This window comes from Protomyctophum parallelum (assembly GCF_964188405.1).
Source record: "Protomyctophum parallelum genome assembly, chromosome: 21".
Taxonomy (NCBI): Eukaryota; Metazoa; Chordata; class Actinopteri; order Myctophiformes; family Myctophidae; genus Protomyctophum; species Protomyctophum parallelum.
The window spans coordinates 5,919,544-6,054,543 of NC_139713.1; the positions used below are offsets into that span (position 1 = coordinate 5,919,544).

The following is a 135,000-nucleotide window of genomic DNA, read 5'->3' on the forward strand; positions in this document are numbered from 1 at the left end:
AGCCAACGAGCGGCCGCTACTAGCATGTAAACAAAAGCGGTAAAATATGTCGGATGACGTTTATAAAACCTGTCGTTTCTGTAAAGAAACTATTCATCATAGCGGTCTATTTATCATACTGAGAAACTAAATAAACGAATCATCATACCGGTCTATTTATCATACTGAGAAACTAAATAAACGAATCATCATACCGGTCTATTTATCATACTGAGCTTGAGATGAAAATGGGCAAAAAAAAAAGTCCTCCCAAGTACAGTACGGTTAGAAAAACAAACACAAACAATCCTGTGTGTGTGCGTGTGTGTGTCTCTCTGTGTGTGTGTGTGTGTGTGTGTGTGTGTGTGTGTGTGCAAGGGGGGGGGGGGGGGGGGGATTGGGGGGACAGTTTGCCTATCTTTGCATTTCTTTCATGCCCCCCCCCGCCCTCCTCTCCCCTGGTCCTGTCATGCCTGACTGCCCTCTGTTCCAGTGCTTGCTTTGTGTGTGCGTGTGCATGCTCAGCTTGCAAATGAGAGAGTGTGTGTGCGTGCACACGCGTGTGTGTGTGTGCATGTGTGTGTGTGTGCGTGTGTGTGTGTGTGTGCGTGCGTTGTGAAACACCGCCGCCAGAGGAAACGTTGTCTGTAAACGTTTCTAACCGAGAGGAAAATAAAGTTTGCATATCAGCGTCTCCAGACGCAGACCTTGTCAACTCAATGCTGGTGATTTTTCCCAGTCCAGTGGAGAACACTGGGTGACGTCAATGTCAAAGTAGATTACGGGCCGATAACGGCACGCCAGCCAGCCAACCACGGCCGTCCGCACGGACTAAGGCATCTAGACCTGAGGACGCGTCGGTGTAACCGACCGTACGCAGCTTTTAACCACTAAAAGATTATTTTTATAAACTTCAAAAATAGCAGATCTACAAGCTCGTAGCGCGGCACCGAGTGCCGCGCTACGAGCTTGTAGGTCTGCTATTTTTGAAAAATCGTGAAAATGTGGTGCAATTTTTTTTTGAATATATATCCTTTCACAGTGAACGTTTTTCACTCAAATCTTTGCTTCTGGGGAGAACATATTTTCAGATGGGGGTCCGCGGCCAAATACATATCATTCTGGGGTGGGGGGGGGGGGGGGGGGGGGGGGGGGGGGGTCCTTGACATGAAATAGAACCACTGACACCCATAGGGTTCATCAGAAAACTGTCATGATTTAGAAGACATTTCCGTAGAATCAGTTCTCTGCAGGTCTGAATGGGCTATAAAAGCACAAATAAAATGTCACGACTGAACGGTTTTGTCAGGCCATGTCCTAATCTTCCAGAGCACAGAGGTGCAGTACTCACATGCAGGCACAGACAGTCAAACAAGTCATAACACAAAGAAGTCCTTGTTTGTATTCATGTGTTGTATTCAATTCATCAACCCCAGCCCATAGCACTTACCCTACCCCCTTAGATAGCATTTCTGTATAGACTTAGATAGCATCTGATACAGACTTATAGCATGTTATGTAGACAGCACTATAATTGCATTGTATGTAGTCATAGCACGTCATAGTACATATGTATAGCATAGTAGTATATATGTATAGTTTATAATATGTATAGTTTCATTATATAGATATTCCACTGTTACTTTCTTAGCTTACGCATGTTTCTTGATAAATGCTTTTTATGTGATGTATTCCCATGCTTTTTGTTCTTGCTTAATGTAAGTCGCTCTGGATTAAGAGCGTCTGCTAAATGCCTAAATTGTAAATTGTATCAACAAATATTTACAGAGGCGAACAGGGGAAAACGGCAGGACAAGCGGTAGTGAATCATGCAGTGTTTGTTTTTTGTTGATGGCATGCATGTATTATGATTATGAATTGTTGATGAATTGAATACATGGAAACAAGTCGCCGGGGCGGGGCAGTGCGTGCGTGTGTGCGTGCGTTAGCCTAAATGTCTGACTGTCATTTACATTCACATAAAGCATTCAATCCAAAAAAAAAAACAGACACAAACCTAAAAAATGTAATCTACACGCGCTGATTGGCAGAGATAATTATGAACCCCTTTTGGTGTTAGCATCATGTTATGCTTTAGCTATTGAAAAAATAGCAGATCTACAAGCTCATAGCGCGCCACCGAGTGGCGCGCTACGAGCTTGTAGGTCTGCTATTTTTTTGGAAAAAAAAATCGAAGAACGACTGACATAGAAACATAGCTTTTTTTCAGAAAACTGTCAGGATGTAGAAGACATTTTTTTTAGAATCTGATCTCAGGTCAGAATGGGCTAATAATGCAACGTCCTCTCTCGTCTTTATGTCTCTCCAGAAGAAGTGCCCCGCCCCACGGCCACGGCGGTGCCTCCTCCAGCGGTGACAGGAGGGGACGGAGAGGACGACGGCGGGCCCCGAGGAGGCAGGGGGGCCTCCAGCGCCGCCATGGGGGCCGCGGCGGGGGGTCTCCTCCTGGAGCCAGTGCTGGCTCACGACGGAGACCACCTGCTCTCCCGTCACCAGCCCGGCGGCGTCATGCCCTCCGCCCTGCCCCGGAACCTGGTCCCTCTCCTGGGGGGCCGAGGAGGGCAGAGCGTGCACGGCGGCTCCCTGTCCGGAAGCCACTCCTCCTCCTCCTCCTCCTCGCTGCTGGAGCACCAGGGGAGTGAGGGGCTGCGGAGCAGGAGGACGAAGCCCCCGGCGGAAGCCTCCGTCTCGGGCCAAGCAGCCGACGACGACGACGACGACAACGCAGCCCCCCGGCCTACCGACACACAGTCCCAGGTATAGGGACACACTTCTGTTCGCTTCCAATCCGATCTCGATACCTCAATTTCTGTGTTTATAGCAGGGGGGGCAGTCAGACAGATATTTTGTGAAGCCACTAAGGAAATCGTAGTTGTGGCGCTGTCTGTCATTGGGCCCAAAAAAACCCATAGCCCCATAGAGGTCCATGTATTTGGGCCCAACTTCACCTAGACTGTATTACCTTAATAAACATGGTCATGAATACTTTCTTCTTCCAGTCACTAGTTTAAAGTCTCATTTCTAATGTCATAATATTCTTTTTGGAAAATTATGGTCCCATTTATTTAAAAAATGACCATAAAGTCGCGTATGTTCTGAGGGGCGTGGCTACCGTTACAGTCTATGATCGGGATTCCCCTCCCACTCGAGTCAAAATAAAAACCAACGGAGAAGAAGGGGGGGAAGTCCCGCCTCGTTGTCTGGGCCAGCCATTGGGCCAGCTGGGCCCAAACGGAGCCAGCCAATGGCCAGCTGGGCCCAAACGGAGCCAGCCAATGGCCAGCTGGGCCCAAACGGATCTAGAAAGATGGCGACTTACAGTGCAAGAAATTCCAGGCCTCATTTTACGTCCATGTTAGACCCGGGGAACGCTTTGTCCATATTTTTTATAGTCTATGGTTTATAGCCGATACCGATACCATGTGTCGTGATCTCGTGTTGTGTTTATAGCAGACTCCTCACTCTTTGGGCAACTCCAAAGCAAACTCCACATGTCCCAACATTTTATTTACCTGCCATATAGTGTCAACCCCTTACCCCTGTGTGGGATAGGTGGTTAGACTGGCATAGTGTCAACCCCTTACCCCTGTGTGGGATAGGTGGTTAGACTGGCATAGTGTCAACCCCCTTACCCCTGTGTGGGATAGGTGGTTAGACTGGCATAGTGTCAACCCCTTACCCCTGTGTGGGATAGGTGGTTAGACTGGCATAGTGTCAACCCCCTTACCCCTGTGTGGGATCGGTGGTTAGACTGGCATAGTGTCAACCCCCTTACCCCTGTGTGGGATCGGTGGTTAGACTGGCATAGTGTCAACCCCTTACCCCTGTGTGGGATCTGTGGTTAGACTGCCATAGTGTCAACCCCCTTACCCCTGTGTGGGATCTGTGGTTAGACTGCCATAGTGTCAACCCCCTTACCCCTGTGTGGGATCTGTGGTTAGACTGGCATAGTCTCAACCCCTTACCCCTGTGTGGGATCTGTGGTTAGACTGCCATAGTGTCAACCCCCTTACCCCTGTGTGGGATCGGTGGTTAGACTGGCATAGTGTCAACCCCCTTACCCCTGTGTTGGATCTGTGGTTAGACTGGCATAGTGTCAACCCCTTACCCCTGTGTGGGATCTGTGGTTAGACTGCCATAGTGTCAACCCCCTTACCCCTGTGTGGGATCTGTGGTTAGACTGCCATAGTGTCAACCCCCTTACCCCTGTGTGGGATCTGTGGTTAGACTGGCATAGTCTCAACCCCTTACCCCTGTGTGGGATCTGTGGTTAGACTGCCATAGTGTCAACCCCCTTACCCCTGTGTGGGATCGGTGGTTAGACTGGCATAGTGTCAACCCCCTTACCCCTGTGTTGGATCTGTGGTTAGACTGGCATATTCACCGATACCGATATGACAAATAAGGGCCGATCCGATACTTTTCCTGATACCGATACAGTATCAGGACATCTCTAGTCCCAGGTATGGGATGGCTTCAGGCCTCCATTGTCATTTTTTGGGGCGGTATAAGGGGATGGTCTCTGCCTTGCCCTTTGGTGTTGTCAAGTGGTTGACATCCAGTTCTTTGCTCCAACAGTGCCGACTATAATTATACTCCTGTGAATGTGCCAAGTCAAGTTAAGGCTGGGGTTAATTGCCGTCAATCAGTTGGCTCCTTTGGGCCACGGCCAGCCAGAGCCTTCTGCACTATACTACGGCCGTATATCAGTCGGATCGGCGGTTCTGGACAAACCGCCTCGACGCCAGGCACTGATGTCCCCTCTGCCCGCCTGAGACGGACGGGTGTGCCACATCTGAAGTTGTCGGTCGTGAGCTTGTATAGATGAGTCGTTTCTGCTACTTTTGGAAATCTTTCGAGTTAGAAGGAAAGTGGTTAAGAGTGTGTGTGTGTGTGTGTGTGTGTGTGTGTGTGTGTGTTTGCGCACATACGTGCGTGCGTGTGGGGGGGGTGATTCTAAATATCTAACCAATGAAAAGTAATAACAAGAGCTTGTGTGACTAAATAATTACAACATTGGATTTTTTTTCTTCTCACAATTTCCTGAAAGGTTAACGGTTTTTGGGGCGTACTGTAAACGGTTTTCACCCGTCAGTGAGTCAAGTGGTTAAAACCCATTTTGGGTGGGAACCCCTTTTTGGTGTTAGCATTATACGTTATGCTTTAGCTATTTAAAAATAGCAGATCTACAAGCTCATAGCGCGCCACCGAGTGGCGCGCTACGAGCTTGTAGGTGTGCTATTTTTGAAAAATCGAAGAGCGACTGACATAGAAGACATTTTTAGAATCTGATCTCAGGTCAGAATGAAAACCTGTCAGGATGTAGAAGACATTTTTAGAATCTGATCTCAGGTCAGAATGGGTTAACCCATTCTGAACGGGAACCCATTTTGGTGTCAGCATCATGTTATGCTTTAGCTATTGAAAAATAGCAGATCTACAAGCTCGTAGCGCGCCACCGAGTGGCGCGCTACGAGCTTGTAGGTCTGCTATTTTTTTTTATTATCGAAGAACGACTGACATTTTTAGAATCTGATCTCAGGTCAGAATGGGTTCATCAGACCAGTGTGTGTCCAGTGGAAACCTCGTGTGAATCTGATCTCAGGTCAGAATGGGTTAAGAAAGTGACTCTTCTCTCTCCCCTCTGTTTCTTTGTTCCAAATGGACCCGAATGGACCCGTCAGACCTCCTCCTCCTCCTCCTCCTCCTCCTCCTCCTCCTCCTCTTCCTCCTCTTCCTCCTCTGGGCCTGCGGCCAGCAGCACAGTGCATTCGGAGCACGTCTCCACCACAGCCAAGTCTCTGCTGGACATCATGGACGTGTGGACGGCTACGCCAGCGCCACGTAAGAAACACACAGGACTCTGTCTGTCCTCGTAGAAAACAGTCTGTCTGTCTGTCTGTCTGTCTGTCTGTCCCCATAGAAAGACAGGACTCTGTCTGTCCTCTTAGAAAACAGTCTGTCTGTCTGTCCCCATAGAAAGACAGGACTCTGTCTGTCCTCGTAGAAAACAGTCTGTCTGTCTGTCTGTCTGTCTGTCTGTCTGTCTGTCCCCATAGAAAGACAGGACTCTGTCTGTCCTCTTAGAAAACAGTCTGTCTGTCTGTCTGTCTGTCTGTCTGTCTGTCTGTCTGTCTGTCTGTCTGTCTGTCCCCATAGAAAGACAGGACTCTGTCTGTCCTCTTAGAAAACAGTCTGTCTGTCTGTCTGTCTGTCTGTCTGTCTGTCTGTCCCCATAGAAAGACAGGACTCTGTCTGTCCTCTTAGAAAACAGTCTGTCTGTCTGTCTGTCTGTCTGTCTGTCTGTCTGTCTGTCTGTCTGTCTGTCTGTCTGTCCTCATAGAAAGACAGGACTTTGTCTGTCCTCTTAGAAACAGTCTGTCCTCGTAGAAACAGTCTGTCCTCGTAGAAACAGTCTGTCCTCGTAGAAACAGTCTGTCCTCGTAGAAACAGTCATTTCTCGTAGAAACAGTCTGTCCTCGTAGAAACAGTCATTTCTCGTAGAAACAGTCTGTCCTCGTAGAAACAGTCATTTCTCGTAGAAACAGTCTGTCCTCGTAGAAACAGTCATTTCTCGTAGAAACAGTCTGTCCTCGTAGAAACAGTCTGTCCTCGTAGAAACAGTCTGTCCTCGTAGAAACAGTCTGTCCTCGTAGAAACAGTCATTTCTCGTAGAAACAGTCTGTCCTCGTAGAAACAGTCATTTCTCGTAGAAACAGTCTGTCCTCGTAGAAACAGTCTGTCCTCGTAGAAACAGTCTGTCCTCGTAGAAACAGTCTGTCCTCGTAGAAACAGTCTGTCCTCGTAGAAACAGTCTGTCCTCGTAGAAACAGTCATTTCTCGTAGAAACAGTCTGTCCTCGTAGAAACAGTCATTTCTCGTAGAAACAGTCTGTCCTCGTAGAAACAGTCATTTCTCGTAGAAACAGTCTGTCCTCGTAGAAACAGTCATTTCTCGTAGAAACAGTCTGTCCTCGTAGAAACAGTCTGTCCTCGTAGAAACAGTCATTTCTCGTAGAAACAGTCTGTCCTCGTAGAAACAGTCATTTCTCGTAGAAACAGTCTGTCCTCGTAGAAACAGTCATTTCTCGTAGAAACAGTCTGTCCTCGTAGAAACAGTCTGTCCTCGTAGAAACAGTCTGTCCTCGTAGAAACAGTCTGTCCTCGTAGAAACAGTCATTTCTCGTAGAAACAGTCTGTCCTCGTAGAAACAGTCATTTCTCGTAGAAACAGTCTGTCCTCGTAGAAACAGTCTGTCCTCGTAGAAACAGTCATTTCTCGTAGAAACAGTCTGTCCTCGTAGAAACAGTCTGTCCTCGTAGAAACAGTCTGTCCTCGTAGAAACAGTCATTTCTCGTAGAAACAGTCTGTCCTCGTAGAAACAGTCATTTCTCGTAGAAACAGTCTGTCCTCGTAGAAACAGTCATTTCTCGTAGAAACAGTCTGTCCTCGTAGAAACAGTCATTTCTCGTAGAAACAGTCTGTCCTCGTAGAAACAGTCTGTCCTCGTAGAAACAGTCTGTCCTCGTAGAAACAGTCTGTCCTCGTAGAAACAGTCTGTCCTCGTAGAAACAGTCATTTCTCGTAGAAACAGTCATTTCTCGTAGAAACAGTCATTTCTCGTAGAAACAGTCATTTCTCGTAGAAACAGTCTGTCCTCGTAGAAACAGTCATTTCTCGTAGAAACAGTCTGTCCTCGTAGAAACAGTCATTTCTCGTAGAAACAGTCTGTCCTCGTAGAAACAGTCATTTCTCGTAGAAACAGTCTGTCCTCGTAGAAACAGTCATTTCTCGTAGAAACAGTCATTTCTCGTAGAAACAGTCATTTCTCGTAGAAACAGTCTGTCCTCGTAGAAACAGTCTGTCCTCGTAGAAACAGTCTGTCCTCGTAGAAACAGTCATTTCTCGTAGAAACAGTCTGTCCTCGTAGAAACAGTCTGTCCTCGTAGAAACAGTCTGTCCTCGTAGAAACAGTCTGTCCTCGTAGAAACAGTCTGTCCTCGTAGAAACAGTCTGTCCTCGTAGAAAGACAGGGCTTTGTCTGTCCTCGTAGAAACAGTCATTTCTCGTAGAAGCAGTCTGTCCTCGTAGAAGGACAGGACTTTGTCCTCGTAGAAAGACAGGGCATTGTCTGTCCTCGTAGAAAGACAGGGCATTGTCTGTCCTCGTAGAAGGACAGGACTTTGTCCTCGTAGAAAGACAGGACTTTGTCTGTCCTCATAGAAACAGTCATTTCTCGTAGAAGCAGTCTGTCCTCATAGAAAGACAGGACTTTGTCTGTCCTCATAGAAACAGTCATTCCTCGTAGAAGGACATGACTTTGTCATCGTAGAAAGACAGGACATTGTCTGTCCTCGTAGAAGGACAGGACTTTGTCCTCGTAGAAAGACAGGGCATTGTCTGTCCTCGTAGACTCAAAAACACACTGTAACAACAATGTACTCAAATACTGTACACTCAAGTGCAATTTCGAGGTACTGTAGCACGGTATATTATTCCACTACATCTCAGAGGCAAATATGATGTTACGCAGTGCAGAGTGCACGGAGAACGTCTCTGTGGGGTCTCCTCCTCAGTGGTGTCACTGCATGGTGAACGTCTCTGTGGGGTCTCCTCCTCAGTGGTGTCACTGCATGGTGAACGTCTCTGTGGGGTCTCCTCCTCAGTGGTGTCACTGCATGGTGAACGTCTCTGTGAGGTCTCCTCCTCAGTGGTGTCACTGCATGGTGGTGAACGTCTCTGTGGGGTCTCCTCCTCAGTGGTGTCACTGCATGGTAAACGTCTCTGTGGGGTCTCCTCCTCAGTGGTGTCACTGCATGGTGGTGAACGTCTCTGTGGGGTCTCCTCCTCAGTGGTGTCACTGCATGGTGAACGTCTCTGTGGGGTCTCCTCCTCAGTGGTGTCACTGCATGGTGGTGAACGTCTCTGTGGGGTCTCCTCCTCAGTGGTGTCACTGCATGGTGAACGTCTCTGTGGGGTCTCCTCCTCAGTGGTGTCACTGCATGGTGAACGTCTCTGTGGGGTCTCCTCCTCAGTGGTGTCACTGCATGGTGAACGTCTCTGTGGGGTCTCCTCCTCAGTGGTGTCACTGCATGGTGAACGTCTCTGTGGGGTCTCCTCCTCAGTGGTGTCACTGCATGGTGAACGTCTCTGTGGGGTCTCCTCCTCAGTGGTGTCACTGCATGGTGAACGTCTCTGTGGGGTCTCCTCCTCAGTGGTGTCACTGCATGGTGAACGTCTCTGTGGGGTCTCCTCCTCAGTGGTGTCACTGCATGGTGAACGTCTCTGTGGGGTCTCCTCCTCAGTGGTGTCACTGCATGGTGAACGTCTCTGTGGGGTCTCCTCCTCAGTGGTGTCACTGCATGGTGAACGTCTCTGTGGGGTCTCCTCCTCAGTGGTGTCACTGCATGGTGAACGTCTCTGTGGGGTCTCCTCCGCGGTGTCACTGCATGGTGAACGTCTCTGTGGGGTCTCCTCCTCAGTGGTGTCACTGCATGGTGAACGTCTCTGTGGGGTCTCCTCCTCAGTGGTGTCACTGCATGGTGAACGTCTCTGTGGGGTCTCCTCCTCAGTGGTGTCACTGCATGGTGAACGTCTCTGTGGGGTCTCCTCCTCAGTGGTGTCACTGCATGGTGAACGTCTCTGTGGGGTCTCCTCCTCAGTGGTGTCACTGCATGGTGAACGTCTCTGTGGGGTCTCCTCCTCAGTGGTGTCACTGCATGGTGAACGTCTCTGTGGGGTCTCCTGAGGCAGCGGTGGCCGAACGGTTTGCGGAGCGGTCTTGATATCGTGAAGGACACTATAGTTCGTATCCCCGGAATGGCACGTTAAATTTACCACCGCTGAAGTGCCCTTGGACAAGGCATTGAACCTCTACCATGAAATGTTCTATGAGCAGGGTCTGGCTGTAAACAAGTTCTTGAGCTTAGTCCAGTTACCCTGGGTAAACATGGTACCTTTCCTTTCCTTAGTCCAGTTACCCTGGGTAAACATAGTACCTTTCCTTTCCTTAGTCCAGTTACCCTGGGTAAACATGGTACCTTTCCTTTCCTTAGTCCAGTTACCCTGGGTAAACATGGTACCTTTCATTTCCTTAGTCCAGTTACCCTGGGTAAACATAGTACCTTTCCTTTCCTTAGTCCAGTTACCCTGGGTAAACATGGTACCTTTCCTTTCCTTAGTCCAGTTACCCTGGGTAAACATGGTACCTTTCATTTCCTTAGTCCAGTTACCCTGGGTAAACATAGTACCTTTCCTTTCCTTAGTCCAGTTACCCTGGGTAAACATAGTACCTTTCCTTTCCTTAGTCCAGTTACCCTGGGTAAACATGGTACCTTTCATTTCCTTAGTCCAGTTACCCTGGGTAAACATAGTACCTTTCCTTTCCTTAGTCCAGTTACCCTGGGTAAACATAGTACCTTTCCTTTCCTTAGTCCAGTTACCCTGGGTAAACATAGTACCTTTCCTTTCCTTAGTCCAGTTACCCTGGGTAAACATAGTACCTTTCCTTTCCTTAGTCCAGTTACCCTGGGTAAACATAGTACCTTTCCTTTCCTTAGTCCAGTTACCCTGGGTAAACATAGTACCTTTCCTTTCCTTAGTCCAGTTACCCTGGGTAAACATAGTACCTTTCCTTTCCTTAGTCCAGTTACCCTGGGTAAACATAGTACCTTTCCTTTCCTTAGTCCAGTTACCCTGGGTAAACATAGTACCTTTCCTTTCCTTAGTCCAGTTACCCTGGGTAAACATTGTACCTTTCCTTTCCTTAGTCCAGTTACCCTGGGTAAACATAGTACCTTTCCTTTCCTTAGTCCAGTTACCCTGGGTAAACATAGTACCTTTCCTTTCCTTAGTCCAGTTACCCTGGGTAAACATAGTACCTTTCCTTTCCTTAGTCCAGTTACCCTGGGTAAACATAGTACCTTTCCTTCGCTTAGTCCAGTTACCCTGGGTAAACATAGTACCTTTCCTTTCCTTAGTCCAGTTACCCTGGGTAAACATAGTACCTTTCCTTTCCTTAGTCCAGTTACCCTGGGTAAACATAGTACCTTTCCTTTCCTTAGTCCAGTTACCCTGGGTAAACATAGTACCTTTCCTTTCCTTAGTCCAGTTACCCTGGGTAAACATAGTACCTTTCCTTTCCTTAGTCCAGTTACCCTGGGTAAACATAGTACCTTTCCTTTCCTTAGTCCAGTTACCCTGGGTAAACATAGTACCTTTCCTTTCCTTTCCTCAGCGGTGTCAGACTGCATGGTGAACTTCTCGGACCCAGAAGGGTACATAGACTCCACCGATGACCCCCCGCTCCCGGACGGAACGTTCCTACACTGCACCTACACGGTGACCGTCTACACGGGCTACGGAGTAGAGCTGCAGGTAACGTAACACACACACCTTACCTTCCGTTATCCTTTTAGCCTTATAAAATAGCAGCAGCTGTAATAATAATAACAGAAGTTGCACCGAAAAGGGCCTTTCTGTGTGGAGTTTGCATGTTCTCCCCGTGTCCCCTAGGGTAGGTACCCTCACAAAAAACATGCAGTAATCCTGGTCACTAAACTGCCTCCCCCTGGCCAGCCGGGGCGCCTGATGGAGGGGAAAGGAACTGGTTGGAATAACGTGTTCCTTCCACGCGCTACGTCCAACCAGCGAAACCCCCCCTGTCAGGTGTAAAGGAGCAACTTGACACTCAGGCATGAAGGAAGCATGAGTTCAAGTCCGTTGCTCTCCCCTTGTCCCCCATATATGGGGACTAGGTTGGCGGAGGGTGTGTAGAGCCCAGGATCACATTAGATGATTGACACAGGGGTGAAAAATGTGTTACAAAATGGTGGGATAAAAGAATAATAATAATAATAATAATAATAACAGAAGTACATGGTTGAACAGCAGAGATTGTACTGTAGATCACCCACTGTCACTACTTGATAGATACTACATGTTTTAAAATAACAATATAAAAAGGAATGGTTTAGGATAGGACATTATACAAGGTTTCCACCCCGACAGGAACAAAAGGAGACTTTAGTATACTAAAGTGTGATGGTTTTAGTGATCTATACAGCTCATTAGTTCCCTCAATCGTCAGGTTCCTCAACAAGAGACCATTTAATTGACTAGGATTGATGAATGGGTCATGGTGGTGGGTTGCCAGAGCGTGCAGAGCGATAATTGGTAGAGTGCATTAAGTACTGTACTGTACTGTACTGTACTGTACTGTACTGTACTGTACTGTACTGTACTGTACTGTACTGTACTGTACTGTACTGTACTGTACTGTACTGTACTGTACTGTACTGTACTGTACTATTTAACCCGTTCTGACCTGAGATCAGATTCTAAAAATGTCTTCTACGTCATCCTGACAGTAGTCTGAAAAAGCTATGTTTACTATGTCAGTCGTTCTTCGATTTAAAAAAAAATAGCAGACCTACAAGCTCGTAGCGTGCCACTTGGTGGCGCGCTATGAGCTTGTAGATCTGCTATTTTTCAATAGCTAAAGCATGACATGATGCTAACGCCAAAAGGTGTTCCTGACAAAAATGGGATATTCTAGTTTTTTATCTTGTGAAAAGGTTAGTGTAAAGCTTAGTTTTTTTGGGGCGGCGGTGGCTCAGTGGTAGAGTGACCGGATGGTGACCGCAAGGTTGCCAGTTCGAACCCTGTGGTGCTCCCCCAGAGTTAGTGTCCAAGTGTCCTTGAGCAAAGACTCTGAACCCCTCATTGCTCCTGATGTGCAGGTTGGTGCCTTGCATGGTTTCCTCCGGCATCGGTGTATGAATGTTTGTGTGAATGGGTGAATGTAATGTAACAATCTATGTAAAGGGCCTTGGATAAAAGGCACTATATAAATGCACCTGCACATACCATTTTCTATTAGGTTTAGTTTTAGTTTATTTTAGGGGGTATAGACAGGGTCGAGATTTAATCAGACCAGTGTTTGTCCAGTGGAAACCTCGTATGAATCTGATCTCAGGTCAGAATGGGTTAAAAAAAAGTGCAGAGAACTCACTGGTCCACAAGCTCAACACATCACATTGTTGGATCGGCTATTTTCACTATTTTATTTAGAAAGATATCGGATATACTTACTGACAAAGAACCAAAAATAAAGGACATTTTGTCAAATTATTTCTCGTTAGTTTTGTAAACTCGCAGCGCCGTTTCAGTGAGTTATTCTGCACTTGTAAACAGTGTTGTTTCTGGCAGCAAATTTCGATTTTAGTTTAATAGTCTTTGGACTGAAACTTCATTTAGTTGTAGTCACATTTTAGTCACTAAATGTCGACTAAAATGTCATAAGATTTTAGTCGACTAAATCTACAGGTGATTTAGTCGACTAAAATGTGTTTTGGTGGGCCTTGATGCCATCGTAATGAGTGTTTTTACACTTGCTGAAAATAGCCGATCTACAAGCTCACAACGCGAAGTCCCTTCTTAACATTTTAGTCTAGTTTTTATTTGTCAACGAAATTGTCAGTATAGCAAAATTTAGTCTTAGTTTTAGTCATCGTAGCTTAGTTTTCATTTAGTTTCCATTAGTTTTTGTCAGTGGAAAAAGGTAGTCGACGAACATTTTTCGTCTTAGTTTTAGTCGACGAAAACAACACTGCTTGTAAAGCCTCGTCGTTACGTTACGTATATTTACGTTACGTATATTTAATTATTTACGTTACGTATATTTCAGGTGAAGAGCGTCAACCTGTCGGAGGGCGAACAGCTGTCCATCAGGGGACTGAGTGAGGGCGGAGCCCCGCTGGTGCTGGCCAATCACACGCTGCTGGTGGAGGGTCAGGTGATCCGCAGCCCCACCAACGTCCTGTCCGTGTACTACCGCTCCTCATTGGATGGAAGCATGGGCACGTTTCAGCTGCACTATCAGGGTGAGTCCTCATTGGATGGAAGCATGGGCACGTTTCAGCTGCACTATCAGGGTGAGTCCTCATTGGACGGAAGCATGCAGGGCACGTTTCAGCTGCACTATCAGGGTGAGTCCTCATTGGATGGAAGCATGCAGGGCACGTTTCAGCTGCACTATCAGGGTGAGTCCTCATTGGATGGAAGCATGGGCACGTTTCAGCTGGACTATCAGGGTGAGTCCTCATTGGATGGAAGCATGGGCACGTTTCAGCTGCACTATCAGGGTGAGTCCTCATTGGATGGAAGCGTGGGCACGTTTCAGCTGCACTATCAGGGTGAGTCCTCATTGGATGGAAGTGTGGACACGTTTAAGCTGCACTATCAGGGTGAGTCCTCATTGGATGGAAGTGTGGGCACGTTTCAGCTACACTATCAGGGTGAGTCCTCATTGGACGGAAGCATGCAGGACACGTTTAAGCTGCACTATCAGGGTGAGTCCTCATTGGACGGAAGCATGGGCACGTTTCAGCTGCACTATCAGGGTGAGTCCTCATTGGATGGAAGTGTGGACACGTTTAAGCTGCACTAATCAGGGTGAGTCCTCATTGGATGGAAGCATGCAGGGCACGTTTCAGCTGCACTATCAGGGTGAGTCCTCATTGGACGGAAGCATGCAGGGCACGTTTCAGCTGCACTATCAGGGTGAGTCCTCATTGGACGGAAGCATGGGCACGTTTCAGCTGCACTATCAGGGTGAGTCCTCATTGGACGGAAGCATGGGCACGTTTCAGCTGCACTATCAGGGTGAGTCCTCATTGGACGGAAGCATGGGCACGTTTCAGCTGCACTATCAGGGTGAGTCCTCATTGGAGGGAAGCATGCAGGGCACGTTTCAGCTGCACTATCAGGGTGAGTCCTCATTGGACGGAAGCATGGGCACGTTTCAGCTGCACTAATCAGGGTGAGTCCTCATTGGATGGAAGCATGCAGGGCACGTTTCAGCTGCACTATCAGGGTGAGTCCTCATTGGATGGAAGCATGCAGGGCACGTTTAAGCTGCACTAATCAGGGTGAGTCCTCATTGGATGGAAGCATGGGCACGTTTCAGCTGCACTATCAGGGTGAGTCCTCATTGGATGGAAGCATGCAGGGCACGTTTCAGCTGCACTATCAGGGTGAGTCCTCATTGGATGGAAGCATGCAGGGCACGTTTCAGCTGCACTATCAGGGTGAGTCCTCATTGGATGGAAGCATGCAGGGCACGTTTCAGCTGCACTATCAGGGTGAGTCCTCATTGGATGGAAGCATGCAGGGCACGTTTCAGCTGCACTATCAGGGTGAGTCCTCATTGGATGGAAGCATGCAGGGCACGTTTCAGCTGCACTATCAGGGTGAGTCCTCATTGGACGGAAGCATGGGCACGTTTCAGCTGCACTATCAGGGTGAGTCCTCATTGGAGGGAAGCATGCAGGGCACGTTTCAGCTGCACTATCAGGGTGAGTCCTCATTGGACGGAAGCATGCAGGGCACGTTTCAGCTGCACTATCAGGGTGAGTCCTCATTGGAGGGAAGCATGCAGGGCACGTTTCAGCTGCACTATCAGGGTGAGTCCTCATTGGATGGAAGCATGGGCACGTTTCAGCTGCACTATCAGGGTGAGTCCTCATTGGATGGAAGCATGCAGGGCACGTTTCAGCTGAACTAATCAGGGTCAGTCCTCATTGGATGGAAGCATGCAGGGCACGTTTCAGCTGCACTATCAGGGTGAGTACTCATTGGATGGAAGCAGGGCACGTTTCAGCTGCACTATCAGGGTGAGTCCTCATTGGATGGAAGCATGCAGGGCACGTTTCAGCTGCACTATCAGGGTGAGTCCTCATTGGATGGAAGCATGCAGGGCACGTTTCAGCTGCACTATCAGGGTGAGTCCTCATTGGATGGAAGCATGCAGGGCACGTTTCAGCTGCACTAATCAGGGTGAGTCCTCATTGGATGGAAGCATGCAGGGCACGTTTCAGCTGCACTATCAGGGTGAGTCCTCATTGGATGGAAGCATGGGCACGTTTCAGCTGCACTATCAGGGTGAGTCCTCATTGGATGGAAGCATGGGCACGTTTCAGCTGCACTATCAGGGTGAGTCCTCATTGGATGGAAGCATGGGCACGTTTCAGCTGCACTATCAGGGTGAGTCCTCATTGGATGGAAGCATGGGCACGTTTCAGCTGCACTATCAGGGTGAGTCCTCATTGGATGGAAGCATGGGCACGTTTCAGCTGCACTATCAGGGTGAGTCCCTCATTGGACGGAAGCATGGGCACGTTTCAGCTGCACTATCAGGGTGAGTCCCTCATTGGATGGAAGCATGGGCACGTTTCAGCTGCACTATCAGGGTGAGTCCCTCATTGGATGGAAGCATGCAGGGCACGTTTCAGCTGCACTATCAGGGTGAGTCCTCATTGGAGGGAAGCATGGGCACGTTTCAGCTGCACTATCAGGGTGAGTCCTCATTGGATGGAAGCATGGGCACGTTTAAGCTGCACTATCAGGGTGAGTCCTCATTGGACGGAAGCATGCAGGGCACGTTTAAGCTGCACTAATCAGGGTGAGTCCTCATTGGACGGAAGCATGCAGGGCACGTTTCAGCTGCACTATCAGGGTGAGTCCTCATTGGATGGAAGCATGGGCACGTTTAAGCTGCACTATCAGGGTGAGTCCTCATTGGAGGGAAGCATGCAGGGCACGTTTAAGCTGCACTATCGGGGTGAGTCCTCATTGGATGGAAGCATGCAGGGCACGTTTCAGCTGCACTATCAGGGTGAGTCCTCATTGGATGGAAGCATGGGCACGTTTAAGCTGCACTATCAGGGTGAGTCCTCATTGGATGGAAGCATGCAGGGCACGTTTCAGCTGCACTATCAGGGTGAGTCCTCATTGGATGGAAGCATGGGCACGTTTAAGCTGCACTATCAGGGTGAGTCCTCATTGGACGGAAGCATGGGCACGTTTCAGCTGCACTAATCAGGGTGAGTCCCTCATTGGATGGAAGCATGGGCACGTTTCAGCTGCACTATCAGGGTGAGTCCTCATTGGATTGGAATAAATATGTGACTAAATTTGACTCCCACTGGATTTTTTTGGAATTTTAGTTTTTTGTCATATGAAAGCAGGGAATCATAGCTTCAAATTGACATATTGGCTGGTCAGTTTGGCCCGCCAGTTTTGGAGATATGGCTTATGGAGTAATGTCTGGCAGAGAAACAGTGAGTTGAGAAAACAGGCTTGAAAGGTTCACTTCTGTGGTCTCTAACGTTACGCCTATAGCTACATGTTTGGGCATTTATTTCATATTTACATGTCGATTTCGGCTCTGACACTTAATACTTCAGACATGCTCTAGTATGTGACGAGTCTGCCTGTGCTATTAACTCATTTTGGAAAATGGTTTTTCTCCTCTGGTGAAAAGCTGTAATTTGCGCGATGGCAGTCTCTCAGTCAAATCTGGTCACATATGTGTGTTTAGAATTAGAACACTAAACAGTTTGAGGTGTTTGAGGTGTGCTCGTGTTCTAGTGTATTTAACGGCCATAATTTAAAACATTCATTTTGGCATTTAATTATCACACACACACTGACTGTGTATGGGTTTTAAACGCGTCAACATGTTCCAGGATGGGTTTTTTTTACATACAGGCAAACAAGAAGGTTTTAATTATGTGTCCGCATCATACAACTTTGGAAATTGTCCCAAAACTATACGATAAATCATCCAAAGTTTCCGATCCGCTGCACAGTGCCATCTGCTTCAAATGACGTGGGGGGTGACATTGTCGCCCAGTGGGGGGGGGGGGGGGAGGGGAGTGGTTCGACTCCCTGACACCAGAGTCTAAACGTCTCAGTGGGCGAGCAGGGGAGAGACCCCCTCCCGGGCATGGCAGATGTGCCCGGGTTGAACCGTTTTAATTCATTAACCCATTTTGACCCGAGATCAGATTCTGAAAAAAAAAAAAATGTCTTCTACATCCTGACAGTTTTCTGAAAAAGCTACGTTTCTATGTCAGTCGTTCTTCCATTTTTTTTTTTTTTTTTTAATAGCAGACCTACAAGCTCGTAGCGCGCCACTCGGTGGCGCGCTATTGATTGATTGATTGAAATATTTATTAACAGTTTGTAGAATTTACAGTACATTTTAAGCACAAACTCAATACAAAGACTATCAACTGTGAGTGGACGACCCAATTAAGCATTACACTTGTTTACAACAGGGTCCACATTGTTCATTTCATCAAAACATTTAAAGACATACAGACATTTAGAGACATACAAATAGACATTTCTATGTAGCTAAAGAACAGAACAGTAATTCATCATAATGGGAAGCAAAAAAGGGAAAAGATACAATATACAGTGAGGGAAAATGGGGGGGGGGGGGGGGGATTCAGATTTTACAGAGGCCAGTTTCGAATTGCAGCCATCCGTAGGTGCCCTTTGAGAGCGGTTTTGAAGGAGTCAAGGGATTCACATGTCTTAATGACTGTTGGTAGGGCGTTCCACATTTTGGTGGCATAGGAGCGAAAAGAATTTAGTCCCTTGTTTGTGCCGAATCTGGGTTGTACATGGTTTGTTGCACTCCCTCTGGTGTTGTGGGTGTGGACTTCGTTTACATTAAGGAAGTATTTAGACAGGTACATGGGTATCTTGGTGGTGTATCGAATCTTGTGGACCAGACCCATTGCAAGATGCTGTACTCTGTCGTCGACCCTAAGCCATCCCAGCCTGTCAAAGTGGGCAGGGGTGAGGGGGGTGAGGCCAAGTAGGAGCCTGACCAGTTTGTTTTGGGAGGTCTGGAGCCTTGTTTTAAGGGCCTTTGAGGTGCTGTGGTACCAAGAGGTGGATGCATAGTCAAAGAAACCTTGTACGAGGGCTCCTGTTAAGGTCTTCAAGGTGTTTTTGCTGACCAGTGAGGAGATCCTGTAAAGGAATCTTGTTCTTTGATTGACTTTTTTGATTACGTTGGTGGCCATTTTATCACCGGAAAGATTGGCCTCCAGGATGGAACCTAGGTAGGTAATTTCATCTTTTCGTGTGATAATATTGTCACCCACTCTAACCAAGAAGCCATCTGCCTTGCTGAGTTTACTATTTGATCCGAAGAGGATGGATTCAGTTTTTCCCAGGTGTAAGGATAGTTTGTTATCAGCGAGCCAGGTGCAGATTCTACCGAGTTCAGAGCTGAGGGTCTTTTCAACCTGCAGTTTGTTCCTGCTATGAGCTTGTAGATCTGTAATTTTTCAATAGCTAAAGCATAACACATAATGCCAACACCAAAAGGGGTTCCCGCCCCAAAATGGCTTAATGCCATTTGTTTCTGTGGCTGAGCAATGAGCACCCACTGCTCAGGAGAATGCGTATATATCTTCTCATTTTTCCAAAATGTAACCACTATAGGAATGGTTAAACCCCATTTAGGAGTCGGACTGAGGCCATATTCTATATACAATGTCTTCTAAATCCTGACATTTCTCTGAAAAACCTATGTTTCTATTAGGGCCAGGACTAATTGCGATTAATTACGATTAATTTACTACAGAAAAATGTATGCATTAAAAAAATTAACGCATTTTAATCGCACAAATTTTTTCACCGCGGAACGTTGTCACTGGACAGTTTTCAGACGGACCTGCGCACCAAGTGTCCGTGTCCTCTTCAGACAATAACACCACCAGACACCGCAGACAGTTCACCAGACTGGGGGAAGCCGCTGAGATCACTATGCTTGTCCCCGTGGATTGGAAATAGGATTTAAAAGGCTATCCGATGGTAGCGTGGATTACAGCACAGTTGTGTGCAATTATTCAATAAAGAATTATTACCCCTATTACTACAAAAACAATGTTTTATTGCTTAAACTTATGTATTCACTATTCATTGATTCACTAGTATACCAAAATCCATTTGAAAAAATTGCTTTCTCACTGTTCTCGGGTCAAATAATGATATGCGATTAAAATGCGATTAATCTAGATTAATTCATCGCAAAGCCTCTGATTAATTAGATTTTTTTTTAATCGAGTACTAGCTCTAGTTTCTATATCTATATACTTTCTCAGTTTCAATGGGGTTTATTCTAGAAAAGGAACCACACCAAGGTGGAAAAATAGGAACCACACCAAGGTGCCAAGGAACCAAGGAACCACACCAAGGTGGAAAAAATGTCGGCACTACAAAATAACGGATATACAAGGGTGCTGTTAAAGGTTTTATGACATTCATTTTCATTTATTTTTATTTTTATTTTTTATTTTAGGTTTTATGACCTCAATTACACCCCAAAAAACCTGAACTTTGAACATTCAGTTGATTTTCTGTGGTCTGAAAGTTTTCTTTGGGGTTTGGAAGCCTTTTGAGCTACAATGAAAACAGGCAACACAGTGAAAACAGTGACATCTGCTGGCAAATTCCATTGACATAATATATGGGATTTGCAGGATCTTACATCACAATCTGCCGGCAAATCAGAGCACCTGTTTGAGCCAGAAAACCCCAGATCACAGAAAATCTACTGAATGTTAAAAGTTCATGTTTTTTGGGAGAACAATTCCAAAACCTTTTTTTTTAATGTCACAATCCCTTTAACCCTCTAACACCCGCATTGATTTCTACTTGCAAAAAAATAGATTTCAACCTTACTACTACTTTGTACTATTAGGACTAAGACTAAAAAATATGTAAAAAAAAAAAAAAAAAAAAAAAAGTTTGATGAAAAATGTATAATAATTATATAATAATATAATAAATTAATAATTTACATTTGGGGGATATCTTTCACAATAATGAATAAAACATGTTCTAGACATTCTAATGATCACAAAAAAACATATATTACAAGTACTGTACCTACTTTTATTAGGGTAAAGGTCAAAAGTCTTAGGTTAAAAAAAAATTTAATCGCACATCGAGTCCAGACATTTTTTATTTGTGTGAATTTCAGCCTCTTTGGGGGGTATTTATATGCAAATATCATGACCAATTATGGCATTGAAATGGCATTGCAATGAACATCACTGATGACGTTTAGGTGAAAAAAGTACAGAAAAAAAAATAATAATTTAGTAATTAATTAAAATAAAATTGTTGCTAAAAAGCAACGCTGGGTCTTAGAGGGTTAACTGAGCCACTGTCTTTCATGGCTTAATTTAGAGTTCCTAGTACAAAAGGTATAGGTGGCTATAGCGCACAACCCAGTCCCTACAGTGAAGATTAAGAGAGGAGAGTCCGCACACAGGTTTGCTCCAAGGTGTTTATGTATTTATGGTGTTTTTAAAGGGAGTTGTCACACATACTGGCGATTATCACCTGATGAAGGCCGTTCGTTTACGGCCCAAACAAACGTTGTGTCTTATTCGTGGTGTTTTGAATAAAAAGCAAACACCTTGGAGCAAACCATCTTGGTGTTAGCATCATGTCATGCTTTAGCTATTGAAAAATGGCAGATCTACAAGCTCATAGGAGCTTGTAGGTCTGCTATTTTTGAAAAATCTCAAAGACGAGTGTTGAGGCAATTATCCCATTCTGACCTGAGATCAGATTCATACAAGGTTTCCACAGACACACACTGGTCTGATTAACCCATTCTGACCTGAGATCAGATTCTAAAAATGTCAGTCGCTCTTCGATTTTTCAAAAAATAGCAGACCTACAAGCTCGTAGAGCGCCACTCGGTGGCGCGCTATGACAGAGCTTTGCACAAAAAGACAATATCACCCACTTTTTTTGAGTGGTGCAACCACTCCTAAAACCAGCTTGCAATGTCCTCGTACCTGTTTGTGTGTCTGTGTAAGCATGAGTACTCGTACCTGTTTGTGTGTCTGTGTAAGCATGAGTATGTGACTTAATAATAGCAGTAGGGGGCGAGAGAGGGGGGGGGGGGGGATTGCACCACTCAGTTCACACGTGTGTGATATATATTTTTTTTTACACCTGTATAAGCTGATTGTGAATTACAGAACATACTGTAGCGTACTGGCAGAAGTCATGAGTGGATAGAATTTACTGCAGTGATAGAATAACGCATTCTAGACGGGAACACCTTTTAGTGTTTGCTGCATTTTGTTATGCTTTAGCTATTGAAAAAAGCAGATCTGCAAGCTCATAGCTACGAGCTTGTAGGTCTGCTATTTTTTTTTTATCGTGAAAATGTGCCGCAAATTTGGAATATATATTCTTTCAGAGCGAACGTTTTTAACTCAAATCTTTGCTTCTGCGAACTACATATTTTCAGATGGGGGGGGGGGGGGGGGGGGGGGGGGTCGGCGGCCAAATACATTTGTGAGTCTTTGACATGACATCGTTTGAGAACGACTGCCTCAGAAACATAGGTTTTTCAGAATATGGTCTTTTTAGAAGACTTATTTTTTTTAAATTGTCCTCAGGTTTAAATGGATTAATACAACCACCCTTACAGGAGCCAGTGACTGTAGACCCAAAACAATGCATTATTTTACACACAGATGCTTCTATTGACAAGAAATGCGAGGAATACAAATACATCTGAATTCCAAACGTGTATACGCGCACGCACACACACACACACACACACACACACACACACACACACACACACACACACACACACACACACACACACACACACACACACACTTAAGCCTCCTAATGAGATGAGAGCCCATTAATCTGAGCCTGTAAACAACACGTTCACAGGACAGATCCAATCGTCGTGCTAATTAACGAGATGAGAAGATTAGGCTATTACGCAATTAGATCAGATATAGGGAAAACACTGCATGAAATCAACAGTCGCTTAGCGTATATTATCATCAACCACGGTTATGTTTTACCGGGTGGCATCGGTGTACGATGATGCATACATTGTACAAGCCGCTGTTATTCTTTGAGATGTTTTGACTACAGTGTGTGTTCAGTTACAGTGTTGAATAGCTCTATATTGTGACAGTAATCATTGCTATAGTGTGTGTTCAGTAACATAGTGTTAAATAGCTCTATATTGTGACAGTAATCATTGCTATAGAGTGTGTTCAGTAACAGTGTTAAATAGCTCTATATTGTGACAGTAATCATTGCTATAGAGTGTGTTCAGTAACAGTGTTAAATAGCTCTATATTGTGACAGTAATCATTGCTATAGAGTGTGTTCAGTAACAGTGTTAAATAGCTCTATATTGTGACAGTAATCATTGCTATAGAGTGTGTGTTCAGTAACAGTGTTAAATAGCTCTATATTGTGACAGTAATCATTGCTATAGAGTGTGTTCAGTAACAGTGTTAATGTTAAATAGCTCTATATTGTGACAGTAATCATTGCTATAGTGTGTGTGTTCAGTAACAGTGTTAAATAGCTCTATATTGTGACAGTAATCATTGCTATAGTGTGTGTTCAGTAACAGTGTTAAATATCTCTATATTGTGACAGTAATCATTGCTATAGAGTGTGTGTTCAGTAACAGTGTTAAATAGCTATATATTGTGACAGTAATCATTGCTATAGTGTGTGTTCAGTAACAGTGTTAAATAGCTATATATTGTGACAGTAATCATTGCTACAGTGTGTGTTCAGTAACAGTGTTAAATAGCTCTATATTGTGACAGTAATCATTGCTATAGAGTGTGTGTTCAGTAACAGTGTTAAATAGCTCTATATTGTGACAGTAATCATTGCTATAGTAGTGTGTGTTCAGTAACAGTGTTGAATAGCTCTATATTGTGACAGTAATCATTGCTATAGAGTGTGTGTTCAGTAACAGTGTTAAATAGCTCTATATTGTGACAGTAATCATTGCTATAGAGTGTGTGTTCAGTAACAGTGTTAAATAGCTCTATATTGTGACAGTAATCATTGCTATAGTGTGTTCAGTAACAGTGTTAAATAGCTCTATATTGTGACAGTAATCATTGCTATAGTGTGTGTTCAGTAACAGTGTTGAATAGCTCTATATTGTGACAGTAATCATTGCTATAGAGTGTGTTCAGTAACAGTGTTAAATAGCTCTATATTGTGACAGTAATCATTGCTATAGTGTGTGTTCAGTAACATTGTTGAATAGCTCTATATTGTGACAGTAATCATTGCTAGTGTGTGTGTTCAGTAACAGTGTTAAATAGCTCTATATTGTGACAGTAATCATTGCTATAGTGTGTGTGTTCAGTAACAGTGTTAAATAGCTCTATATTGTGACAGTAATCATTGCTATAGTGTGTGTTCAGTAACAGTGTTGAATAGCTCTATATTGTGACAGTAATCATTGCTATAGAGTGTGTGTTCAGTAACAGTGTTAAATTGCTCTATATTGTGACAGTAATCATTGCTATAGAGTGTGTTCAGTAACAGTGTTAAATAGCTCTATATTGTGACAGTAATCATTGCTATAGTGTGTGTTCAGTAACAGTGTTAAATAGCTCTATATTGTGACAGTAATCATTGCTATAGTGTGTGTGTTCAGTTACAGTGTTGAATAGCTCTATATTGTGACAGTAATCATTGCTATAGTGTGTGTGTTCAGTAACAGTGTTAAATAGCTATATATTGTGACAGTAATCATTGCTATAGTAGTGTTTGTTCAGTAACAGTGTTAAATAGCTCTATATTGTGACAGTAATCATTGCTATAGTGTGTGTGTTCAGTTACAGTGTTAAATAGCTCTATATTGTGACAGTAATCATTGCTATAGTGTGTGTGTTAAGTTACAGTGTTGAATAGCTCTGTATTGTGACAGTAATCATTGCTATAGTGTGTGTGTTCAGTTACAGTGTTAGTGTTAAATAGCTCTATATTGTAATCAGTAATCATTGCTAGTATAGTGTTTGTTCAGTAACAGTTAAATAGGGTTAAATAGATCTATATTGTGACAGTAATACTTTATTTTCTACAGACTATAGTGTTTGTTTTCAAGTTAGGAGGACACCACATTTTATCCAATTAGCGGAGAGAGACCTCAACTCATTCATTATTGTTATTGCTTTCATAGCTACTATACTGCTGTTGCTACTTGTATTATTGCTACGGATAGTTTTTCATCGTACACATTTTGGGGCGGGGAACCCCTTTTGGTGTTAGCATCATGTTGTGCTTTATAGCTATTGAAAAATAGCAGATCTACAAGCTCATAGCGCGCCACCGAGTGGCGCGCTACGAGCTTGTAGGTCTGCGATTTTTGAAAGAAATCGAAGAAACGACTGACATAGAAACATAGCTTTTTTCAGAAAACTGTCAGGATGTAGAAGACATTTTTAGAATCTGATCTCAGGTCAAAATGGGTTATTGCTATGATAGTTTTACAGTTTTTAATCTTGTTCCTGCAGTGTTGTTGCTTCTCTCCCTCCCCCCCCCCCCTCCCCCTCCCCCCCCTGACACGCCCATCCTCCTTGATTTATTGTACTTTCGACATGGTTGTAATTTCCTGTCTTGGCAGAGGGAGAGGAGAGATAACGTACATCATAAAACGTACAGATTGTAGCTTTAATATATATTATACAGAGTTGTTTTCTGTTTTATCTTTCTTTTGTTGTTTTTCTTTTATTATTGTTGTTGTTGTTTATATGTCTTAAAAGCTGCAACCCGTATAGATTTATGTTCGGATTTAAAACCTGGGTTTTTCTGCACAAGCGCCGATCCATTTCTATAAAGCTGAAGCCTGTTTGGAAGGGTTTTACACTTTGAGCTTTTGTGCAATAACAAGTAAGACGCGCAAACGCGGGAAGCGAACGCAGCTCGTGTGTGTGTGGTTGTGTGTGTGTGTGTGTGTGTGTGTGTGTGCTACAGCTGCGCCCTGTGTGTGTGTGTGTGTGTGTGTGTGCTACAGCTGCGCCCTGTGTGTGTGTGTGTGTGTGTGTGTGTGTGTGTGCTACAGCTGCGCCCTCTGGTGGCGGGCGGGTGGTGTAACAGCGGGACAGACAGACACACAGACACACACACACAGACATTCAGCCCTTGCTGTCATAGTAGGCTCACTGCGTTCGCAATAACTCTGTTGTCCACCAGTGTTGTTTTTGGCAGCAGATTTCTATTTTAGTTTTAGTCATTATTAGTCTCCTGAATAGTTTTCACTTAGTCTTAGTCACATTTCAGTCACCTGGAATGTATTAGTGTTAGTCTAGTTTTAGTCGACTAAATGTCATAAGATTTTAGTCGACTAAATCTACAGGCGATTTAGTCGACTAAATTGTATTTTTGCGGGCCTTGTTGCCATCATAATGACTTATTTTACACTTGCTGAAAATAGCCGATCTACAAGCTCACAACGCGTCGCAGCGCGACGCATTGTGAGCTTGTAGATCAGCTATGTTCAGCATGCAACCAAGTGTAAAATGACTTATACTGGATCTCTTGTCCACTAGTCCCTTCCTAACATTTTAGTCTAGTTTTTATTTGTTGAGGAAATTGTCAGTATATTTAGTCTTAGTTTTAGTCATCATAGCACAGTTTTAATTTAGTTTCCATTTAGTTTTCTTCAGTGGAAAAAGGTAGTCGACGAACATTTTTCGTCTTAGTTTTAGTCGACGAAAACAACACTGTTGTCAACCAGTAGAAGAAGTGTCCTCGAAAACAGAGAATTCATTTTCCGGTTCAGGATACCAATTGGATTGAATTAGGAGAGAACTCAACTCATATATCACTACTACTACTACAAGTAAGACGCGCAAACGCGGGAAGCGAACGCAGCTCGTGTGTGTGTGGTTGTGTGTGTGTGTGTGTGTGTGTGTGTGTGTGTGTGTGTGTGTGTGTGTGTGTGTGTGTGTGTGTGTGTGTGTGTGTGCTACAGCTGCGCCCTGTGTGTGTGTGTGTGTGTGTGTGTGTGTGCTACAGCTGCGCCCTCTGGTGGCGGGCGGGTGGTGTAACAGCGTGACACACACACAGACATTCAGCCCTTGCTGTCATAGTAAGTGGCTCACTGCGTTCGCAACTACTACTTGTATTATTGTGTTACAGTTTGAACTGCTGCAATCTCTCACTGAGGAAAACTAAGACTAAATATACTGACAATTTCGTCAACAAATAAAAACTAGACTAGTTAGGAAGGGACTAGTGGACAAGAGATCCAGTGAGTCATTTTACACTTTGGTTTCATGCTGAAAATAGCAGATCTACAAGCTTGTATAGATCGGCTATGTTCAGCAAGTGTAAAAAATGATGGCATCAATGCCCACCAAAATGCATTTTAGTCGACTATAGATCAACTGTAGATTTAGTCGACTCAAATCTCATGATATTTAGTCGACTGAAACTAGACTAAAGACTAAAACATTCCGGGTGACTAAAAATGTGACTAAAACTAAGGGAAAACTATTCAAGAGACTATGACTAAAACTAGTCATAGTCTAGTTTCTAGTGTCGTCTAGTTTGAAACATGTCATAAAAATGTTCCCGTAACACCACAGATGAATCTCTCCCTCTCCCTCTCCCCCTCTCTCCCTCTCTCCCCCTCTCTCTCTCTCCCCCTCTCTCCCCCTCTCTCTCTCCCTCTCTCTCCCTCTCTCTCCCTCTCTCTCCCCCCTCTCTCTCTCTCTCTCTCTCTCTCCCCCCCTCTCTCTCTCTCTCTCTCTATGTCCCCCTCTCTCCCCCTCTCTCCCTCTCCCTCTCCCCCTCTCTCTCTCTCTCTCTCTATCTCCCCCTCTCTCCCCCTCTCTCCCTCTCCCTCTCCCCCTCTCCCCCTCTCTCTCTCCCTCTCTTTCTCTCTCTCTCTCTCTATCTCCCCCTCTCTCCCCCTCTCTCCGCCTGATGGAGGGGAAAGGAACTGGTTGGAATAACGTGTTCCTTCCACGCGCTACGTCCAACCAGGGAAACTCCCCCCTGTCAGGTGTAAAGGAGCAACTTGGACACTCAACCATGACATCACATTAGATGATTGACACAGGGGTGAAAAATGGGTTACAAAATCGTGGGATAAAAAATATATTAAAGGTTTTATGACATTCATTTTCATTTATTTTTCTTTTTTCTTTTAGGTTTTATGACCTCAATTACACCCAAAAAACCTGAACTTTGAACATTCAGTGGATTTTCTGTGGTCTGAAGTTTTCTTTGGGGTTTTTTGGGCCTTTTGAGCTACAATGAAAACAGGCAACACAGTGAAACAGTGACATCTGCTGGCAAATCCCATTGACATATATGGGATTTGCAGTAAGTGATGTCACTTACTGCCGGCAAATCAGAGCACCTGTTTGAGCCAGAAAACCCCAGATCACAGAAAATCTACTGAATGTTAAAAGATCATGTTTTTTTGGGTGCAATTGAGATTAGAAAACCTAAATAAAAACAAGAACAAATCCAAAACCTTTTTTTTAATGTCACAATCCCTTTAAAAAAATGAGAAACAGTGAACTGAATGACCCGGTGACCTATGATGACCGTCCATGTAGTAATTTATCGACAAATTGGAGGTCCAGAAATTCAACAGAAAAAGGGAGTTGGGATCTCAAGAGGGGGAAGAAGTGCAGCGGATTGTCTGGTTGATTGAGTCATTATTATTACTATTAGGACATTAGTAGTAGTCAGTGGACAATTGTTTGAGAAACAGTGGGATGTACACTAGTATACACATGGGATGCATAGCTAGTGTTACAAAAGCATTAATCTTAGCCCATATCCCCGCTCAAAACGCAACAGTGGTGCCCAGGTTGACTCTTTAACCCATTCTGAACGGGGACCCATTTTGGTGTTAGCATCATGTCGTGCTTTAACTATTGAAAAATAGCAGATCTACAAGCTCATATCTCATAAAAACAGCAGACCTACAAGCTCGTATCGCGCCACTCGGTGGCGCGATACGAGCTTGTAGGTCTGCTGTTTTTGAAAAATTGAAGAACGACTGACATAGAAACATAGCTTTATCAGAAAACTGTCAGGATGTAGAAGACGTTTATAGAATCTGATCTCAGGTCAGAATGGGTGGGTGGTGGTCCCTGCATGGTTCACAATCAGTTGAAAACCCCCTGCTTAAAAGAGACCAGTGTTGGAGCATGGCAAATCCTTAGAGTATATATGAATAGAGACGGCACCAGATTCCTCCTCCCATCCACTTGCATTAAGTTGCTCTAAAGCACATGAGGCGATTTCACTCCTCCTTCCGTGTAGGAACAGAGTGCATTCTGGGATGGATTTGCCCCAAACACATGAACGCGCTGCAGCCGTTGACTATCATTGTGCCGTTTGTGCTGCGTTCACGTATGAAACATTCGTTCACGTGTTCATGGCCCCAATCACATGAACAATGATAGTCAACGGAGCAGCGCTGGCTCGAGCTGCAATACCAAATCCGACCACTATGGCCATTTCGCCTCAGGGTTTCCTCTGGGTGCCTCCTCTATTCATATATACTCTAAGGGCAAATCTCTATAGAGGGTATGTGCGTGACATCATCATCAAACCAGGAAGTTATGCAGGAACGCCTACACTGTGTGGCAAAAAAACTACTTTCTGGCCTTGACAGCCCAGACATCCACACAGAAAAGTCCTGTCTGATTGCATTAAACAACATTAAACAATGTTAATTAAACTCACTTTGCCTGTTGCTTTGCCACTCGATGTGCCATTCACTTTAATCAGAACCAGTGTGTGTCCAGTGGAAACCTCGTATGAATCTGATCTCAGGTCAGAATGGGTTAAGTATATGCGCATACCCTCTATTGGAAGAGAGTTCCACAGGGTGGGGGGGGGGATGCCACACTGAACATGGCTACTCTGTATCCATAACTTTTCCTGCAGGGCTGTGTGTGTGCTCCAGACAGTTCCTGTCGATTTGATCCAATGAAAGCCAATGAAACTGGTCAGATGACTCAATGATATCCAATGAAATCAACAGGAACTGGAGCACACACACACACACAGCCCAGGAAAAGTGTGGATAGAATCAGACGTGCAGGGAGATTGTCGTCTCACACAGTGTTCTCGTGTGTGTGTGTGTGTGTGTGTGCGTGCGCACGTGTGTATAGTTTTCAGACTGAGCTGCGAGTTGCCGAGGCGACCGCACTTCTAACACAGTGTTCTCGTGTGTGTGTGTGTGTGTGTGCGTGTGTGCGTCCGTGCATGCGTCCGTGCGTGTGCTTGTGTGTGTGTGTGTGTGTGTATAGTTTTCAGACTGAGCTGCGAGTTGCCGAGGCGACCGCACTTCTAACACAGTGTTCTCGTGTGTGTGTGTGTGTGTGCGTGTGTGCGTCCGTGCATGCGTCCGTGCGTGTGTGTGTGTGTGTGTGTGTGCGTGTAGTTTTCAGACTGAGCTGCGCGTTGCCGAGGCGACCGCACTTCGGCGAGGTGTCGGTTCTGGACCTGCTGCCGGGGGGCGTGGCCCGCTTCCACTGCCACATGGGCTACCACCTGCAGGGGGCGCCCTCGCTCACCTGCCGCAACGCCTCCCTGCCCGTGTGGAGCGGCAGGGAGCCCGTCTGCAGGGGTGAGTTCAATCTGACCCCAGATCAGACTCTAAGAAATGTCTTCCACATCCTGACAGTTTTCCATTCTGACCCCAGATCAGACTCTAAGAAATGTCTTCGACATCCTGACAGTTTTCCATTCTGACCCCAGATCAGACTCTAAGAAATGTCTTCGACATCCTGACAGTTTTTCATTTTGACCCGAGATCAGATTCTAAGAAATGTCTTCGACATCCTGACAGTTTTCCATTCTGACCCGAGATCAGACTCTAAGAAATGTCTTCGACATCCTGACAGTTTTTCATTTTGACCCCAGATCAGATTCTAAGAAATGTCTTCGACATCCTGACAGTTTTCCATTCTGACCCGAGATCAGACTCTAAGAAATGTCTTCGACATCCTGACAGTTTTTCATTTTGACCCCAGATCAGACTCTAAGAAATGTCTTCGACATCCTGACAGTTTTCCATTCTGACCCCAGATCAGATTCTAAGAAATGTCTTCGACATCCTGACAGTTTTCCATTCTGACCCCAGATCAGACTCTAAGAAATGTCTTCGACATCCTGACAGTTTTCCATTCTGACCCCAGATCAGACTCTAAGAAATGTCTTCGACATCCTGACAGTTTTCCATTCTGACCCGAGATCAGATTCAAAAAAATGTCTTCGACATCCTGACAGTTTCTCATTCTGACCCGAGATCAGATTCTAAGAAATGTCTTCTACATCCTGACAGTTTTCCATTCTGACCCCAGATCAGACTCTAAGAAATGTCTTCGACATCCTGACAGTTTTTCATTCTGACCCGAGATCAGATTCTAAGAAATGTCTTCTACATCCTGACAGTTTTCCATTCTGACCCCAGATCAGACTCTAAGAAATGTCTTCGACATCCTGACAGTTTTTCATTCTGACCCGAGATCAGATTCTAAAAAATGTCTTCGACATCCTGACAGTTTTCCATTCTGACCCGAGATCAGATTCTAAGAAATGTCTTCGACATCCTGACAGTTTATCATTCTGACCCCAGATCAGATTCTAAGAAATGTCTTCGACATCCTGACAGTTTATCATTCTGACCCGAGATCAGATTCTAAAAAATGTCTTCGACATCCTGACAGTTTTTTATGGAAAAAGCTATGTTTCTATGTTTCAGTCGTTCTTCGATTTAAAAAAAATAGCAGATCTACAAGCTCATAGCGCGCCACCGAGTGGCGCGCTATGAGCTTGTAGATCAGCTATTTTTTTAATAGCTAAATCATAGCATAATGCTAACACCAAAAAAGGGTTTCCCGCCCCAAAATGGGTTAAGACTATGACAACAAATGTTCGTCGACTGCCTTTTTCCACTAACGAAAAACGAAATGGAAACGAAATGAAAACTAAGCTATGGTGACTAAAACTAAGGGCGCTTTCACACCGGACATGTTTGGTTCGTTTAAAACGAACCATGGTCCGCTTACCCCTTTGGTTCGGTTGGTGTGAACGTGCATACGAACTCTGGTGCGGATCAAAGAAACGAACCATGGTCCGCTAAAAAAGGCCGGACTCGGTTCGCTTCCAAACGAACCACGGTGCGCTTCGTTACTGGTGTGAATGCATTCGGACTTTATAGAGGACCTCCGACCAAATACAGGACGATAGGCAAAATAGCCGTCGGGCGTCGGCAGTTGTGAGGCTGCATTAATAATTATAGTTATAAAAGCATGTATTTTTTTACGGGGATCATATGACAGCTGACAGTCTGATTTTAATAGTAGACGCATACAGTATATGTCGAGGCGCAGCGCAGCATACGAGGTTCACATGCGCAAAATGTACAAGTTATCGACATGGAATGGTGTACGGTATGGCACACGATGTAAGCTTGTAGATCTGTTTATTTTAAGCATGCGCCGGCCGCCGCCACGCAAAGTTATGACAAAGCATGCGAATCTGCGATGCATGAGTCTTCATGCGAGTTTCTCTTTCAACTTGTGTCCCCTCCTTTTTGTGTGTGTGTGTGTGTGTGTGTGTGTGTGTGTGTGTGTGTGTGTGTGTGTGTGTGTGTGTGTGTGGGCGCGTGTGTGTGGGCACGCACATGAGGGGACTGGGGGAGAGACCCATATATTTATATGGGAGAGACGCAGAGACAGAGAAATATTTAAAATCATCCATGTCGCGCAGGCCGCAGGTATCGAGAAAAAGCCAATGTTAAATAAGCTATACACAGGTGGTCCCAAATGATTAATTGATTACATCACTATAGCAAAAGACGTAAAACTAGGTCAACTCAATTAGCTGCAGCGGAGCTGTTCTGACTTGAAGCTCAATAACCAACTGACCAAACCATAAGATGACATGGAAATGCCCGCCGCGGCGCCGATTTGATGCGCAGAAATAACATGGGTGAAGGTGCACACATGGAAGAAAAGTCCTTTTTATCGGGGATACCTTGTTGTAGGCTATACGTCTCCGTGAATTTATGCATCAGCATTCAGCAGCAAGCACATTATTGTTCAAACACTGCTCCTCTGTTCATCTGTTGCTCTTATTTGGCTAATAAAATAATTAATAAGAATGAATGCAATAGCAAGTTGTTGCTGCCTGTCATGTTGCTGTTCTCTTCTCTCTCTGTGTGACTGAAGGTTGCCCCAAAAATTGTAGACAGTGATTTCCCCTCATGTTCTTTTCCCCCTCACTATTTGGTTCGCTTAACATGTCCACGTGTCATTTGTTTACATATTTGGTACGCTTTACAAAGTCCAGTGTGAACACCAAACGGACCAAAATCAAAATGCAAATATTTGGTCCTTGGTCCTTGATCCGGACCTTCTAAGCAAACTTTGGGTGTGAAAGCGCCCTAAGACTAAATATACTGACAATTTCGTCAACATTTGTTGACGAAAATGTTGGTGTCCAATGTTTAACCTATTTTGGGCGGGAACCCCTTATGTTATAATTTAGCTATTGAAAAATCTGCTATTTTTGACAAATCGTCAAAATGTGCCTCAAATCTTTCAGAAAATTGTCATGATTTAGAAAACTTTTTTTTTTCTTTTTTTTTCGACGTCAGGCCTGAATGCTCCCTCTCTCCTCTCTTTCAAAACCTCACTTAAAACCCACCTCTTCAGAATAGCCTTCCCCAGTTGAGGCCTCGTTTACCTTTTTATCTTTTTAACCCTGTATCTGTTATGTTTTAGCTTTGATCTTTTTTCTTAATAAAGTCTGTTCCTGGTGTTCTCATGTAAAGCGCTTTGGGTATTTAGAACAGCGCTATATAAATCTGAGCTATTATTATTATTATTATTATATTATTTAAAAAAAAAAACGATTCAACGAGAATGCACTTGAAAGAAAACAGTAAACATATTTGACAATATAGCTGCTTGTCAGAAAGAAATGCAAGTAAGCTAACTAGAGAAATCTCTCATTCCAAATTTTTTTACACTGCAGCACTTCTAAACACCAGCTCAGTGGCCTTGTGGTTAGAGTGTCCGCCCTGAGACTGGGAGGTCGGGGTTCAATCCCCGGCCGGGTCAAATACCAAAGACTGTAAAAATGGGACCCAGTGCCTCCCTGCTTGACACTCAGCATCAAGGGTTGGATTGGGGGGTAAGTCCCTGCGACATACTAGCGTCATGTCCAGGGGATGTACTTGTACATCAAGCTGCCTCACGCTACAGAAACAGGAGATAGGCTCCTGCCCCTATGGGCCTCATGGCTCGGCAAGGCTACTTACTTATACTTACTTCTAAACACCCTATAAACATATAATATAATTTATATTTTTAAGACTTGAATGCTAGACATTTACAATTTACATTTAGAGGCCAACATTGTACCATCATTACAGTATGCACAACTAGTAACTTCCTCCACTGGTGATAACCATGTAATTCTGTACAGCTGCCTTTTCAGAACTGCTCATTTTACATATAATTATATATTTAAACAGCAACTGATATTGTCTAGATATGGATTAGTATGCAAATATCTCAAGTTGTTCCTCATCTGTTGACCTACATTTAAAGAAGTCCAAACTCAGGGATGTTTATTGTTCAACTGCACATCCTGTACATTAATTTATAGTTACTAAAGTTGACTCTTTATCATATGAGGTACAGCAGTTTATATCAACCCCCTGGTGGCACAAACACAACATTGATGTGATCAATTCTACATGTTGAAATGTAACAGTAATAACTTGTACTGTTTTATTTATAACATTCACTGTTTTAACAAACTGATTTGGACCAAACGCAGTTTCATCACAAACACTTTATTGATCAATCTGTCAGTGGTATTAAAATGAAACAGATGGCTGTTATTATTCATTTATTACATGTTACATTTTTACACAGCCTCCGCCCGAGTGACGGCAGACTGCTGGGTGAGGCGCTGGTGGTTTGGCATGCGGGTTTCAGATCAACATATAGAATGAATTATTTACTGACCACTTGTTGACCAAGTGTATCTTGAGTGTACAGGGTTTGATGAGGTCAGATCAACACACTGTATGGAATCTACGAACAGGAAGGACGGGTGTGTGTGTGTGTGGGGGGGGGGTGATCAACATAATGGAATGTCAAAACAGGTCAACTCCGCATATATGGAGATCTAAGGGTTTGAGGTCAGATATAGTTGCTGGCTGGCTGGTTAATGCAGCACAACACTAGACAACTATCTCACACATCAAAAAGTGTGTTGTCCCACATGGATTGTCGTTCCATCGTCTCTTAAGAAACGATGCACAATGCTCTCGTCCTCCGTAATTATTAGGCTCATCTCGGCCCCAGTACCTGTAGAAGTGGAAAAAACATTTAATACATTTTTAGGCCCGACGTCGAAATAAAAAAATTGTTCGCTCTGAAAGAATATATACATTTGTGCCGCATTTTCACGGTTTTTCAAAAAATAGCAGACCTACAAGCTCGTAGCGTGCCACTCGGTGGCGCGCTACGAGCTTGTAGATCAAACCATGTGACTCCCATTGAAATTGCATTGTGAGGCCTCATTCACACTTATCAAACACCAATCAAGCAAATGTTTGGTAGTTTTTTTGATTTTTTAAGGCCACCACAAAAAGTATTTTCCAATGTGAGTCACATGGTTTGACCAAACATTTGTGTTTGATGGCTGATTGCTGGTGGTGTTCTTCCCCCCCCCCCCCCCCCCCCCCCATCAAACAAAAATGTTTGGTCAAACCTGACAGCCATTAATCACAGACAGAGCACAGAATATCGTGTGTGTATGAGGCCATAGATAACAGTATTGTGTTTAATTATAGAGTTCAATTTAGAATATATATATATATATAGGAATAATATGAAGAGAAAATAATGTGGAATGTAGTTTGCTTAAAATACATGTACCGTAGTTAAAGAAATGTTTTCTTTAAATGTAGAGTAGAATAATGAAGGTAAAGTCTTACGTTGGTGTGGTCAGTGGTCTTCCATCCACCCACTTCCACACTCCTTCTGTCTCGCTGTCGGTCAATCCAATGTACACAATCTTGTCTCCAACGAGTCCGAGAAGAAAGTCCTGGACAGAAAAGCAGCTGGTTACTGAAGTACAATAGACTACATGGAATAGGTTACAGCACGTACTAATACACTGTTTCCCAAACAGATGGTTTGGACCCATTTAAGGTCACTGAACAATTTGTATGGCTCACAACTCAAGTAAAATCCAAGAAGAATAATAGGAAAAATAAGTAGTGAAAATAGCAGATCTACAAGCTCACAACAAGGCACATGCACATGCACACGCGCACGCGCACACACACACACACACACACACACACACACACACACACACACACACACACACACACACACACACACACACACACACACACACACACACACACACACACACACACACACACACACACACTAACCTGTTCTTCACTACTGTTAATGACCACCAGATCAGCTCCTTGGTTCTGACAGTATTCTCTACTTTGATTCCATGTTTTGTAGTGAGTAGCTAATAAGTAACAGCTGTCTCCAAACTTCGTCCACCCTCTCGTGGGACACAGATGGTCTAAAAACATCAAACAGGACATTTACTGACGGATTTTCAATGTACTGATAATCAATTATAACCCATACAGTTGCAATAGTAGTCAGAAATGTAGTGGAGTGGAGCGTAAAACTATTCACTTATTATATCAATGGTGTTTTCTACTCCACATATTTAGCAGAGATACTCAAGTATACTTTTATGGTACTGTATTGACTTCACTTAAGTATTTCAATGTTTGTGATACTGTCTGTATACTTCTATTCTATACTCTTAGAGGAAAATATTGTAGTTTTTATTCCACTACATTTATTTGACAGCTTTAGTTAATAGTTACTTCATATATTTAGATTATTAATAAGTAACAAACATTAAACAATTAAGCCTTGTATTATAATTCGGTCAAATAGCAGATATTTTTTTATATATACGTTTTATCCCACGATTTTGCAACCAATTTTTTTTTAACCCAGTGTCAATTATCTAATGTAATCCTGGGCGCTACATTTCCTCTGACCAACCTGGGGGGGCAGCGGACTGACCTCATGCTTCCTTCTATGCATGAGGAGTCCAAGCTGCGTCTTTTCACCTGACAGAGGGGAGTTTCCCCGGCCGGACGTAGCGCGTGGAAGGAACACGTTATTCCGACCAGTTCCTTTCCCCTCCATCAGGCGCCCCGGCTGGCCAGGGGGAGGTAGTTTAGAGACCAGGATTACCCTATGTTTTTTTTTTGTGAGGGTACCTATACCCTAGGGGACACGGGGAGAACATGCAAACTCCACACAGAAAGCCCCTATGAGCTTGTAGGTCTGCTATTTTTGAAAAATCGAAGAGCGACTGACATTTTTTTAATCTGATCTCAGGTCAGAATGGGTTAATAATGAAACTGTCAGGATGTAATAGACATTTTTTTAATCTGATCTCAGGTCAGAATGGGTTAAATAGCAGATATACAAGCCAGCAAGACGGTCTTCCCCCAGAAGATAAGATTAGTGTTCCAGCAGTAGTGATGGGTTTACTCAGATTGTCTACCTCTAAATCCCTGGCAATGATTTACAATATCAATATGTAGCCTAATACAATTTAATATTTATTCAAGACATTTTTTCTACTTCTCTCACCTTCTCTCAGCTGCTTCACTTCACTTTTCAGTTTCTGCACTTCCTCCACCAACTCTTCCATCTTGGTTTCACTCGCAGACAGTCTGGAAGCCATATCTGGAAACACATGTATAATCACACAGAAGATACTAAAATAAATTCTACAATGTAGACATAGTATTGCATCAAAATACAACTTAAAGTACCAAAAATAGAAAAGACAAAGTATGCAAGTATACAGTACTTGAGTGAATGTACTTAGTTACTTTACACCAATGGCAGTGGTGAAATGATGAAACATTTGAGACATATTCCAAGTTGAAGTTTATAACTTATTAAAGCCTTAATTTTTAAGTCACGTTAACAAGCATTGTAGTCTCTTGAAAATAAAATAAATACATTTCATGTTCAAATATGTTTTGGCTCATTTCAACCATTTGAACACCTCAGACAAGTTTTAAGTTGCTTGATTCAGTATTTAGATATCCGATATATAGGTCTACATTGAATTTTATCAGCCATATAAACCCATTGTAACTTCAAACTCCATTTTAGATTTAGTGAAAAAAAACATCTCTGCCTCTGGTGACTGATATGGTCCCTCTCATGTTACATTCAAACCTGCATAGTTTGAGCGGCGCGATTACATACAAAGTCAATGAAGCGAACGGCTGCGCCCCTCACTTCACACGTCACGTGTGTGATTTTACTTTAGCAATGCTTTACCCAGTGGCGAAAAGCAATAGGAATTACATTTTGGGCAGGAAATAATTACATTTTGGGCAGGCAAGATGTGTGAAATGTCGATTGATTTGGACAGGCCTGTCCTCGCCTTATTATAGATGCACCTCTGGCTTTACCTGCGTGACCAAAGTGAAGCGACTGGACAAACAAATCTATATCTTCAGGTCTGAATGCACCATAATGAATGTTAGACTCATTGGAAAGACACGTCCCTGCTGTTTCAATTACTTTTTTTAATTTACTAAAAAAAAAAAAAATACTAAACGTAATTTGAAGAATAAATAAAATAATATATACTGTATAATCAAGAATATGGAAAATATCAAATCAAGCAACTTTAAAAAGTGTCCCAAAAGAAGGAGGATAATAACTGCGTGAACGGGTAATTATGGGCACTAACGATTTGCCCATAAACCTCAAGTTTAGCAGCATATACAGAAATATACAGTAATATACAGGTGTGATGGTACAATATACGGTATTATACAGGTGTGATGGTACAATATACGGTAATATACAGGTGTGATGGTACAATTTGGGAGTTTGTTGGAAAGTTTAACGGGAGTTTCCTGTAATATACACATCCGTATTCCATGCTTTTTTAGCGCTGTTTAACCCATTCTGACCTGAGATCAGATTCATACGAGGTTTCCGCCGGACACACACTGGTCTGATGAACCCATTCTGACCTGAGATCAGATTCTAAAAAATGTCAGTCGTTCTTCGATTTTTCAAAAAATAGCAGACCTACAAGCTCGTATCGCGCCACTCGGTGGCGCGATATGAGCTTGTAGATCTGCTATTTTTCAATAGCTAAAGCATAACATGATGCCGACACCAAAATGGGTGCCCGGTCAGAATGGGTTTAAAATGAGCCCACTGGTGTTTGAAAGGTAAACATTTTAGCAAAAGGCCGATGCACACCTCAGAAGTCTAGTGACAGGTGCGTAGGACAATAAAGCATCTTTGAAGAACAAAGAAAGGGTCCCGCCGCACACTGCCAGAAACTTGCCAAAAATGTTGCTCTTTATTGGTCAACGTTTCGGTCTATTCGACCTTCATCAGGACAACCGAAACATTGACCAATAAAGAGCAACATTTTTGGCAGGTTTCTGGCAGTGTGCGGGACCCTTTCTTTGTTCTTCAAAGAGAACCTTTTTATGAAAGGTAAACATAACATACTGACCTGCATGCTGTCCTTCCAGTTGGCTCTTAAAGTTCTGGAACAGATCTGTGGCCTGCTGGATGTCATCGGCAGCAGCCTCAGCCAGACAGAACAGCAGAAGCAGCAAAGCAGTCTTCATGGTGAAGTCCAGGATGTGAGGCTATAACGTTAATGCATGACAGCCTGTATTTATTGGAGTTTCAGACACCCCGTTATTGTATTCCTGTTTCTCATTGGATGGAGGCGTGGAGAAGCATGTTTAGAGGCAAACTGATTGGTTCCTTCACGGAACACGCCCACTTTTTAGGGGAGGTGGAGTTATGTGGTTTTTCAAAGTGGGGTCTGCGGACCCCCCCCCCCAGGGGTCCTCGAGGGTCCTCGGCAAAACGAGGAACAATTTAAACACATTTAAAACTTAACCCATTCTGACCTGATATCAGATTCTACAAAATGTCTTCTACATCCTGACAGTTTTCTGAAAAAGCTATGTTTCTATGTCAGTCGTTCTTCGATTTTTCAAAAATTGCAGACCTACAGGCTCGTACTGCGCCACTCGGTGGCGCGCTATGAGCTTGTAGATCTGCTATTTTTCTTTTTTTATATATTTTTTTATCCCACGATTTTGTAACCCATTTCTCACCCCTGTGTCAATCATCTAATCTGTGATCCTGGGCTCTACACACCCTCCGCCAACCTGGGGAGAGCAACGGACTTAACTCATGCTTCCTTCATGCTTGAGTGTCCAAGTTGCTCCTTTCCACCTGACAGGGGGGATCTGCTATTTTTCAATAGCTAAAGCATAGCATAATGCTAACACCAAAAGGGGTTCCGCCCAAAATGGGTTAAACAGCCGATCTACAAGCTGAGATGAACATTTGTTTTTAAATGATGCGTAATTGTGAATAATTTAGAATAATGGGCGATTCACTAAGCACTCCTTGGGCTTAAAACGGCCATATAGACATGACAGGTCAGCATTTTGAGAATGATCTTCTCTGCAGTCTGCACCAATCTGAACAATTTGGACCTCAGTTGCACTGAGAGAGATTACCGAACCAAACTGTGATGCCAAACCTGACCAGGCTTTCCAAGACTGCTCGGACTAGCAAGACACTATGGGGGTTTTACACCTTTGGTTGCTTTGAATGCCAGTTTGTATTCTGTGCGGGCAGCGACCGGGAGCCAATGCAGGGAGCGGAGAAGGGGGGAGACATGTGAGAACTTTGGCTTGTTTGAAGACCATTTTGGATCAATTGGAGAGGTTTAAGTGTGCATGCCGGTAGGCCAGTAAGGAGGGAGTGCATGCATAATCATTGCACAGAATGTCCAATTTCACAAGCTTTCAGAGTGATTAGACAATAGAAGATCTACAAGCTCAGCATTTGTGTTTTCAAATAGCCAAAGTACATTTCTATTAAAGTGACAATCGAATGACTTTCAAAGACCTTGTTAATTCCATATTGGTCAGAGTCAAATATTACGCAAGAAATAGGCAAACATTGTGAAAAATAACAGATCTATACCAGCTCTGAATCCAATGACTTCTGAGGGCTGCAGTCCTTCAAGTTAAATTCAAAGAGCTCACGAAGCACGAAACATTCTGTGGCCATGAAGCAATCCAGCTACAGTATAGATTTGGTTCATTATGTAGCTGTCAAGCAAGCTGTAGAAATAGCCAAGCAATCTACAGTAGAGTTTTCACTCATATACAGTAGCTGTCAAGCAGCCAGTGGTGGAAGAAAGTACACAAATGTTTTACTTAAGTAAAAGTACCAATACTAGTACGCAATGTAGACGTACTCCCGTCATAGTGTGTCCCATTTCACAAGTTAAAAATGTGTACACGATCCTTTGAAAATAGCAGATCTACAAGCTCACAATGTGTCGCATCGTGAGCTTGTAGATCTGCTATTTTCAAATGGCCCCCGAAATGTATATAGGGTTGAAGTGGTTAATGTATGTTTTTTCTAATCAAAACTAAAATCTCCAAAGTAACTCAAGTTTTCAAATTATCGTAGTGGAGTAAAATGTACAATATTTGCCTCTGAAAGTAAAAGGTACTGAAAATGTGACGTATAGTCAAGTAAAGTACAGATAACTCAAAATTGTACTTAACCCGTTCAAAAATAGCAGATCTACAAGCTCGTAGCGCGCCACCGAGTGGCGCGCTACGAGCTTGTAGGTCTGCTATTTTTTTTTTTTAATCGACTGAACGACTGACATAGAAACAGATTTTTCAGAAAACTGTCAGGATGTGTAGAAGAATTTTTTTTAGAATCTGATCTCAGGTCAAAAAAAAGGGGGGGCGGGGGCTGTCATCCGGGCCGCGGGACCCCAGGAGGGGTGCTTAAGGGTGGGCACTCGGGGACGGGCGGTGTGCGCCTGCATGGTTCCCCCGGGCCCGTTTGGATTATCGCACTAAGTGTGGAAGCAGAGTCCCAGCAGGGGCTGCAGGGTACTGTACTGTACTGTAGGGTACTGTACTGTACTGTACTGTAGGGTACTGTACTGTACTGTACTGTAGGGTACTGTACTGTACTGTACTGTAGGGTACTGTACTGTACTGTACTGTACTGTACTGTACTGTAGGGTACTGTACTGTACTGTACTGTAGGGTACTGTACTGTACTGTACTGTAGGGTACTGTACTGTACTGTACTGTAGGGTACTGTACTGTACTGTACTGTAGGGTACTGTACTGTACTGTACTGCAGGGTACTGTACTGTACTGTACTGTAGGGTACTGTACTGTACTGTACTGTAGGGTACTGTACTGTACTGTAGGGTACTGTACTCCACAATTGCAACCACTATATTAATGGCAAGTATTTCATACAGCTTAAGTTCAGAAAATCTGAACTATCCCTTTAAAGGAGAATTCCATACTAAAAGGCTTTCTTACCTTTCTTTGTAGTTGTTACGTCCCCACCAAAGAGGTCCAGGTGTTATTTTATGCAAAAGCTCCTTATTGGCTATTTCCCCTATACCATAAGCCCTCGATGAATTGCATTGAATTGAATGGGAATTGAATGGGGCTATGGGGTGTTGTGCTAATTCACTTATTTCCATCGCTCAAAATTATAATTTCTTTGTATATATCCTCTCTTCATAATGTAAATAATATCCCAAGCGGCACACTTTACTACTTCTTTCGATGGAAATAAGCGAACTAGCATAACACCCCATAGCCCCATTCAATTCCCATTCAATGCAATGCAATTCATTGAGGGCTTATGGTAGGGAAAATAGCCAATAAGGAGTTTTTGCACAAAAAACACCTGGACCTCTTTGGTGGGGACGTAACAACTACAAAGAAAGGTAAGAAAGATAAGAAAGCATTCTAGCATGGAATTCTCCTTTAAGTAGCCTATAACACGCAGTCTGGACTTCCATTCCGTCTCCCTTATCGCCAGCCACAGGACATATCGTTGTAATGGTATAGCGATTCAGGGCAGGAGCCAAGCTATACTATACTTACAGTAAGTAAATGTACTCGTAAATGTTCCACCACTGCCAAGCAGCTGTAGCTATACCTTCCTCTGCTGCCACCTCTGGGTTTCTGCTCATGATTCATATTCATAAACGTTGGCACGTTTGCGCCGCTCTAGGGAGCAAGGCTATCAGGTATAAAACTGTCACCAAGACTAAACGGAGGAAGTGTAATCTAAAGAGCGGGTTGTAGTTTATCAATGTGATTTAGAGACAGGTTTTCAACAGGTGGTCCGTGGACCACTGGTGGTCCGTGAAGGTATTGTATAATGTGGTCCCTGACCATGCAAAGTTGTGAAACAGAGTGCAGTAGTGCACCAAATGACCTGGTGATCATGTATGATTGATGACACGTCAATGTTACACCAAAAAAAAAGTACAAAAACACGCACATCCAAGCCAAACGTGGGCAGGTGCCGAGCGGCGATAGTATAATACGCTCGGAGACGCTCGCACACGGTGGGCTCCCATGCTGTGACAAGTGCCTTTATTTGCACAAATAGGTGACTGGGGACACGGTGGCACAGTTGGCACACAAATGGCACACAGGTGGCACACAAATAGGTGACTGTAACTGAATTCAATGAACTGTCAATGTTTACAATGTTTAATGTTTACATTTACTGGAAAGTTGGATGTCAGGAAATTCCACAGTTGACTTGTACGGGAAAGTGTACTGTATGCCCCTCACACTGTACGGGAAAGGAAAGGTACCATGTTTACCCAGGGTAACTAAATAATAATAATAATAATAAACTTTATTTGTATAGCACTTTTCATACATGAATGCAGCTCAAAGTGCTTCACAGGGCAGGACACAAAAATAAAATACAATAAAACACAAGTAGTTAAAATGATAGAACAATAGCAGAGAACAAAACCGAAGCAAACCGAACTGGACTAAAGCTCAAGAAAGAACTTGTTTACAGCCAGGCCCTGCTCATAGAACATTTCATGGTAGGGGTTCAAGATTGACTGGTTGAGTCACCATTATTAGGAATAGGAAATGTGCCCATATATAATATATATATATATATATATATATAATACATAATGGCTGTTAACCCATTCTGACCGGGCACCCATTTTGGTGTTGGCATCATGTTATGCTTTAACTATTGAAAAATAGCAGATCTACAAGCTCATAGCGCGCCACCGAGTGGCGCGCTACGAGCTTGTAGTTCTGCTATTTTTTGAAAAATCGAAGAACGACGATTTTTTTAGAATCTGATCTCAGGTCAGAATGGGTTAATCAGACCAGTGTGTGTCCAGTGGAAACCTCGTATGAATCTGATCTCAGGTCAGAATGGGTTAAGGGGAACACAACAGTGGTCCCCAGGTTGATTCTCAGTTTAGGGTGGTGGTCCCTGGTGCATAATCAGTTGAAAACCCCCGATTTAGAGAAAGAGGGTTAAAGTGGTTCTAGAACAGCTATACGGTAAAGGGCCCGAAGCGGAGCAGAGTGAGCTTCCGATGTTTATTAGCGGTCGAGCTACACCCAGCGCGCGCACACGTGAGGGCCGGCTGTGGCTCAGGAGGTACTGTATAGAGCAGGCCGTCCAATGATCCCTGCAGGGTCGGCGGTTCAAATCCTTGGGCAAAGACACTGAACCCCACGTTGCCTCCAGTGAGTCGGTCGGCAGAGATGGGCAGTATTTGAAATACGTATTTGAAATACTTTTTTGTATTTTTTGTATTTTGTATTTCGCTGGGATGGAAGAAATGAGATGTATTTTGTATTTTTAGATACATTTTTTTGACCCAGTATTTAGTATTTTGTATCAAAATAAATTTTCAATGTATTTTGCCCATCAGAGATGGGCAGTATTTGAAATACATGTATTTGAAATACGTATTTGAAATACATTTTTTTGTATTTTGTAATTTGTATTTCGCTGGGATGGAAGATGTATTTTGTATTTAGATACATTTTTTGACCCAGTATTTGTATTTTGTATCAAAATACATTTTCAATGTATTTTGCCCGTCTCTGTCGGTCGGTGTGAGCTCGCCACCGTCGGTGTGTGAATGTGGGAAGTGAGGACAGTGGCGTCGACTGTTCGCCCAATGTATGAATGAATGAACCGTTGTAAAGCGCTTTGAGCACTTGCGGAAAAGCGCTACAAAAATGCAATACATTATGTGTGCGTGTACGTGCACACGTATGACAAAGGTATGACAACGTATCATACGGTAGGTGTGCCAGGCAGGGCTAAATGGGTTCAAATCGTTCCCATCGTACACACACACACGCGCACACACACGCACACGCACACGCACACGCACACACACCCCTCCCGCACGGAGTGACCGCCTGACCGCCACGTCTTTCCTCTGTGCAGCCCTCTGCGGGGGGTCAGTGAAGAACGCCACGGTGGGCCGGGTGCTGTCCCCCTCCCCCTCCCCCTCCTCCTCCGCCGGCCCCAACGCCACCCAGGACCTGTCCTGCTCCTGGTCCCTGGAGGCCCCCAAGGGCCAGAGGCTGCACCTCCATCTGGAGAGGCTGACCTTGGGCCCCACTGACAGGTATAGGGAGGGGTGTGTGTGTGTGTGTGTGTGTGTGTGTGTATTACTAGACTTGTGAGGACCATTTCCCAGGTCCTCACAAGAGGACGCGCTGTGTGTCATTCTCCGAAAAATAGCCGATATACAAGTGGCACATTATCTTGTAGATCCGCTTTTTTTTTTACATTTAGCTTTAGCTTTACAGTGAATGGCAAACAATGGCAATCATAAAATTGCATCCTAAAATTAGTACAAAAAAAGTACAGTATTGCAAGTGTGTGTGTGTGTGTGTGTGTGTGTGTGTGTGTGTGTGTGTGTGTGCCATGATATAAGTCCTTGTGAAATGTATGTACTGTATTGGCTAAATCCTTTCCCATAGTGGATATAATAAGGGTATATGTATTGTAATCCCGTGGGGCAGGTTGGTGCTGTGGAGTGGGCTGGACGCGGGCTCCGTGGTTCTGTTCGACTCGGGTCGGGGGGCTCCCATCCCCTTCGAGGGGGTGATCAGTGAAGGCCCGGCTGCCAGGGTCCAGTTCAACACGGACCAGCCCAACCACATCACCACGGGCTTCAACATCAGATACGAAGGTATGGAAATATAATGCACGAGAAATGTGTTTTTGTCATGATAGGATTTAACCCATTCTGACCTGAGGACGATTTAACTCTATACAACACTAACACCCGGACAATTATGTTATTGTAATTTTCATAATGTTGTCCTGGAACCACATATTTTCAGATGGTCGGTGGCCAAATACTGATAATTCTTGGGGTCCTTGACCCCAACTTGACAACTGAAACACTTGTTACACTGTTTGCAGTGGTAAGGTCTTTCTCCAGTGTGGCAGTGTGTATCTTCAAATGATCAAGGGGACTGAAACACATGGTTTACAGTGTAAATAAAGGTTTTTCACCTGTGTGGATAACGCTGGTGGCTTGTCCAGGTTACTTAAATGACTGAAACTCTTGTCACCATGTTTGCAGTGGTAGGGTTTTTTTCTCCAGTGTGGAATGGATAAGCTGGTGTGTTGTCAAAGCATCTACACGACTGAAGCTTCTGTCACATTGTTTACAGTGGTAGGGTTTTTCTCCCGTGTGGATACGCTGGTGTATTGTCAAAACCCCTTGACGACAGAAACTCTTGTCACACTGTTTACAGTGGAAAGGCATTTCTCCCGTGTGGGTTCGCCGGTGTCTCTTCAGGGTACTCGACACACTGAAGCTCTTGTCACAGTGTTTGCAGTGGACGTGGTAAGGTCTTTCTCCAGTGTGGATACGCTGGTGTATTTTCAAATAACTCAGACGACTAAAACTCCTGTCACATTGTTTACAGTGGAAAGGAATCTCTCCTTGCGCACATGCACCGGCGTGCACACGCTGGTGTGACTTCAAGTCACCTGAACGACTGAAACTCTTTTTTACACTGTTTACAGTGGTTACGTTGCTCTCCGGCGTGGATACGCCCGTGTTTCTTCAAGTCGCCTCGCTCGCTGAGGCTCTCGTCACACCGTTTTACAGTTAAAAGGCATTTCTCTCGCGTGGACACGCCGGTGTGTCCCGATGGTGACTCGGGTCGTCGAAACTCTTGTTACAACGTTTGCAACAGAAAGGTTTCTCTCCCGTGTGGCCTAGGGCTGCACAATATATCGTTATCGTATCGGTATCGAGGTATGAACATGCACAATATATCAGTATCTCAAAAAGGCAACGGTATCGCGATATAGATATATCGTCGACATATCGTCCACTTCTAAAGCCAGCCCTCTGTTTTAGCCTCGGAAAATAAACCATCACTCCGTTTGTCCCTCTGTCCTGTTGTAGCCTGGCTCCAGCCCTGAATCGCTAGCCACGCCCATTAAGAAAATATGTTGCTGCACGATATATCGTATCGTATCGATATCGAGATATCTGCCATATATATCGTGATATATATTATATCGTATCGTATCGATATCGAGATATCTGCCATATATATCGTGATATGAATTTTTGTCCATATCGTGCAGCCCTACCGCGTGGACACGCTGCAGGTGTGACTTCAGGCTACTGGAATGGCTGAAACTCTTGTCACAATGTTCACAATGGAAAGGCTTTTCTCCAGTGTGGACACGCCGGTGTACTTTCAAATGATGGAGACGCCTGAAAGTACTGTCACACTGTTTACAGTGGAAAGGTCTTTCTCCCGTGTGGATGTGCAGGCGTCTCAAAATAGCCAAACTCTTGTCACAATGTTCACAGACGTGGGGTTTCCTTCCCGCGTCGGTCGTCTGATGAGTCTTCACCTCTCCTGGCTGAGCTGCAATAGTCTCGTTATAAAGCGGTCGACAACAGCGCGATCCCGGTTGGTTCGTGTCTTCTTTCCTCTGGCCGTTTAGAGAGCCGTCGGTCGATCTCCCGACAGACGGCCGAGGGGATCTCGGCGCCGTCGCTCTGCACCTGGCCGGACGGTCCGGGTCACTGCGGCCCGTCTTTGCGTGTTCATGAAGGTATAGACCTCGGACATCGAGGCATATGGAGGAGGGGGAGACCTCCTCATACCTCACAGGATCAGTGGGGTCATTCTCAGAGCGGCCGTTCTGTTGTCGGGCCGGCTATGTTTCCAATCACACAAGTCGCTCTTTGAAAAAACGTTCCTGAATCTTTCTGAAATCTTAAAACAGTGGTTTCGCCCTTTATATAGGCTGAGTTCAGGGCTTCGTTGTGTGTCACATGCGCACACAGTGTGCACATGCGCATGTGTGTGTGCCACACACACATGCATAACTAACAACACCACTTTGTTCAGGCGCCACTGCAGTCTGCAGCGCATCATGTGCCCTGAATTTGGCACGATCTTATAATGCTGTTTCAGACGTCGGGGTTCTGGGACCCACCAAGGGATCCACACACAGGACGAGGCCCTGAATTATATGTGTCAATTATTGTCTTTTGTCCCGGATCCATGCCCCAACCCGGCTATACCCGTTGTACCCGTGTCAGAGTAACCGTTCCACTGATCTGTCTGCGTCCCTATATTCCTATATATGGAGTTCTGTGTCAGGCAAAGAGGAAGTGCCGTAATGTCAGAACAGGCCAGCTCCATGTATGTATGTGTCCCTTGTTATGTCCATATATGGAGTTATTTGTCAGGCATGCCCACATATGGAGTCACTGGCTAGGTGTCAGAACAGGCCAGCTCCATATATGGAGCCCAGGAAGAGGCCCTTTGTGGCGCTGCACTCCCCTGTGGGTGTGTGGAACGCGTGTGTTGAATTTGAAGTATGTGGGGCGAACGGTTCTCGAGTTATGTTATGTGGATTACAGACGTGATAGATACAAAAACACAACTGCCCTCTCCAGACCATGAATGCAGCATTTACTATGGTGGAAGGAATGCACATTCCACTCCTTTCCATTACAATTTACAATTTTCCATTCCATGCCATTTACCGGAAGGCAGCATTCAGGAGAATTGCTTTTTTTCCCCCCGAAGTCTCCTGAACTTGAACACAGTATTTTGCGTCGAACAAAACTTTAGACATCCAATGTCGTTACATGCACCGCATCTCCCACTAGCTAAAGAGTTCTGGGTGGCGCCCCGAAAATAGCTGATCTACAAGCTCTCAACACGTCGCAGCGCGACGTGTTGAGAGCTTGTAGATCTGCTATTTTCGTCCAAAAGTTGCGGGATTTCATCCCCTGCCTCTCTAACACTGTCTGCACGTCCCAGTGATCCTAGATCACTGAGACACGACGGAGTCGCTCTGGGATAAGACGGTAACAAGAAGACTCGCCCCGTTTCTGTTTTCCTCCCAGAACTTTCCCCAGTGAGGGGTGGGAGAGGCTGGACAGCAGACGGCTGGACTTTGAATTTCTCTAACTATAAACTTTCATGACAGCAGCAGACAGCCTAAGTACAAATATAATTTATGAAAAGCTACTACATTGAAGTCTGTTCACAGAAGTTGTTGTGGGATATGTGGGGGATTATCTGACGAGGTACCATTTGAGGGGGCAAAACCTTACATATACTAAATAATACTAAATTGTTTATAGGGTCAATATAAGTAAAATAATTAGGGCCGGGACTAATTGCGATTAATTTAGATTAATTAACTACAGAAAAATTAATCGCGATTAACTACAGATAAATTAATCGCACCTTTTTTTTCACCACGGAACGTTTCTCACTGGGCGCTTTTCTATAGTACTGAAAACTGGAAATAATAAAAAGTCACCCCATTTTGTGTTGCCTAGAACTGGAGGTCTGACAAAAAACAGTAACAATATGAAGTAAGTACAGCTTTGTGATGTCACTGAGATGTACTTGTTACTGTTACTAAATTTTTTTCAGACCTCCACTTCTAGGCAACACAGAATGGGGTGACTTTTTATTATTATTTCAACAACAGGTATATTAATGAGTGGTATCCTGTAGTCACTATTCGTTGATTCACTGGGATACCAAAAAACATTAAAAAAAAAGGTTTCTCGCTGTTCTCGGGTTGAATATTGATATGCGATTAAAATGCGATTAATCTAGATTAATTAATCGCAAAGCCTCTGATTAATTCGATTTTTTTTTTAATCAAGTCCCAGCTCTAAAAATAATATAGCCTTTCTACAGGAGTATCTTTTCATATTTTTCCAAAAAGAATACAAACAGCCAATAGCATATTACAAAGTTATCCCCCTCACTGGTGACAATTCCGGGAGGAAAAACGGGCAAGCACCGGGAGCGAATATAATCCGGTATTCGGATTAGACTGTCCGCTAAATGCCGCCCAATTTAAATTGTACAGTATTTGTGGTAATACTGTCCCGCTTTGTTCTTTTCTTTCCAGCGTTTGAGCGCGGTCACTGCTATGAGCCGTACCTGCTCAACGGTAACTTCACCACGTCGGACCTGTCCTACGGGGTGGGAGCGGTGGTCCAGTTCTGCTGTGACCGGGGTCACTCCTTAGAACAGGGACCGCCCGTCATCGAGTGCATCAACGCCAGGGACCCCTACTGGAACGACACGGAACCCATATGCAAAGGTAAGGGCTATAGCAGGGGTACTCAACTGGCGGACCGCGGTCCACGACCGGACCGCGGACCACCTCTCTGCGGACCCTAGGCAAAAAAATAATAATAATAATAATAAGAAAACTTTTTTTTTTTTTTTTTTTAGTTAATATAAACATTTCTCATGTGAAATTGCTGCAAAGGCCCCCAAAATGTCCCCCAAGGGCCCCCAAGATTCTGGCGCGCGCTAGGCGCAGTGTGGCCTGCCAGGGTGTATAACTCCCGGCCTGATTTGGAGTTCCACTCAGGGCCTGCACTCTGCACCCCATTATTGGTTGGTTGGAAGGGGATCTGATTTGTATAAGCTTGGCTTGACCATACTAAACGGGCATAGAGCCCCGCTCTCCGATGGACGCCGCGCATGGGACCGGACCTCAGTCTTATTCAAAAAAATATTTGTGGACCTTCATTATTTCTAGTTGAGGACCCCTGGGCTATAGGGACTGAAGACTTTTCTTTTTGACAAGGCATTTGGCTGGGTGGACTTTTAGGATGCCCAGTGTGCTTTTAACCTTTTAGCTGTGTGTACTACCACGAAATGCATGAATTGTCCTTTAAGTCCTTTTATATATCCATCCATCCATCCATCTTCAACCGCTTATCCGTAGTCGGGTCGCGGGGGCAACAGCTCCACCAGAGAGCTTCAGACTTCCCTCTCCAGAGCAACATTAGTGACTTCCTCCTGGGGGATCCCGAGACGTTCCAAGGCCAGTGAGTCGATGTGTTTCCTCCAACTGCGCCTTGGTCTGCCCCGGGGTCTCCTCTCAGTGAGATGTGATCCTTGGTCTGCCCCGGGGTCTCCTCCCAGTGGGACGTGGTCCTTGGTCTGCCCCGGGGGTCTCCTCCCAGTGGGACGTGATCCTTGGTCTGCCCCGGGGTCTCCTCCCAGTGGGACGTGGTCCTTGGTCTGCCCCGGGGGTCTCCTCCCAGTGGGACGTGGTCCTTGGTCTGCCCCGGGGTCTCCTCCCAGTGGGACGTGGTCCTTGGTCTGCCCCGGGGTCTCCTTCCAGTGGGATGTGGTCCTTGGTCTGCCCCGGGGGTCTCCTCCCAGTGGGACGTGGTCCTTGGTCTGCCCCAGGGGTCTCCTCCCAGTGGGACGTGGTCCTTGGTCTGCCCCGGGGTCTCCTCCCAGTGGGACGTGGTCCTTGGTCTGCCCCGGGGTCTCCTCCCAGTGGGACGTGATCCTTGGTCTGCCCCGGGGTCTCCTCCCAGTGTGACGTGGTCCTTGGTCTGCCCCGGGGGTCTCCTCCCAGTGGGACGTGGTCCTTGGTCTGCCCCGGGGTCTCCTCCCAGTGGGACGTGGTCCTTGGTCTGCCCCGGGGTCTCCTCCCAGTGGGACGTGGTCCTTGGTCTCCCCCGGGGTCTCATCCCAGTGGGACGTGGTCCTTGGTCTGCCCCGGGGTCTCCTCCCAGTGGGACGTGATCCTTGGTCTCCCCCGGGGTCTCCTCCCAGTGGGACGTGGTCCTTGGTCTCCCCCGGGGTCTCCTCCCAGTGGGACGTGGTCCTTGGTCTGCCCCGGGGTCTCCTCCCAGTGGGACGTGCGTCGAGGACCTCCCTAGGGAGACGCCCGAGAGGCATCTTTTATATACTTTATTTTTATCTTATTTTTAGCACTTTGAGATTTGTTTCAAATGTAAAGTCCGTCCTCCCGTCTCTCTCTCTCCCCTCTCCACAGCGCTGTGTGGGGGGGACCTGGGGGCCCCCAGGGGTCTCATTCTGTCCCCTAACTATCCTCTCTCTCTCTCCCCCCTCTCCACAGCGCTGTGTGGGGGGGACCTGGGGGGCCCCAGGGGTCTCATCCTGTCCCCTAACTATCCTCTCTCTCTCTCTCCCCTCTCTGCAGCGCTGTGTAGGGGGGACCTGGGGGGCCCCAGGGGTCTCATCCTGTCCCCTAACTATCCTCTCTCTCTCCCCCCTCTCCACAGCGCTGTGTGGGGGGACCTGGGGGGCCCCAGGGGTCTCATCCTGTCCCCTAACTATCCTCTCTCTCTCTCCTCTCCACAGCGCTGTGTGGGGGGGACCTGGGGGCCCCCAGGGGTCTCATCCTGTCCCCTAACTATCCTCTCTCTCTCTCCTCTCCACAGCGCTGTGTGGGGGGGACCTGGGGGCCCCCAGGGGTCTCATTCTGTCCCCTAACTATCCTCTCTCTCTCTCCTCTCCACAGCGCTGTGTGGGGGGGACCTGGGGGGCCCCAGGGGTCTCATCCTGTCCCCTAACTATCCTCTCTCTCTCTCCCCTCTCTGCAGCGCTGTGTGGGGGGGACCTGGGGGCCCCCAGGGGTCTCATCCTGTCCCCTAACTATCCTCTCTCTCTCTCTCCTCTCTGCAGCGCTGTGTGGGGGGGACCTGGGGGCCCCCAGGGGTCTCATCCTGTCCCCTAACTATCCTCTCTCTCTCTCTCCTCTCCGCAGCGCTGTGTGGGGGGGACCTGGGGGGCCCCAGGGGTCTCATCCTGTCCCCTAACTATCCGGAGTGGTATGGAGAGGGAGAGAACTGCAGCTGGAGGATCCACGTCGGGGAGGGGAAGCGCGTGCTGCTGGACGTACAGCTGTAAGAACGCTTGCTTTGACCATTAAATATGGAATCATGTCATGTAACAGTCGGAGCGAAGATACCCGATCTAAAAGCTCACAACATGTCACACCGCAAACCTTGTGAGCTCGTCCAGGAGGATAGGAGAGTGTGTGATGTTTGGCAAAATGTTTAGGAGTAATTTAAACATGTTTGTTTGGGTGTGTGTGTGTGTGTGGCGTTTACATTGCCACAGCAAAAGTGGAACAAAACAATGAAAATTAGAGGTAAAAACACTTTTCGGCCAGTTATAGCGCCACCTTGAGGCTGAGTTGAAATTGTTCATGTGGCATTTCGTCCTCGGCCTAGTGGGAATGTGCGTGCACAATTTCACGGAAATCACGCGATGTGTTCATGATTTGCAGCATTTTGTTTGAAACTGAGCACTCCTGTGAACTTTGGAAGCCAATCTTAACCAATCAGGATGGAGTCTGAGAAATCTGAAAGACCCGTTTCGTTGAATGGCTCTAGAGAGACTGTGTACCAATTTGCGCGACGTTTGGACAAAATCTGTAGGTGTAGCCTACTGTGCAAAAACTTGTTTTGCACAAAGCGGCCTCCTGGTGGCGCTATAACAGGCCGTTCTGGAAATTTTGGGGCAGAGGTTCATCGTTGGCATCCAGGGAGTGTGTGTGCAAAATTTGGCATCGACCGGGTTAACGGTGCGGGAGATTAGCTGCTCACGGACACATACACACACGGACGGACACACGGACGGACACACGGACGGACGGACGGAGTGCAAAACATACTCTCCCCCCATGCCTTCGGCCTGGTGGAGACAATAACTAAGATAAGTATAATGTTGGCTCTGAAAGTATAGTCGATCTACAAGCTCACACAACGTGTTAACTGCCATACATGGTGTGTGACCTGCTGAGTGAACAACACTGCCACCTAGTGGGTGTCATTGTCATGTCAAGAGAATGCATGGCTATTATGCGTGGGACGGGAGACCAGTGTTGTTTTCGGCAGCACAAACATATTTTAGTTTAGTCACAGTCACTTTGGACTGAAACTTCATTTAGTTTTAGTCACATTTTAGTCACCTGGAATGTTAAGTCTAGTTTTAGTCGACTAAATGTCATACGATTTTAGTCGACTAAATATACAGTTGATTTAGTCGACTAAAATGTATTTTGGCGGGTCTTGATGCCGTCGTAGTGAGTGTTTTTACACTTGCTGAAAATAGCCGATCTACAAGCTCTACAAGCTTGTAGATCAGCTATTTTCAGCATGCAACCTCTTGTCCACTAGTCCCTAACATTTTAGTCTAGTTTTTATTTGTCGACGAAATTGTCAGTATATTTAGTCTTAGTTTTAGTCATCATAGCTTAGGTTTCATTTCATTTAGTTTCTATTTGTCGTCAGTGAAAATAGGTAGTCAACGAACATTTGTCGTCTTAGTTTTAGTCGACGAAAACAACACTGCATGGAGACATTTGGGACTCCGACCAAGTGGGGGCTTAACCCATTCTGACCGGGCACCCATTTTGGTGTTGGCATCATGTTATGCTTTAGCTATTGAAAAATAGCAGATCTACAAGCTCATATTTTTTTCAAAAATAGCAGACCTACAAGCTCGTATCGCGCCACTCGGTGGCGCGATACGAGCTTTTAGGTCTGCTATTTTTGAAAAAAATCGAAGAACAACTGACATTTTTAGAATCTGATCTCAGGTCAGAATGGGTTCGTCAGACCAGCGTGTGTCCGGCGGAAACCTCGTATGAATCTGATCTCAGGTCAGAATGGGTTAAGTGTGAAGAAGAAGAAGAATCTCTGGCAGGAGTAATGGATGTGTGTGGGCGTGTTGCCTGGGTCAGTCAACACTGATTTATTATCGATTGAGATTCCATTATAGAAGCCAGCATGTCTATCCCATTCTGACCGGAGATCAGATTCATACGAGGTTTCCACTGGACACACACTGGTCTGATTAACCCCATTCTGACCTGAGATCAGATTCTAAAAATGTCAGTCGTTCCTCCGATTTTTCAAAAATAGCAGACTCGTAGCGCGCCACTCGGTGGCGCGCTATGAGCTTGTAGATCTGCTATTTTTCAATAGCTAAAGCATAACATGATGCCGACACCAAAATGGGTTCCCGTTCAGAATGGGCTATATATGGGATCATGTCATGTAACAGTCGGAGCGAAGATACCCGATCTAAAAGCTCACAACATGTCACACCGCGCGCAAACCTTGTGAGCTCGTCACATAATTCAGAAACATCTTGAATAAGACATGAATGGTTTTGAATGTTTCATAAAAGCAAAAGGTTTAAATTAAAAGCCTCACTCTGCGATGTCCTCGGCTGCATGGTTGGCTGTATGTCTAGAACAGCAGGAACAATAGCTTTAGAATAGCAATATCTTTAGAGAATACAGAAATATCATAATTCTACATAATAATGTGACCAGATTTGACTGAGAGCCTGCCATCGCGCAAATTCCAACTTTTCACCAGAAGAGAAAACTTTTTTTTTTTTTTTTTTCTCTCTCAAAATGAGACATACTTCACATACTAGAGCGTGTCTGAAATAATCAGATTCATACGAGGTTTCCACTGGACACACACTGGTCTGATTAAATATAGGCTTAAATATGTAGCTACTGTAGGTGTAATGTTAGAGTTCACAGAAGTGAACCTTTCAAGCCTGTTTTCTCAACACGCTGTTTCTCTGCAAGACATTATTACTCTATAAGCCATATCTCCAAAACTGGTGGGTCAAACCAGTATGTCCATTTGAAGCTATGATGACATAGCAAAATAGAAAATTCTAAATAATCCTCAGTCAAATTTGGTCACATTGTGTTAATTGTTTAGGAAACTCTAGTGTGTGTGTGTGTGTGTGTGGGGGGGGGGGGGTTGCACTGATATAAATCAATGATAGATTGGGACTGACAAAACGTATGCATAACAATCTTGAGGGGCGCCAGCCCTTCATATATGTCCAGCTTTGAGGGTTTGTGTAAACACAATGAGATTATGTACGATGGGTGTGATTTTAATATGTATATTTGCTTATTTAAATATTAATTAACTTTCAAGTCAATTGTGTGTTTGTGTATAACGGACCACATTTGTAAATGTTGAAATGAAATGTTACTTGCATTTATTTAAAAAAAAAAGATCACACTTGTGTGAAGTGAGGGGCGCCCGCTGTATTTATATCGGCCACATGATGTCTCACGTCGTCATACTGTACAGTACTATAAGTGCTCTAAACAAACTTTGCAATAACCTCAAAGTCCATAGACTTGGCCGCCGATACGACGTAATCTTCACAGGCCACGTTTACAGTCCACTGCACGCCATCGGCGCGCCTCGATTTATGTGCCCAAAATAACAGATCTGTAAGCTGTCGAGACACGCCATGAGCGGTGCGTGGACTGGTTTGTAAACTTGGTTTCCAATGGGATTTGATGTTTGAGTCGGGACAACATTTGGGTTACACACACCAAACGCTAGACTTACTGTAGGAGGGGCTATCGCCCCTCAAAAAATAAATAACACATTTACTGCTACCATTTATTTAAAAATTAGGATCTAATTACTGCCAGCATTTATTGAAAAATTAGGATCTAATTACTGCCAGCATTTTTTTTAATTTGAGCTCTTATTTTGAAAAGCCGCCATTTCCTGTCAGTTAGCAGTAGAAAGCAGTTGAAAGAAATGGATAGGCGATCTAAGATGGACGATCCAGTGTTGTGCTAACAACACAGCTAGCTAACAGGCTAACGTGAGTAGCATTATGGGTCGCTCGACCGAATGCACTATAAAAGTGCAATTGACAAAGATCTTTGTCAATGGCAGTCAGCGTCGGTATCAAAATTAGGCTTCAATTGACAAAGATCTTTGGCAATGGCGGTCAATGTGTAAAACACGTGGCTGCTTGGGGGACTCCATGCGTATCAGAGGAGACACGTGGCTGTGCAAAAAAAAAAAAAAAAGAAAGATTGATTTAAAAATATGACCGCTGCCGGTGACACGGTGACTTGAGCCAGTGACCTGGTCCATCATTGCCAACCTCTCTGTATGTTTGTATCCGGACTGCAGCTCTGTCGTCAATCTGTTGCACTGCCTCCATCTCTTTCTTCCTCGTTTGATCTTGGAGAAAGCCATGCTGGTATCAAAGAATAATATAGTAATTTATTCTGCATTCCCCTCAGTGACGCACTGTTGGTTCCTGGAGATGACCGCAGGTCAACTCGGTTTTTAGCTCTTCTACCCTTCTTCCCTTAGATTAGACGGTGTCTTGGCCACCTTTGCTATGATCTCATAGTTGTGGTTCTTGTCATGGTATGCAGGCCCTTGTTCCCTGTAGGGCTACACGGGCAGGAAGTGGTATGTACTCGTATCGTCATCCAGTTTAATGAGGCCGCCACTGCTCAGCTTCTGAAAGTATGCCCACCCACCCACCACACACATCTGAAATCACATCATTCCGCTGTGCGTATACTGTCGCATTCATGGAGATCCAAAATATGCTCTACTAGAGTTCCTTTGGTTCCTGTACAAAGCTCACACAGTTATGGAGGAGGTCTGCCTTGATCCGGCGAACATAGGCCTCCATGTCCCTCAAGCCACTGCATCTCCTTATGCCTTTCTTCTCTGTGGTCTTCAGTTGAGTTTAAGCTCAGAGGTGTTCCCATGGAAGTCTTCCAGCTCTCTCTCCATCCCATGGATCTGCTCCTTAAGAGACTCGTCTGCTTCTGGTTCTTGGGTGTTCAGCCTAACATCGTCATCTGTGACCACGTACGTCCCTCTATGAGATCTTCCTTTCCAGGGCCTGGATGTAATTCTTCAGAGAACATGGATCATGTCGTTGAAGCTTCTCTTGCTTGTACACTGCTTCCTAGTGTAGTACACTGCTTCCTAGTGTAGTACACTGCTTCCTAGTGTAGTACACTGCTTCCAACGTGTTCTTCCTGCCGTTTATTTTCATTTCCTTATGGCGGCCAGTTGTCCCGTGGTTCGGCGTGGTTTCCGTGCTACCAGCGTTGATCTCACAGCTACAGTAGGCGGAATTACGTTACGCGTCAGTCTGTTTGTGGATGTAGTGGCGGGCGATGATCTTATGGCTGTAGGCGGAATTACGTTACGCGTCAGTCTGTTTGCGGCTGTAGTGGCGGGCGATGATCTTATGGCTGTAGGCGGAATTACGTTACTCGTCAGTCTGTTTGCGGCTGTAGTGGCGGCCGGGGCAGGCCCAGTTCTGGCCTGGATGGAGGGGAAGGAGGTACTACTGAAGTGCTTGTGGAGCCTTTTTATGGGGGAGTTTGAGATCTTGTCGAGCACAGGCGGAGGAGGCACGGGCATTTCACGGAACAGCCAGGGGTGCTTGAGGGCCTGGCTGGGCGTGAGGCGCTCCGAGGGGTCCCAGTTCAGACACTTCTTCATGAAGTCAGTAAAGTTGGAGTCCATGCAGCCCCTCAGTGCAACCCTCCAGTCCTTGCTCCCTGGTGGGCCTCTTATCTTGCCTTGGGGGGAGCGGGACGCCGTGAGCATGATGGCCCCCGAGGGCAGTGCTATGCTGTCACAGTAACGGGGATGTCCCTTGGAGTTGATGAACTTCTTCGCCTGTTTGGCCTGCTCCAAGATCTTCCGCGGAGGCATGCCCAGAAGCTCCATGACACAGGCCAGCTGGTCGCCTTCGTCCTCGCCGGGGAACAGCGGGTAGCCCGTCAGCAGCTCGGCCAGGATGCAGCCCAAGCTCCACATGTCGATGGGCAGGCCGTAGGGTGCGACGAGGATCACCTCCGGGGCGCGGTAGTAACGAGACTGGACGTACGTGTAGACGCGCTGGTGTTCGAAGCAGCTGCAGCCGAAGTCGATCACCTTGACGTCGGTGCGTCCGTCGTGCTTGAGCTGGATGTTCTCGGGCTTCAGGTCACAGTGGACGATCCTCTGCCTGCTCAGCGCCTCCAGACACTGCAGGATGGACATGGCGAACCTCCTGACCACCGGCAGGCCGAAGCCCTGGAACTTGTTCCTCCTCATGAGCTCGTACAGGTTGACACTCAGCAGCTCGAACGTCATGCAGATGTGGCCGCGGAAGGCGAAGTGCTCCAGCAGGCGCACCACGTTCATGGTGTCGTTGCGGTCGTGCTTGCGCAGGACCTCCAGGATGCGGATCTCCTCCTGCGCCTCACGCTGGAAGCGCGCCTCGTTGCGGACCATCTTCAGGGCCACTCTCTGCCTCAGCCGGTGGTCGTAGACCTCGGCCACCTGTCCGAAGCTGCCCCTGCCGATCACCCGGATCACCTCGTAGCGGTAGGCCACGTGGTCGCGCAGGACCATGACGTAGTGCGCCTCGTCGTCGTCGTAGCCGCAGTTGTTGCTCGCGCCGGCGACAGTGGGCCTCTTCCTGGCGTCGGTTCCCAGGAAGTAGACGTCCGGGTAGGAGTGGATCTCCGTCTGCTCCAGGACGGTCAGCTTGGAGCGGTAGCGCCGAAGAGCCTGTTTAGGCGTCTGGGCGTCGGAGGTCTTACCGGAGGAGCCGGTGGTGTCCACGAGGAGGACCTTGGACACGGGTTTACCCAGCAGCCTACCGGCGGCGGGGGCGGCCCTGTCGCGGTTGAGCTTCAGCCGAACACCTCGCACCGTCGCCGCCTGGTCCCCCAGCATGCCCTGCGTTTTGAGGCTTTGGTCCGTCCTCGTGTGCCACGAGTCACACAGTCCTTTTACCACGTTCTCCTTTTTTAATGTCTTAACGCCTTTCATGTTTGGTTTTTTTTTTGCGTGAAGGTCTCCGAACCACCTCGTGTAAATATAATATTCTATATGTGGATAACCCCGCCGTGGGCTGGGCTATAGCCTTGGGTTAGGGACCAGCGCCATGGTGAGGTATCGGCATGTTTTATATTTGTCCGTTCTACCACTCTAATGCAGCGATTACGCCACCTGCCCCAACCGCCTGCGATTGGCTGTTGCGTTGATCCGGCTGTCAGCCAATGAGATGAAACTGAGTTTTCACTGCGGTATCCTATATATATGGTCTCACTCGCGGGGACACGTGACGTAACCCGTTTGCTTATTTAAACCCTAGTCGCGCGTCCTTCTGCCGGATTAGTCAGGTTATCTTTAACCCATTCTGACCTGAGATCAGATTCATACGAGGTTTCCACTGGACACACACTGGTCTGATTAACTCTTATTACCTGCGAGAGTATAAGTAAGCTGTTTTCAGCTGCGTATGTCCCTGACTCCTTCAAGGCCAATCGGGGATTGTGGCTTTTCGGTGACACGCTCGGCCAATCAGCCGCTTCTATTCACCCATTTGCCAAGGAGGCTTGCATTGGGAAAGAGAACATACATATAGCCAAGACATCCTCACACGTTGGGTGGTCTAGAATAGACATGGGGTGTCAAGGTAAGAGAGAGATAATAAGTCGACAAGAGTCTTAGAAGTAAGTTGCGTGCGCGCTCTGCTCGCGCACAAGTAGGCCATTCATGGCCAACTTGTGTGCAAAGCGCAAGTTGTCAGCTCAACAGAAGAGTGCATTTCTAGTTTTTCCTTGTTTTCTTTCTGTGATTTTTCTTCTGATGCAATATATTCCAGTTGACCATATCTTCTTGAAATCTTTTCCCCCCTCGGGGCTCCCAAACATGACGTTGGTATATTGCGTTTGAAATTGAAATGTTAACGGACGCAGGAGGTCCCGAAGGTAACATCATTTATACTCGTATATAGAGAGAATTTGAAACTCTTGTTCATTAAATAAACATCATCATAACAATGCCGGGTTCAGAGAGGCTTGTGGAGAACTGAACATATCGATTCCAACACCATCCTGTGAGCCAAGGGCCCAGGTGTGCTGAGCAAGGTTATTGCATTTTTCATTTACCTTCGTTATTTTATTTCATCACTCTGACTTTGTTTTCAGTTCAAGTTTAAATTAGTAAAGTGTGCTGTGAGCTTGTAGAGCCACTGTTTTAACCACATTGGGATGGATGATTCGCTTGTGACAAGAAGACACATATCTATGAGTACATAAAAAAAAATCTACAAACATTAAAAGTCCATAGCCTGGGCTACCACTCGGTTTAAAATGCTCTAAACAAACAAAGAAATCAAATCAACCCTCATGTGAAGTGAGGGCCGCTGTCATATGTAGACAAGCAAATAGGTATTTTTGTCCTACACAAAGATCAAATTCTCATTGACAATGAATGGAGAATTGAAGTCATATGTAGACGAGCAAATCTGTATTTTTGTCCTATACTCAAAGATAGAATTCCCATTGACAATGAATGGAGAATTTACGTCATAATTATATCGTAGAAGATCAAATGGGCTATATTCGTCCTAGATACACAAAGATTAACCCATTTTGGGGCGGGAACCCCTTTTGTTGTTAGCACTATGTTGTGCTTTAACTATTGAAAAACAGCAGATCTACAAGCTCATAGCGCGCCACCGAGTGGCGCGCTACGAGCTTGCAGGTCTGCTATTTTTGAAAAATCGAAGAACGACCGACATAGAAACATAGCTTTTTCCAGAAAACTGTCAGGATGTAGAAGAAGACATTCTTAGAATCTGATCTCAGGTCAAAATGGATTCATTCCCATTGACAGTGACTGGACGATGACATAAGAGCCACCCCTGCTCACTTCACACGGGTGTGATTGTTCTTCTCTCCTCCTCCTCCAGGCTGAACATCAGCGACAGCGACATGGTGAGCATCCTGGACGGGGACGAGGTCAGCCCTCGCGTCCTGGGACACTACGTGGGGGGGAGCAGACCCTTCAAGCTGTCCTCCACCAGCCCCGACCTGACAGTCACCTTCCACTCGGACCCCGCGGGCCTGGTGTTCGGCAAGGGGGAGGGCTTCATCATCAACTACATGGGTGAGCCGCAGAGGTAGATGCTGGCCCCTCCTGTGCGTGATGATTCTCAAGCCTAGTTTTTTGAGGGGAGCTATAGCCCCCTCCTATATACAGCTTTTTGTCCTTAAAGGAGCATTCAGTGATTTGGGTGCATTCGGGCCCCTTTTCCACCGGGTGGTTCCCAGTGGGAACCGGTCTAGTTCTTTTCCACCGGGTGGTTCCCAGTGGGAACCGGTCTAGTTCTTTTCCACCGGGTGGTTCCCAGTGGGAACCGGTCTAGTTCTTTTCCACCGGGTGGTTCCCAGTGGGAACCGGTCTAGTTCTTTTCCACCGGGTGGTTCCCAGTGGGAACCGGTCTAGTTCTTTTCCACCGGGTGGTTCCCAGTGGGAACCGGTCTAGTTCTTTTCCACCGGGTGGTTCCCAGTGGGAACCGGTTCAGTTCTTTTCCACTGGGTGGTTCCCAGTGGGAACCGGTCCAGTTCTTTTTGGTTCTTAGTCCATGAGCCAGAGCTCCAAAATTGAAACGTTAATTATGAATTGAGTGGAGCAAAACCATACCTATATTAGATTGTTATCACCATGAAATTTCCCCAATTGAGTACTTACACGAAGACAATGATTTATTGTATTACAAATTTTTACATTTGTAAATATGCAAATGAGGCATTATGTAGGAAAATATGCAAAATAGTCGAAAATATGATAAAGCTACTACTGTGGAAGGGTTATCATGTATTAATTTACTTGTATTGATCCTATAAACAATTTATTTTATAGGGCATAGTTTCCAATCAATTTTAGAGCTCTGGCTCATGGGACTAAAAACCAAAAAGAACTGAACCGGTTCCCATTGGGAACCAACCGGTGGAAAAGGGGTCTCTGTGATTTGGGTGATTTGGAAAACCCCCCGGTCTGCCCCGGTAACAAGACCTGCACAGGCCAACAGCACGCACACCAAGGCCCGCCCCCGCTCGATCATGATTGGCGGAAGGCCCCTCTCTAGCCTGATTGGATGAAGGCTGGGCCACCTAGCCAAAAAACGAAACATAAGGTTTTTTTACCCCAGGGGTTAACTGGGGACAGGGAGGAACTCCTTATATGGTCAGCACATTCTATAGAAGGGAGGATTATCACAACAGAAGAAAAAAAATAAGTGATATTTGAATTAAGTGAAATCACTGAATATACCTTTAACTCGTGTCACATGTGTCTGAACAAATCAGCTTTTTGGGGCAACACAAACATTAAATGCCATCGACAATGAAAGGAGAATTTACGTCATTATGTAGACGAGCAAATTGGCGTTTCTAAAACACAGTGCAACTGTTTTAATTCAGCTCGGAGGGGCATCGCCCCTCACTTCACACAGGTGTGATTTTTGCTTTCCGGGGTCTGTGTGAACACAAACATTGGCTTGTGATTGGCTAACTCACACCCATAGCAATGATTTGATTGGCTGAGCGAAGTGCATAATTATGCTGCTCTCCGTCTAACTGTGGTACAACAAACACATTTATAATGGACCCGCTCATGAAACGCGCTTTCGTTTTGTTTGTTTTTCTTTTTCTGTGAGAGCAGAGGTGTCCCGAAACGACTCCTGTGCCGATCTTCCGGAGATCCAGAACGGCCGGAAGACCACCAGCCACGCGGCGCCGATCCGCGGGGCGCACATCACCTACCAGTGTGACCCCGGATACGACCTGGTGGGACAGGAGACGCTCGCCTGTCGACTAGACCTGCAGTGGAGCACACAGCCGCCCTTCTGTGAAAAAAGTATACCTTCCACGGCAGCGTTGATTTTTTTGGCTAAAATATCTATTTTAGTTTTAGTCGTAGTCTCTTGAATAGTTTTCATTTAGTTCTAGTCAAAATTTTAGTCACCTGGAATGGTTTAGTGTCAGTCTAGTTTTAGTCGACTAAATGTCATAATATTTATCATAAAATATATATATAAATCTACAGTTGATTTAGACTAAAATGTAATTTGTCTGTCCTTGATGCCGTCACTTGCTTATAGATCAGCATCAGCAACCAATTGTAAAATGACTTCGGGCCGATTCATACCCCTATTTTAGCCCTATTATTTCGACTCGTCAGACATTTTCAGTAGCACCGAAGAGCCGACTTTAGGACGGTACCCCCCCCCCCCCCCCCCCCCACCCCCCGAACCTCAAATGACGTCACATTGTAGGCTCTACAGCGCCGAACCGACTATTATACTAAAATAGGAGTATAAATCGACCCTTATACTGGAGCTCTTGTCCACTAGTCCCTTCCTAACATCTTAGTTTAGTTTGTATTCGTTGACAAAATTCTCACTATATATTTAGTCTCAGTCATCGTAGCTTAGTTTTAATTTAGTTTCCATTTAGTTTGTCCATCAGCGAAAAAAAAGGTAGTCGACGAACATTCTTTGTCTTAGTTTTAGCCGACGAAAACAACACCACACCGCACCGTAGAGGCCCATTTTGGTGTTAGCAATACGTTATGCTTTAGCTATTAAAAAATAGCAGATCTACAAGCTCATAGCGCGCCACCGAGTGGCGCGCTACGAGCTTGTAGGTCTGCTATTTTTTTTAGATCGAAGAACGACTGACATAGAAACATAACTTTTTGCAGAAAACTGTCAGGATGTATAAAGACACTTTTAGAATCTGATCTCAGGTCAGAATATGGGTTAAACTAAACTGCATGTTTTTTCCTCTTCCAGTCATGTACTGTTCGGACCCCGGGCACGTGGAGCACTCCACCCGCTTACTGTCGGACCCCAAACTCCTGGTGGGAACCACCATACAGTACAGCTGCAATGCGGGCTACGTCCTGCAGGGCGGCGCCATTCTCACCTGCTACGGCCGCGAGCCGGGGACCCCTGTGTGGACGTCCAGACTCCCTCACTGCGCCTGTGAGTTTTTTAGCCTCTTAACCCATTCTGACCGGAGATCAGATTCTAAAAATGTCAGTCATTCTTCGATTTTTCTAAAATAGCAGACCTACAAGCTCGTATCGCGCCACTCGGTGGCGCGCTATGAGCTTGTAGATCTGCTATTTTTCCAATAGCTAAAGCATAACATGATGCTAGCACCAAAATGGGTGCCCGTTCAGAATGGGTTAAGCATTTATTTCATATTTGCGTGTTAGATTTCAGCTCTGACATTTATTTCAGACATGCTCTAGTATGTGAAGAGTCTGCCTGTGCTATTTTTCTCCTCTCCTGAACAGTTCGTCTTGCTGCCTGCCATGACTGTCTCTGTATCAAAGACATCACATTTCCTCCAGCATGTTGAAAGCAGACAGCAGCCTGCGGTTTAGTGTCTCGTTTGTCAGCCGCTATGGATTCAGAAACATGTCATGAAAATGTTCCCGTAACACCACATATGAATCTATCTCTCTCCCTCCCCCCCCCCCTCTCTCTCTCTCTCTCTCTCTCTCTCCCTCTCCCCCTCTCCCCCTCTCCCCCTCTCTCCCTCTCTCCCTCTCTCTCTCTCTCTCTCTCTCCCTCCCCCTCTCTCTCTCTCCCTCTCTCTCCCTCTCTCTCTCTCTCTCTCTCCCTCCCCCTCTCTCTCTCCCTCCCTCTCTCTCTCTCCCTCTCTCTCTCTCTCCCTCTCTCTCCCTCTCTCTCTCTCTCCATGATAAGAAGTGGAGCTTATATTTGATTTCTTATCGAAGCCGACTGGACAGGCTCGCTTCGTGTCGCTTTGTGTCAGAAGATGGAGAAATGGGGGGGTGGGGGGGTCTAACTCTCTCACACACACACACACAGACACACGGGGGGGGACGGGGGACGTAGCGCGCCACTCGGTGGCGCGCTATGAGCTTGTAGATCTGCTATTTTTCAATAGCTAAAGCATAACATAATGCTAACACCAAAAGGGGTTCCCACCCTAATTTCTTTCTCAAAAGGGGGTGCTAGGGGGTGCTAGGGGGTGCTCCAGCACCCCCTAGTGTCTATCTGTGCACGCCACTGGTGTTCAGGAGACTTCGGGGGGGGGGGGGAAAGCAATTCTCCTGAAGGCTGCATGCCTTCCTGCATGGCATGGAAAGGAAAGGAGAGGAGGGCATTTGCATTACTTTTGCACCGTAGTAAATTTGTGCATTCCTTGTCTGCAAAGGGCAGTTGTTTTAGAGACGGGTAAAAGGGCAGTTGTTTTATAGACGGGTCAAAGGTCAGGGACATTTCATTGTCATGCCTACACACTCATCAGTTGTCATGTATATGCTTGTAGATCGGCTGTTTCTGGCGATCTGCTGCAGTGTTGGGTCAGACATGGTCCCGTTGCATTCGTTCAGCCCTATAGTGTCAATTTAAGCAATAAGCCACGAGAGGTCTCAGGTTACCGGGTATTTTACACTGCCTGGGAGCGTAGGCAGTCTTCTACCTCCCAGCCAGTGTAAAATACATGGTAAGCTGGGGCCTCGAGTGGCTTATTGCTTTTCTAAAACGGTTACAAACATATAGCAATATTAAAACTATTAAATTCACAAAAGTATCTAGGCTTTGTGCCACCAGAGCGAGCGACCCAGAGCCAAAACACTTCCTTGTTTTGCTCCGCAAGTAGAATAGCGCTTGATGTATTTACGGGGCTGCCTGGAGCCACACATTCACAGTCATATGAGCCGGGCGGTGCTTAGACACCCGCACGGCATGTGTTTGTAAAGCAATCAAGCGCTCCCCTTCCCCAGTTCAGCTACAAGGCTGCAGTTTGATACAAAGTGATTGAAGGAGTGGGTTATCGGTGAAATTTACACCGGTCACGTGACGGTAACCAGCCAATCAGAATGAAGTATTGGGACTACCCGTTTTAGAATGGATGTTTTGGTACTCGTGGGTCAGAGTATCGGGGGCCGGTACCGAGTACTTGAGGGTGGTATCGGTATCGGAACAACTCTAGTGTGATCGTCTTCTCTTCTCTTCTCTTCCAGCTGAAGACTCGGTCTCCTGAGTGATTGTCTTCTCTTCTCTTCTCTTCCAGCTGAAGACTCGGTCTCCTGAGTGATTGTCTCGTCTTCTCTTCTCTTCCAGCTGAAGACTCGGTCTCCTGCGAGAACCCCGGTCTGCCCGACAACGGCTACCAGGTCCTGTCCAAGCGGCTGTACCGGCCCGGCGAGTCGCTCAGCCTGGTGTGTTACCAGGGCTACGAGCTCATCGGGGAGGCGGCCATCAAGTGCATCCAGGGGAACCCGAACCCGGGGCCGTCCTTCTGGAGCGGGCCGCTCCCCCTCTGCAGGGGTGAGACAGTCTGTGTGTCTGTCTGTCTGTCTGTCTGTCTGTCGGTGGCCTCATTCACACTATTGAGACAGCTGTCTTGTCCGTCACATGGTTTGACAAGACAGTCTTGTCAAACCATGTGAGTTCCATTGGAAATGCATTGGAGCGGCCATTATTAACCCATTTTGACCTGAAAGATCAGATTCTAAAAATGTCTGTTTGAAAATGACAGTTTTCTGAAAAAGCTATGTTTCCATGTCAGTCGTTCTTCGTTTTTTTTTCTTCAAAAATAGCAGACCTACAAGCTCGTAGCGCACCACTCGGTGGCGCGCTATGAGCTTGTAGGTCTGCTATTTTTAAAGAGCTAAAGCATAACATAATGCTAACATCAAAAGGGAGACAGCTGTCTCAATAGTGTGAATGAGGCCTATCTTGTCTGTCTGTCTGTCTGTCTGTCTCTCGAAGCAGCGGTCCCCAAACGTTTTTGGCCATGCACCCCCTGTTACCTCCAGACCTATAGCTGACGCACCCATGATAGATATTAACCCATTTGTGTCTTCAAACTAAAGTCTTCGAAATGTCTTCATGACAGTTTTCAGAAAAAACAATGTTTCTGTGTGTCAGTGGTTCTCAAACTATTTGATGTCAAGGACCCCCCAAAACTATATGTAATTGGCCGACGACCCCCCCCATCTGAATACTAAGTTGTTCCAGGGACAAACGCTATAACGTAATGTACTGTACAGTGGACTATCCAAGAATATTTTGCTGTGTAATTCAATGTCCATGATGCATGCAACCCAAGGCAGTAGACGCAGAAATACCACAGAATATCCATTGACGCACGCAACCAAATGCAGAAATACCACAGAATATCCATTGACGCACGCAACCAAATGCAGAAATATCACAGAATATCCATTGACGCACGCAACCAAATGCAGAAATATCACAGGATATACATTGACGCACGCAACCAAATGCAGAAATATCACAGAATATCCATTGACGCACGCAACCAGAAATGCAGAAATATCACAGAATATCCATTGACGCACGCAACCAAATGCAGAAATACTACAGAATATCCATTGACACATGCAGCCAAATGCAGAAATATCACAGAATATCCATTGACGCACGCAGCCAAATGCAGAAATATCACAGAATATCCATTGACACACGCAACCAAATAGAGCGTCACAGTCCCACCCCCTTTCAAGATAAAAGGAAATATTTCCCCATAAACTTTCCCCATAGACATTTCAAAAAGTATTAAATGTTTTTGGGCCGAACACAGAAGGAAAAAAAGGACAGGGTACAACACTTTTTGTTATCGTTATTTTTCTTTGTAATTATTTGTTCGGCCCAAAATATTGTGTTTGTTGTCCTGATTTGTTACCATCCGAGTTGGCTTTGTTCAAGGCTTACAGATCTTTATATAATTTTGAAATGTCTATGGGGAAAAATGCACGGGGAATCATTTCCTGGGGCCTGTCGTCGTCGTCATGAAAGGGGGGGGCGGGACTGCGACGCTCTATGCCGAAATCCCCGCAGAATATCCATTGACGCATGCAACCCCAAGGCAGCAGCTATACAGAAGTGTGATGTGAATGGTGATATGACGTGATGCATTGACTGACAGAATGCTATCTTGCAGCCACCCATGACTGCTTTGGCAACCATGCTTTGGAAGGTGAGTCTGTTGTGCATGTTGGATGTTTGTGAGTATTGTGCTTGTTGTGGTGGTGATGGTGATGGTGGGTGGATGATGGATGTATTTGTACACACAGTAAGTAGCCTAAGTATGCCTCACACAACTCTTTCTTCTAGTCTGGCTGCAGAAAACGGCCAAACAAACCCTCCCACAGATGAGGAATAAAAACTATTATATTCCGCCTCTCTTGTCTGCTCTGCTGTGCTTACATTAGCATGTCTGCCTGCTGAACCGTTCGTTTCCTTGGTGTAAATTTGTCCAATCTCTTTTTTTTTCCATTTACAGTACAGCTTGTGTCCACACACACGTCTCATATTTGCCATTGGCAATGAAAGGAGAATTTAGGTCAAATGTCCGGCAAATATGATGAAGATTTGTGGCAACGCAAACATTAAATGCCATTGACAATGAAGGGAAAAGTTACGTTTATATGTCATCATCATCATCATTTTTCGACCGCGGTCGAGATCATGGATTCCACAATGCTACGCCAGACTTCCCGGTCCTTCATTTCCACCCCCATTTCCTGCCTACTGAAAGCACCGGTTCACCGGTTTGTAGACGAGCAAGTCAGCTAACCAATCACATAAATTCAGTTGTTCATGAGATGATGTATGATGATGTATAATGATAAGAGTGACCATCACTTGACACGAGTGTGTGAAGTGTGTATTCTTTTTTTTCATATCATTTTTTCTCAACGTCGGGTCCCTGGACCACCGGGGTCCAAATGGACCCTTATGCGTCCGTAACTTGAGAGCGTACACATGATGGATCCAAACGGACCCTTACCGGTCTCTGTTTGGTCCCATGTGTACACTTAGTCCTCATTCACACCTAAAAGACAGACATGGATCAAAACATTGTCAGAATTCTCAATAAAGAATGTCTTTCTTGTACCTGTGGTGTGCGGGTCAGTACAGCCATTAACAGGACAACACACAAGACACGGACAAGACAGGTCTCTTTTAGGTGTGAATGAGGCCATGAATTGGAACCACCTAAAAGGTGGCCGTAATGTTTTTTTGTATTCCTACATGTCTCTAGTTTATATTTTATGATAACTCTGCCAATGTGGTAGTTAAACAAACCTACCCTCATATGAAACCGTGACGCGTGTGAATCATTGTGTTTTATAGTTGCAGAGGCTACAGCCGGGTCCAGTCTCTAATGTAGTCACTGTGTTTTATTATAGTTGCAGAGGCTACAGCAGGGTCCAGTCTCTAATGTAGTCGTGTTTTATTATAGTTGCAGAGGCGACAGCCGGGTCCAGTCTCTAATGTAGTCAATGTTTTATTATAGTTGCAGAGGCGACAGCCGGGTCCAGTCTCTAATGTAGTCATTGTGTTTTATTATAGTTGCAGAGGCGACAGCCGGGTCCAGTCTCTAATGTAGTCATTGTGTTTTATTATAGTTGCAGAGGCGACAGCAGGGTCCAGTCTCTAATGTAGTCATTGTGTTTTATTATAGTTGCAGAGGCGACAGCCGGGTCCAGTCTCTAATGTAGTCACTGTGTTTTATTATAGTTGCAGAGGCGACAGCAGGGTCCAGTCTCTAATGTAGTCATTGTGTTTTATTATAGTTGCAGAGGCGACAGCAGGGTCCAGTCTCTAATGTAGTCACTGTGTTTTATTATAGTTGCAGAGGCGACAGCCGGGTCCAGTCTCTAATGTAGTCATTGTGTTTTATTATAGTTGCAGAGGCTACAGCCGGGTCCAGTCTCTAATGTAGTCATTGTGTTTTATTATAGTTGCAGAGGCGACAGCCGGGTCCAGTCTAGACGGAGGGAACATAACACTGGCCATATTCATCCTGGTTCTGCTGCTCTCCGTGCTGCTGGGAGGGGCGTATGTCTACGTCACACGGTAGGGTCAAAGGTTATTATGCTAAAACTGTGGTTCTCAACACTTTTCATATGTGACCAGATTTGACTAAGAGACTGCCATCGCGCAAATTACAGCTTTTCACCAGAGGAGAAAAACATTTTTTCAACCAAAAATGAGTTCATAGCACAGGCAGACTCTTCACATACTAGAGCTTGACTGAAATAAGTGTCAGAGCTGAAATCGACATGTAAATATGAAATAAATGCCCAAACATGTAGCTAGGTGTAATGCTAGAGACCACGGAAGTGAACCTTTCAAGCCTGTTTTCTCAACTCGCCGTTTTCTGCAAGACATTACTCTATAAGCCATATCTCCAAAACTGGTGGGTCAAACTGAACAACCAATATGTCAATTTGAAGCTATGATTCCTTGCTTCCATATGACATTAAAAAACAAAAATTCTCTCAGTCAAATTTGGTCACATATGAAGGCTGACCATTATTTATTCTACATTTGAGCCACCATGCACGGACCACCGTTTGATGAGATTTTGCCTCGATTTAGCCTCATATTTTGTTGTTGGATAAGATTTGGTCCAAACGATCAAAATAACAATCTTGCTAATTAATCAATGTAATGCAGATGATGTTCAACAATAATTGAACTCTTGAGAAGCGTTAACATGAAACCCATTAAGGGTTCAGTGATTCAGGGGGCTGGAGAGCCAGGCTATATAGAACACAGTCAACAACACACACACCGTCATTATAATATCCACCTATTTTAGGAGGTTCAGCATTCTGTGCATGCGCACGCAGAAACACTTAAGGCTGTGACAGATAGATCGCGTCAGTGACGCACACACCGTTTTGAGGCCAACCTGTTTAACATAATTGCGAGGCAATTATTAACCCATTCTGAACGGGAACCCATTTTGGTGTTAGCATCATGTTATGCTTCAGCTATTGAAAAAATAGCAGATCTACAAGCTCATAGCGCGCCACCGAGTGGCGCGCTACGAGCTTGTAGGTCTGCTATTTTTTTGAAAAATCGAAGAACAACTGACATTTTTAGAATCTGATCTCAGGTCAGAATGGGTTAATCAGACCAGTGTGTGTGTCCAGTGGAAACCTCGTATGAATCTGATCTCAGGTCAGAATTGGTTAATCATTCGAAACCTCACCGTGCGATGAGCGGAATGGAACGAGGGAGATATTGTAACACACACTCGCACACACACACTCGCACACACACACACACACACACACACACACACACAGACGTGTGCACTTAGGTGTGTATTCTCGTTCTCTTCTCTCCGTTACGCCTGCTCTGTCCCACTAAGTGGAGCCCTTCAACTTGACGTCATGAAGAGTGCACTATTAACCTCCGCGACACACAGCCGCCACGTTGGAAAGAAATTGGGACGCTTCTCCCTTTACTTCATTCACACGTCTCACCAGTAATGATTGATACTAATTTAGGCTCCGTTCCATTTATTGTAGCACAGTGGGTTCAGAAACCCATTCTGACCGGAGATCAGATTTAAAAAAAAATGTCTTCTACATCCTGACAGTTTTCTGAAAAACCTTATGTTTCTGTATCAGTGGTGCTGCTCAATATTTCATGTCAAGGACCCCAAAAATGACATGTAATATGCCCCCCCCCCCCCCCCCATCTGAAATTATGTTGTTCCAGGGACTTCCCCAGAAGCAAAGATTTGAGTTAAAATGTTCACTCTGTAATCATATATATATTCAAAGATTTGAGGCACACTTTCATGATAAAAAAAAAAATAGCAGACCTACAAGTTCGGTGCCGTGCTATGAGCTAATGTAGATCTGCTCTTTTTCAATAGCTAAAGTATAACATAATGCTTTAAAACCCCAAAAAGGGGTTCCCTGACTGACATATCTTTTCCAAACGGGGGTCCGGCAGGGCTAATAAATGTCCATTTAGGGGTCCTCGACATGAAGAGGTTTGAGAACCACTGGCATAGAGCCAGCAGTCATCAAGACCACTGTGACGGATCTGACCTTAATCCTGTGTTTCCCTTTGTTTCCATTCCAAACCACTAGGTGCCGCTATCACTCCAACCTAAGACTTCCCCTCATTTATCCTCACCCGTACAGACAGATCACTGTGGAGACAGAGTTTGATAACCCACTTTATGAGACAGGAGGGGTAAGTGCCAATCCATTAATCAAATAATCAAGTAATAATCAACCTCGGTTTTGGGCTTGTCATTATAGAGACAAGTTATTATTTTTTTTAAATCACACCCATGTGGCGCTCTTATCATTTTACAACATCGAGGAGGGAATTGGGTATAGCTTGGAGCAGCTATAAATGCTACTTTATTCAATGGTCAATCCATGTCTATTCACTTATAAGATCAATTATTTGTGCTATGATTAGGTGATGTAATGATAAACAATCTTTATTGTTAATGGCATTTAATGTTTGTGTTAGGGGACAAGATGACGTACATTTTCCCTTCATTGTCAATGAAGGGAAAATGAAGGGCTAGCGCCCCTCAAAAATACAATTCTTTAATAAAATAATCGATTAATAATGAGACATTTTGGGCTTGACATTCTTAAGAGAAAAAGTACAAAAAAAATAGTACTACAGTACCATATATTGTGCAGAATATAAGACGACTCTAGTCCCCGATTATAACGTATATAGTCTTATATTCAGCACAATACGGTAATAGTGAACTATCTCTCTCTCTGTCTCTGTCTCTCTCACTAGGAAGGAACTCGTGAATATGAGGTATCGATATAAGAGCCGTCGTCGTCGCCATGGAAACCCTGGATCTAACATCGATTGGCCGTCCTTCCTCTCCACCCTCCCACTCCTCCCAGGAAGAGATGATGATGATTATTGTAATATGATGAGATGGTGGTGGTACAGTATGTAGAGTTCTACAGTACTGTATGTCCTTTGAACACGGTGGCTTTCAGCAGAAGGAAACAGACTAAATGTTGAAAGGAGGGGGACAGTGGAGCGGGGGGGACAGTGGAGCGGGGGGGGGGGGACGCCGGACGGGGGTCGTGGAGGCCGGCGTCCGGCGAGGAAGACGGACAATCGAGAGAAGAACGAGGAGGACGAAGCTAGTCTCGCGTAGCCAGACGACTTATCCCATTCTGACCTGAGATCAGATTCATACGAGGTTTCCACTGGACACACACACACTGGTTCTGATTAACCCATTCTGACCTGAGATCAGATTCTAAAAATGTCAGTCGTTCTTCGATTTTTCAAAAAATAGCAGACCTACAAGCTCGTAGCGCGCCACTCGGTGGCGCGCTATGAGCTTGTAGATCTGCTATTTTTTCAATAGCTAAAGCATAACATGATGCTGACACCAAAATGGGTGCCCGTTCAGAATGGGCTCTACCACAATATCTGAATGCTTATATGTACAGAGCAGTGGTGGAAAAAGTACTCAATTGTTTTACTTATACAGTAAGTAAAAGTACCAATACTGCAATTTAGAAGTATACTTCGTTACAAGTAAAAGTACGGAATTGAAAATGTACTTGAGTAAAAGTACAAGAGTATCGGCATCAAAATGTACTTAAAGTACTAAAGAGTACTCATTATTGCAGAATGACCCATTTCATTCAAGTTCAGAAAATGTCTACAAAATCTATTGAAAATACCGTGAACTGTATATGACCGACGGAAGCATTTTGAACATTGTGGGAACTTAAGGCAACAAAACGGTCTGGCTGGCGAGACTATAGCATAAGCGAGGAGGAGGAGGAGGAGGAGGAGGAAGAGGAGGAAGCAATGAGAAACTGTGTAGAAACCTTTAGAGAGACAATGCTGTGATGATGTGGAGACAAAGCTCAAAGACACAGACTGGGATGGGACGGAGGCTGTGTACTGTATAGGGGTCCACAAAATCTCCCGGAGGGGGGCGTTAACAATACATACGTGTCACGTGGTAGTGGCCGCCATGTTGGCAGGCATTTCTTGTTTGTTTACAGTCAGCGGCCATTCGTGTGCGTTCTAATTTTTTAAACACCAGAGGGAGTTCAACGAGCTCGTTCCTGGCGACAACACGGTGAGCCAACACCAGGATGGAAAGAAAAAACGTCGGCCTCGACATACCTTGCTTACAAGGACAAGCTTAACTTTGAGGAAAAGGAGCGTTACCTCAACAAAATCAAGGATATTGACGGTCTCGACCCCTATGAACACACTGACTGAACAGAGGATTCGATCTTCTACCACCACTAATGCGACTACATGTAATGCTTTGTCCTTGTAAGGTATGTCGAGGCCGACGTTTTTCCTTTCCATCCTGGTGTTGGCTCACTGTGTTGTCGCCAGGAACGAGCTCGTTGAACTCCCTCTGGCGTTTAAAAATTAGAACGCACACGGATGGCCGGCTGACTGTAAACAAACGAGAAATGCCTGCCAACATGGCGGCCGCTACCATGTGACACATATGTTAACGCCCCCTCCGGGAGATTTTGGTGGACCCTATAGGAGCTGGGAGAAGAGAACAACAGTATGTTTTAACAGCGGGCGAGCATCGCCCACTCTTCGACCATCGCCCGTTCGGCCTGCTATCGCCGGGGTCTCGTTGACAAATAATTGCAATTCCGGGAAGATCGATCTGGCTGTCGCCCGCTGTTAAAAAACGTACTGTGATGGAACGAATTTGTTCTCCCAAACAATTCGGACGCAGGCTGTAAAATGTCCTTCCTCTCTCTCTCTCCCTCCCTCTCTCTCCTTCCCGTCTGTGGTCATTTTCAAGGCTTTGTACTCTGACTGATTCAGTGCTGGTTGTAGTCATAGTTTCATGGAATTCAAATCTGTGACTTTGGGGATCACCGTTTTCATTATTTATCCTGTAAGACCCCCCCCCCCCCCCCCACAACCCCCCAGTGGTTCTCAAAACGACTGTACTTTAATTTCAAGGACCACCCATAACTGTGAGGTACAGACCTGTAAATGGGCCTTTTTTCCTACTATGGTTTTGAGCGCTGTGCAATAAGGGCCTTTCTCGGCCCCCACCCTTCTCCCATTGTTTATATTGTGTTTAGTTTCCAAGATGGCCGCAGCACCAGGAGGGGGTGGGGGCGGAGGTGAGCGGGGTCGACATATATTATGCCCTTACTGGGCTGCGTTCACACATCCAAGACACCTGTCTTGCGTTTGTCTCGTGTCTGTGTTTAATGGACGCTCCAATGCATTTCCAATGGAAGCCCATATGGTTCGATCAAACATTTTGTTTGATGGGGGGAGGGGCGGGGGGGGGGGGGGGGGGGGGCAGAACACATCCATCAAAGCTGTGTTCAGACACAAGTCAGGTGTCAGACACAAGGCAAGTGTCTTGAATGCAGCTCACCCCCTCCTGGTGTGGCGGCCATCTTGGAAACTAAACACAATATAAACAGTGGGAGAGGGGTTGGGGCCGAGAAAAGGCCCTTATTAGACCGATCAGCATGGGATCTGCTTCCATTCTAAGCTGAGGAGCCGGGCTGGATTGGAGGGTTCCAATGATGTTTATATATATATATATTTCAGCAGAAGGAAACAGACTAAATGTTGAAAGGAGGGGGACAGTGGAGCGGGGGGGACAGTGGAGCGGGGGGGGGGGACGCCGGACGGGGGTCGTGGAGGCCGGCGTCCGGCGAGGAAGACGGACAATCGAGAGAAGAACGAGGAGGACGAAGCTAGTCTCGCGTAGCCAGACGACTTATCCCATTCTGACCTGAGATCAGATTCATACGAGGTTTCCACTGGACACACACACACTGGTTCTGATTAACCCATTCTGACCTGAGATCAGATTCTAAAAATGTCAGTCGTTCTTCGATTTTTCAAAAAATAGCAGACCTACAAGCTCGTAGCGCGCCACTCGGTGGCGCGCTATGAGCTTGTAGATCTGCTATTTTTTCAATAGCTAAAGCATAACATGATGCTGACACCAAAATGGGTGCCCGTTCAGAATGGGCTCTACCACAATATCTGAATGCTTATATGTACAGAGCAGTGGTGGAAAAAGTACTCAATTGTTTTACTTATACAGTAAGTAAAAGTACCAATACTGCAATTTAGAAGTATACTTCGTTACAAGTAAAAGTACCGAATTGAAAATGTACTTGAGTAAAAGTACAAGAGTATCGGCATCAAAATGTACTTAAAGTACTAAAGAGTACTCATTATTGCAGAATGACCCATTTCATTCAAGTTCAGAAAATGTCTACAAAATCTATTGAAAATACCGTGAACTGTATATGACCGACGGAAGCATTTTGAACATTGTGGGAACTTAAGGCAACAAAACGGTCTGGCTGGCGAGACTATAGCATAAGCGAAGAGGAGGAGGAGGAGGAGGAGGAGGAGGAGGAGGAGGAGGAGGAGGAGGAGGAGGAAGCGATGAGAAACTGTGTAGAAACCTTTAGAGAGACAATGCTGTGATGATGTGGAGACAAAGCTCAAAGACACAGACTGGGATGGGACGGAGGCTGTGTACTGTATAGGGGTCCACCAAAATCTCCCGGAGGGGGGCGTTAACAATACATATGTGTCACGTGGTAGCGGCCGCCATGTTGGCAGGCATTTCTCGTTTGTTTATAGTCAGCGGCCATTCGTGTGCGTTCTAATTTTTTAAACACCAGAGGGAGTCCAACGAGCTCGTTCCTGGCGACAACACGGTGAGCCAACACCGCAGGATGGAAAGAAAAAACGTCGGCCTCGACATACCTTGCTTACAAGGACAAGCTTAACTTTGAGGAAAAGGAGCGTTACCTCAACAAAATATAGGATAGGATATTGACAGAGCCGAAGAGTTTGATCAATCCTCAAGGGGGCCCGTCCCCCCCCGCAGCCCCGCCTCCCCCCCCCCCCCCCCCCCCCCCGCCGCAGCGCGGAAAAATAAGTTGTTTTCGCTGGTACTTTTAAAGCAGCTTCTATAGGCCAATGTCCAAGCCTCAGGACTATATTATTTTATTTTTTACTTTATTATTATGAGAGAGAGAGAGAGAGAGAGAGAGAGAGGGATATATAGAGAGATACGGAGGGAGAGAGAGAGAGAGAGATCATAGGCGGCGGGTGCGTTTTACCTTTGCGTAGGCCGCTACATAATTGCGTTGGGGGGGACTGTCGCGGCCGAGCGAAGCGAGTCCGCCGCCGCGGATTTATTTATTTATTTATTTCCCAAATGGTCTAAAAATGAGTTATTTAGCATACTTTTACCAATGAATTAGCCTATACACAGACAGCGACTGATCAGCCTATTTTGGACGATATGGGTATTTTCTCGAGTCAGTGTGTAGTCTCACTAGTCTGTGGTTAGGTCTCTTTGGTGAATTCTTGATCAGTGTCAATGGGCGCGTTCGGAAATAGCGCACTGAGCCCACTGTGCAATGCAAACTAATAGGCGAGTGTGCTCCGGTGTGGTATTTCCGAACGCGCCCTTTATGTCACGCCTCAAGAACAACTACAAAAGAAACCCGATTAGCACTTTTTAACACCTCTTGGACGGCCGGTGTCTCTCAAGACAGACTGTTGCCTGAGGAACAACAGGGGAGGCGCTGTTTTCCCGAATATTTGACGATGGGATTCTCAGATTGCCGGCGGAGAGGTATTATATATTACAGAAAATATGTAATGTAAATGTAAAATGTCCACGAAAATCTTCATGGGGGCCGAAAGGGGCCCTAGGATTCTTCATGGGGGCCATGGCCCCGTGGCCCCCACAGACTCTACGTCGCTGGATATTGACGGTCTCGACCCCTATGAACACACTGACTGAACAGAGGATTCGATCTTCTACCACCACTAATGTGACTACATTTAATGCTTATCCTTGTAAGGTATGTCGAGGCCGACGTTTTTTCTTTCCATCCTGGTGTTGGCTCACTGTGTTGTCACCAGGAACGAGCTCGTTGGAACTCCCTCTGGTGTTTAAAAATTAGAACGCACACGGATGGCCGGCTGACTGTAAACAAACGAGAAATGCCTGCCAACATGGCGGCCGCTACCACGTGACACATATGTTAACGCCCCCTCCGGGAGATTTTGGTGGACCCTATAGGAGCTGGGAGAAAAGAACAACAGTATGTTTTAACAGCGGGCGACCATCGCCCACTCTTCGACCATCGCCCGTTCGCCTGCTATCGCCGGGTCCCGTTGACAAATAATTGCAATTCCGGGAAGATCGATCTGGCTGTCGCCCGCTGTTAAAAAACGTACTGTGATGGAACGAATTTGTTCTGGGCTTTGTACTCTGACTGATTCAGTGCTGGTTGTAGTCATAGTTTCATGGAATTCAAATCTGTGACTTTGGGGATCACCGTTTTCATTATTTATCCTGTAAGACCCCCAGTGGTTCTCAAAACGACTGTACTTTAATTTCAAGGACCACCCATAACTGTGAGGTACAGACCTGTAAATGGGCCTTTTTTCCTACTATGGTTTTGAGCGCTGTGCAATAAGGGCCTTTCTCGGCCCCCACCCTTCTCCCATCGTTTATATTGTGTTTAGTTTCCAAGATGGCCGCAGCACCAGGAGGGGGTGGGGGGGCGGAGGTGAGCGGGTGGGGTCGACATATATGCCCTTACTGGGCTGCGTTCACACATCCAAGACACCTGTCTTGCGTTTGTCTCGTGTCTGTGTTTAATGGACGCTCCAATGCATTTCCAATGGAAGCCCAATTATGGTTCGATCAAACATTTTTGTTTGATGGGGGGAGGGGCGGGGGGGGGGGCGGGGGGGCAGAACACATCCATCAAAGCTGTGTTCAGACACAAGTCAGGTGTCAGACACAAGGCAAGTGTCTTGAATGCAGCTCACCCCCTCCTGGTGTGGCGGCCATCTTGGAAACTAAACACAATATAAACAGTGGGAGAGGGTTGGGGCCGAGAAAAGGCCCTTATTAGACCGATCAGCATGGGATCTGCTTCCATTCTAAGCTGAGGAACCGGGCTGGATTGGAGGGTTCCAATGATGTTTATATATAGGAGGTGTTCAATGATTGGTTAAACAACAACACACGGAAATGTTGTGGTCTTTGTTTACATTACATCCACAACTTCTTCGGCGTCGGTCTGCCCGGCTACGGTCTGCCCCGTGGCCCGATTTCTAAAGGCAACTTTTCCCCAAACTAATATAAGGGTCCATTTGGAACCCCCCTGAGGTTCCCCTGAGGACCCCATGACATTTGAGAACCACTCTAAAGCTACAGACCGATGAATGTCCCCTACTGGACAGAATATCCCAGCCAGGGTGGGTGGGGCCGCTATAGTTGTTGCTTAGCCTCGGTATACCCAGGCTTTTTTTTTTCATTTGCGTTCGGCTCAAAGAATGAAAGCCTGGGGGAACGAGACACATTTCCTGGTCTAGGAGTGGGAGTGAACTACAGTGCAGAGAGGGCGGAGCTAGAGGAGTGGGAGTAGAACTACAGTGCAGAGGGGGCGGGGCTAGAGGAGTGGGAGTGAACTACAGTGCAGAGGGGGCGGGGCTAGAGGAGTGGGAGTGAACTACAGTGCAGATAGGGAGCGTCGCTCGAAATACTGGTGGCGTCAAGTTTTATCCGCTGTTTTATACCAGGGAGGGGAGGTGCACAGATGTATGTATTTGGCCGCGGACCCCACGTCTGAAAATATGTTGTTCCAGGGACCCTCCCCTCCAGAAGCTAAGATTTGAGTTAAAAACGTTCACTGTGAAAGAATATATATTCAAAGATTTGCGCCACATTTTCATGGTTTTTCAAAAATAGCAGATCTGTAAGCTCGTAGCTCGAGCTTGTAGATCTGGTATTTTTCAATAGATAAAGTTTAAAAGAATGGTTAAAACACCAAAAGAGGTTCCCGTACTGAATGGGTTAACGGACCACTTAAACCCTATACTTCATTGACCAAATTCTCTCTTCTCTGAAAAACAGTCAAAGAATCTACAAGCTCACAAGTTGTCAGTGAGCTTGCAGATCTGTTATTCTCACCCAATGTCGTCGTCCCCCGTCCCCGTCCCCACAGTCAGAAAAGGGATGGCAGAGTTCATGCAGTGGTTGTTAATTAATTATGGTTTAAAAGATGAAAACAAAGTATTGTTACAGATTTGAATATTGTAGCCGTAGTATCCGACCCCTCCCAGTGTAAACAAACTCAGCCAGATGATGTATTTATTTAGATGTATTATACAGTACGTGACGTTTTATGCAGATTGATAAATGATGTATATGTGATGTTTTATGCACATTGATAAATGTACATTTTCAATATGAGATATAAAAAAAATACATACTGTATTAACAATTTCCCCATGTAAATGGCAAAACCCTAAATAAAAGATTATTTCTAAAAAAAAAAGAAAAAAGAAAAGGAAAAAAAGTGGTCGTTGTTTAGTTCATGATTGTAGTGTTTTTTTAAGTGGGTGAAAATAACATTTTAGGTAGCAGAAAAAGCAGAAGCAGAAAAAAGCAGAAACAGATGAGATATCTGTGATCTCCAGGTTCTGTGCAAGTCTGAGTGAAAGTGTGTGTGTGTGTGTGGGTGTGTGTGTGTGTGTGTGTGTGTGTGTGTGTGTGTGTGTGTGTGTGTGTGTGTGTGTGTGTGTGTGTGTGTGTGTGTGTGTGCGTGCGTGCGCTAGAATGACTGCACGTGTGAGTGTGGGCGGAAGTGGCTCAGGGGTAGAGTGGCTGGATGGAAACCGCAAGGTTGCCAGTTCGAACCCTGTGGGCTCCCCCAGAGTTACTGTCGAAGTGTCCTTGAGCAAGACTCGATCTGAACCCCTAATTGCTCCTGATGTGCTGGTTGGTGCCTTGCATGGTTTCCGCCGCAATCGCTGTATGAATGAATGGGTGAATGTAATGCACAATCTATGTAAAGCAGATAAAATCGGATAAAGGCGCTATATATAAATGCACCATTTACCATGTGTACTGTAATTGTTTTACACTAGTATACACACATACTGTACATACAGAAGCACCGAGAAAACTGTTGCGCCTTTCTTCGTCCTTTTTTTTCAAACTTGACTATACTACGGTAGCGGTGGTCTCAAAAACTTAAGGGAAACTTTTCGGTCCTGAGACCTTATATATAGCACTGACGAAGGTCTTAGGAGTCACCGAAACGTTTGCTTTTTAAATTGCACTTTAATTGCACAGAGCACTTTATGAGCATGCTAAAATAAAAGGAAAAAAATGTTTTCTTAAGGAGTTTTCCTTCTTTTCTTATACGGTGAGCGAGTCTTTTTCTGTCAAAGTTACACATACAGTACACATCATGTTCTCTGCAAGTTTATACTGTATCTGTGCTGTGTGTGCATTAGGTATACAGTACTGTATACAAGTGTCTTTTGTGCATCGTCTGTTAATGCATGTATAGTTTATTGTGTGTGAGATGTGGTTTCACATAGAAACAGATCTAGACCTGCATTGATCTCACAGTGGATAAAAACAGTCGCCAAGAGGCAGCACAGCAGTTAACCCATTCTGACATGAGATCAGATTCATACGAGGTTTCCACTGGACACACACTGGTCTGATTAAGAGTTAGAGTTACAGATTAGTACAGAGTAGAAGAAAAAAACACTCCTTCGGCTAAAAACGCCCATAGCCGTCATCACTATCGGCAGAAATATTGTCCATATATATGTGATTATAGTCATTTAAGGCTAATTATGAAAATTGCTCAACATTATGCAAGTTAGCATCCGGCAGTTTCTACATGCTGGGGACCCATACTAAACACTTCTAACTAGAGCTGGGACTCGATTAAAAAAATTAATCTAATTAAACAGAGGCTTTGCGATTAATTAATCTAAATTAATCACATTTTAATCGCATATCAATATTCAACCCGAGAACAGCGAGAAACCTTTTTTTTAAATGATTTTTGGTATCCCAGTGAATCAATGAATAGTGACTACAGGATACCACTCATTTTCAACATTTTACTGTCATTAATATACCTGTTGTGGAAATAATAATAAAAGTCACCCCATTCTGTGTTGCCTAGAACTGGAGGTCTGAAAAAGATTTAGTAACAGTAACAAGTACATCTCAGTGACATCACAAAGCTGTACTTACTTCATATTGTTACTGTTTTTTGTCAGACCTCCAGTTCTAGGCAACACAAAATGGGGTGACTTTTTATTATTTCCAGTTTTCAGTACTATAGAAAAGCGCCCAGTGAGAAACATTCCGCGGTGAAAAAAAAGGTGCGATTAATTTATCTGTAGTTAATCGCGATAAATTTTTCTGTAGTTAATTAATCTAAATTAATCGCAATTAGTCCCGGCCCTACTTCTAACATAAAACTTTGGTGTACGGGAGCCGCGCATGTTTGAGCGCTATAGTCCGACCGTTGTTCCCGCATCATACGTTTCTAAACAAACATTAAAAAGTCCATAGATTTGGCTGCCATATGACGACGTTTTCAAAAGCCAAAATGTAATACTACTGTAATACTACTAGGATAATATTCTGAGCATCAAACTACTATGAAAATACGATACGATATTTACAATCGTATAAATCGTACGAATATATACGATAAAAATACTTTTTTATCAGCACATACAGTATACCCGGCGTAGGCACCATTTAGACAAGACTGAAGTGTCCAAAAGAAATAGCAGATCTGCAAGCTCATAGCACGGCACAAAGTGACACGATGTGAGCTTGTAGATCTGTTATTTTAATTAGTAACTATAACAAAATGCTTTTAAAAATAATTGCGTTACTGGCCTAGCAGTGTGCACGAGACAGACAGACAGACAGACAGACAGACAGACAGACAGACAGACAGACAGACAGACAGACAGACAGACAGACAGACAGACAGACAGACAGACAGACCCCCTTATAGATATAGCCTCGTACAGAGCCTCACCCTAAACACTATACAAGGTTACACTGATGACGCTTAAATGTAGGTTATGGCCAAAGAAACACAGCCAGCCAGTTGCAGAAGAGTGCAGCCAAAATACCCCATTGTCTGTGGTCAGTTAGCCTTAATAATAATAATAATAATAATAATGAATTGCATTTTTATAGCGCTTTTCCAAGTGCTGAAAGTGCTTAACAATGGCCCATTCATACATACATTGGGAGGTGAAGCGGCGAACAGTCGACGCCAGCGTCCTCACTTCCCACATTCACACACCGACCAATAACTCATTGGAGGCAATGTAGGGTTCAGTGTCTTGCCCAAGGACACTTCAATGTAGGGTTCAGTGTCTTGCCCAAGGACACTTCAATGTAGGGTTCAGTGTCTTGCCCAAGGACACTTCAATGTAGGGTTCAGTGTCTTGCCCAAGGACACTTCAATGTAGGGTTCAGTGTCTTGCCCAAAGGACACTTCAATGTAGGGTTCAGTGTCTTGCCCAAAGGAAACTTCAATGTAGGGTTCAGTGTCTTGCCCAAGGACACTTCGGAAACATGTGGACAGGAGGAGGAGGAGCCGGTCGAGAAATGACAGAGTTACTGTGTGGGGGAATTAGCATTTAGCAGACACCCCTCCCCCTCCCTCTCTCTCGGTAATTAGCAGGCAACGGTGCATCTCTCCCTCTCTCTCTCTCTCTCTCCAAGAAAAGTTTGGACGTGACCTCAACTCAACTCAAACTATATTCATATAGCACGTATCACAACAACCAATGGTTGACCAAAGTACAGATTAGAACCGAGTGGTGCAACTCCCCCCCCTCCTCTCTCTCTCTCTCTCTCTCTCTCATTAGCAGTCAACAGTGCAGCACTCTCTCTCTCTCTCTCTGGCACAACAGCGCCCCTACTGGTACTAATAGTCATACTGGTGCTCATAGTCACATACAGTAGGTGCATGGGTTAACGTCACATAGGCGAACACGGACATTGCTGTTCCTTGGAGTGGTTGCACCACTCAAAAAATAGAAAAGACAGAACCGTATACAAACGTAACAAAAGTACATGGCAACAATATGGAGGAACAGGAAGACAAAATAAGAATAAACAGAGCTATAGACAGTATAACATTTACATGATCAGGCATTGTCGAAGGCCACAGAGAAAAAAGCGAGTCTTCAATAGGGACCTTAAACACCTCTAATGAGGTATAGCAGAGCGAATGTGGAAGGGGTATAGGCTGTTCCAGAGTAGTGTTGTTTTCGTCGACTAAAACTAAGACGAAAAATGTTCGTCGACTACCTTTTTCCACTGAAGAAAACGAAATGTAAACTATATTAAAACTATGCTATGGTGACTAAAACTAAGACTAAATATACTGACAATTTCGTCAACAAATAAAAACTAGACTAAAATGTTAGGAAGGGACTATAGTGGACAACAGATCCACTATAAGTCATTTTACACTTGGTTGCATGCTGAAAATAGCAGATAGTAGATCGGCTATTTTCAGCATGTGTAAAATAAGTCATTATGACGGCAACAAGGCCCGCAAAAACACATTTTAGTCGACTAAATCACCTGTAGATTTAGTCGACAAAAACTACACTAGCACTAATACATTCCAGGTGACTAAAATGTGACTAAGACTAAGTGAAAACTATTCAGGAGACTATGACTAAAACTAAAATAGAAAAATTTGCTGCCAAAAACAACACTTGTTCCAGAGTCTAGGGCAAAAGGTCACCGGTCACCTCTCATCTTGTATTTTGTTTTGGGGTCGGTCAGCAGTAGCTTGTCAGCTGACCTGAAGACGTACAGTACAGTACACTGAGATACGTACACTATTATATGTATTTGCACGCACAGCTGATTATTTGGTATTGCCTATATATATACACTTGTGGCAAATTGTCGAGTGCAAATTTGCTGGCTCAAAGCCAAAAAAGTCCCCAACTAGATTTGGCTCTCTATAGGAACTTGAGTTTGGTGAATTGGAAAGCTACTCTTCAGTACTACATTTTCCAATATTCGCAAAAGCAAAAGCGTTTAAAGAGGATTTCAGACAGACTGAATGGCTACCTACTGTATAGCATCAACTGTATGGGCACTGACATAGTGTGTCCCGCTATAACCATTTGCCATTAAACTGAACTCCTATCGCTGTCTTTGATGCCTGTCTGTGTGTTGCATGTATTCACCTTGGTCGATCTACTTTATCTGTAGGAATCACAAGCACCCGAGCCTAGGAATTATTATTATTATTAATATAGGACACCAAACAAATCTCCCCATTATGTTTACCAATAAAGAACTGAGCCTGCGCGCGAGGCTGGTGACGAACAACAGAGAATTGTATTTGTCTCAAAATGCCCCATGAACATGTCAACTAAACGATAGTTATTGTTTGAGAAGCTTACAAGTCACAACACACACCATTAATTAACAAAATCTACAAAAAAGGGGGAGCTCCATGGAGGGCAAGGTTTTTGCCAGGCCTACCCAGCCAGGACTGTGCCAATCATGGGTTGCAGTCAGCATAGGAATCTGCAGAAATAGTGTTTCTTCTACATACAGTTTCACTATTTGCATCCGTGGCGCCCTCTATATGAGCAGAAGAGAAAGCGCCGTTTAGAGGCGTGCTCCAAAGAGGCACCTGAACACGCGACTCTAATTTGGGGTCGATTGGATGTTCGTGTTCGTTATGATGCAGCTTTTTCTTTTGTAAGAAATAGGTCCTGCTCACTAATCTTTGAAGGCTATTTTTGCAATCTATTGTGGTGAGAAGAATCACCGTTATGCAACAGTGACATTTGTAAGCATTTACGGTGCCCCTATGAGTGGACGTTAAACCACTTTTGGGGGGAGATGGAGGGGGAGATTGACTAAAACTGTGGAGAAAAAACAAGACGTCTCTAGACTAGGTGCTACACCAGAATGTTGCGTGCAGTACTAAACATCAGCAAGGGTACACATGATACCAACAAGATCCTGTATAGGAAGGAATACCAAGGGTGAGCCGGAAAATAGCAGCCAGGAGAATGAGACTAGCAGGACACTGCCAAAGACAGCAAATTGGTACTCATTGGGAACCAACACATGGGCATCGATCAAGTGGACGTCCCACACATGGATGTACTCAAGAAAGACGCCGGAGCGCAAAGGCACCAACAGACCGGCCAGATGTATGGAGAACCGGGATGACTGGAAGCGATGATGGAGGGCTCGTCTGCGGGGACGAATTCTGCACATACAGAAAGCCTGCAGATCTCCAAATTAGATGAATTGTCTTATAGATGCAAGGCTCAGTCGTACAAACAGGAACGAAGAAATAGCCAGCACACAAGAAATGTCCTTTTCACATGGTTTATTTGACCTCCGACGGTCAACGAACGCGTTTTTCGGCCTGATGGGCCTTCCTCGGCGTTGTCAAATGTGAACAAAAAACACATGGAGGATCCTTCTTTGGCCTACTGGCAGCATGCAGAGAGAGAGCCATGTTGTAAAAAAGACACAATCCCCTGCAGGGAAACCGTAAGTCTTGAGGGGAAAAAAAGGTGACTTGACCCAGGGTCTTGGTCAATCATCGTCCCCTCTCTATTTCTTCCAGAAGTGCAATTTGCTACACACACACACACACACACCTATGCCTCTTTCTGTATCGTAAATGCAACATCTGCTCTGCTGCATCGCATGCATCTTTTCATTCAGGATTCTGTTGCATTGCATCCCTCATTTCATTCAGGCTTTTCTGCATTGCATCCCTCCTTTCATTCGGGTTCTTCTGCATTGCATCCCTCATTTCATTCAGGTTCTTCTGCATTGCATCCGTCATTTCATCTCTGCAGCCATCTTTTCATCTGTTGCATCCATTAGAGGTGGAGGCAATGAGGAACGGTGAGAGAATCATTCCGTTTGTTCGTTCTGGAGGGTGTTCTCACCCTCCCTCCTATCCTCCTATACTAAACTAATACAACATGATGATATATTCCTGTTGTTTCCATGTTTAGCTTTGGAGTATACATCTTCTGATCTTCAGCGCCTGACCAATGGTCCCATTGTTCTGGGCGTTCACCGCGGTAGTCTCCCCTATCACGTTGCTCCTCAGTTTGTTCGTGGCTATAGCGGTGCCCAGGCCGGGCCCCGCTTTAGCCATGATGGGCGGGAAGGAGGTGGCATGAGGCTCAGGAAGCCTCTTCACCGTCTGGGCCTTTGGGCTCTTGTCGGCCCCGGTCAGGGGCTTGGGCTTGGGTCGGTACAGCCAGGCGTGCCTGAGGGCATTGCTGGGTGTGAGGCGCGTCGAGGGGTCCCAGTCCAGACACTTCTTTATGAAGTCCATAAAAGTGGGGTCGTCGCAGTCCTTGAGCACGGAGTTCCAGTCCTTGCTCCCCGGGGCCCCTCTCATCTTGCCCCGGCGCGAGCGGGACCCGGTGAGCACAATGGCCCCCGAGGGCAGCGTGTTGACACAGCAGTACCGCGGGTAGCCCTTGGAGTTGATGAAGTTCTTCGCCCGCTTGGCCTGCTCCAGGACCTTCTGAGGAGGCATGCCCAGCAGCTCCATGACGCAGGACAGCTGGTCGGCCTCGTCCTCGCCGGGGAACAGCGGGCAGCCCGTCAGCAGCTCCACCAGGATGCAGCCGAAGCTCCACATGTCGATGGGCAGGCCGTACGGCAGGCCCAGGATCACCTCCGGGGCGCGGTAGAAGCGAGACTGGATGTACGTGTAGACCGGCTGGTGTTCGAAGCAGCTGGAGCCAAAGTCGATCACCTTGATGTCGCTGCGACCCTGCTGCTTGAGCTGGATGTTCTCGGGCTTCAGGTCGCAGTGGATGATCCGGTGTCGGCTCAGCGCCTCCAGGCACTGCAGGATGGAGACGGCGAAGCGCTTGACCATCGACAGGCAGAAGCCCTGGAACTTGGTCTTCTTGATGACCTCGTACAGGGTGTTGCTCAGCAGCTCGAACGTCATGCAGATGTGGCCGCGGAAGGTGAAGTTGTCCAGCAGGTGCACCACGTTCATGGTGTCGTTGCGGTCCTGCTTGCGCAGGTACTCCAGGATGCGGATCTCCTCCTGCGCCTGCCGGTAGAAGCCCTTCTCGTTGCGGGCCATCTTCAGGGCCACGTGCTGCTGCAGCTTGTGGTCGTACACCTCGGCCACCTGGCTGAAGCTGCCCTTGCCGATCACCTTGATGAACTCGTAGCGGTAGGCCAGGTGGTCGTGCGGGACGTGGATATAGTGGGCGTCGTCGTCATCGTAGCCGCAGTTGTTGTCGCCACCGGCGACGGCGGACCTCTTCTTGGCGTTGAGGCCCAGGAAGTAGACGGCCGGGTAGGAGTGAACCTCCGTCTGCTCCAGGGTGCTCAGCTGGGGGCGGTAGCGCCTCAGAACCTGTTCGGGGGTCATGACGTTGGTCTTGACGCCGGCGGCGCCGCAGCCTCCGCTCCCAGTACCCTGGGAGCCGGACGGGTAACTGGAGACCTTACTGGGGCCCATGCTGTCCACACCGCATACCTTGGCCAGGCCGGACATGGGGTTGGGCTTATCCACCACCTGACCAGTGGTTCCGTCCTTGTACAGGTACCTCAGCTTCAGATGACTGCCCTGCACGGTTAACCTGTCCTTCATGATGGCCTTGTTGTTGTTGGAGGCCGCCGTGTGCTTGTGCATGGAAGGTGCTACGGGATTGAACGTACTATAAACAGAAGCCATGATGTTTCCTCGCCGTGCCTCAAATGGCACATCGGTGGTAGCTGTCGATTGGTGACTGAGCACTTGGCCACGTCTTTTATATGAACACCTCGGTGACGCCACCGGTCACGAATCCCTGCGATAGGCTGTCGTTTTGTGGGCTTCAGTGAAACGTCATCACTTCGCGGCATATCTAGAGCCGAGCTCACATGTTAAGCCTACACGTTCACTAAGGTCCTCAGACAAAGCCCTCCTAGAGACCCCCACAGCCCATCTGATCACAAAAGGTGGCAGGGCATTTTCAATCCGGGCTCCCAAACTATGGAATGCCCTACCTATTCATTTAAGACTTGCTAAATCTGTGTCATGTTTTAAAACCCTTTTAAAAGCCCACCTTTACGTTAAGGCTTTCTCTTAAATTTTCCTTTTTGCATACTCTATTTTTTTTTTGTGTGTATGCATGCTTCTACTGTATGTTGTCCACTTATTGATACCTTGTTGTAGCTGTGACTACGTTGTTGCTGTTTTTATCCTGTTTGTAAAGCACTTTGTGACTATGTCTTGAAAGGTGCTATATAAAAAAAATCATTATCATTATCATTATGTTGCTGAAATGTGTCTATTTAAAAGGGGAGGTTCTTTGTTTATTCAGGGTTGCTGTTGCATGTAAGCATGCTTAGTGTCACCGGAAAGTAATGTGACAAACTAACTTAACTGTCCACACACATAAGGTGCTGTGTACTAAATTATTAAGAATCACAATGTAAAGATTTTATTGAAGGTAATAGCCCCTTGAGATGCAGCATCTCATTTTAGAGGTGGACCCGTAACATACAGACAAGATACATAAGACGTACAGTACACAAATAAAGACAATTATACAAAAGAAAGGCATACATCCATAAATACACAGACAGCTTGCTCAGCCTCTCCCTCCCACCCCACCAACCACCACATAATCAGCATATTAAAGGACAACTTTAGTTTTTTTCAACCAAGGTTCATGTTTTAGGTTGTTATTAGAGAAACTAAAAGGTGAGTGTTAATTTTTTTTTCATTTACTGCTTTCTTTTGTTTTAGGGATTTTAGCTCTTTTTGACAGGGGGGGCGGGGGCATTCGAGCATGGGGCTAAATATGTATTTTTTTTACCAAATTTGATGGCGATTTATTTATTTATTATTTACTATAGTCCTAATAAACCCCAAGAAATTACATCTGGCCACAGAAGATCACATGATCTACTGAATGTGAAGGTAGCCTACTGGGGGAAAGGCTTATACGGTGTGTATAGGCTCAATATGTCAGTTTGTCACATTCAATATATCCTGTGATCTTTTGTGGCCAGATGTAATTTCTTGGGGATTATTATGACTATAGTAAATAAAAAATAAAAAAATCGCCATAATATTTTGTAAAAAAAATACATATTTAGCCCCATGCTCGAATGCCCCCGCCCCCCTGTACAAAACTGCAAAAATCCCCAAAACGAAAGAAAGCAGCAAATGATAGAAAATTAACACTCACCTTTTAGTTAACAACCTAAAACATGAACCTTGGTAGAAAAAAACTAAAGTTGTCCTTTAAGCAACAGAGAAATGAAAGTGCAAATGATATCGCTGAATGTGCTATAACTGGTACTTTAAAAACATAAACAAGAAGTAAATGAAGGGACGTCCTAAAGCAACTGAAGGATGAAATCGATCTAAGAGATAGAGGAAGATTATTCCAATCAAATGGGACAATCACACATTGTGGACGCTTTATGAATAGAACGCTTAAACCATTCTGATCAGATCAGATTCCAAAAATGTCAGTCGCTCTTCGATTTTTCAAAAAATAGCAGACCTACAAGCTCGTATCGCGCCACTCGGTGGCGCGATATGAGCTTGTAGATCTGCTATTTTTCAATAGCTAAAGCATAACATGATGCCAACACCAAAATGGGTGCCCGGTCAGAATGGGTTAAAAGGATCCCTGCCTAATAAGACTTATATGCCTTCATATATTATACTTGACCTCTATAACTATCATTAAAAATGAAAAACACCTTAAATATTTTATATATATCTTAGAAATAGTTCCTCTTTCACTCAATAGGGAAAAGTCTCCCAAGTTGATGATGTAATAAAATGTGTCAATAAAAACTATTTAAAATATTACTTTGATGCTCATATTAACCTTAAGTATCAAGTAGCACATGCATTCCATACATTCCATAAAAAACATGTATGTGCCCATAACATCAAATCAAAAAGATAAAGTAAACAAGTCTATGGACTTTAATATTTGTTTAGAGCCTAATTATAAATTTCCTATCCCAGTCAAGTCCATGGACTTTGACATTTTGGGGTAAATTAAGTAAGACGTCATTTCGTTGATATAAATACTGAGAAAGAAGTACTGCCATAGCAGACACTCCACAGCACACCCGCAGGAATGTATTTAATTTTTCACGGACAGGAGATCATCGACCTGCCCCAAAGAATCTGGGCGCCCCTCACTTCACACGAGTGTGATTTTCTTTTGATTGATCGAATTTATTTAGTGATAAAAAAATAACACTTCCATGAGCAACAATACACAATGAGGAGCCCAGAGGCTTATTTTTATTGTGGTCCAAAAAACATAAAAGCAGACATAGCACTATAACCGCCAACTATACAAGAAAGGAAGAAAGAAAGAAAGACCTTCTTCTTTACCGTCCTGTTTTGGCTGTTTATGCCTCTATTGATAGACAGGGAATGGGGAGAGAGATGGGGAGTGACACAGCAAATGTTGTCGTAATAGGGACTCGAACATGGGACACGCTGGCAGGCTGGCATTCTTCAGTATATAGTCTACCTCTTTTTTAAACCACACAGTTCCTCTTTGAAGCGATTGTTCGTTTCGTTTCATATAGTTTTTCACAAAAATGTGACATCTGTGTAATACATGAATCCTCTCCCACTTCTGTGTTCTCTCCTGGTCAGCAGCCTCAGTACAATACTCAGATGACTTTGGAGTGGAACATTGTCAACGTCATTCTCATGTCCATTAATAATAATTAGTATTAATAATAATTGCAGGATATAGTCTATAGTAGCCAGCCCATAGAGGCCCATTGTGAACCCGACATGTTGAGTACACCAAGGTTTTATGTTATAAATGCTGACTATGGGTCCCCAGCATGTAGAAACTGATGTTATAAATGTTGACTATGGGTCCCCAGCATGTAGAAACTGATGTTATAAATGTTTAGTATGGGTCCCCAGCATGTAGAAACTGATGTTATAAATGTTTAGTATGGGTCCCCAGCATGTAGAAACTGATGTTATAAATGTTTAGTATGGGTCCCCAGCATGTAGAAACTGATGTTATAAATGTTTAGTATGGGTCCCCAGCATGTAGAAACTGATGTTATAAATGTTTAGTATGGGTCCCCAGCAAAGAAGAAAAACAACAAAAAAGTGTTGTAACCTGCCGTTCTTTTCTACTTTCTTCTACTTTGTTTGGCCCGAAAAATTGTGTTTGTTGTCATGATTTGTCACGACAATTAAGAGTTGGCTTTGTCCGCGGCGTAAACGTCTTTAAATAAATACTTTCTGAAAAGTCTATGAGGAAAATGCATTGATTCATTTCCTGGGCCACTCGTTGTTCTGAAAGGGGGAGGGACTGCGACGCTCTATAGCTTTATCGGCTGTCGCTTCATAAAGCAGTGGACCTTTCGTCCACGCTGGAACGTGGTGGTTGCGAGTTAACGGTCACTGAGGACCGGTTCAGAGAGGAGAGGGTCCCCAAAGATCTGTGCATCAACTTCACCAGGTGACCCCTGAACTTCTGCCCCACGAAGACGTACAGGACGGGGTTGAGGCAGCTGTGAGAGTAGGCGATGACCTCGGTGACTTGTAACGCCGTTTGGATCGCCTTGCCTCTCTCACACGACACCGCGTAGACCTGAAGCAACTCCAAGGCCTTGAACAAAGACGCAATGTTGTACGGCATCCAGCAGCAGAAGAACACAGCCACGACCACCAGTACCAATCGGATGCTTTGCCTCTTGGCCGCCGAACGGCTGTTGTGCTGTTGGAGCTTGTGAATGATTCGGAAGTAGCAGAAGACCATGACGGTCATCGGGATCAGTAAGCCTAAAATGTTCACTTTGAAAAGGTCGAAGATAATCCAGAAGTGGCTGTTAAATTCGGGAGCGCAAAAGAACCCGCCAGACCCCGAGGAGTCCTCTTGTACCTTAAGAAAAGCTAGATCCGGGAAAGAGGCGAGAAGTCCAGCGGTCCACGCGACGGCGGCCGCGACCACTCCGAGGAAGCGTGTCTTTTTCCTAATCACGTGGACGGAGTGCACCAAGGCCAGGTAGCGGTCGATGCTCATCAGGAGGACGAAAAAGATGCCGCTGTAAAAGCCGACGTGGTAGGCGCCCAGGACCATCTTGCACATGGCGTCCCCAAACGTCCACTGGTCCCGGGCTTGGTGGGCCAGGAATGGAAGGGAGCACACCAGCAGAAGGTCGGCGATGGCCAGGTTGAGGAGGCACACGTCGCTCATGCTGCCGAGGCGCACCCCGAACGCGATGACCCAGATCACCAGCGCGTTCCCCAGAAGACCCACGATGAAGATGATGTAGTAGAGCACCGGGAGGACGTAGGAGCCATGGCCGCCGTACGGGCACGGCGCGTAGTCAGTGTAGTCGTCATCGTATTCAGGTTCAGGGGTTGTAGCATTAGGCGAGCTGAGAGAGACATTTTGGGCTGAGATCAGATTCTATAAATGTCTTCTACATCCTGACAGTTTTCTAGAAAAAGCTATGTTTCTATGTAGAAGAAGAAAATGGCCACCACTGCTATGCCCTATAGCATGTGTTGGTCATATTTAACCCTTGTTTTTAATATGAAATAAAGGATCTTTTCTACTTCAACTGGACAGAGCTGCCTTGGACCCTCTTTTAAGTTTGCCACCTTTTACCTCCTTCCACAGTGACATTGACTCAAGGTATAGAACTTTTTAAGAACTCTTGTGCTTTTCCTATAATATGAAACCCTCTCCAAAGAGCACCTGTCTACAGTTTTCTCTACATATGAAGGACCCACGTAGCACTTCTTCTTTTCTTTTCTTTTTTTTTATGCCCTATAGCACCTTTGAATATACTGTAACGATATTCATTGGATATAAAAACCAAACAAACTCATCAATCAAGTCTCTCTGTATTTGTTTTCTTCCATAACTTAATTTAAAAGAAATTAAGACCAATACAATAATGTTAAAATAACGTGGTTCTTGTCATTTTTTACATTTATATCATAAAAGTTGACATGATTCACCATCTCTGCAGACTATTGGGGTTTAAGTTGTCATTCATGTCATTCTGAAATCAAACCTTGGGGTGTGTAGATGATATTCTGAAAGTGTCATGCTTTAGCCATGAAATGCACAATACCTTCCATATATGAGCTTAACCGCCGCAATAATAGTTTCTTAGGCCAAACTAACAATAGTGAAAAGTCTCACCCGCTGGTAATGCTGATAAGATAGCTGGCGGTGGTGGTGGTGGTGGTGTTCATGTTGTATTCGAAGGAGAAGAGAAGCGATTACAGAGGGAACACATGTAGACTGCTTTCAGTTTCAAAATGTACAGCCTTATAGCATAATAACTATAGCCTACTTCTCATTTTATTTTGGGGAAGTAGTAGAAAGAAATACTGCCATGTAATAAACTGTTAGTCCGTCATAGTCGGGTCAAGTCTTCACAGTTTGAAGTTCCAGACGCACAGGAACGTGCCCAGGGGGCCCGGCCCGGTTCCGACGAGCCGCCACCCGCGTCCAAAATGCTTGAGAAATGAGAGTTACCGTATGGGGGGCCCAAGGGGGGTCCCTCTGTATACTGTGTGTGTGTGTGTGTGTGTGTGTGTGTGTGTGTGTGTGTGTGTGTGTGTGTGTGTGTGTGTGTGTGTGTGTGTGTGTGTGTGTGTGTGTGTGTGTGTGTGTGTGTGTGTGTGTGTGTGTGTGTGTGTGTGTGTCAACAATGCAGGAAATTGTAACAAAGAATGACTATAGTCTTTCTACTACTACATGTCGTAAAGCACTTTGAGCTGCATTTCATGTCATGAAAGGTGCTATACAAATAAAGTTGTATTATTATTTATTATTATTAGGCTACTATATAATGACTGATATCGATACATACTTGAGTAAAAAAACCCACTGTAGTTCCACGTGGGTAATTAAATAACGCTGTAGTTCCACGTGGGTAATTAAATAACGCTGTAGTTCCACATGGGTAATTAAATTAACTATAGGGATGGACAGATGTGACATTTCTGGACGATAACCAATGTCAACATTGTTGTTATGATCGATAACCAATATTTACTACAGTAAACATATCCAACAGGATGCGCCATATTGAAGTGTTGGCCGATATACCCAACATAAGCCCCTTATATCGTCTGAAACAGACGTATTTTTTATACGAGTTTGAAACCACATTTTGAGGCCAACATCAGCCGATTCCGACAGATGAATGGAGCATCCCTAAAATGAACATAAATTGGATTTGAAGGCTGTCAATCATGAGCCCAACCTCACATATGAGCTTATTGAAGTAACCATGAGCCACATAAATACTGTTCCCAGTGACAACTCACTATAGCTTCAAACTGCAGAAACAACACAACTCACACAATTCCAGAGCCAGAAAAAGCAACAAGCTTGCATGCAGCCATGCAGCCATGCAGCCATGCAGCCATGCAGCCATGCATCACATTAGTAAAAAGTTAAAACACACTATGAATGAAGCAATAACAGCTTGAATCACATTGCCGGTAGTTCACAACATACAACACAATGACAACTATAGAGGGTATGCACGTGACATCATCATCAAACCAGGAAGTTATGCAGGAACGCCTACAGAGTGGCAAAAAACGACTTTCTGGCCTTGACAGCCCAGACATCCACACAGAAAAGTCATATGTGATTGCATTAAACAACATTAAACAATGTTAAACTCACTTTGCCTGTTGCTTTGCCAATCGATGTGCCATTCACTTTAAAGGACAACTTTAGTTTTTTTCAACCAAGGTTCATGTTTTAGGTTGTTATTAGACAAACTAAAAGATGAGTGTTCTTTTTTTTCCATTTGCTGCTTTCTTTCGTTTTAGGGATTTTAGCTGTTTTTGACAGGGGGGCGGGGGCATTCCGAGCATGGGGCTAAATATGTATTTTTTTACAACATTTTATAGTGATTTATTTTTTAATTATTTACTATAGTCCTAATAAACCCCTGGAAATTTCATCTGGCCACAAAACATCACGAGATCTACTGAATGTGTCTGACAAACTGACATTGAGCCTATGACACAGTGTGGCTTTCCTGGGGTTTATTAGGGCTATAGTAAATAATAAAAAAATAAATCTCCATAATATTTTGTAAAAAAAATACATATTTAGCACCATGCTGTACAAAACAGCTAAAATCCCTAAAATGAAAGAAAGCAGCAAATGGAAAAAAAAATAACACTCATCTTTTACTTTCTCTAATAACAACCTAATACATGAACCTTGGTTGAAAAAAACTAGTTGTCCTTTAAGCATGCGCATACCCTCTATGTATACACAGCATACAACACAAGCATGAGTTACGCAAGGCAATCAAAAAACAAGTTTCCAGAAAGAAAGAAAGAAAGAAAGAAAGAAAGAAAGAAAGAAAGAAAGAAAGAAAGAAAGAAAGAAAGGGCCTATACCAAGCCAGGCATGAACCAATAAGGCCACCATGTCACAATCAGTATCTTCAACACCACCCACAGGCCACAACACAGACTGCAGATTCCACACCAGTCTTCAATCCCAGAGCCAGAAACAGTCACTGAACGTGAATGTTTCATTCATTGCCACCAAATCGGGGTCCCAAAATGACCGCAAAAGTACAACAGCTTGAAGTGTATACACAGCTTAAAACACAAGCAGCAGCAGCAAAGAGAGAGAGAGAGAGAGAGAGAGAGAGACAGAGAGAGAGAGAGAGAGAGAGAGAGAGAAAGAGAGAGACAGAGAGAGACAGAGAGAGAGAGAGAGAGAAAGAGAGAGAGAGAGAAGAGAGAGAGAGAGAGAGAGAGAGAGAGAGAGAGAGAGAGAGAGAGAGAGAGAGAGAGAGAGAGAGAGAGAGAAAGAAAAAAAAAAGGTTCGTACCTTGAGTTGTCTTGACTTCATCAGTTGTGTAAATGACGACCACGGTCAAAGTTTGGTACCCACCCTGGAAAGAGATCGAGCCTTTTCCTCTCTCTAGTTCATCCTCTCATGAGCCTCCAGGCCAGTGGCGTCTGAGCGTCTCCAGTCTGTCATCGTCATCCTCCATACACCTGGCCAGCTCTCCACTGCTTTCCTGTCCTGTTTGCTGGGAGCTCCCGGTGTCGATGGCAGTGACCGACCAGCCTCATTCTCCCAGACGGCTGCCATCTCCTCACTCAGCCTGCCCTTGGTGGCCATGGTAACACGTCATGTATGTTCATCTTGGTTGATGTTCAGTATAGCGCGCCGCACGCACACCCTGTAGCATTCTGGTGTAGCACAGTGGACTTCTGTAGGTCAGGCTTTAGGGCCCAGCATTCACCGCATGTACAGGAGAACGGACTCCACAGGACCGAGAAGAAGCTGAGCTTAGTATGGTGTGTGTTTGTGTGTGTGTGGGTGGGTGTGTGTGTGTGTGTGTGTGTGTGTGTGTGTGTGTGTGCACCCTGCAAAGAAAGAAAGACATGTATAACTATAATGTACAGCTGTGGTTGAAAAATAGCAGATTCATAAAATAAATCACATTTATTAAGATATACATAGCAGAAAAATAGCAGATCAAAAATAGCAGACCTACAAGCTCGTAGCGCGCCACCGAGCTTGTAGGTCTGCTATTTTTGCTCACAAGTCACAAGTTCACAACGTGCCACATAGTGATATGTTGTGATGAACTTGTAGGTCTGCTATATCAAAAATGTATAACACAAATCTTACGTGGGGGGTCTACGGAACAAAACCTTTTCAGATGGGGTTCCGCTGGCTATAGGGTCGGAAACCAAACACACATGAACGCGGGGGTCCTTGACATGAGAACGTTTGAGAACCAAAGTGATATATAGTCTACTCTACACTGTCACAACAACCCGCTAGCCGCTACCTATAAATAGTAGAATAATAAACATGTTTCTTTTCCCTACACACCTAAACAGCAGCACCTAGAATTCTGGGTATGGGATAGGCCGGGTATGCCTTGAAATAAATATTGATGACCAATGCAATAAGTCCTCAAAGAAAAACAAAATGAACCCCCGTAGCTGCAATTTGCAACACTAGATGTATATATAATGTTTATTTGTTTCATAAAAATCCACTGTACATATGTGACATGTTATGAGCTACTTTCTGTCAAGAAATTCTGTGCAGGCGATTATTTTTAGTTAGTTTTTTTTTGTGAGGAAGCTAAGCAGTGCTGCTGCCTCTTTGCATCATGTGCAAATTCAAACAGGTGGTACACTTAGAAAAATAATCACCTCGCGTCCTCGCCTGCACAGAATGTCTTAACAAAAGTAGCTCATAACATTTGTTGTTTGTGAAACAAACACTTTGCACATAGAAAGAGGATAATTCAAGCTTTCCCTACAGCTGTAATTTGATGAGTTTAATGTCGTAATTGTCGTTTAATACAAGCACATTGGACCTTTCTATTTGGATGAATGGGCTGCCTGTCAATGGAGGGTGTTGCTGCAACTCTCTCAACCCATTTAATAAAAAATAAACCTAGTTTTGCAAATTGAGGCTAGCCTACTGTAGGCTACTTTATCCTGACTAGTTTTTTGTTTTACCAAGTAAAAATGATAAAAGCATACACTGACCACACCCATTCAGCTGAGCTCCAGGTAAATACTAAAGCTATATTAAAGAAGCTAACTGTAGGCTAGCTTAACAGCTAACTCACCTGTGGAGAATACAGTCATTATGCAGCGGTTTGTCCTGAAGGTGAAAACATCTCCTTCAACTCGACAACATTCAGTCACTCAGCACTGCTTTCACTGCCTGGAAACACATGGCAACTCTACTCGACGTCCATGATGTGTAACGTGACATTAGAAGATGTTTATTTCACACTTTTACTGCCAAATAATACCGGAGCGTGTCTGTCTGTCTGTGTGTGTGTGTGTGTGTGTGTGTGTGTGTGTGTGTGTGTGTGTGTGTGTGTGTGTGGGAGGGGGGGAGGCGCGCGGAGACATCGGAGGATTTAAAGAGCCCGCGGTGTGACTGTGACGTAGGTCTAGCTTCTAGGGAGTGTCTGACAATAAAACGTCCATGATTTTGTGGATTCACTCACTGTTTTTGCAGTATTATTTTGTTTTGAAGATGATGCTGGAACTGGACAATAAACAAATAAAGAAAACACACGTTCGTTTATTATTATTAATAACAACTAAAGAGAAGGAGCTGTGTCTCTAAAAAAAAATCACACCCGTGTGAAGTGAGGGGCGCTAATATATTAAAGTCTAACTCATGTTGATTTAGGTGATGTAGCCTGCTGCCTAATGGTGATGTAAAACAAACGGTGCCAACACAAACATTAAATTCTCTCTTTTTTGTTATTGGCATTTAATGTTTGTGGTATAGGGACAAGATGATGTAAATCATTGCCAATGGCGTTTTTAAAACAAACATTGAACAAAAAAAATCATTAAACCTGTATATAAAACGTATGAATTCATTCAAGCTGGAAGTGAAACCATATACGGTAGGATAAAGGTGTGCTGTCAGGGATGAATTTTTATTTTATTTGTATTTTTTTTCCTAACCCCTCTGATGAAGTAAATCAACAAAGTATCCACCTCTCTACCTTTTAAAATTCAAGGACCCCCATTTTGTTATGCATAAACAAAACGATGTAACCACTCACCGAAACAAAGCCTGCTAGACCTTAAGGTAAAAGTCTATTCTCGAACCTGGGAAGCGTCTCAGGTCCCCAGTTTCTCTCTAAAATGCACTTTGTGCCATTTTAATAACGCAATGTACCCTGAATTTAACTACGGTAATGCTATCCTACACTCGCGAACCGCCAGGATCACATTACTGGCGGTTCGCGAGTGTAGGATAGCGTTACTGTAGTTAAATTCAGGGTACATTGCGTTATTAAAATGTCACGAAGACCCCTTCCTCCCTTTTCCACCGGTTGGTTCCCAATGGGAACCGGTTCAGTTCTTTTTGGTTTTTAGTCCATGAGCCAGAGCTCTAAAATTGGTGGGAAACTATACCCTATATTAAATTGTTTATAGGATCAATACAAGTAAATTAATACACGATAACCCTTCCACATGCAGTAGTAGCTTTATCATATTTTCGACTATTTTGCATATTTTCCTACATAATGCCTCATTTGCATATTCAAAAAATGTAAAATTTGTAATACAATAAATCATTGTCTTCGTGTAAGTACTCAATTGGGGAAGTTTCATGGTGATAACAATCTAATATAGGTATGTTTTTGCCTACTCAATTCATAATTAACGTTTCAATTTTGGAGCTCTGGCTCATGGACTAAAAACCAAAAAGAACTGAACCGGTTCCCACTGGGAACCAACCGGTGGAAAAGGGGCCAAAGTGCATTTTAGAGAGAAACTGGGGACCTGAGACACTTCCCAGGTTGGAGAATAGACTTTTACCTTAAGGTCTAGCAGGCTTTGTTTCGGTGAGTGTTTACGTCGTTTTGTTTATTTGCTGGTATTAGAAAAACAGCGCACGGGAGTGTAAATATGACCAGAGGGCTGTGGAAGGTACTTCCACAAGACGTCAGAGAGAGGCTCGCTGTAAGCCTTGGACCAGGGCTAACATGTCCGTAACGTCCTACCTAAACATAATTAATTTAGCCATGGGGACCCCTGGGGCCCTGGGGGTCTCCTCCGGATCCCACATTGAGATCCACTGACATACAGCCTATTACAGCAGTGGTTTTCAACCAGTGGTCCTTGAGGGGGGTTCCAGCTGGTCCCCAGCTAAATGATGGAGTTGGCAACCTCTATGGTTGGTAACCAACCTTATTAGATCCTTAACTTGTAGGTGTAAAATGAGACCAATAAATGTATTTGGTTTCATTTTAAGCTCTCAATAGTTACATTATTGTTAAACATCTGGCATTACTTAAGTTTAAAATTAAATGTACAATAAATCTACTCTACACAATTCGAGAATGTATAAGAATTGTTGTGTCATGATTTATTTGTCTTAATTGCACCTCGACTAAACCCACCCCTGTATGTCCTACATGCTGCATGCAACAAAGCCATTCTAAATTACATCTGATTCACAGCATGAGAACATCAATTGGGGGAAGCAGTGTCTTTGACAAGGATTTTCAGCACCTTTTCATGTTTATTAATATTTCACCAAGTTTTTACATCCATAACGTTTAATGCAGATAAACCATAATTTAAATCACTTGCTCTGCATTCTTTGCGCAAAAACAAGACAAATGCATGGCACATGCAACTAAGAAATAAGGAAATACAATTAATGAAATGAACAACAAACCACAATCAACACTTTGTTATAACCCATACACAGAAGGCTAATGCAGTACATTTTTGGTAGTTTTCCTTCTTTTTTAAATAGTTTAACAGATGTGGACGTGGAAGTGCTACTTTATAGGGGTAATCAGTCATACAATTTAGTCAGGGACTTGTGGTGTAAAGTATGTGATTATTGACATTTAAAAATCATGTATTTGGCCGATGAGATTCAGAAAAACAAAAAAGCGAAATGATATAGCGCGGGGTATGGTATTAAAATAAGTGCTAAATAGTAGGGATGCATGATATAATTGGTATAGCAATCGGCCATATCGACCATGAAAATGTCATATCGGTGTCAAATCGGTCTAAAAATAATCCTGATTATTTAATCGGTTTTCACCAGCAAAAAATAAATAAATGGAAATTTAAAGAAATCCATCAATGAGTTCAATATAAATCAAAAGTTGTCTAGTACCTCTCTAGAACAAAAGCCAAATCAAATATGATGTAAAATTATAAGTAAAAATAAAATCTACATTTTTCTACATTTAATTTGTGCACTCATCTCATTCAGTGGTCATTCAGTTGTGAAAACGGACACTTGGAAAAGAGTATACGGTATACTATTTATTGATTGATTGAATACTTTATTGACTGGCTTTGGGCCAAGCCCCTATAGGCTTGTTTCCATTGTGGTCCTCTGTATAATATCGGAATCGCTATCGGCAGATATGACCCTGCAAATAATGGGATATCAGTCATAATTTCATAATGGTGCACCCCTACAAAATAGCTCTATATTCTAATCATAATCATTGCTATAGAGTGTTTGTTCAGGTGTACACACACATGAACTGATCTCCATCAGCATTCCTTTTCGCGTTTATGATCCGGTCGGGAGCGGATGATATCGTTACGTCATGTTGTAGTCATTGTTTTGTAGTCATCAGGATGATATCGTTACGTCATGTTGTAGTCATTGTTTTGTAGTCATCAGGATGATATCATTACGTTGTTGTAGTCATTGTTTTGTAGTCATCAGGATGATATCGTTACGTTGCTGTAGTCATTGTTTTGTAGTCATCAGGATGATATCGTTACGTCATGTTGTAGTCATTGTTTTGTAGTCATCAGGATGATATCGTTACGTCATGTTGTAGTCATTGTTTTGTAGTCATCAGGATGATATCGTTACGTTGTTGTAGTCATTGCTTTGTAGTCATCAGGATGATATCGTTACGTTGTTGTAGTCATTGCTTTGTAGTCATCAGGATGATATCGTTACGTTGTTGTAGTCATTGTTTTGTAGTCATCAGGATGATATCGTTATGTCATGTTGTAGTCATTGTTTTGTAGTCATCAGGATGATACCGTTACGTCATGTTGTAGTCATTGTTTTGTAGTCATCAGGCCGGAACCCTCAATGTAGAACGCTTTTATTGGGAAGATATTATTCTTCCTGTTTGAGGGAAAGGAAGTTTCAGATTGAGGGTTCCGGCCTGATGACTACAAAACAATGACTACAACATGACGTAACAATATCATCCTGAGGACTACAAAACAATGACTACAACATGACATAACGATATCATCCTGATGACTACAAAACAATGACTACAACATGACGTAACGATATCATCCTGAGGACTACAAAACAATGACTACAACATGACATAACGATATCATCCTGATGACTACAAAACAATGACTACAACATGACGTAACGATATCATCCTGAGGACTACAAAACAATGACTACAACATGACCTAACGATATCATCCTGATGACTACAAAACAATGACTACAACATGACATAACGATATCATCCTGAGGATTACAAAACAATTACTACAACGTGATATAACGATATCATCCTGATGACTACAAAACAATGACTACAACATGACCTAACGATATCATCCTGATGACTACAAAACAATGACTACAACATGACATTAACGATATCATCCGCTCCTGACCGGATCACACGGCAATTTAGTAACACAGACCAGGCTTTCCTCCGAGGTGGAAAGCCTGCATGGTGACGCGAGGTTAATCAAGATGTCACTACACTACAGAATTGTCTCGCCACATAAATCATCGTGAAACTGAGAAAATGTTTTGGGATAATTATCGTCCGTGTCAATGGTTTCGACTTCAGGCAGGTGGTTGTAGGGGTAAAGGCTGACCCTGGCCGTCGGTTTGTGTTGCTTGGGGTAGAAAACGCAGTCATCGCAGTCCGAATCCACTTGGATGTTTAGCTGGGCTACAGGCTGGCCCGACGGCGGGTGCGGTTGGATGTTTAGCTGGGCCACGGGCTGTCCTGACGGCGGGTGCGGTTGGATGTTGAGCTGGGCAACGGGCTGGCCCGACGCCGCGTCTACACCGGGTGCGATGAGGCTCATGTTGGAGTTGGCAAGTGAGGGGGGGCAGGAGATCTTCAAATGCAGCGTGATGCTGTTCGAACAATAGCATAGAACCAGAACCACACAAAGTTACACATTATTTCTCCCTTTCATCACTCTCTCTCTCTACACAATGTGAATGAGTCAATGAGCTACAGTAGTGAGATTTGATTAACATGCATGACAATGAATGAGCTAGTGAAGAGTGAGATTTTAACAGCATCTAGATCAGTGGTTCTCAAACAGTGTGTGAAGACAGACAGTGAGTGGCCGTGGAATTTTGTGACATTATTATCGCAATGTACTGTAGAACTATGGAAAAGAAATTATGAATTATCTTTTAGATAATTTAGTAATAATTGAGTACTTTCATAATCTCCCATCCTCAAACTTATTTGGCATTAGTAAATAAAAAATAAAGACTACAGGTATGCCTTGAGATTCTGACTTTTTTGTGCCTTGGACACAAAGTGGTCTAGAAACATGAAAACATACGTGATAGACACAGTCCTGGAATTTCAGCATTTTCCTGGGAGCTAAAGGACTGCTAGATAGCAACCAAATGGACCCATAGGTCACATTTGTGAGTTAAATTGACAGTGTAGGATTGAGGTTCCAGAGAATAAAAACAAAAAGTGGGGTCCGGGGACCCCCAGGGGTCCTTGAGGGAGTTCCCGGGGGTCCCCAGCTAAAGGATAGTTTGGAACCAAATGGACCCTTATGGGTCTGTAACTCTGAGAGTGTACAAATGGACCATTTGTACACGCTCACTTAAATTAACATTGATTTTACAATATAAATTAGGGTCCCAGAGATAGAAATGGGGGTCCATAGCTTAATTCAGGTCAAACCTGAAGGTCCTTGAAATGAAAAGTGGTGAAAATCACCGCCAGAGCCGTAAAAATCTTCTCTTATGGAGCTTCCTTGGCATATATTTTCTAATGGGGGTCTGCAGTTTGAGAACCACAGCTGGCCTAATGCATATGAAACTGATAGGGGTCCTTCCTTCCTGACTGCTGTACAGTATGTGTGCTGTTAGTTTAGCTCACAGACGGTACAGTATACCTGCTGAACTTTTTTTTATATTTATATATATATATTTTTTTATCCCACGATTTTGTAACCCATTTTTCACCCCTGTGTCAATCATCTAATGTGATCCTGGGCTCTACACACCCTCCACCAACCTAGTCCCCATATATGGGGGACAAGGGGAGAGCAACCTGACAGGGGGGAGTTTCCCTGGTTGGACGTAGCGCGTGGAAGGAACACGTTATTCCAACCAGTTCCTTCCCCCTCCATCAGGCGCCCCGGCTGGCCAGGGGGAAGCAGTTTAGTGACCAGGATTACTGCATGTTTTTTGTGAGGGTACCTACCCTAGGGGACACGGGGAGAACATGTGAGGGTACCTACCCTAGGGGACACGGGGAGAACATGCAAACTCCACACAGAAAGGCCCTTTCACCAACCCCGCCTTCGGGTATTATGGGCACTGATGGCGCGGAGGAGGAAACACGCTGCCAGCACCCACAGCGTCCCGAGCAGGAATCGAACCCAGGACCTTCTAGCTGTGAGGCGACAGCACTACTGACTGTGCCACCGTGCCCCTTACCTGCTGTACTGTATGTGTGCTGTTAGTTTAGCTCACAGACGGTACAGTACCTGCGGTCTGCTTCCTCGTGCTCAGAAGAGACTGTCGAGTAAGGGTTTATTATCTCCTGGAAAGAAACAAACATACATAATATACACACATGTACTGTATATGTACATATACACTCGTAGTAGTGTCCACAATATTTTATCACAGCATGCAATATCGGATTATCAATATCATTATCAATATCGCTGTGATGAGTTCCTAACATGCTACATGACTCTCACAATAACTTCCAGCATTTAAAAAACAAGTTCAATATTTCAAGAAATAAAAAAGAACACTTTGAAGAATATTTAGGATTTATTTTCTTGGCCTATTGGCATGGGAAAAAATATAGCCCAAAGCTCAACAAGCATAACATTTTATGCTTTTATTGATGGTGAAGAATCAACCTGGTTCCAAATTAAAATTGCGTTGCTTTATCTCCACATAATAACTATGTTCTCTGTGGATGTACTCATTAGACAAAAATATATTATTTAGTGGGAATTAACATGACAAGAGAAACACCCCAGCGGACCTTAACATTCCATCTGGAATCCCCAAGAAAATGTTCAGCAATGTAAAAACAACAGTACAGTAGAGTACAGTACAGCACAGTACAGTACAGCACAGTACAGTACAGTACAGTACAGTACAAAGGCGACAGGCTGAGGGGAAAGGCTTGGTTTACTCACAGTCCTTTGGGGTGGGAGGGTTTACGGAGGTAGGGGGCGGGACTGTGGGCGGGGTTATGATCTCCATGGGGATCGTCACTGGAGGAGGGAGGGAACTCTTGGGCTGAGTGACAGGAGAAAGGAACCAATCAACATGCAAGGTGTATAGCCTATGTTTCCTCTGATCTGACATCAGTCAAACAAATTATTATCTACTGTATCTAATAGAATTATATCACGACTTCTTAGTTTTTCCCTCCCCGATTCACGGCGCATTCAGATATAGCACACTGATCGCACTGTGCAATATAAACTAGTATGTTAGTGAGCTCCAGGTGCACATAATATATTCCATTAACCAGTTCTCTGTGCTATGCTAAAGCCCAGTCCACGCCAGATTCATTTTGAAAGAAATTGGTCTGACTGAATTGACTGGTTGGCAGTTTTGGAATAACTAAATAAATAAAGTGGTTGCAAGTTTGCAACTCAATTCTAGTTGTTGCAAATCATTGGTGTGGAGTGGGCTTATTGCCTGAGTCACACATGAGACAGCTGTCTCGTCACCCCCTCTCCCCCCAGGACAATCCTAAGACAATTGTCTTCCATGTGTGAAATCAGGCCCAATTCTACCCTTTTCATAATACACAGTGTGTGACTTTTTTTTGTCGCTGCTAGTGTGAACACAGCATAACACATGTCAGATGCACTGTTATGTAGAGGAATCAAGGCCCAATCTCCACGGTGAGTACTTTACTAGTGCACCACCTAGTGGACACCATGTGAAACTGAGGTCTGATCAGATCAGTTAGACCAGAGACATAAATGCACCACAGGTGGCTTCCAACATGCATGCTTTATGTGATGGAATTAAAAGGGGTGTGAGCGATATGTTTTTTTGTTTTGTTAAAAAGGTTTAAACTGTGTAATCATTGTGATAGTGTGTTTGTTCAGTAACAGGGATATCCCATCATCTCTCCAGGTCTTTTCAGGTTGGGATACCAATTTATTGTCCCATTATTTATAAGACATTCATCAGCTTCAAATTTGTGTTCCACTTCCAATTTTGCCTACCTCCCCTCTCTCTCTCTCTCTCTCTCTCTCTCTCTCTCTGTAACAGAGATACTATAGCAACATATCTAGAGCCTGTTAACACTTATTTAAAAAATAAAACATATCACTTACACCCCTTTTAACATGGCTATGTCTTATGGAATGACATTGGAAGACAGACAGACAGACAGACAGAAGTAAGTAGTGTTATACAGTGCCTCATCAGCAATACTGTGGAACAGAGAGGACAAACATAATATTAGTAACAGTTACATATTAGTTAGCTATTAGTCACAGATAGAGTATGTCTCGCGTAGCCAGACAACATATTCCACAATCTCCAAATGCTATATAGTCTTAAACTACACCTCCTGAATGCTATATAGAGTCTGGAACTACACCTCCTGAATGCTATATAGAGTCTGGAACTACACCTCCTGAATGCTATATAGAGTCTGGAACTACACCTCCTGAATGTTATATAGAGTCTGGAACTACACCTCCTGAATGCTATATAGAGTCTGGAACTACACCTCCTGAATGTTATATAGAGTCTGGAACTACACCTCCTGAATGCTATATAGAGTCTGGAACTACACCTCCTGAACGCTATATAGAGTCTGGAACTACACTTCCTGAATGCTATATAGAGTCTGGAACTACATCTCCTGAATGCTATATAGAGTCTGGAACTACACCTCCTGAATGTTATATAGAGTCTGGAACTACACCTCCTGAATGCTATATAGAGTCTGGAACTACATCTCCTGAATGCTATATAGAGTGTGGAACTACACCTCCTGAATGTTATATATAACTACACCTCCCGAAATCCGAGTAAGGAAGCTGCCATTTCCGTTCACGAACATATATATTTAAAAATATCTTCACATTTAATTGTTTTATTTCCATTTCTGCTAAGCAACAAGCTATATATGCTTAGATGTTTTGTTATATTAGGATACATTTGTGCGAATGTAAAGAGGAAACAGAAGTGGGCGAGGAGGCTCCACTTCCACTTTTATATTTTACTCATGATCAGAGCTTCCGTTGCTCCAGACTGTATGACGGAAGCATTTATATTTTACTCATGATCAGAGCTTCCGTTGCTCCAGACTGTATGACGGAACTTGGAAGCATTTGAAAATTGCGAGAGGCGACAGTCTGGCAACGCTGAGACGAGACTACAGATAGAGTAACATAAACTAGTTCCATATTAGTCACATATATTAGTCAAATATTAGTTACCTACTATTAGTCACATATTGGTCACAGACACAGCAACAATCCCAAGAAAACAAAACAAAACGGTGATGGGGTGCACCTTTGTGTTGTTGTGTTGGATTAATTCTAGGGATGCGCCGATGAGACATTTTGGCCGATATAATTAATTGCCGTTATGGCCGATAACCGATATTACCGATGTCAATATGATCTCATTCTGTAATGAAAAATTATAATAATTTTGTCCATTCTGAAAATTACATGTAAAAGGGTATCTGTACTGAAGGCTTAGGCAAGTCAGATTTAACATGAATACCTTCATATTTAATATTGTGAGCTTGTAGATCTGTTCAAGCTGTTAATTTGGGCTTGTTTATCTGTGAAGACAGACCGAATAATTAATCGGTCTGATTGATTCATCGAACCGATGCCGATTAATCTAAAAACAACTCAAATGGTCCGATGCCGATGTGTTTGCTGGTTAACGTCCCATCACTAATTCATTCACATGGTGGTGTGACTGTCTCACCTCTTCATCGCTGTCCTTGTCCTCCTCGTCCTCCCTGTCCTTCTTCTTCTTCTTCTTCTTCTTGCGGTCTCTGCCGGGCAGGATGTCGTCCAGCCAGGCTAGGTCATGCTGGGAGAACACCATGTCCAGCAGCTTACGGACCACCAACAGACCCAGGATCTGCAGTACATACAGGAACCACACAACAACAAACAAACAGCTTACGGACCACCAACAGACCCAGGATCTGCAGTATACAGGGACCACACAACAACAAACAAACAGCTTACGGACCACCAACAGACCCAGGATCTGCAGTATATACAGGGACCACACAACAACAAACAAACAGCTTACGGACCACCAACAGACCCAGGATCTGCAGTATAGACAGGAACCACACAACAACAAACAAACAGCTTACGGACCACCAACAGACCCAGGATCTGCAGTATACAGGGACCACACAACAACAAACAAACAGCTTACGGACCACCAACAGACCCAGGATCTGCAGTATAGACAGGAACCACACAACAACAAACAAACAGCTTACGGACCACCAACAGACCCAGGATCTGCAGTATACAGGGACCACACAACAACAAACAAACAGCTTACGGACCACCAACAGACCCAGGATCTGCAGTATATACAGGGACCACACAACAACAAACAAACAGCTTACGGACCACCAACAGACCCAGGATCTGCAGTATAGACAGGAACCACACAACAACAAACAAACAGCTTACGGACCACCAACAGACCCAGGATCTGCAGTACAGGAACCACACAACAACAAACAACCAGCTTATATAGACCACCATCAGACCCAGGATCTGCAGTACAGGAACCACACAACAACAAACAAACAGCTTACGGACCAACAACAGACCCAGGATCTGCAGTATACAGGAACCACACAACAACAAACTAACAGCTTACGGACCACCAACAGACCCAGGATCTGCAGTACAGGAACCACACAACAACAAACTAACAGCTTACGGACCACCAACAGACCCAGGATCTGCAGTACAGGAACCACACAACAACAACAAACAAGTCCCCAGGACATGTTTGTGTTATCCTTTAAGCCATAACCCTTAAGACCTGAAGCCGATTCAAAAGTAACAGTATTATATAATTACACAAAATATGATACAAATAAGTGCTTCTACCTGACTTAATTCTCCATGGGTTCATGTGTATAGGAATACATAGTGCATTAGAGGTCACAGCTCCTTTAAGTCTCCCCCTTTTGCCCCCTATAAATGTCCTGCGACACCTCCACATCTTCCTTCTGTACTTCCGTCTTGGAACGAGGTGGGTGTCTTTGTTGACTTCTCTGTATAACATAATAAGAATTGTACTTGCAAATTGATTCATACAGTGTTTGTTTATAACTCTGTTTAGAGAGGAGTCTATGCACTACTGAGAACTAACGTGGAGACGTTTCTGTTGTTATTCTTTGTCAGGTATGTTACGTTTTATTATTTGTTGTGTTACTGTCGTGCTAGCCTTCTGTACTTCCGTCTTGGAACGAGAGAGGAGTCGTTGCACTACTGACAGCTAACGCGGAGACGTGTCTGTTGTTATTCCTTGTCAGAATAAAAGGTGGTTTCCAAAGAGAGTTCTGGGTCCGTCTGTCCATTCAACACAACAGCAGAGAGAGAGACAGATTACACCGGTTACACTTATATGATTATATGAGCATGCTTATATGATTTTAAGATGACCCCATGTTATTCTCCATAGAGAAATCACTTGCGTGGACGAGGGGGAATCGAGGGGATGAGCGAGTGACGTCAGGTCTTCGGGGGCACTCTATTGTAAACATAATAATAACTCAAAGGACAGCGACATTTGACACTCGACAACTACAATAACAGTAATACAAGTTCAAGCATACACAGACACACACACACACACACACACACACACACACACGCACACGCACACACACACACACACGCACACCCACCCACCATCACTGGGAAGATGATGGCCAGGAAGGTGGACTTGAGGGTCCAGAGGACGGCCAGACAGATGACCTGCACCAGGGTGAAGAGGTGGACGCGCCTCAGAGGAACGTGGCGCAGGAAGGAGAAGTCCGGCTGGTGCTTGGCGGGCATCAGGCACAGCTTGATCCTCTCCCAGAACTGGAGCACGCACAGGGGGGTTTTTAGTCATTAGTCTCTCACGCACAGGGGGGTTTTTAGTCATTAGTCTCTCACGCACAGGGGGGTTTTTCAGTCATTAGTCTCTCACGCACAGGGTTTTTTTTTAGTCATTAGTCTCTCACGCACAGGGGGGGTTTTAGTCATTAGTCTCTCACGCACAGGGGGGTTTTAGTCATTAGTCTCTCACGCACAGGGGGGTTTTAGTCATTAGTCTCTCACGCACAGGGGTTTTTAGTCATTAGTCTCTCACGCACAGGGGGGGTTTTAGTCATTAGTCTCTCACGCACAGGGGGGTTTTAGTCATTAGTCTCTCACGCACAGGGGGGTTTTAGTCATTAGTCTCTCACGCACAGGGGGGTTTTAGTCATTAGTCTCTCACGCACAGGGGGGTTTTTAGTCATTAGTCTCTCACGCACAGGGGGGTTTTTAGTCATTAGTCTCTCACGCACAGGGGGGTTTTTAGTCATTAGTCTCTCACGCACAGGGGGGTTTTTAGTCATTAGTCGCTCACGCACAGGGGGGTTTTTAGTCATTAGTCTCTCACGCACAGGGGGGTTTTTAGTCATTAGTCTCTCACGCACAGGGGGGTTTTTAGTCATTAGTCTCTCACGCACAGGGGGGTTTTTAGTCATTAGTCTCTCACGCACAGGGGGGTTTTTAGTAATTAGTCTGACTAATGACTAATGACTGAACTGGAGCACAGGGGGGTTTTAGTCATTAGTCTGACTAATGACTAATGACTGAACTGGAGCACGCACAGGGGGTTTTTTAGTCATTAGTCTCTCACGCACAGGGTTTTTTTTTAGTCATTAGTCTCTCACGCACAGGGGGGTTTTAGTCATTAGTCTCTCACGCACAGGGGGGATTTTAGTCATTAGTCTCTCACGCACAGGGTTTTTTTAGTCATTAGTCTCTCACGCACAGGGTTTATTTTAGTCATTAGTCTCTCACGCACAGGGGGGTTTTTAGTCATTAGTCTCTCACGCACAGGGGGGTTTTTCAGTCATTAGTCTCTCACGCACAGGGGGTTTTTTAGTCATTAGTCTCTCACGCACAGGGTTTTTTTTAGTCATTAGTCTCTCACGCACAGGGGGGTTTTTAGTCATTAGTCTCTCACGCACAGGGTTTTTTTTAGTCATTAGTCTCTCACGCACAGGGGGGTTTTTAGTCATTAGTCTGACTAATGACTAATGACTGAACTGGAGCACAGGGGGGTTTTTAGTCATTAGTCTCTCACGCACAGGGGGGTTTTTCAGTCATTAGTCTCTCACGCACAGGGGGGTTTTTAGTCATTAGTCTCTCACGCACAGGGTTTTTTTAGTCATTAGTCTCTCACGCACAGGGGGGTTTTTAGTCATTAGTCTCTCACGCACAGGGTTTTTTTTAGTCATTAGTCTCTCACGCACAGGGGGGTTTTTAGTCATTAGTCTGACTAATGACTAATGACTGAACTGGAGCACAGGGGGGTTTTTAGTCATTAGTCTCTCACGCATAGGGGGGTTTTTAGTCATTAGTCTGACTAATGACTAATGACTGAACTGGAGCACAGGGGGAGTTTTAGTCATTAGTCTGACTAATGACTAATGACTGAACTGGAGCACGCACAGGTTTTTTTTAGTCATTAGTCTCGTGAATAGTTTTCATTTAGTTTTAGTCCTGTATGTCAGTCCTGTTTGTATTGTTTGATGTTTGATGTCTGGGGACTGCAGATGGAAATTAGCAAGTCTTGCTAAATCTGGTACATTTACACTGCATTTTTTTAAATGTAATATACATACACTGTCCCGAGCAAATAAACGAATAAAGCAAAGTAAAGTTTTAGTCACATTTTAGTCACATGGAATGTTCTAGGGTTAGGGTTAGGGTTAGGGTTAGTCGACTAAATGTCATCATTTAGATTTTAGTCGACTAAATCTACAGTTGATTTAGTCGATGACTACAATGTGTTTTGACAGGCATTGATGTTGTTGTAATGGCAGATTTTACACTTTGGTTGCATGCTGAAAATAGCAGATCTACAAGCTCACAACGCGTCGCAACCTAGCATAAAACTGGATCTCTTGTCCACTATAGTCCCTTCCTAACATTTTAGTCTAGTTTTGGTTTGTTAACGAAATTGTCAGTATATTTAGTCTCAGTTTTAGCTTAGTTTTTACATTTAGTTTTCGTCAGTGAAAAATGATAGTCGACGAACATTTTTCGTCTTAGTTTTAGTCGACGAAATCAACACTGATCACAGCCGACACAGTCAAATATGATGAAATCAAAATGTGCTGTTCAAATTAACACATGCATGCTACTGTACCAGTCACATATCAGAACTTAACCCAATCTGGGGCGGGAACCCCTTTTGGTGTTTAGCATTACGTTATGCTTTAGCTATTGAAAAATAGCAGATCTACAAGCTCATAGCGCGCCACCGAGTGGCGCGCTACGAGCTTGTAGGTCTGCTATTTTTGAAAAATCGAAGAACGACTGACATAGAAACATAGCTTTTTCAGAAAACTGTCAGGATGTAGAAGACACTTTTAGAATCTGATCTCACGTCAACATGGGTTAACAGAACTGTACACCGCACCGTCTCATAAACACATGGAGTACACTGGACCACAATGGAAACGAGGTACAGATGATGGAAGAATGGAAACAAGTCATCTATACCTGGATGCCACTTAGCGAGGCCACGCCCATGTAGAGGAAGACCCCGTAGAGGACCGGCATGGGGATGTACTGAGGAGGAAACAACACGGCCGTTAGCTTCTCACTAGTGTTAAGGCAGTCTGTAGGACACAAAAGGACAATTAATAACAATGTTAATGAGGCAACACAAGAATTCAGAATTTGGAAGTATAAGGATTTTACTCGAGTAAGGAGACAAGACTTACATGACCTGTTCATGCATGGAAACCCCAGTCTGACTCCCAGAGTCACAGAGGGTGACAGCTAGCTCACTCCCACAACAGCCAAACCCCCAACATAGCCTCAAGACTTGAGCCAGTTCAACAAATGGGACAGTAACATTATAAAACAAAACAGCACCACAGGGGTGTGACAGATGAGATACCCTTTATAAAGGGGTATTATTAAATGTTTACATCTAAACTTCTACGACACTAGCTAGTCTTGTGTAGCCAGACAACTATTCCACAATCTCCGAATGCTATCTAGAGTCTGGAACTACACCTCCCGAAATCCCGAAGTATGGAAGCTTCCATTTCCTTTACAAAATATATTTTTTAAATATCTTTACATTTTATTTTTTTTAATTTACTTTTCTGCTAAGCAACAAGCTATATATATATGCTTCAGTGATTTCTATTTATATTAGGAATGGATAAATCTGCGTGACTGTAAAGATGAAACGGAAGTGGGGAGGAGTCTCCACTTCCGCTGTATCCATTTGTTCTGTGTATTTTTGAGAGGCGCTACCATGCTAACCCCTCCTATGTCCAGCTATTAGTGTAGATTTCCGTCCAACGCAAACATTAAATTCCCATTGACAATGAATGGAGAATGTTACGTCATAGTGTCTGAGCAAATCGACACTGTCTATTTTACATCATGATGATGTGCTTTTTTGAGTGGTGCAACCACTCCGAGGAACAGCAATGTCCGTGTTCACCTATGTGTGTGCCTATGTGTATATGTTGGTTAATGAGCACCAGTATAATAACTATGACTACCATACCAGTAGGGGCGCTGCTAATGAGAGAAGAGAGAGAGAGGAGAGGAGAGGGGAGGGAGGGGAGTTGCACTACTCAGTTCACACGGGTGTGATTTTTCTTATACTGTTCAGACTTGATCAATCTGACATGCCAAATGCATCTCGATCAATCCAGTCACCCACCTGTAAGACTGGTGCTAGGAACACCGTCACCCACCTGTAAGACTGGTGCTAGGAACACCGTCACCCACCTGTAAGACTGGTGCTAGGAAACACCGTCACCCACCTGTAAGACTGGTGCTAGAAACACCGTCACCCACCTGTAAGACTGGTGCTAGGACCACCGTCACCCACCTGTAACACTGGTGCTAGGAAACACCGTCACCCACCTGTTAGACTGGTGCTAGGTAACACCGTCACCCACCTGTAAGACTGGTGCTAGGAACACCGTCACCCACCTGTAAGACTGGTGCTAGGAAACACCGTCACCCACCTGTAACACTGATGCTAGGAAACACCGTCACCCACCTGTAAGACTGGTGCTAGGAACACCGAGACTCCAGTCAACACAAACACCAGCGTGCCTGTCAACCGCTGTTCCCTATACAAAAGGATAAGACAACACAGCACGTGGATATTTTCACAATCCAGGTCTCTTAGATCATTTATTAACTCCTTCAATATCTTTAAAGTCTCTATCCTTACTTATCTTCAAATACCCTGCTCCTGCTTCTGATATGCCTCAGTTTGTTTCTTACATACAAACCTGTGAATATACTGTAATTTTACATCTATGCATGTGCACGTTTGTAATTGTGTATCTATCTCATGTCGTTAAAGCATTTTACTGCATGTGCACACAGTATATGTAACAGTTTTGATTTTTGTCCACTATATGAGTAGTTTGAGTACCATGATGCATTAAGTGCCTTATTCTCTGGGTGATTAGGTGGGGTGGGAGCGGCCAGCTTGGGAGAGCTTTCTGTTTTGTTTTGTAATGTATATATGCATGGATGTACTTGTTGTAACGTTTCTGTCTAATGTATCGCTCTGTATTTGCTGTATGTTGCTGGACCCCCTCGAAAACGAGATGATGCATCTCAAGGGGATATCCTTTCTCAATAAAGGTTCATATATATGTGGAAATTGCAACGACACAAACGCGCAAACACGACCATCTCGTGAGTCATGACAGGATGAGCGGAAACTATACCGGAGAAAACGACTCACCGGACGCCCAGGAACTGGGGCGCTTCTCCGGGTGCACTGGACTCGCTCTCCATCTTCAGAGAGTCGATGTGGGCGATGGAGATGACGGTGGCGGCCACGTACCAGGGCAGACCCAGGAAGGAGCACACGGCCATCAGGATGCCGACCCACAGCAGGTCCAGATGGTAGCCGCAACCTTTCTGCAATAGACGAGTCGGCGGACACACACTTTATAAGGGGGAAGAACACAATATTTTTCAAAAATAGCAGACCTGCAAGTTCATAGCGTGCCACCTATGAGCTTGTAGATCTGCTATTTTTCAATAGCTAAATTATAACCACCAAAAGGGGTTCCTGCTCAAAATGGGCTAGAATAATAGAATAATTAGAATACTATTCCTTTAGGCACGCAGTAAAGGAATAGTGGGCAGTGTAATCCAAGTGTCTTGTATCCAGTCATATACCGCTTCCAAAACATACACATTTTTCTCAAACTTTACCTTATACCATGCATGAATGAGGAGCATCTTCATTCACCATGCAAGGCAACAAGCATTCTCTGTGCTTTTTTTGTGCATTTAATCGTTATGCCAATTATTTCCTATTTCCGAGCCCTCGTCACACAAAGGGCTGTATTTTGCGTGTCTTAAGTACCAGGTCTTATTCCCTAACTTGAGTAAACTAAAGACCTGGAGGCGTGATCAATGCTCTTTGGCCACTCAGAATAGCCAAATGGCATTGATCACGCCTCCAGGTCTTTAGTTTACTCAAGTTAGGGAATAAGACCTGGTACTTAAGACACGCAAAATACAGCCAAAAGTGTCACACGACGACAGTAACAGACTAGCCGCCCTACAAGCTACGACACGTTGTGAAATTTGCTATTATTATTTATTTATTTTTAATTATTTTTTTATCCCACGATTTTGTAACCCAGTTTTTCTTTTTCACCCAGTGCCAATTATCTAATGTAATCCTGGGCACTACACTTCCTCTGCCAACCTGGGGGGGCAGCGGACTGACCTCATGCCTCCTTCTATGCATGAGGAGTCCAAGCTGCTTCTTTTCACCTGACAGAGGGGAATTTCCCCGGCCGGACGTAGCGCGTGGAAGGAACACGTTATTCCGACCAGTTCCTTTCCCCTCCATCAGGCGCCCCGGCTGGCCAGGGGGAGGCAGTTTAGAGACCAGGATTACGGCATGTTTTTGTGAGGGTATCTACCCTAGGGGACACGGGGAGAACATGCAAACTCCACACAGAAAGGCCCTGTCGCCAAGAAATTTGCTATTCTTGACATGAAAGGGAATGTGTTTAAGTTGAACGAACGGAAAGTATTAACAAAGCAGAGCTTGTGACTAAAACATTTACTAAATTTTGTTCCCATTTTCTGTAATCTGAAATCTAAAAACCGTGGCATTCTGTGCTAGTGTGATGAAAGCCCCTATAGCCCATACAGTACCTTCAGCTTGTTCTCCTTGCGGTTGACGATGACGGCGCTGATCTGCTGGTCCATGAAGATAAGGATGGTGACCAGCAGGGCGGGGACGGCGCTGGCCAGGTACACCCACCACGGGTTCTTCCCGTAGGGCATCACCAGCCAGCCACGGCCTGGCCGCGTGGGCTGCACACACACACACACACACACACACACACAATCAACAGTTTAGGATAACATTGAAAACAGCTGGGAAAATAGACAATTAAGCAATATTACACGAGAGGGTGTTGTTTAACGTGATTATTGCCACGACAGTGATGCGGTCAGGAACGAGACGAAGTCGAGTTCCGCAAGCATCACTGAAGTGTAATATTGCTATTCTACAACAGTTACCCTTAAAACAAAGAGAATCGCTGAAAAAAAATATTTATTTAGTGACAGATGTAGTCACTACGACCACAAATGTCCCAATAAACTAGCTAGCCTAGCCACCGAGTTTGCTAGCGCTCTGGGAGAACAGAGCAGCTGAATTATTTGTTTTGATTAGGTGGTGGTGTGTGCTGGTTAAACCACCGGCTAGAAGGCTGTTTCAACCAATCAGATTGCTTCCTCTTAACGACCTGTTGTAGAATCTACATTCTACGACAAGGTATACAAGCAATGTTTTGGGTGTGTGATATCGCCGCACAACTATAGGTTTAAAATAGGGAGAACTCTAACCTAAACCCACCCTCACAATGCCTAAACACAACCTGAAGGTTTTTCTTAATTGTACGAATCATGAAAACCAAACATTTTCTTGTGGATTAACTTTCTTGTGAATTCTTGTGAGATGCAGGAAAATTAATGGTCCTCACAATATCTATTTCTCAAATTTGACTACTTGTCTTGTGGGGACGTTTGGTCCTCCTCTGCACACATGCACGCACGCATGCACGCGGAAAAGAAGGAGGGAACCAAGTACAGACCCCTGGGGGACCCCAGCCAACAAAGAGTTTAGGGTTTCATGTATTAATAACTATGTGATACACTTTTCGGTATATATATAATAATTAATAATGACGATACAGACATAGGTCTAACACCTGATATTTACACATGCACACATGCATGCACAAAGTTGAAACGTCATGCTCTAATAACAGTGTAGTTCTCAACCTCATCTGGATCAGAGCCTACTTGTGTTTGCGGCCCACCCATTGGCCCACTTGGCTGTGTACTTGTGTTTGCGGCCCACCCATTGGCCCACTTGGCTGTGTACTTGTGTTTGCGGCCCACCCATTGGCCCACTTGGCTGTGTACTTGTGTTTGCGGCCCACCCATTGGCCCACTTGGCTGTGTACTTGTGTTTGCGGCCCACCCATTGGTCCACTTGGCTGTGTACTTGTGTTTGCGGCCCACCCATTGGCCCACTTGGCTGTGTACTTGTGTTTGCGGCCCACCCATTGGCCCACTTGGCTGTGTACTTGTGTTTGCGGCCCACCCATTGGCCCACTTGGCTGTGTACTTGTGTTTGCGGCCCACCCATTGGCCCACTTGGCTGCCGTGTAACACCCCCGTGTTCGTGTGGCTCAGAGCCTCTGCCTGAAGGCCTCAAAAGTCTAATATCTCCCCCGGTCCAGAGGGATATCCCTTTGGTCTAGTGCAGGGGTTTAGTCTAAAGTCTAATATCTCCCCCGGTCCAGAGGGATATCCCTTTGGTCTAGTGCAGGGGTTTAGTCTAAAGTCTAATATCTCCCCCGGTCCATATAGGGATATCCCTTTGGTCTAGTGCAGGGGTTTAGTCTAAAGTCTAATATCTCCCCCGGTCCAGAGGGATATCCCTTTGGTCTAGTGCAGGGGTTTAGTCTAAAGTCTAATATCTTCCCCGGTCCAAAGGGATATCCCTTTGGTCTAGTGCAGGGGTTTAGTCTAAAGTCTAATATCTCCCCCGGTCCATAGAGGGATATCCCTTTGGTCTAGTGCAGGGGTTTAGTCTAAAGTCTAATATCTCCCCCGGTCCAGAGGGATATCCCTTTGGTCTAGTGCAGGGGTTTAGTCTAAAGTCTAATATCTCCCCCGGTCCAGAGGGATATCCCTTTGGTCTAGTGCAGGGGTTTAGTCTAAAGTCTAATATCTCCCCCGGTCCATAGGGATATCCCTTTGGTCTAGTGCAGGGGTTTAGTCTAAAGTCTAATATCTCCCCCGGTCCAGAGGGATATCCCTTTGGTCTAGTGCAGGGGTTTAGTCTAAAGTCTAATATCTCCCCCGGTCCATAGGGATATCCCTTTGGTCTAGTGCAGGGGTTTAGTCTAAAGTCTAATATCTCCCCCGGTCCATATAGGGATATCCCTTTGGTCTAGTGCAGGGGTTTAGTCTAAAGTCTAATATCTCCCCCGGTCCAGAGGGTTATCCCTTTGGTCTAGTGCAGGGGTTTAGTCTAAAGTCTAATATCTCCCCCGGTCCAGAGGGATATCCCTTTGGTCTAGTGCAGGGGTTTAGTCTAAAGTCTAATATCTCCCCCGGTCCAGAGGGATATCCCTTTGGTCTAGTGCAGGGGTTTAGTCTAAAGTCTAATATCTCCCCCGGTCCAGAGGGATATCCCTTTGGTCTAGTGCAGGGGTTTAGTCTAAAGTTTAATATCTCCCCCGGTCCAGAGGGATATCCCTTTGGTCTAGTGCAGGGGTTTAGTCTAAAGTCTAATATCTCCCCCGGTCCAGAGGGATATCCCTTTGGTCTAGTGCAGGGGTTTAGTCTAAAGTCTAATATCTCCCCCGGTCCAGAGGGATATCCCTTTGGTCTAGTGCAGGGGTTTAGTCTAAAGTCTAATATCTCCCCCTGTCCAGAGGGATATCCCTTTGGTCTAGTGCAGGGGTTTAGTCTAAAGTCTAATATCTCCCCCGGTCCAGAGGGATATCCCTTTGGTCTAGTGCAGGGGTTTAGTCTAAAGTCTAATATCTCCCCCGGTCCAGAGGGATATCCCTTTGGTCTAGTGCAGGGGTTTAGTCTAAAGTCTAATATCTCCCCCGGTCCATATAGGGATATCCCTTTGGTCTAGTGCAGGGGTTTAGTCTAAAGTCTAATATCTCCCCCGGTCCAGAGGGATATCCCTTTGGTCTAGTGCAGGGGTTTAGTCTAAAGTCTAATATCTCCCCCTGTCCAGAGGGATATCCCTTTGGTCTAGTGCAGGGGTTTAGTCTAAAGTCTAATATCTCCCCCGGTCCAGAGGGATATCCCTTTGGTCTAGTGCAGGGGTTTAGTCTAAAGTCTAATATCTCCCCCGGTCCATAGGGATATCCCTTTGGTCTAGTGCAGGGGTTTAGTCTAAAGTCTAATATCTCCCCCGGTCCATAGGGATATCCCTTTGGTCTAGTGCAGGGGTTTAGTCTAAAGTCTAATATCTCCCCCGGTCCATATAGGGATATCCCTTTGGTCTAGTGCAGGGGTTTTCAACTGATTATGAACCAGGGACCCCCACCCTAACTAAGAATCAACCTGGGGACCACTGTTGAGTTGGGTGAGGGGATATAAAAATGTATAAAAAATGTGTTAATTTGAGGTGAATTAAATCAAGCCCTTAACAGTCAGTATAATTTAACTGGCATAATTTATGCTAGTCGTCCGGAGCTATTCCTTTCCCATGGTTGCCCTTACTCTGTTCTCTTAACCTTCCATATTAAACTCATAGATGGCAGACACATGCGATTGCATGATTATATTATGGGCACATTTGACATTTCCTAATAGACTCAAACAGGTAATCCGGTTCACTTTCCCTTGAAATTCAAACTCCCTTTCTGTGGAAGTTCTTGACATCCGACTTCCCAGTAACTGACATTGATGTCATCATACATCACCAGGTCACTTAATGAACTAGTTCATTTCCCAACTAGTGGTCGAAAAAACATACTAAATGCATGGCCAGGGACCACATGCAATACCTTCACGGACCACTAGTGGTCCACGGACCACCAGTTGAAAACCTCTGGTCTAGTGGTTAAGATGTTGGACTTTCAACGTGGGAGACCAGAGTTCGATCTATCCCAGGTGTTACATTAGAGTGGTCAGATGTGTGGGCCGCGTGAGCATGTTTATTTTGACTGATCAATCAATCGATTACATGTTCTAGCTTGGATCAATGGAACGAACATAGTATATTTTAAATTCTGAAGACATTATTTTATGTCAAGTTACCATTCAAATCTTGGCCCACCAGTGTTGAGAACCACTGCTCTAATTATGACCAGAGATGACTTGGGATTGTTTTTTTTTTTGTTATCAAATGTTTTTTATTTAAGGCAATAAATCACAATAAGACGTTAACAACCTGACTTGGGATTGTTGTAACACATGATTATAACCTTGAACTCTGTGGGGACGATAAGTTTAGGAGTGTCTAAGTCCATGAACATGTACCTTGAACTCTGTGGGGACGATAAGTTTAGGAGTGTCTAAGTCCATGAACATGTCCAGACCCACAAAGGTCATGATTGACATGAAGATGGAAAAGTCACTAAATAGCTTCCTCAGCTACAGGCAGCAGAACGCACAGAGAAGACAATGTAGACACACAGAGAGACAGTTCAGTCAACATGAAAGATAGAACAATTAAACGTTAATATAATATGTACTATAGTGACAGCTAGTTACGATTGGAGAAAAGACAGATAAGAAAGCCACGTGAGGAAGTAAAACAGCAATTCTTTCTTTCTTTCTTTCTTTCTTTCTTTCTTAAAAAAAATGTCTTTATACATTATTGGCTAATATGACAATTAATGTTGTATATCGTTTCTGCCGGGTAGAAACCTCAAACTAAATTCTAGTTAGATCTATAAGCTCAAAACACATTTTTTGCTTGTAGAGCTTTGTGTGATTAATTTACAAAAACATAAAAAGTATGGAGATAAGATGTTCCTGCCCGACAGCAACGATATCGGGACACCTCATTGGCTGCGGTTCAGGCCAGGTTCCAATATATAATAATAATAATAATAATAATAATAATAATCAGATATCATCAGATTATGGTAAAGAAAAAGTGTTCATCCAAAATTCCCCTCTAAGTGGTTAGTTAACCCATTCTGAACGGGCACCCATTTTGGTGTTAGCATCATGCTATGCTTTAGCTATTGAAAAATAGCAGATCTACAAGCTCATATCGCGCCACCGAGTGGCGCGATACGAGCTTGTAGGTCTGCTATTTTTGAAAAATCGAAGAACGACTGACATATTTTTAGAATCTGATCTCAAGTCAGAATTTGGTTAATCAGACCAGTGTGTGTCCGGCGGAAACCTCGTATGAATCTGATCTCAGGTCAGAATGGGTTAAGGGAAAGAGGACAGACGTGTATCAGGCAGACACTGGAAAGACACTAGTGGACAACATGAGAGAGGGATGAGGAGATGTTGCAGAAAGGAAGGAAGGAAGGAAGGAAGGAAGGAAGGAAGGAAGGAAGGAAGGAAGGAAGGAAGGAAGGAAGGAAGGAAGGAAGGAAGGAACCTTGATCTCGGTGGGGACATGCAGCTTGGGCGTGTCCAAGTCCAGCAGCAAATCCAGGCCACAGAACACCAGGATGGAGATGATGATGGAGAAATCAGCTATGAAGGAACGCACCTGGAGCCATGCGGGGAAGACGAAACAAAGGGAAGGGAGTGGACGGATAACCAGGAATATGGAAGGGAGCAGGAGGGGGGAGGGGTATGTTTAATAAAGGAGAAGGACAGGGAAGGGGTTGGGGTGAAGAAGGAGAAGTCATGTGGTGAGTGAGTGCGTCACCCCATGCTCACCCCATCAGTGTCATATTTCAGCCCTTAATTAGGGCCTGTAAGGTACCTTATAAGGCCATCCTTCCGACATCGGAAAAAATCTTCCGGTTCGGACAGGCTTTCTGAACAATAGTTCGGACAAGTCAGGATATCTGGAGGTGTAGTACATGGGTTCTGAGGAAAGGTCGTGAGACCGCGCCTTTCCGAAGTGCTGTCAATTTGTACTAATGTCACCTCCACTTTCTGAAGAAAAGTCGAAAAGTCGACTTTTCTTCGAAAAAGCAGCTTTATGCATCCTATGCTGACACGTACTGTAAGGAACGTCATGCATCCTATGCTGACACGTACTGTAAGGAACGTCATGTGTCAGCATGAGGTCGCGTGGCATCAACATTTACCATTTGATTAACTGCAGCAGTTAATCGAACGAATGGATTTAATCGATTAATATACAACAATCAACTTAGGAATAAAACGTAATTATTATTATCCCGTCCCCCCCGTTTTACTTTTTGTTTTTGGTGAGTGACACCTCAGGAGGGAGTGAGAATGCGTTGCTCTTTCAGTTGCATCATCATCATCATCATCATCATCATCATCATCGTGTATCATTTATGGGGTTTTTTTGTGACGCGGGTGCTTTACCGTGGACGGGAAGTAGCGGCTGGACTTGAAGTTCTTGAGGGCGACGGTCATGGAGTAGGTGCCGAAGAAGAGGATGAAGGACATGAGGGCGAGGTCAGGGACGTACTTACAGGACGAACCCACCAGCACGCCTCCATACTTCACGCAGTCCTTCTTAGTCATCCGACTCCAGTCTACGTCTGACAGGTTGTACTGCATGGGGCCGAGAGGAGACGTATACTGTATAGGTTTTGATTGGGAAAAAGCTGCAGGCTGCTCAGAATGAAGCGGCCCGTCTGGGCGTAAAAAAAAGTCTTCTAAATCATGACAATTTTCGGAAAGATTTGAGGCACATTTTAACGATTTTTCAAAAATAGCAGACCTACAAGCTCGTAGCTCTATGAGCTTGTAGATCTGCTCATTTTCAATAGCTAAATTATAACATAATCTTTAAGAACACCAAAAGGGGTTCGCGCCCAGAATGGGTTAAATGCATGAACATCTGGCATGGCTAATGGTTGAAAAGAAATGACCAGTGAGTCTTCTAATGCTACCGCGGAACATTATCAGCGCCATGATGTGGAATGCTCTGCCAAATTACTTTCAAAATATATACTGTATCAAGACATAATTGCCAACTTGTCAAGTATATGTAGGCCTAACTGTGATTTGTGCGTTTGTTTAATTTGACTGGACTGTTAGATTAGATTTTTTTTTTAATGCCAATTCAATTGATCATGAATTATAATTGCCAATGATCTATAAATAGTTAACCCATTCTGACCGGGCACCCATTTTGGTGTTGGCATCATGTTATGCTTTAGCTATTGAAAAATAGCAGATCTACAAGCTCATATCGAGCTTGTAGGTCTGCTATTTTTGAAAAAAATCGAAGAACGACTGACATTTTTAGAATCTGATCTCAGGTCAGAATTGGTTAATAGTTGATGTTAAGAAGAACTCTCTAGACATGTGTATATTGTAGCTTTAATTCTTATTTCCCAGACGGTCTCAAAAGACGTACCAACAGGTTCATGTTGTCGTCTGGAAGCGGAGCTGAAACATTCACACCCATTACCCACGCTATAGGGAGCAGAAACAAGAAGACAAAATACAGCAACAATCAATTATACTGAATATTAAGAGTTAAAACACACTATAGGCTACTGCATATGAAGTAATAGCCAGAGAGAGAGAGAGAGAGAGAGAGAGCAATTATCCAACATCCGTTGCTGACTGGTTGTATGATCAACCTCATAATGACCACATGAAGCATCGCTAATTCTGGTGTCATAATAAATAATAAAAGCAAACATTGAGCGAAAGTATGCAAAAATGTGGTGAAAATGTATGATCTACAACCCGTGTGACGATATTAGGCATAGTTAGAAAAAAAGGAGGCTAAGTGGGTCCCCAGCACAAAATCAGGACAGGATACTCACTCAGTCAGAAGCCAGAGATAATGAGGCAGAAGACACAGAAGACATAAGCACATTACTTACTGAAGTCAGACTACACACCATATCATTTCATATCATAAAATAACACACACACGCACGCACGGTTATCATAGAAACATGTTTTTTGGACACAAAGACTGGCTCCTTTGATAATTACAGTACATACACAGCTGAAGTTATTTATTGGTTTGTTTTGAATGCCACATGAGCGTTGTACAGTAATGCTATTGATTTTCTTGCAATCAACATACTGAAAAACGACACAATTGCAAAAAATTATGACAATATAATATGTCTCTTGTGCAGTCTATAATTTGTGACTCTTTTTGATAAGAGAGTATCAAAAAGATACAGTTTTGATACAGTCATGGCGGCAAGACTAACTGTTTGTTCAGGAGAGGAGAAAAACTGTTTGTTTTTTATCCAAAATGAGTTAATAGCACAGGCAGACTCTTCACATACTGTACTAGACATGTAGCTAGGTGCACCTTTCAAGCCTGTTTTCTCAACTCGCTATTTTTCTGCAAGACATATTACTCTATAAGCCATATCTCCAAAACTGGTGGGCCAAACTGAACAACCAATATGTCAATTTGAAGCTATGACCCCCTGCTTTCATATGACATGGGGGGAAAAAATAAAGAAAAAAGAGTCAATGACTTAGCCTTGATCACAAACGGTCACATTTATGATTTAGGCATTTAGCACTCTAATGACATGAACCTGAGTCACCAAAGCACAAAGTAAATGGTCACGTCAGTGAGTCAGTGAGTCAGTGAGTGCAAAGGGAAAAAAGTGGTTGAAAGAAACCTAGAACAAATGGCATAATATAATAAATCACATTCTGGTTTGCATTAAAAAGTAACCACGTAAACACTATCTGCATAGTATTACTTTGGGGTTACTAGTAGTAACCAACATTATATAGATACATGGTGTAACACTAGTGGAATGCCCCATTTGACAGAAGGTCAAAAGACAATTACGCCAGGCCTGAGAGGTTGTTATTGATGTTGACGTACATCGGCTGCCGTTAATGTGTTTTCAGCTTCTGTCGAAGTTAGCAGAGGCCATTCCCACAGTGAGAATGACGTTACGCATGAGGCCAGCCATTCCCATAGTGAAGTTAGCAGAGGCCATTCCTATAGTGAAGTTAGTAGAGGCCATTCCCATAGTGAAGTTAGCAGAGGCTATTCCTATAGTGAAGTTAGCAGAGGCTATTCCTATAGTGAAGTTAGCAGAGGCTATTCCTATAGTGAAGTTAGCAGAGGCTATTCCCATAGTGAAGTTAGCAGAGGCTATTCCTATAGTGAAGTTAGCAGAGGCTATTCCTATAGTGAAGTTAGCAGAGGCCATTCCTATAGTGAAGTTAGCAGAGGCTATTCCTATAGTGAAGTTAGCAGAGGCTATTCCTATAGTGAAGTTAGTAGAGGCCATTCCTATAGTGAAGTTAGCAGAGGCCATTCCTATAGTGAAGTTAGCAGAGGCCATTCCCATAGTGAAGTTAGCAGAGGCCATTCCTATAGTGAAGTTAGCAGAGGCCATTCCTATAGTGAAGTTAGCAGAGGCCATTCCCATAGTGAAGTTAGTAGAGGCCATTCCCATAGTGAAGTTAGCAGAGGCTATTCCTATAGTGAAGTTAGCAGAGGCCATTCCCATAGTGAAGTTAGCAGAGGCCATTCCTATAGTGAAGTTAGCAGAGGCCATTCCTATAGTGAAGTTAGCAGAGGCCATTTCTATAGTGAAGTTAGCAGAGGCTATTCCTATAGTGAAGTTAGCAGAGGCCATTTCTATAGTGAAGTTAGCAGAGGCTATTCCCATAGTGAAGTTAGCAGAGGCTATTCCTATAGTGAAGTTAGCAGAGGCTATTCCTATAGTGAAGTTAGCAGAGGCCATTCCTATAGTGAAGTTAGCAGAGGCTATTCCTATAGTGAAGTTAGCAGAGGCCATTCCTATAGTGAAGTTAGCAGAGGCCATTCCTATAGTGAAGTTAGCAGAGGCCATTCCTATAGTGAAGTTAGCAGAGGCCATTCCCATAGTGAAGTTAGCAGAGGCCATTTCTATAGTGAAGTTAGCAGAGGCTATTCCTATAGTGAAGTTAGCAGAGGCCATTTCTATAGTGAAGTTAGCAGAGGCTATTCCCATAGTGAAGTTAGCAGAGGCCATTCCCATAGTGAAGTTAGCAGAGGCTATTCCTATAGTGAAGTTAGCAGAGGCCATTCCTATAGTGAAGTTAGCAGAGGCCATTCCTATAGTGAAGTTAGCAGAGGCCATTCCTATAGTGAAGTTAGCAGAGGCCATTCCCATAGTGAAGTTAGCAGAGGCCATTCCTATAGTGAAGTTAGCAGAGGCCATTCCTATAGTGAAGTTAGCAGAGGCCATTCCCATAGTGAAGTTAGTAGAGGCCATTCCCATAGTGAAGTTAGCAGAGGCTATTCCTATAGTGAAGTTAGCAGAGGCCATTCCCATAGTGAAGTTAGCAGAGGCCATTCCCATAGTGAAGTTAGCAGAGGCTATTCCTATAGTGAAGTTAGCAGAGGCCATTCCTATAGTGAAGTTAGCAGAGGCCATTTCTATAGTGAAGTTAGCAGAGGCCATTCCTATAGTGAAGTTAGCAGAGGCCATTTCTATAGTGAAGTTAGCAGAGGCCATTCCTATAGTGAAGTTAGCAGAGGCCATTTCTATAGTGAAGTTAGCAGAGGCTATTCCTATAGTGAAGTTAGCAGAGGCCATTCCTATAGTGAAGTTAGCAGAGGCCATTTCTATAGTGAAGTTAGCAGAGGCTATTCCCATAGTGAAGTTAGTAGAGGCCATTCCTATAGTGAAGTTAGCAGAGGCCATTCCTATAGTGAAGTTAGCAGAGGCTATTCCTATAGTGAAGTTAGCAGAGGCCATTCCTATAGTGAAGTTAGCAGAGGCCATTCCCATAGTGAAGTTAGCAGAGGCCATTCCTATAGTGAAGTTAGCAGAGGCCATTCCTATAGTGAAGTTAGCAGAGGCCATTCCTATAGTGAAGTTAGCAGAGGCTATTCCTATAGTGAAGTTAGCAGAGGCTATTCCTATAGTGAAGTTAGCAGAGGCTATTCCTATAGTGAAGTTAGCAGAGGCCATTCCTATAGTGAAGTTAGCAGAGGCCATTCCCATAGTGAAGTTAGTAGAGGCTATTCCTATAGTGAAGTTAGCAGAGGCCATTCCTATAGTGAAGTTAGCAGAGGCCATTCCTATAGTGAAGTTAGCAGAGGCTATTCCTATAGTGAAGTTAGCAGAGGCCATTCCCATAGTGAAGTTAGCAGAGGCCATTCCCATAGTGAAGTTAGCAGAGGCCATTCCCATAGTGAAGTTAGCAGAGGCCATTCCCATAGTGAAGTTAGCAGAGGCTATTCCTATAGTGAAGTTAGCAGAGGCCATTCCTATAGTGAAGTTAGCAGAGGCCATTCCTATAGTGAAGTTAGCAGAGGCCATTCCTATAGTGAAGTTAGCAGAGGCTATTCCTATAGTGAAGTTAGCAGAGGCCATTCCCATAGTGAAGTTAGTAGAGGCCATTCCTATAGTGAAGTTAGCAGAGGCCATTCCTATAGTGAAGTTAGCAGAGGCCATTCCTATAGTGAAGTTAGCAGAGGCCATTCCTATAGTGAAGTTAGCAGAGGCCATTCCTATAGTGAAGTTAGCAGAGGCCATTCCTATAGTGAAGTTAGCAGAGGCTATTCCTATAGTGAAGTTAGCAGAGGCTATTCCTATAGTGAAGTTAGCAGAGGCCATTCCTATAGTGAAGTTAGCAGAGGCTATTCCTATAGTGAAGTTAGCAGAGGCTATTCCTATAGTGAAGTTAGCAGAGGCCATTTCTATAGTGAAGTTAGCAGAGGCTATTCCTATAGTGAAGTTAGCAGAGGCCATTCCTATAGTGAAGTTAGCAGAGGCCATTCCCATAGTGAAGTTAGCAGAGGCCATTCCCATAGTGAAGTTAGCAGAGGCCATTCCTATAGTGAAGTTAGCAGAGGCTATTCCTATAGTGAAGTTAGCAGAGGCCATTCCTATAGTGAAGTTAGCAGAGGCTATTCCTATAGTGAAGTTAGCAGAGGCCATTCCTATAGTGAAGTTAGCAGAGGCTATTCCTATAGTGAAGTTAGCAGAGGCTATTCCTATAGTGAAGTTAGCAGAGGCTATTCCTATAGTGAAGTTAGCAGAGGCCATTCCCATAGTGAAGTTAGCAGAGGCCATTCCCATAGTGAAGTTAGCAGAGGCCATTCCCATAGTGAAGTTAGCAGAGGCCATTCCTATAGTGAAGTTAGCAGAGGCCATTCCTATAGTGAAGTTAGCAGAGGCTATTCCTATAGTGAAGTTAGCAGAGGCTATTCCTATAGTGAAGTTAGCAGAGGCTATTCCTATAGTGAAGTTAGCAGAGGCCATTCCTATAGTGAAGTTAGCAGAGGCTATTCCTATAGTGAAGTTAGTAGAGGCTATTCCTATAGTGAAGTTAGCAGAGGCCATTCCTATAGTGAAGTTAGCAGAGGCCATTTCTATAGTGAAGTTAGCAGAGGCTATTCCTATAGTGAAGTTAGCAGAGGCCATTCCTATAGTGAAGTTAGCAGAGGCTATTCCTATAGTGAAGTTAGCAGAGGCTATTCCTATAGTGAAGTTAGCAGAGGCTATTCCTATAGTGAAGTTAGCAGAGGCCATTCCTATAGTGAAGTTAGCAGAGGCCATTCCCATAGTGAAGTTAGCAGAGGCCATTCCTATAGTGAAGTTAGCAGAGGCCATTCCTATAGTGAAGTTAGCAGAGGCTATTCCTATAGTGAAGTTAGCAGAGGCTATTCCTATAGTGAAGTTAGCAGAGGCCATTCCTATAGTGAAGTTAGCAGAGGCTATTCCTATAGTGAAGTTAGTAGAGGCTATTCCTATAGTGAAGTTAGCAGAGGCCATTCCTATAGTGAAGTTAGCAGAGGCCATTTCTATAGTGAAGTTAGCAGAGGCTATTCCTATAGTGAAGTTAGCAGAGGCCATTCCTATAGTGAAGTTAGCAGAGGCTATTCCTATAGTGAAGTTAGTAGAGGCTATTCCTATAGTGAAGTTAGCAGAGGCCATTCCTATAGTGAAGTTAGCAGAGGCCATTTCTATAGTGAAGTTAGCAGAGGCTATTCCTATAGTGAAGTTAGCAGAGGCCATTCCTATAGTGAAGTTAGCAGAGGCTATTCCTATAGTGAAGTTAGCAGAGGCCATTCCTATAGTGAAGTTAGCAGAGGCCATTCCTATAGTGAAGTTAGCAGAGGCTATTCCTATAGTGAAGTTAGTAGAGGCTATTCCTATAGTGAAGTTAGCAGAGGCCATTCCTATAGTGAAGTTAGCAGAGGCCATTTCTATAGTGAAGTTAGCAGAGGCTATTCCTATAGTGAAGTTAGCAGAGGCCATTCCTATAGTGAAGTTAGCAGAGGCTATTCCTATAGTGAAGTTAGTAGAGGCTATTCCTATAGTGAAGTTAGCAGAGGCCATTCCTATAGTGAAGTTAGCAGAGGCCATTTCTATAGTGAAGTTAGCAGAGGCTATTCCTATAGTGAAGTTAGCAGAGGCTATTCCTATAGTGAAGTTAGCAGAGGCCATTCCTATAGTGAAGTTAGCAGAGGCTATTCCTATAGTGAAGTTAGCAGAGGCCATTCCTATAGTGAAGTTAGCAGAGGCCATTCCTATAGTGAAGTTAGCAGAGGCTATTCCTATAGTGAAGTTAGCAGAGGCTATTCCTATAGTGAAGTTAGCAGAGGCCATTTCTATAGTGAAGTTAGCAGAGGCCATTCCTATAGTGAAGTTAGCAGAGGCCATTCCTATAGTGAAGTTAGCAGAGGCCATTCCTATAGTGAAGTTAGCAGAGGCCATTCCTATAGTGAAGTTAGCAGAGGCCATTCCTATAGTGAAGTTAGCAGAGGCCATTCCTATAGTGAAGTTAGCAGAGGCCATTCCTATAGTGAAGTTAGCAGAGGCCATTCCTATAGTGAAGTTAGCAGAGGCTATTCCTATAGTGAAGTTAGCAGAGGCTATTCCTATAGTGAAGTTAGCAGAGGCCATTCCTATAGTGAAGTTAGCAGAGGCCATTCCCATAGTGAAGTTAGCAGAGGCCATTCCTATAGTGAAGTTAGCAGAGGCCATTCCCATAGTGAAGTTAGTAGAGGCCATTCCTATAGTGAAGTTAGCAGAGGCCATTCCTATAGTGAAGTTAGCAGAGGCCATTCCTATAGTGAAGTTAGCAGAGGCTATTCCTATAGTGAAGTTAGCAGAGGCTATTCCTATAGTGAAGTTAGCAGAGGCCATTTCTATAGTGAAGTTAGCAGAGGCTATTCCTATAGTGAAGTTAGCAGAGGCCATTCCTATAGTGAAGTTAGCAGAGGCCATTCCTATAGTGAAGTTAGCAGAGGCTATTCCTATAGTGAAGTTAGCAGAGGCTATTCCTATAGTGAAGTTAGCAGAGGCCATTTCTATAGTGAAGTTAGCAGAGGCTATTCCTATAGTGAAGTTAGCAGAGGCCATTCCTATAGTGAAGTTAGCAGAGGCCATTCCCATAGTGAAGTTAGCAGAGGCCATTCCCATAGTGAAGTTAGCAGAGGCCATTCCTATAGTGAAGTTAGCAGAGGCTATTCCTATAGTGAAGTTAGCAGAGGCTATTCCTATAGTGAAGTTAGTAGAGGCCATTCCCATAGTGAAGTTAGCAGAGGCCATTCCCATAGTGAAGTTAGCAGAGGCCATTCCCATAGTGAAGTTAGCAGAGGCCATTCCTATAGTGAAGTTAGCAGAGGCCATTCCTATAGTGAAGTTAGCAGAGGCTATTCCTATAGTGAAGTTAGCAGAGGCTATTCCTATAGTGAAGTTAGCAGAGGCTATTCCTATAGTGAAGTTAGCAGAGGCCATTCCTATAGTGAAGTTAGCAGAGGCCATTCCTATAGTGAAGTTAGCAGAGGCCATTCCTATAGTGAAGTTAGCAGAGGCTATTCCTATAGTGAAGTTAGCAGAGGCTATTCCTATAGTGAAGTTAGCAGAGGCCATTCCCATAGTGAAGTTAGCAGAGGCCATTCCCATAGTGAAGTTAGCAGAGGCCATTCCCATAGTGAAGTTAGCAGAGGCCATTCCCATAGTGAAGTTAGCAGAGGCTATTCCTATAGTGAAGTTAGCAGAGGCCATTCCCATAGTGAAGTTAGCAGAGGCCATTCCTATAGTGAAGTTAGCAGAGGCTATTCCTATAGTGAAGTTAGCAGAGGCTATTCCTATAGTGAAGTTAGCAGAGGCTATTCCTATAGTGAAGTTAGCAGAGGCCATTCCTATAGTGAAGTTAGCAGAGGCCATTCCTATAGTGAAGTTAGCAGAGGCCATTCCTATAGTGAAGTTAGCAGAGGCTATTCCTATAGTGAAGTTAGCAGAGGCCATTCCTATAGTGAAGTTAGCAGAGGCCATTCCTATAGTGAAGTTAGCAGAGGCTATTCCTATAGTGAAGTTAGCAGAGGCTATTCCTATAGTGAAGTTAGCAGAGGCCATTTCTATAGTGAAGTTAGCAGAGGCTATTCCTATAGTGAAGTTAGCAGAGGCCATTCCTATAGTGAAGTTAGCAGAGGCCATTCCTATAGTGAAGTTAGCAGAGGCCATTCCTATAGTGAAGTTAGTAGAGGCCATTCCTATAGTGAAGTTAGCAGAGGCCATTTCCATAGTGAAGTTAGCAGAGGCCATTCCTATAGTGAAGTTAGTAGAGGCCATTCCTATAGTGAAGTTAGCAGAGGCCATTTCTATAGTGAAGTTAGCAGAGGCCATTTCTATAGTGAAGTTAGCAGAGGCTATTCCTATAGTGAAGTTAGCAGAGGCTATTCCTATAGTGAAGTTAGCAGAGGCCATTCCCACAGTGAGAATGACGTTACGCATGAGGCCAGCCATTCCCATAGTGAAGTTAGCAGAGGCCATTCCTATAGTGAAGTTAGCAGAGGCCATTCCTATATAGTGAGAATGAAGTTAACAGTGAAAATAGTGTAAATGACTAAATAAAGTCTGCACACCGACACCGGTATAAAGGGCTGCTCTAACGTTTCCACTAATTACACGTATTACACTTATTACTTATTTATTACGTTTCCGCTTATTACAGTCTTCTTCAGAAGATGACGGTTTTAAGACTGGGAGCCCATCATGGCGTTGAGTATATTATGCGTGTACCCTAACCTAAATCCTTAGGTGAGCAGTTAGGGTCCCGGTGAGCATGTTGGTGCCTTGCAGGGTTTCCTCTGCCGCCATGCAGTGTGTGAATGAATGTGAAATACATTGTAAAGCGCTTTGGAGCAAAGCGCTGTATGAATGCAGTCCCTTCTACCACGAATAGAAACTGTACTCACCTTGGTCTGGAGCGATGCAGTCACACTTGTAGGATGTTATATTGATAATCCTAAAGCCGCGATTGATTGGGTAGTACTTGAACGACGTCACCTGTGAAAGACACGTGTCTTAATTAATTGTCGTCATTATTATCTGTACGTTTATATTTACAATGTGTTTGTGCGTGCGTGCATGCATGTGTGCGTGCATGTGTGCGTGCGTGTTTCTGTGCTGTATTTATTTTTTTTCACGATTTTGTAACCCATTTTTTTCACCCAGTGTCAATTATCTAATTAATGTAATCCTGGGCGCTACACTTCCTCTGCCAACCTAGGGGGGGGCAAGCGGACTGACCTCATGCTTTTTTCTATGCATGAGGAGTCCAAGCTGCTTCTTTTCACCTGACAGGGGGGAGTTTCCCCGGCCGGACGTAGCGCGTGGAAGGAACACGTTATTCCAACCAGTTCCTTTCCCCTCCAACAGGTTCCCCAGCTGGTCAGGGGGAGGCAGTTTAGAGACCAGGATTACTGCATGTTTTTTGTGAGGCTACCTACCCTAGGGGACATGGGGAGAACATGTGAGGGTACCTACCCTAGGGGACATGGGGAGAACATGTGAGGGTACCTACCCTAGGGGACACGGGGGGAACATGTGAGGGTACCTACCCTAGGGGACATGGGGAGAACATGTGAGGGTACCTACCCTAGTGGACACGGGGAGAACATGTGAGGGTACCTACCCTAGGGGACACGGGGAGAACATGTGAGGGTACCTACCCTAGGGGACACGGGGAGAACATGTGAGGGTACCTACCCTAGGGGACATGGGGAGAACATGCAAACTCCACACAGAACGGCCCTTTGGCCAACCCCGCCTCGGGTATATGGGCATAATACCCACCATCTTCTTGATGGCGTCTGAGATGAAGATGAAGGAGATGAGGCTGGAGAAGCCCTCCTCGGTGAAGCGGGTCATGTACTTGATGATGAAGCTGGCGTCCGACGCCACCAGAATCAGACACTGGAAGCAGGAGTGGAGGCCGATCCACAGACGCAGCTCCATGTAGTCGATGCCGTTCTTTCTGACGGGAGAAACAGTTCACAGAGAGTGTAGAGGCAGTGGCGTGCACCGATAGACACTAGGGGGTGCTAGAGCACCCTCTGCCCTTTTAGCAATTTTGCTTTTTTTTTTTTTTTTTTTTCTTAATTTGTAGTGTGTGGACCATGGTGACATTGATCAAATCTTGCTAAAAAACGCTTCTATACTATATTATTTAGATAAATAGCAGACCTACAAGCTC

General features: G+C 44.6%; 5 protein-coding genes across 5 annotated transcripts in view; 1 reads left to right on the plus strand and 4 right to left on the minus strand.

The window, feature by feature from the left end:
- Positions 1-8,518: 8,518 nt before the first annotated feature.
- On the plus strand, positions 8,519-73,333 carry sez6l (seizure related 6 homolog (mouse)-like; the record flags this gene model as incomplete). The annotated part of the gene is made up of 16 exons (XM_083792967.1): positions 8,519-9,765; positions 11,189-11,375; positions 13,687-13,882; positions 30,094-30,279; positions 45,107-45,290; positions 45,691-45,860; positions 50,099-50,293; positions 52,733-52,871; positions 61,549-61,745; positions 63,304-63,498; positions 64,436-64,627; positions 66,746-66,952; positions 68,592-68,627; positions 70,399-70,513; positions 72,553-72,658; positions 73,232-73,333. The coding sequence occupies 16 exons, from the start codon at positions 8,519-8,521 to the stop codon at positions 73,262-73,264; spliced, it is 3,585 nt and encodes a 1,194-aa protein (XP_083649093.1). The 3' UTR covers positions 73,265-73,333.
- Positions 57,516-59,618, minus strand: LOC310879570 (dual specificity tyrosine-phosphorylation-regulated kinase 2-like; the record flags this gene model as incomplete). The annotated part of the gene is made up of 2 exons (XM_083794345.1): positions 57,516-57,640; positions 58,064-59,618. 2 exons carry the CDS (start codon positions 59,616-59,618, stop codon positions 57,516-57,518), a joined length of 1,680 nt encoding a protein of 559 aa, XP_083650471.1.
- Positions 73,334-87,333: 14,000 nt separating the features above from the next.
- LOC310878616 (dual specificity tyrosine-phosphorylation-regulated kinase 2-like) lies at positions 87,334-89,037 on the minus strand (the record flags this gene model as incomplete). The annotated part of the gene is made up of 1 exon (XM_083792968.1): positions 87,334-89,037. One exon carries the CDS (start codon positions 89,035-89,037, stop codon positions 87,334-87,336), a length of 1,704 nt encoding a protein of 567 aa, XP_083649094.1.
- A 3,664-nt stretch (positions 89,038-92,701) lies between these two features.
- On the minus strand, positions 92,702-94,569 carry LOC310878617 (C-C chemokine receptor type 1-like; the record flags this gene model as incomplete). The annotated part of the gene is made up of 2 exons (XM_083792969.1): positions 92,702-93,740; positions 94,517-94,569. The coding sequence occupies 2 exons, from the start codon at positions 94,567-94,569 to the stop codon at positions 92,702-92,704; spliced, it is 1,092 nt and encodes a 363-aa protein (XP_083649095.1).
- A 2,716-nt stretch (positions 94,570-97,285) lies between these two features.
- The window catches only part of slc4a5b (solute carrier family 4 member 5b), a gene marked incomplete at its 3' end in the record, with an annotated part of 61,670 nt that continues 23,955 nt past the window's right edge, over positions 97,286-135,000 (minus strand). Inside the window, exons 12-27 of the mRNA XM_083792972.1 lie at positions 134,601-134,781; positions 133,721-133,811; positions 124,931-124,962; positions 123,928-124,119; positions 123,017-123,130; positions 121,933-122,046; positions 117,559-117,720; positions 116,120-116,298; positions 115,418-115,490; positions 113,887-113,955; positions 111,031-111,204; positions 109,061-109,219; positions 106,304-106,381; positions 105,607-105,662; positions 103,729-103,996; positions 97,286-97,477 (exon numbers count right to left, since the gene is read on the minus strand). Coding sequence (XP_083649098.1) covers positions 97,286-97,477; positions 103,729-103,996; positions 105,607-105,662; positions 106,304-106,381; positions 109,061-109,219; positions 111,031-111,204; positions 113,887-113,955; positions 115,418-115,490; positions 116,120-116,298; positions 117,559-117,720; positions 121,933-122,046; positions 123,017-123,130; positions 123,928-124,119; positions 124,931-124,962; positions 133,721-133,811; positions 134,601-134,781 — 2,134 coding nt within the window. The remainder of the gene's footprint in view (positions 97,478-103,728; positions 103,997-105,606; positions 105,663-106,303; positions 106,382-109,060; positions 109,220-111,030; positions 111,205-113,886; positions 113,956-115,417; positions 115,491-116,119; positions 116,299-117,558; positions 117,721-121,932; positions 122,047-123,016; positions 123,131-123,927; positions 124,120-124,930; positions 124,963-133,720; positions 133,812-134,600; positions 134,782-135,000) is intronic.